At 40.2% G+C, this 114,951-nt stretch overlaps 2 protein-coding genes across 4 annotated transcripts; one reads left to right on the top strand and one right to left on the bottom strand.

Moving 5' to 3' along the window:
* Positions 1-5,585: 5,585 nt before the first annotated feature.
* GTF2A1 (general transcription factor IIA subunit 1) lies at positions 5,586-35,649 on the top strand. Of its 2 annotated transcripts, none has more exons than XM_061998817.1 (9): positions 5,586-5,889; positions 14,932-15,033; positions 16,515-16,722; positions 19,358-19,422; positions 21,566-21,641; positions 26,598-26,731; positions 26,864-27,184; positions 28,692-28,781; positions 32,981-35,649. In XM_061998817.1, exons 1-9 carry the CDS (start codon positions 5,860-5,862, stop codon positions 33,086-33,088), a joined length of 1,134 nt encoding a protein of 377 aa, XP_061854801.1. In that variant the 5' UTR covers positions 5,586-5,859; the 3' UTR covers positions 33,089-35,649. The 2 variants fall into 2 exon arrangements, with proteins under 2 accessions (XP_061854801.1, XP_061854802.1); XM_061998818.1 differs by lacking the exon at positions 5,586-5,889 and adding an exon at positions 7,145-7,307.
* An 11,957-nt stretch (positions 35,650-47,606) lies between these two features.
* TSHR (thyroid stimulating hormone receptor) lies at positions 47,607-111,492 on the bottom strand. 2 transcript variants are annotated; one of them, XM_061997885.1, is made up of 10 exons: positions 111,214-111,492; positions 89,621-89,692; positions 81,791-81,865; positions 74,886-74,960; positions 73,752-73,826; positions 70,094-70,171; positions 69,103-69,171; positions 58,079-58,156; positions 51,879-52,067; positions 47,607-49,407 (listed from the first exon to the last, which is right to left on the bottom strand). In XM_061997885.1, exons 1-10 carry the CDS (start codon positions 111,384-111,386, stop codon positions 47,997-47,999), a joined length of 2,295 nt encoding a protein of 764 aa, XP_061853869.1. In that variant the 5' UTR covers positions 111,387-111,492; the 3' UTR covers positions 47,607-47,996. The 2 variants fall into 2 exon arrangements, with proteins under 2 accessions (XP_061853869.1, XP_061853870.1); XM_061997886.1 differs by lacking the exon at positions 70,094-70,171.
* Between the last annotated feature and the right edge of the window lie 3,459 nt (positions 111,493-114,951).

Raw genomic sequence — 114,951 nt, 5'->3', positions numbered from 1 at the left:
CTTCAGTCGTACTAACATGTCTTTTGTGGGGCTGCCCTATGAACCAGATCAGGAAACTTATCCAGGTTAAAAATTAGCCAGCACAGGAGGGGAAAAAAAAAGGGAGGGGATAGCAAGAAACTGGCACAACTGCAAAAGCAGAGTGTGGTAGCGCAGGGACTGAAGGAGCACACAGTGGCATGGGAAAGAGGTTCGAATGACTAAAATCCACATCGTCACTGAATGGCTGGGGGTCATGGGAATGACAGAGTCAGTGTCCCAATTAAGTTTTGCCTTTATGAACTAAGTGCAGTTTTGTCAACCAGAGATATAAAAGAACCAATCTCTTATCCATAAATCTATGACAGTAGAAACCTTTGCTAAGGTGTAAATATATGCAGCACATGGCACCAGCCTTGAAAAGAACTTGTTGCATCCTCCAGCTGTAACTGATAGTTTACTAAAAACAGCTATTGTAAAGACCACGGTGCAGGTGTGTGAAGTGGGAGGCTAAGGAAAGTTAATTCCCTAAGCAGAAGGGGCACAGGTGGTCCTACAAAAGGAATAGTTTTGCAAAATTTGTCAGGGAGTTGGTGTATAAAGCAGAGAGGGGAAGGAGATTGTGCTAGAAGATAAATTATAGTGTTGAGAGGAGAAGGCCTAGCAGTTACTGGCAGCCTTAGAAGAAAGTCTTCAGATGGTTGAACAGGCCTCTTGGTTTTTTGGGGGTGTTCCTCAATGTTTGAAGGCCTGAGAGATCCATTGGAGATGTACAGGAACAGGAGAACTTACAGTAATGAAACAGCTGTTGGTGGCTGTTTCTCTGTTAATGTAGTTTTCTGTCAAGATGCAACTTAAATGTCTTGTTTGGATGAGAGAAGATGGCTTTCTAATGTTTGCAGCTATGTGGCTTTGACTGTATAGCTAAATGTGTAGTTTTATTGTCCTGTTTATACACGACCTAATGTTTTCAGACAACTATTTGCAATTTAACAGCGAAGGGTCTTACTCTATGTTAAAGAAAAATTCTTTGTGCTTCCTGCTCTACTTGAGGAAGCACTTACTAAGAGCAGAGCAAGCCTGAGACTGAAAGTCTGATCATGAAAGCCTTGCCTGCTCTAGTAACTCAAGCTGAGAACTGGTTGAAACATCGATGTCTGACCTCTGAACAGTCACTAGAATCAAATTAGATTGCCCTTGGACAACAAGGTTTGGTCCTCTGTGATTTGTGAGGAGGGCAGTTGATTTGTGCTTGTGTTGGACCCTCTAAAACTGGTGTTGGTGTGCTCTGGTAAAGCACATTGCTGTGCTTCAGATTCCAGTTGTGCGAGTAAATCCATGTAGAAATACAGAAGTGCCTCGGAATAAGGGTTATAGGGGATAGTTCATTCCATTTCTGTCTTGCTTATGAGAGGAAATCTAGTGCTGATGGCAAGAGGGAAATGTTTACTGGCTTTTGTTACCAGCTATTAGACCATGGTGAGCAGGCTCTTAGAAGGAAAATGTCCCCGTTTCTCTAGATTTTGAAAGACTCTTGATACGCTACCTATACACTGTATGAAGCAAATATAAGTTCCATATGTGTCAGCATCTGACTCTTGAAGGCTGGTTGCATCCAAAAAAGCTTTGGTATGATGTTAAGCTTGGCCAATGCTAAAGCTTTGGATTACAGCTTGGGCCACTTAATAATATTTTGAGCTCTGTAGGGACACTTAGAGGAAAAAATAATAAAAAATGCCCTCATTTTATTTAAGGTTATATTCTTTCACAGTAAGTTGAACCAGTGAGGGGGAGTTAAACACAGAGGTGAACATAAGCTCTAAGCTCACAACATGAGTGTGACTTCAAGTAGCTTTTTCTTCTGTTGATTCTTTCTAGACTGACTTAGTTCTATGGATGCTCCTGTTTTACCCTTTTGCCAGACGCCGTTGCAATTTTAAGTTATATGTGTACGTCCTAATTCTCCTGAAAAACTGTCATTTTGGAGATTGGGTCAGAAGGTTTATTTCCTTGACTATTAACACCACTATGCTGCCAAAGCCTTCTGAAGAGCATTCAATGGCTTAGCTTGTTTTTAAGGGAAAAGTGTTATATACTGTGTGAAAATCGTGTGTTCATGCCCACAGTGTTGGGATTTGCACACCCGTGGTACAGTTAAGATCAAGTTTTGATTTCCTCACTAAACTGCCCTGGGGGTGAGGAGAACCAATAGATGTGAGCGTACTTAAGAAGCTTTTCAGTTGTTTTAAGAACTAAGAAATTAATAAACTGCTGTGTCAGCAATGGCTCATGCTAGGTGCTTTCCTGTATGATTAGAGATGATTTCAAAGAAGAATGAAGGCATGCTGATACTGATTGCATACTGACTTTTCCATGTGTGGGAGATCAGATGTACTCATGGTCTGCTCTTGGGAGGCAGACAAGTAGCTTCAGACTGCTTTTTTTTAAGGTTTTCAGATGAACCAAAAACTCCTTCATTAAAAAAACAACTAACAAACCAAAACCAACAAACCCACAAACAAATAAAAACTTAAGATCACAACTTACATCTAATGTGTTTTGGCTTAGGATTCTTATTTTGAGCTGACTTGCTAGCTGGTGGCTTTCAGTGGCCATCACAGGCACTTAGCACCTTTGAGTTCTAGATTCAAGTGCATCCCCCCCCATCCCATTAGCAAATAACATAATTATATCCCTTTACAGAATATCTTCTTGAAGGATACACTGTGAAGAACAAGGCTTTGGTACTTGGCAAGAACTTTGGAAGTCCAGTAAACATAAAAATCATACTGAAAAAAATGTATTTCTCCCCTGGTTCCTCCCCCAGCTTCCCATCCACAAGTTCAAAAATCTCTCTGCTAAAACATTTAGTTCTCTGGGCCATAAATGTGATTAACTAAAACTATCTCCATACCGTAGACCCTTTATATTACCCTAGCAAGCTATTGTAGTAGTAATATTTCACTTAATCTGCTGAGGAGAAGTAGGGATGCTTCTGGTACTAACAGGACAGAATCGTCCAGGGAACTTGGTGTGGACTGTGTGTCTCAGAGCAAAACGTTGGCTATAAAAGATGATTTGATTTTTTTTTCCTCTGTTTGAAATGGACAAAAAAAGGATCATGCCTAGGATCGAGCAGGAACTTTATTTCCTCCTCTAGCACACCAAGGATCAGCTTTTGATCTTGTGCACAAATGTGCTTTTCTTTATGCCATCCTGTACGTGGCACAATTTTGGCAGTGGAGGAGAATTACTCAAATGTCATCATCTTTTCTTTTGGCTATAATCATAGAATGGTAGAGGTGTCATCATCAGTGTGGAGTTCAAGACAAGACAGTTCAGTGGCTAAAAGAGAAGTGTCCAGCCAGCAGTAAAGCTGACATTGTTGCTAAACCTAGTGAAGCCACTTTGAGCTGTCAGCAGTAGAAACCTTATGGGGAAAGAAGACAGGCAGGGTAACACACAAGCTTACTATGATTCACACCTGACTGGCAAAGGAGAATGCTGGTTTATTACAGGTAACTAGAAAATAATACTGCTATGTAGCTTATGCCTACTAATGCTATCTGGATCATCATCTGCATTATACAAAACGTGTGTTATCCCAGTCTAAGAAAATGCTACCCAAAGTAGAATCCCCTAACACTGATCCAGCAGGCAGCTGTGGTGCTGGGGAAAAAATACATGGACAGACTTGAGCAAGTGGCCAACTCTCTCTTCACAAGCAGCAGCTGAATTGCCATGAATTGATGGACCATTAATCTGTCTCAATGGAGTGTTTTGTTCTTAATATTATTCTTTACAGGCACTCAGTGCTGCACCACAACTTGATGCTGGTGCTGGAGAAACTGTGACAGGGCTGTGCATACAGGTCTTACCTTCTGGGAAGACAATCTGCTGAACTATGGAAAGGAGCATGATACCAGGCTGAGCCATTATTTTTTTAAATTATTCAGTGAGCCTCTTGGCGGTGGGTGCAGGTGGGGAACAGGGAGGAGGTTCCAGGGAAGGAAACACTTTAGCTATCCAGTGCCTCAAGTCAAAAACTGGAAGGGTATTAATGGCAATCTGAATCTTTCCTTGTGGCATGCCAGTTGCTCCAGCAGTTTCACTTCATGGTGAAGTACAAACTCTGCAAGAGATTGCTTACCTCCTCATTGGAGGCATCGGGAGTAACACTAGCAGTCCCGTCAAGCCCTCTATCTCATTCATCACATCATGAACTATGGCTTCTGAGGGGGAAGATTCTCTTCAGTCCTGTTGGCTGTGCCATGTGGGTTAAAAACCCCAGCAAAATAGGTGGAGCTTGACAGCTGAGAATGGTAAAACTTCATAAACTACACTATTTTTTGTCTGGGGCTCCAGCAGTATGCACAGCGGCTTCATCAGCTGGCCCACTGTATAACAGTCATAAAAGCCTGCACTCATACATGCAGTCATACAAAGCCTGCACTCAGGAAGGGAAGATGTTCATTATAGCAGAAATGAAGAACTTGAAGTGGGAGAGGAGGTGAAGGGAAGGGCTCCTGTACTTACTAACTCCTTCCTGTCAAAAGACACCAGACAGTAGTTTCTGAACTCATTACTTGGGCTAGTGAATAGGTGAGACTTCAGGCTGAAGGCAACATAATAAATGTGGTGTGCACAGCAGTAATTGTTGATGAGCTGTAGCCTGCTATGCCTTACGTATGCTGTCAGAATTCAATGCTATTTTTCACTTCTGCTTGAGCAGGACTTACACGGGTGACACTGCTGGAGATGTAAGGTATGAATGGAGTTCAGAAGTTGGACTAAGGACTGAGTGGAGGTGACAGTGGTTAACTTTGATGGAACAATGTTCATAGCTGGGATTTTCCTGTATTATGTGCATCTTACAGGTTGTCATAGAGAAAGGGGACGAAGAAACAGAATGGAAGAGAATGCACTAAAGAAGGGAAAATGGAAGTTAAGCCAGTTGGCAGGGCTCTGACTCCTTGCATAGCTGGGAGATCCTGTTGCTGCGAGGAACTGCTAAAAGCTGCAAATCGGAGAGGACCTGGGGGCCATAGCAAGACCCTGATGGAGGGTATCAGTGATTTCCTAGATTTTACTGCCTCCCTCTCCCTGACAAGGTCTGATTTGCCACCAGTCCAGGCAGTGGGCTCAGAGGCCAGAAGTGCTCTGTGGCCTACAGGAGCGGCCCCTCGGCGCACGGGGTCTTTGTCTAACCGCCCGTGCTGGAAGGCCCCGGCGCTGGCCGGGCAGGCGGCGCTCACGACCCTCCTTCCCGTGGGGCAAGAGGAACCATTTCATCCCCGTCAGGGCAGCGGCTGCGGTTTTCGACTGCCGTGGAGCAGGCAGCCCTGGGGCCAGCGCTCCAGCGCGGTAATGGCCCTCGACAGCGGCCGCAGGGTCGGGCCCGCCACGGCCCGCTCACCTCAGGGGCGGCCGGCTCCCGTGCGGCCGCGGGCACCCATCGCCCCGCCCCGCCCCGCCGCGCGGCGCCATAACGCGCGGGGCAGGGCGCCGCCGCCCGGGGCTCGCGAGGACTTCCGCCTCGGCAGGCGTCATGGCGGCCGCCTCACGTGACGGCGCGCGGCGCGGTCTCGCGCGCAGCTCTCGCGGTGCCACCCGCCCCCCCCGCCCGCGTCCCCCGCTCGCCCTGGCCGCTCGCGCAGCTGCTCGGCTCTCGCTATATAAAGGGGCGAAGCGGGCAGAGCGGGCGGCTGGCGGCGGCGGCTGCAGCCCCAGGGCCGGCGAGAGAGGCCGGGCCAGGCCGCGGGGCTGCCCGTGAGCCGGGGCGGGACGCGCGGGCTCTGGGGGAACGCAGCCGGGCAGGTTTATTGTTTTAGGGGCGACTCCCCCCCCCTGCGGTTGGGGGCGTCCCGGGGGGCTCGGGACATGGCGAGCTCGACTAACACAAACCCCGTGGTAAGGACCGGGTCGGGGGGGCGAGGGGGGCCCCAGGGGGGCAGCGTGGGCTGAGGGGGCCGGCGGGGCCCGCCGCCCCCTCCCCCGCACTCCCTCCCGCCGCCCGCCTGGAGCGGTCCCGGCCGCCTCCCCCCCCCACCCCCCCAACCCCGGCGGGAAGGGGCGGCGGGGGACGCGGGGCAGCCTCAGCCCCGCGGCGGGGAGCCAACTTGTGGCGCCCGGCGCCGGCCGCCTCGGCGGCGGGGAGAGAGCGGAGCCGGGGGCGGCGAGAGCCGGGCGGTGGGAGTGGGGGCGCGGGGCGGCGGCCCGGGGGCGGCGGGGTGGGCGGTGGAGCCCCGCGGGGGAGGCCGGGGCCGCGTCTCCGCCGCCCGCGGGCTAGGGGTCCGGCGGGGCGGGCAGGGCTGGCTTGCGGGCGGGGGGCACCGCCGCCGCCGGGAGCCGCCCGGGGAAGGGGGCGAGCGGCGGGGGAGCTCGGGCGCTGCCGCCCGCCCCGCCGCCGCCGTCCCGGGGCGAGGGGAAACGGCGCCCGAGCCAGGTTTCGGTTTTGTGTGGTCGGTGGCGGCGAAGCCCGCCCGGGTTCTGTTGGAGCCATTTTATGTTGCTTTATAAGAAGGTTGAAAAGACGATGGTTGAAAAGCACTTATCCCAGTCCGGCCGGGTCGGCTAAGCCAGGCGAAAAGCCTCAACTTATCTCAGGCGAGCGAGGCAGTATTTATTTTTTTAAAAAAAAAGAGGAAAAAAGAAACCCAAAGAAAAAAAATAACCAAACCCCGCAGCCTCTCCCTCCCTGTTCTCTTCTCGTGCTTTCTGCACCTTGGCGGGTGGCTCGCTGCTGCACTTGTACTCACAGAGGTTTGCAACAAGCAGTCACACAAACCTGCGCAGCCACCGGGTCCCCCCCGGCCGCCGCTCTCCTCTCCGCTCCTCTCCCCCTTGCGCGCCCCCCGGCCGCGACCCCCGCCCCGAAGCGCTGGAGGAGACAAACCCGGCGTCCCGGCGGCGGGCTCGGCCCCCTTGTTTGTGGCGCTCAGATCCATCATGGCTTCCCCCTGCCTTTCTGCCTCCCTGCTCCTTGTGTTCCTCCTCCCTGTGGCTGCCCTGTTTATATAGAGCTATTGCCGCTCTCTAATATAGACTCTGCTAGGATGGGAAGGTGCTTTCCAGCCCCACGTCACCGCCTCTCCATTTAAACACCACATCAGCCTTTAAATAGGGAGCGAGCCGCGGAGCGCGGGCTGGGAGGTGCATGCGTCCGCGGCGGAGGCAGGGAGACTGGCGGCTCGTCCCTCGGATCGCGACCGGGCGTTCGCCGCTTTTCCCTCTCTTCCCTCCCTTCCCTCCGCGCCCGTCCCCATCGCCACGGGCCTGCGGGGCGGTGGTGCTTTCTGTCGGCTTGGGCGGGGTGGCTCCTAGCCGGGGTAAACGGACTTTCCCATTCTCATTCTCTTACGCGTTGCACAAAGGCAGTTTTCATCCTCTCCCGCTTTTGAAACGGTTTTCTCTTTTTCTTCCCTTGTTTTTTGGTTTTGGGGTTTTTTCGGTCCTGGCATACAGCAAGTACACGTTCCTGTGCTCCCGTAGCTCTTCGAAGTAGTTTTTTCTGCAGGGTGGGGAAAGTGTAGTTTAAATGGTTCTTACCCAGTCCAGCAAGGAAAGATGTGGTACTTGATTTTTATGGTGCTCTGCCAAGGTCTGACTATAGCTGTCACCCTGAAAGTAATATTTAAGTTTTGTTTCGGAGTTGTGGGCTGCAGATACTACTCAGGGATTTAGTGTGTTTCTGGTGACTAAAGTATACAAATATTACAGTCCAGGCAGAGCAGAGGTTTTAGAATTTTCACTAATATTAGGTTTAATTATGATATTTAGTATACTGCAAAAGAATACACAAAATAAAATGCAAAGTATCGTAGTTTTCCATTCCAAATCTGAAATTTTAGAGACCCATTTTGCATTTTGAAATTTCATCACATTTTGCATCAGAATATTTTAGGAAAGTAGTCAGTTATTACATACAGAGCAGTTACTAGGTAGGATGCGTTTTGAATGTGTGTGATCCGAATCTCTCAGTTGTACTTCTGTTTATAAACTTCTGGCTTTGTTTTTTGGTTGCAAGAAAAAGCTCTGTTTCTGTGTTGTAAATTAGAGGGTTTGCTTACCTTTTTTGTCTTAATAAAGAATAGCAGAAAACCTCCAGATAATCTCCAGAGTACTTGTAGATATCTTTGATTTAACAGTTTACTAAAACTTGCTTTTTCTTGTCTGTATATCTGTAGTGGCATAAATTCTGTGAAGTTTTCTTGGAAGGTGTGTGTGTTTGAACGTTGTGTTTAGAATAAGTGAAATACATCTTTAAAAATGAGCCTGCTTCAAATTAGTACGATTTTGGATAATTCTCAATTAAGTAATAGACCCTTGTAATAGCACATAGTTAACTATATCAAATCAAGGTCTCCTTAAATAGCAAGGATCGCGATGTTTACCCTAGGGTTACCTGTGATGGGAAGGAACATTTTGAAATAACTGCAACCAGGCGATAACTTCAGGAAGCTAATGTCTCTGATCAAATCTGAATTGCTAGAAATCTGTTCTCCCTAGTAAGAGGACAAATGCAAGATGTTAACAGTTATAAGCAGTGTAAGATTTTTTAGGTGACAAAAGTAATCTATTTGTAGTAATACATGTTATTTCTTGTTATGCACATCTTTGATGCAATTGTGACTAAAACTTGACAGCTCTTCCAGATGCCACAGAGCTAGCTTCCAGCTGCAACTGCATACATAGGAGAAAGATTAGTGGTATTTCAGGGAAAACTAGAGAAGCAACCAGGAGAAAACTGCTATCAAATGCACAAAGCCTTTCCGTAATGTGTTGGTTGTTGGAAACCCAAACTGCTGAAATCCTAAGTGTTGTGATAATAATTGCAGAGAGATGCAGTTTTTGTACTTGAAACTGAAGGAATGTAGGAAGTGTAAGCCCCCAGAGGCATGTGTCATTTCTTAAAATAGCTTACTAGTTGATCCTTGGATTTGGAGTGTGTGCATGAGTAGCAGTCTCACCATACTGGGAGTTTTCTTTACAAGATGCACAGAGAAAGTGAAATATAATTGTTCCCATCTGTTCCCAGAGGGGGAAGTACTAGATTTCAGATCTTTTCTGTGTTTGTGGTTGTATCTAATAAATCAGGAATTTTAATTGTTGTCTTTCATCTATAGTGTTTGGAATAGTGTTTATTGAAGAGTGATTTGAGTTTTTTTGTTCTTAAAAGAGCTTGAAGTTTACAGCAATATACTCTTTATGAGGGAGACACTTTAATATAAACCAGATGAAAGTGTGATTATTTTAATAGCAATCTTTAAAGTTTCCATTATGTTCTCTTTACCGTCTCAAACTGGAACATGGAAATTTATTGGAAAGCTTAACTCACCTGCTATCTCATTTTTGGACTTGTTCAGTAATTGTATTCCCATGTTTATTTTTTGGGTAAGCAGTGTATGAAAATAATGTCATTCAACTCCAGAGCCTTGGGTGGGTTGTATAAACAGCTTAAACATCATATAAATAGTGCTTAAAGCCAACTCTTGGTGTCTGTCTAAAACCATGCAACCAGTGTGTTTCCTTTTAAAGACCAAGGCTGTAAGGCTGGTTTGCAGTATTCCTGGGTTTGTTTCTATTGAGCATTCTGTGATATTCTTCAAAACTCCACTGTGGATGTCTCATGAAGGCATTTCTGCTCCTGTGGAAGGTGTTGCATCTGCCTGGGGTGGATGTTCAATGGGAGTGTGCATAAGAGAATGTCTTCACCGCAACAGGATTTTTGTGAGCATTTTGTAAACATGTATAGGTAAAGTCAGACAGACACTGTTTCGTTATAAGCATGCAGATAGATACCTGCTGCTCTGTTCCCTTTTAATCATACAGCCATGAGTTGTGATACTGAGTGATTAGGACAGTGTCCAAAAATTCTGACCCATCTTTAGATCCAGTGCGCTCTGTGGCTCATGCAGAGAGATAGAGGCACTCACAGACTGCTTGTGGGTTCATTAACCTGTGTTGCACCAGACTCACTGCACCGCTGTGATGATATTGGCTTTTGGGGGACTTAGATGCTTGGTTAGGCTGTTGGAAATTGTGCAGTGGTGGAGTGAACACCTGTGCTCTTAACCTGTCTTTCTGCTCTCTTGCTAAACTGATGTTGGACACTAGAAACCAGAATTCTACTTACTGAGTTTGGTTTTTTCCCCATAAGACACAAGGGAAAAATGAAACATTCTGAGGAAGAGTGTTGGGCTATTGGGTCAGTTTGTATCTGAATGTTTTTTTTCCCCTAGGGCTTTCCTCCTTCTCTATAGACTGAGGAGGCTTTGTGAATAAACCTTGTAAAAATGCCTGACTGTGGAGACAGGAGGAGGTAACTGTTGGTGGAAATTATTAGAGCCTATTTGTATAAAATCTGTTTTATTAGACAAATGGACCTAATGGATGATTTAAGGAGAGGAAGGTTTAAGGAGAAAACACAGTCTCCATCCTGCAAGAATTCTGGTAGGTCGTTTCAGACACACAGGTAGCTTAAGTACCTCACATGCCTGAGGTTAAGCATATTTATTTGCAGAATGTGGTTTTGGCATTAAGAAACAGATGCTTTTAATACAATAAGGAACCATATATGGAATAAGTTAAGTAGCATTTCTGTGCTAGTTGACTCGTATAAGCTTAATACAATTTGTTTAATTATAGAAGTAATAGGACTTAATGTTGTGAAGTGGAAGTTATTAAGTCTTTTTGCATCTGCTACAAATTGAATCTAAGTGGAAAAATAATCCTGTTAATGATGCTTGGTATTTCTAAGTTGCTCACTACACAGCTTCTAATATCAGTGCTCAAGAGTAGTCTGGTTTTAAAAGTTTGTTTCAAACGTTTATACAAATGCGACTAATGCTGCATTTGAAGCCTGGGTATGTGGGCATACAGTGTTGGTTTAAAAGCAAAAAAAAAAAGTCTACAAGTATTCCGATGTGTTTTGTTTCTTTTGTGGAAGTTTCATTTTAGACATAGACGTTGCTTAAGGCCTGATTTTTTTTTTTTTTTTCAGAGATAATTAACAAAAGAATGAATTCTATCACTTAAGCTAGTTGCAGGAGCATGTTTTAAAGCTGGAAAGTGTCAAACTGATGAAATGTAGAATGAAGAAAAAAAATAGGATGCTGATAGCATGTCACTCGCTAAAATACTGAGGTGTGGTTAATAACACAGAGTGGTATATTGTTTATTTATTCCCCCCCCCCCCCCCCCCCCCCCATTTATTTAGATATGTTGTTGAGTATTTGGTTGGTTGTTTCATATATTTCAGAAAAATCACTTGAGTGTACCCCAACACAGAGTTTGTTTTAAATCAAGAAAGGGAGTCAGGAGACCCGCATGGTTAAATAAAGAACTGTTCAGTAAACTCAAGTGGAGGAAGAGTCTATAGATCATGGAAGGAAGGGATGGCCACTTGGGATGAATATAAGACTGTCATCAGAACAGCTAACAGAGCTAAAGCCTCGTTGGAGTTGTGCCTTGCAAGGGAGGTCAAGGACAGCAAGAAGGGCTTTTCACCAGAGGCAATGTAGGCCCACTGTTGAATGAGGTGAATGCCCTGGTGACAGAGGATACAGAGAAGACAGAGTTACTGAATGCCTTCTTTGCCTCTGTCTATACTGCTGGAGACTGTCCTCAGGAGCCCCAGACTGCAGTCAGGTTAAAGGACGAGTTCCGTTTGGTTGATGAGGGCTGGGTTAAGGATCAATTGAGCTGTCTGGATGTGCATAAATCCATGGGCCCTGATGTGTGAGGGAGCTGGCGGGAGTCATTGCTAAACCACTCTCCATCATCTTAATCAAGTCATGGAGGAGAGGTGCCTGAGCGCTGGAGGAAAGCAAATGCCACTCCAATCTCCAAAAAGGGTAAGAAGGAGGAGCCGGGGACCTACAGACTGGTCAGCCTCGTCTCCATCCCTGGAAAGGTGATGGAACAACTTATCCTGGGTGATGTCTCCAGGCATTTAAAGGACAAGAGGGTCATTAGAAGCAGTCAACATGACTTTACCAAGGGGAGGTCATGTTTGACCAGCCTGACAGCCTTTTATGAAGATGTAACCAGGTGGATAGATGGTGGTAGTGCAGTGGATGTGATTCATCTTGATTTCAGGAAAGCATCTGACACCATCTCCCATAGCACCCTCGCAGCAAAACTGAGAAAGTGTGGGCTGGATGATCAGGTAGTGAGGTGAACTGTTAATTGGTTGAACGGAAGAAGGCAGAGAGTGGTGATCAATGGGGCAGGGTCTGGTTGGAGGCCTGTATCTAGTGGAGTCCATCAGGTGTCTGTACAGAGTCCAGTACTGTTCAATATATTCATGAATGACCTTGCTGAGGGAACAGAGGCACTGTCAGCAAGTTTGCTGATGATACTAAACTTGGGGGAGTGGCTGACACACCAGAAGGCTGTGCTGCCATTCAATGAGACCTGGAAAGGCTGGAGAGTTGGGTGGGGAGAAATGCAATGAAATTCAACAAGGGCAAGTGTAGAGCGTTGCATCTGGGAAAGAAGAACCCCATGTACCAGTACAGGTTGGGGAATGAACTCTTAAGAGAGTAGTGTAGGGGAAAGGGACCTGGGGGTCTTGGTGGGCAGCAGGATGAGCATGAGTCAGCCATGTGCCTTCGTGGCCAAGGTGGCCAATGGCAACCTGGGGTGTATTAGAAGTTCAGTGGGCAGTAGGTTGAGAGAGATTCTCCTCCCCCTCTACTCTGTCCTTGTGGGATCACATCTGGAATATTGTGTCCAGTTCTGGGCCCCTCAGTTCAAGAAGGACAGGGAGCTGCTGGAGAGAGTTCAGCCCAGGGCCACAAAGATGATGAAGAGAGTGGAGCATCTCCCTTCTGATGAAAGGCTGAGGGAGCTGGGACTCTTCAGCTTGGAGGGGACTGAGGGGTGACCTTATTAATGTTTACAGTTATGTAAAGGGTGAGTGTCAGGAGGATGGAGCCAGGCTGTCCTCAGTGATGTCCAGTGATAGGACAAGGGGCATTGGGTACAAGCTAGAGAGTAAGAGGTACCAAAGAAACATAAGGAAGAATTTCTTCACTGTGAGGGTGAGGGAGCACTGGCACAGGCTGCCCAGATGGATTGTAGATTCTCATTCTCTGGAGGTATTCAAAACCCACCTGGATGAGTTCCTGTGTGACCTACTCTAGGTGATCCTGCTATGGCAGGGGAGTTGGACTAGATGGTCTTTCAAGGTCCCTTCCAACCCTTAAGATACTGTGATTCTGTGATGTAATGGGCTAAGCTGTCATCAGACTGCTTAGTTTTTAGTTCCGGGCTTCCATGTAGGTTCTTTTTCTCTCTTTGTAATATCAATGCATTTCTTTAAGATGTTTGGTTTTGTGCTTTGTTTTCATTTAAAAGCAAAGCCACCAAACTTCTTTTTGTGTTTATTGGTCACTGCTTTTTTCCTGTACTAGTGAATCATGCATTACTATTCCTGCTGAAGTATTCTGTAACATGAGCATAGCAATTCCGTAACGTGTACAGCATGGTCTATAGCAGATCTGTAACAAATTCAATGCTTCTGGGATGCATTAAGGAACTGTGTATAAAATAATTGTTTCAAGTGTGTGCAGTAAATTTGTGTAGTTCCAGCACTGCTGGACTAACTGCATGCACTTGGTGCAGGTTTTCTGCATGCATATTGGAGGCACAGCCCTTCTGGGCTGCCAAACTCACTACACAAAGTACAGAAGGATTGTTTTGCATATATAGAACTTACCTGATGTGTATGGCATTGTTTGGGACTTATTACTTAAGGAAGTTGTGGAACAGGATTGTCATCTTACAGAAGGCTGTAGCAGCTTTCAGATCAATTTAAAAATGATCTATCCCAGCCCAAGGAACAGCTGTGGCCAGTGAAGTGTGTGTGGTTTACAGGCTGCAAATTGATCAGCCCCGATTTAGAGCTGCTACCTTGCAATTAGATAGATATTCAAACCCAACCAAAAAGACATTGAGGTTCACATGTTTGTAGAGGCCCAAGCTGTACTGTTTAGAAGCTACAACATGTGCATAGTACAATTGTTCTATGGCCCTGTGAATTAAATTTTGTGCTTTAATGAATAATGTTAAGTGTCTGTATTCTAAAACTGGTACCTGCATTTTAAAATTAAAAAAATGTCTGAAATTGGAAGGGACTTCTTGATGTCATCTTGCAACCATCTTGTCTGTGTCCAGACAGCTTTTGAGTATCCTCAGGGATGGAGATTCCACAACTTCTTTTGGCAACCTTAAGGGAATTAATAATTCATTTAGCATTGACAGTTTATGCGTGAAATCGGTGTAATAGAATAATAATAATGTATTTGATAGTATTTGTCCATGAAAAATTTCTGATGTAAAATCCCAAGTCCTGATTGAAAACAGAACTCTGTCCAGCCTAATATGCTGTCTTCAATAGTTTCTGTAAACACGTATAAGGAAGAACAGGACATTCACATGAACGCTTCCAATTTTTTAAGTCTTCAGCATTTTTCATCTCAAGTGCCTTCTGAACTGTATTTCATTCTCATTAAACTAGAATCACTCAAATTTTTCTGTATTTATCTGAGAATTCTTTTGAACTTTTAACATTCCTTTGCCATGAGTGTTTTTCACACATGCACTTTTTTTTTGCATGTTCAGTACATAAACTGACAAGCAGGGAAAAAAAAAATACTGAATGGAAAACTATCCTTTTCTCTGTTTTGAGTTACACTCTTCATGGCTTGAAAACTCCTGTGCTGTACTTCACAGAACATAGTGGTCAGTCCTTTCCCTTTTCACGTAGTTTGAGGTGTTCTTGCTGATTCCAACCTTGGGTATTTTAGCCACTGGGAAACACACAGTGTCTTCTGTAATTCAGTTTTCAGAGTGGGACTTTTTTTGTTGTGAGAAGAGATCTTATTTGAATGTTAAGGTGATAGAATTATTTCAAAACAATGCTGACTAGTTATTCTTTTTTTAAAGCCTAAGTTGTACAGGTCTGTAATTGAAGATGTCATCAATGATGTCAGAGAAGTTTTTCTGGATGAAGGAGTGGATGAACAAGTTCTTGTGGAACTCAAAACAGTAAGTTGTAACTTGGATGTTGTGGTGTTTTGGTTTTTTTTAATCAATACAGGAATTAGTTTTCAGAGCTGCTTACTTTTGTACTAATTTTTAGCTAAGCATTATATTAATGTGCATTTCTGTAGCCCCTCTGTAGAGGCAGACCATTCTTAAGATTTCTCTGCAAAAAATAAATAAAATGCCTGCTCTGCTTGATGTTTTTTTTTCTTTCTGAAGAAAAGGAGTTTCATTGTTGTATGCATTGTCAGATTTTTGCATGTGTGGTTTGTGGTTTGCTGAAGTATTGGTTTTTGGGAGTAGTATGTAATAAATTGCACTGCGTGCATCACACTTTTCTGAAGTGGTCAGATTCATAATCGTTTGACATACAGTGGGTTTGAACTGTTAACCAAGAATCCAAAAAAAGAAAAAAAAGCAAGATGTTGACCTGAGCTCTAATGGTTCTCCTATGGGTTTCCTCAAATGCTTCCTGAGTAAAAGAAACCCTTTGAAAGGGAAGAGTAAGAAGAAACTGGTAAAGTAGATGGCTGCTCATCTCAGCTGTTGAACAAAGACTTCTTTAGAAGCACTCTCGGTATTTTAGAAGTACTAGAAAATGGATAGAATGGGAAAGGAATTTTGAGTTTAGCTAGGCAGAAACAGATAAAGACTTTTTCCCATGAGACTATGACCTGGGCTGGTGGAACTGAAGTGAGCTCTGTGACAAAAACACCTTGGTGTCTGTCACAGATATGTTCTGAAAATTATATCAGAAATGATTGAATGGGGAGACAAAAAGAAGGGAAATTAAGTATTAAAGAAGGGAGGCTTGTGGAGCCCTAAACAGGATTTGAAATTGAGAGTCCTGGGCGCCAGTAGTCTTTTTGACTCTCTGATAGAACGTGTGCTGTCTTTTTTGCAAATGGTGCTTTGTTTCTCTGGGTTTTCTTGGTAGACATGTCAGCTGATATCTTGAACTGAGGGGCTGGAGGAGCTGAGTTTGACATTGTTGTAGAAATTATAAATGCCTGCACAGAGGCATTATCTTAGGTATACTGGTAATTTCTACTCAGGTGTGTTATGAGGCAGTAGTCTTCAAGCGATGTTTGTTGAGGAGTTCCAAGATGAAGGGTTTGAGGAAAGCTATAATAAAAAATGATTTTGTGATTAAAGAAAGAAAGAAGATGAAGAAGTGAAAACTTGAAGTTAACCAGTTTATGTCTACTCATACTATTAGTATTGTTATGAATCTTCCACACTTGCAAGAAAAAAAGGTTAAAGCTTAAGCTTCAATTAACAATTTTTAAGGGATATTTAATCCTTTTCCTTAAAACATTACCTCTGTGGGGTTACCTCTTCAGTCTATATGTGCCTAAGGGCTTTTTGGGCTAAGTGGACTGCATAAGATAAACAGTGAAAACAGATTTGATTTTGGAGTACTGTCTTTATATTGTTACAAATCCTGTTGTACACTGAGATTTCTTTTTCCTTTCTCAAATCAGCTGTGGGAGAACAAGCTGATGCAGTCCAAGGCTGTAGATGGCTTCCATTCAGAAGAGCAGCAGCTTTTGTTGCAGGTGCAACAGCAACAGCAGCAGCAACAACAACAGCAGCATCATCACCACCACCATCACACACAACCTCAGCCACAGCAGACTGTGCAGCAGCAGTCTCAGCCACAACAGGTCCTTATTCCAGCATCTCAGCAAGGTCAGACTTACTTTATAATCTCTTGGGCAAAAGACTCCCAAGTTAGACTGCTTAGCGTAATCTAAGCCTAGGGCAGGATGCTTGTCTATGGGTACCTTTGTGTCTTTATGTTAGACTTTGTCTCTACTTGTCTGTGCTAAACGAGTTAATATAATTACTTTGGAAAAAAAATCGTGGTATTTATCTTAATCATATTCTTCAGAAGATTTTGGAAAGATTGAAGTCATCCATCATACCTGCTGGAGAGCGACTCTGCAGAGAGAGACCTGAGAGTCCTGGTTGACAATAAAGTAAACATGAGCCAGCAATGTGGAAGGCCAATGGCATTCTGGGATGCATCAACAAGAGTGTGGCCAGCAGGTGGAGGGAGGTTCTCCTCTACTCTGCCCTGGTGAGGCCTCATCTGGAGTCCTGCGTCCAGTTTTGGGTTCCCCAGCTCAAGAGGGGCAGGGAACTTCTGGAGAGAGTCTAGTGCAGGGCCACCAAGATTTTTGGGGGACTGGAGCATCTTCCATACGAGGAAAGGCTGTTCAGACTGGAGGAGACTGAGGAGGGATCTCATATTAATATGTATATGAATACTGGATGTCAGGAGTTTGGGACATCCCTTTTCCTATTTGTATCTAGCAACAGGACAAGGTGCAATGGGATGAAGCTGGAACACAAAAATTTGCATTTAAACATAAAGAAAAACTATTTTACTTTGAGAGTGAGGGAGCCCTGGCACAGGCTGCCCAGGGAGGGTGTGGAGTCTCCTTCCTTGGAGGTTTTCAATACCCACCTGGATGTGTTCCTATGTGACCCGATCTAGATGAACCTGCTTCTGCAGGGGGATTGGACTAGATGATCTCTAGAGGTCCCTACCATTCTGTGATTCTGTGATCTCTTGTCTTCTACTACACAACTTAGATTTTGAGAATATGTGACTTGCAGATTCTGTCAAAAATCCATTAGCAGCTCTGTAGTTTTAAGCCAATATACATAGGCGGTTGACAATTTAGTCATGAGGTAATGATGTCATCAGGAGCAAATTAATTAGAAGAAATGTGTCACTGTTTAGCATAAAAGAATGTTAGGATGTGGAAAATGCCTGTGTAGCAGTCTGAGTATAGTAGGAGATGGTTTTTCATGTTAGAGCAAGTTTCAAGTGAAAAGTATAATGGCTGGGTATTTTCATGGTCTTTGGAGATGACACACTGTGTAGGTGTGACAGGAACCTGTTGCAACTTTTTTCTTGGTGGATTTTTTTTTGTTGTTGTTTTGTTTGAGGGTTTTTTTTTCCTAATACTACCTTGTATTTTATCTGAACATAAATCAGTTTTGACTTTAAGACCCCTAAATACACATGGCTTCAAATTATGTGGGTGGCTCAGCTTAAGTTACAGTCAGCAGAGTCTGGAAAGTCTACTCACTGTGACTTATAGTGTCTCCTTAGCTGCACACCTGTGGCTCTACTGATGAGATATCTCTCCACTAGTGTGGAGATCTCCATCCCCCTATTTGTGTGTTACTGTAGAATAAGATCCTGCCTATGGTAATACACTTAAAACTGATTTATTGTTGTCCAATGTTGTGGCTTATGACCAAATGACAGTATGGAGGCTAAATGAAATAAGGATATCAAAGCATTTTAATCACGTGAATTACCTCACTTTCCTGTTCCATGGGGAGATTTTGTAGTTGTAGTTCCTTGCATGACTTGATTCAGTTCCAGAGAGATATGAACGTGGTTGACACAGTGATTCCTCCTGCTTTGTGTGAGAGCTGTCACAGAGTCACAAGACTTCCTTCAGTGTTTTTGGCCTTCCAGGATTCCCTGAAAGCTGGAGAAGTGGCCCCAGATCTTAGTGCAAGGTTATGGGGCTTCCTTCACCAGAATCTTTTTGAGGAACTCTCAACATTCTTGAGAATTCTTCATTATAGGATTGGATGGAGAATACCTTTTCCATGATTCGTTTGTTCAAGTTGCTCTGTCATTGTCCAGTTTCCTGTCACTGATATTTTTGCTGGCAACTGGTTTCTTCCATTGGCTGACACTTTTGTAATTCTAGATAATCAACAGATTGTTTGCATAGTTTAACTGTTTCCTTTAGCATACCAAATTTTTTGTCGTTTTGAACAGGTGGTTGATCATGCTTCCTCTGCTTCTGCTACATTAGAAAGACAGTGAAGATCATGAGCTTATGCCAACAGCTATGCTAACTAGACCTAACTCAAGCAAACTGCTGCATACTGTTAACATACTTCCATCTGGCAACAATCCTTGCTTAACTCTGTTCAGAAGCACTGTCATTTGATGTTTTTTGAGAACTCTGATACTGAGCATCAGCACGATTATCAATCTTTCACTAATACCTTTAATTTCAGAAATACCTTTTAAATCTTGCTTTACCTAGAGTTAGAACTGGTAATAGAAGCCCTTTGAAATAAAATCTGTAAAGCCAAAAACCAGCCATTTTGCCTCTCAGAGCTGCTGTTGTATATTTTCTTGAGAGTAAAAAGTAACATTAGAGACTGCTCAGTAGCTGCTTTTGTTATGAAGCTCATCTGATGTTTGGGTGATATTCTTTCAGAGTTATTTTGGCTTGGATGTTGTTTGTATAGTTTTCATAAAAGGCTATTTTTTTGTTTCTAGCACCTCAGCCGCAGGTTATTGTGCCAGATTCCAAGCTGATACCACACATGAATGCATCAGGCATGGTAAGAAAGCAGAAGTTTATACATTCATACACTGTCATTATGTATGCTGTTTTGATTTAGTAGTAAACTGGTCTGGTCTAGGCCCACCTAGGAACAGAGGACAATGATCAGCCTTAAGTACTGAACCCCCTAAGGGCAGGAAGGGCTCACTCATCACTTACTGATGGGGGCGAAACAGACTAGACTACTGGACTTGGGGAAGAAGACAAAAATTAATGTAATCCACCTCCAACCAAAACCATTATGCACAGAAGTATCAAACTGAAAAGAGTACAGAGTAGGATGGTGAAAAGTACGACCAGCCCTTTAACAAAAGTGCATGATGATATGCTCATCAAATACCAACACCACTACAGACTGATGCAGGCACCCTGTATTTGCTAAATGCAGAAGACATTATGAAACTTGATACTTTATGAAACTTATATCAAGTGAGAGATAATTTAGCAATTCATATGCACCTTTTCTGGTCACAATAATTTGATTCACTGACCATTTAGACTAGGTAATAATTTAGTCTAGTCATTTACACTTTTTGTAGTTTTTATCTCTAGAAGTTAATTTTGGTTGTCTTGCTTTAAATGCCCTGCCTTAGTTAAAAAATAAAAGCTTCCAAAATAATGAAAACAACAGCTAATACAAGTGAAGTATCTATATTAAGACCAGAATTTATTACCTTCCTACCACTTTTATGGTAAAAACATTAAACAAAGTTTCATGATTAGTCAAAGCTGCAGCAGCTTGCTCAGCGTTCACTTGTCCGTTACCTGCTGACCTTTGTTACTTAAATAGCATGATTTATCCACAGGCCAGGAGCAAATTAACATGTGCCTTATTCTTGGGTGGTTAGAGCCATTTCAATGTGATTTTGTAACTTCCAAAGTCCAACAGTTAAACTTTTTCCTTTCTCATTCAGTTAGATCTTATTGATGTGTATTAAAAAAATGAGTATGCCATGTTTTTAACTCTGCTGCTATCAGTCTGTTGGATTGTTTACTGCAGAAAACGGTTGAGTAAATAGTTACAGAATCAACTTAGAATTACTATATGTGTTTTTTAGAACCATTTAAGTTGGTACTGAAGAATGGATGTGATGGACTTTGAATATCTTGGAAGACAGACAGTAATGAGAGTTTATGTATCATCTTTTGTCTGGGGCATGAGGACACAGACAAGCACTTGTCACTTCTGCTCACTGATCTGATTTTGGCAATTGTAACTACTGCATTGGCCAGCCAGTATGGGGAGATTACATTTCCTATAAACAGGAAACACGCACTTGGCACAGTAACAAAACTTAAGTCTTTTCAGTAGCAAAGGGTAATCAGTCATAGTTCCTTTATAGTGGGGAAAGGAAGGCTTTTCCCTAGGCAACTGAAGTTAGAGCCTTGAAATGGAGAGGCCTCTGGAGGAGTTCATCTGCTCTATGCAAGTTGAGGTCTTAATGCAGAGTTTTTGGTTTGGAGCTCCCATAACTTTTTGAATTCAGTTTCCATTTAAGTTCTGGTCGTTACTCATTGAGAGTCTTCAGCTTTCTCTTCTAACCAGCTGTCTTGAGAGAAAAAAATTAGTAATTCTGTTAACAGGCAGTACACTGTATGCATATATTCACTCAAAAGATGTGTTGTGCAGGACTTGAAATGCAAGTCATTTACAGAATGAAGAAAAGCGCAAACCTGATTACTACTCCATGTGAAACCAAGACAGGCAAACATGATTATTGCTTCAGTACCTTATGTTTCTTCAGATTTGTAGGCCTGTATCTTTAGCTGCTTTGAGAAAGTGTAAGTAAAATTGCTACATAAGCAATACGATGTTGTATTCTATTAGTAGATCAACAGAAGGCAGAGGAGAGAGAAACCTGCTGAGCTTGCAGATAAACCAAGAAACCATGTGGAGCTGGGTTAAGATGTGATGCTTGCTGATTGTTGATTCAATCACTGTCTTATTAAGGAAGAGGGAAAATAATTTTTATGTGTAGTATTATGTATAGTCAGTTGTTGGCTGTATTTTAATAGCTGCAAAAACTTGTGTGCAAATGTTGTAAACAGCAATAAAAAGGTACAGATTTTCAGATAGTATTGTTGTGAGATGAAACATTGGCAATAACATCAGTGGTTCAAAAGCTTTTCTTGTATTTCAGAGTGCTGCAGCCACAGCAGCTACGTTGGCACTCCCTGCTGGTGTTACGCCTGTTCAGCAGATACTTACAAATTCAGGTAACTGTCTAAACGTTGTGATCAAACAATGGTTTTGTTGGTGCTTGGGAGGGAGAAATTCTGGGGTTTACTCCATGATGTATATTGTTCAAAGCAGAACCTGAGGATCCACCTTTACAAGGCAGTGCAAAATCTTCACTAGACTCCCGGACTCTTTTCTTACCAACTTGTTAGTCTTATGAATCTTGTGGTTTTGAGATTCTATGCAAGTTTTCCTCACTGTTTAGAGAAACTCATAAAGCAAGAAGACAGACCTTACTGTCTCTCTCCTTTGGTTATTTCTAAGCTTTGTAATGTGTGATCTGAGCACAGATACTAGACTGGCTATAAAAGGGCAAGATCACCTCAGATGAGGAATGTCTTAAGGTTTCTGATAACTCCTAAGCACAGAGAGTAGAGTTTGCAGTTTTGCTGACAATCCTAATTTTATTTCAGATTTGTTGTTTTTAAATACTGTCATGCTGTATATTTAGAATAGAATTAAGTGGCATATCTGTTGCTGTGTGTACTTTTGTATTATGTTGATTATAAGATTGATTCTGGATCTGTTCTGTATGCAAAAGAAAGGGAGATCCAAGAAGGCAGCTAATTCTAGAAAATTAGCTGCTCTTGCCAGAGGAATTCATCTGGTCAGTGCAGAATCACCTGGGACTTAAACTTCCCACCTTGAAACCTTTTAATATTTCATAGATGTGTAGTTGAAATAAAATTTGAATATGTAGCTGTTCTAGAAATTTATTTTGTTTTTAAGGAAGCACATCTGTGTGTCATAGCATAGATTAATCTGCAACTCACATTTATTACTTTTGTTGTGGTTGTAATTTTTTTTTCAGTTAGGAAACTGAAAGACTATGGTGGCTCAGCCCTGGCTAAGGACAATTGAATAGAACAACACAGAGAATAAGGAGTTACGACAGCCAAGGGATACAGAAAATGAGCAATGCCCAGTGTCACTGCTTACTGCCTGCAGCCTGACTGCTTCACCCCTGCTTCCTTATATCCTGAGTGTGACTTCAGCACAGGATCCAATGGCCTGGCCATAGCCCCTGGCAGCATGTGGGGAAACTTAACCCTATCCCCACCAAACCCAGGACATCATCCACCCCTTATTCTATACCATCTATATCATGTGCAAATCATACACATTTTTAAGCATTTTCCTATCATTGAGATATATATATGTGTGTGTGTGTGTGTATGTATATATATTTATACAGATATGATTCCTTTAGTTCATGGGCTGTTAAGTCAATTTAGTCTGTGACTTTGAGGCTCCATCTGTCATAGCAGTCTTTCAGGTTTCCTGCTCAGATGATATCAAATGACTGCTTCAGCTTCTCTAGTCTCAGCTCTGAGTACATGTCCTGTATGAGATCACCTCTTCCTGAAGAGCATGCTCAAGGCAAAAGGTTGCCAGAAAGTGCTCAAGGCAAAAGGTTGCCAGAAAATATACAAGGCAGAACAGCAAATTTACAGCAACATGAATCAGACCCACAAATCCACTGTTGTGGGCTGTTGTGTGAAGTGCCTATGTTGAAACTGGCTCTGGCACTCCAGTGCATGAATACAGCCTCTGCAATGTGACAAAGCCCTGTGGCTTTATGACAAGGTGATAGTTATTTAGTAATTAATACCATTTAGTTCAGTGGGTAGTCTCACCCAAAATCAAATCCCCTGTGGTATGGATTGAACTTCCCTATCCTTCCACATCACCCACCAAGTGCATCCAGGTTCTTGGGCAAAAAATGTCCCCTGGATGGGATTGTCTTTGCCTGAGGCAGGATTGACCTAAACTATATTCCCCAACAGATTCTTCATGTGTATGTACTGCAGGGACTTTATCCCCTTCCACAGTGTGTAGAAGTTCTGATTGGGCAGAGCCAACTCAACTGACAGATCCCCTCATATTGACTATCCAGGTGACCTTTGCTAGATGCGTGTCCCAATGTTTGAAGGTCCTACCCCCCATCACTCTCAACATGGTCTTTAATAGTCAATATTGTTCAATTTTCCCAGAGGCTGGTGCATGATAGAGGGTGTGATAGACCTACTCGATGCCATGCTCGTTGGCCCAGGTATCTATAAGGTTGTTTTTGAAATGTGTCCCATTGTCTGACTCAATTCTTTCTGGGGTGCCATGTCGTCATAGGACTTACCTTTCAAGGCCCAGGGTAGCATTCTGGGCAGTGGCATGAGGCACGGGATATGTTGTTAGCCATCCAGTGGTTGCCTCTACCGTGGTGAGGATGTAGCACTTGCCTTAGCAAGTCAGTGGCAGCGTGTTGTCATCTATCTGCCAGGCCTCTCCATATTTATACTTGAGCCATCGTCCTTCCTACCACAGAGGCTTCAGCCACTTATCTTGGAGAAACTTTCACCACATGAGGGGTGTGCACTGGACTTCATGTGGATCAATAGATAGCTACATTGTCTAGATCATTATAAATCACTTCTAGCACAGCCAGTTCCCTCAGGTACTGGATACCTTTCTCCATGGGAGTCCGCTTGCGTGGGTGACAAGTAATGTCTTCCTTGAATGGATACCGTACCTTCACACCTGAGAGTCTGCAAAGGCTGCATACTTGTGCACTTCTTCCAATTGTTTTGTCAATACCTCCTTCCCTAGACAGGGAGCTCAGCTGTTTGGCTTCCTTGCCCTCCAATTCCAGGCTACTGGCCTCATTATCCCAGCATTGGAGCAGCCAAGTGACAATGTGCTCCCCTGGGTGGTTGCTGAAGTCCTTTCATGTGTCTCGCAACTCGCTCAGGGATGGGGATCGGGCAGTAATCGTCTCATTCATGACTTCTGCCTCTTCCTCCTCCTCCTCTTGTGATGGTCCTGCTTCCACTTATTCTTCCTCCCACTTTGTAGCTGGAGTGTCTTCCCTTTCTAAACAAGCTGGCTTTCGCATCCAACATTTCTTCCGTCACAGGTTGTTTTCCTGATTTGACTGCAGTGTCTGCCACCAGGGTTTGAGTAGCCATGCTATGATGCCTGTTGCTGAGGTCTGAGTAGCCACAGCACATGTCATTGGGACTGGGGTAGCTACTGTGCCTGACGGTCTGTTTTTCTCCCCTTCCCCCTGAGGGTGCTGTCTGCTGTTGAGTAGCATTTGATAGATACCAGCCAGGGCCTAGCACAGTGCAGTCAGTTGTGCCTCTCTGGAATAGCCACAACATTTTCTTTTCAAATACTCTACACTCTATCAGGATCATGTAGTTGTTTGAGGGTAAAGTTCCAAACCATTGGAGGCAAGAAGTTCTCTAGATACCTGCCCATGTTCTCCCACGTGCCATTCCACCCATTACTATCCAGCCTTGGGACAGATCTTTGCATGAAACTGTTGACAAATTTTACCACCCCAAGCAAGATGTGAAGCATATTCAGGAGACATAACAGTAAAAGCAGGATGACTGGAATGCCCCAAGAGTATCCAAACTTCTCAAATGTTGTTGTAGTTAGCCAGGAGAAAGCAGAGGTAAAAGGGTGGGAAAAAGTATCCCACCCTGCCTTCTCCGTGAGTTGAGTGAGATTTCTAGTGAATCCCGAAGGGAAAAGCCTGAGGTACGGGAGTGACAACAATACTGTATACAGATACCAGCTGAGCCCCATAATCAACAATATAATCAGATCATAAACTGAAAGACCCAATATAACAAAATCATGGTCCTCATTACTTTCCCTGAGGTGATAAACAGCACCTCAGGGAACACACAGAGCAGGTAAGAGTTCGCATGACACCACCATGTAAATAGTTGAATGAGCAGTGTGAGCAGCTGTCTTAACTAATATGAGAAAACTGTATAACAAATTCCAGCAGTCGGGTCAGGTCTGTCCTTAGCTCTTCATGTCCCACGTTGGGCACCAGAAAGACTCTGGTGGCTTGGCTCTGGCTGACAATAACCAGACCACGGAGTTACTCCTCCGCACCTCAGCAGGATGGGGAGGAGAATCAAGAGAGAATTCTAGAGGGGCTTTGAGGGGCCAATGGAGTAGAACACCACAGAGAATAAGGCGTTGTAATGCCGGCCGAGGGCTGCAGCAAAGGAGCAGCGCCGGTGTCACCGCTCCCGCCCGCAGCCCCGCGCTCGGCTCCAGCAGCTGCCCCGAGCTCTGGCCGTGACGTCACACGGCAGCCCATGGCCTGGCCGCGCCCCCTGGCGGCGCACGGGGGAACTTCACCCGGCCCCGCCAGACACCGGGCAAGGTTTTTTTCCCAGTTACCAATATTTAGTCTATTTTCTTAAAAAAAGGGCTAGGATAGTCCCATCTTTCAGATATACGTATTTCAGTAAATAAGGCTATGCATTTTGCTGTGGAGAGAGAACAAGAAATAAGATCAGTCCTTGAGGAAAATGTATAAAGTTGAGGATTGTCTGAAGGAACAGAAAGGAGAGGTGGACAGTGAGTGTAAAGACAGATCTTTCAAAAACGTATGATAATATTGCAAATAAAGTGATGCAAAGAAACATTTCTTGTAATGCAGTAGTTGGGGTGGAAAAGAATTTGAGGAAAGGGCATCACATGTCAGGACCCTGGAAATAGCACAGTTAGCAGTGGATAGAACGTTTGTTGTGTGAATATGTGTATTCCTGTTTTGGTATATTTTCATTCAACTTTATATCAGTAAAATCTGTCTTTGGAAATATGAGATGTGTTTGTAAGTGAGAGCTTCTACATAAAATACTGTGCTGTGATAAAGGATTAGACTTTGGCTTGCATATGTGCATTTCTTTTTGCATTGTATACCTCACAATTGTGTTTAGAAGGCAAACACCACAGTTCTTTGTTTCTGACACAGCTGCCCTAACAGTATCTTTTCACTACTGAAAGTGAAACGTAAATAGTGTCCTGTAATTGTCATTGATGTTCTTCTAGGAGACAAACTTCTAAACTAAGATCATTTTAGAAATGAATTTCTACATTTGATTAATTTGATATTTATTTTATTACAGGCCAGATCCTCCAAGTAGTTAGAACTGCAAATGGAGCACAGTATATCATTCAACCACAGCAGCCAGTTGTTCTACAACAGCAGGTCATACCACAAATGCAGCCTGGTGGAGTACAAGCACCTGTTATACAGCAGGTAAAGAAAATTTCTGAATAGATACACTTGAAAGAAAAAAGACGTTATGGTAATTACTAAAGAAGCTTGCCTTTTTGTGAGCAAAGTGAAATAGAATACAAAGTCACGGTACTTGCAATGTTATTCCATCAGGTTTTGGCACCTATCCCGGCAGGGATTTCCCAGCAGACAGGAGTGATTATTCAGCCTCAGCAAATCCTGTTTACAGGAAATAAAACACAAGTCATACCTACAACAGTGGCTGCCCCTACACCAGCTCAAGCACAGATTCCTGCGGCTGGTCAGCAGCAACCACAACAACAACAGGCACAACCACAAGCACCGCTTGTTCTTCAAGTTGATGGAGCAGGGGACACATCATCTGAAGAAGAAGAAGATGAGGAAGAAGACTATGATGATGATGAGGAGGAAGACAAAGAAAAAGATGGGGGTGAAGATGGCCAAGTGGAAGAGGTAAAAGTAACATTATGTCAGAAGACTTGTAGCATACTTGTGTTTCATTTAATTTTTTTTGCAATATTTGAAAGAAAACTAATGCTTCAAATAATAGTATATTCCAGTAATTTTCAGAATATAACTTTTGTCCTTATACTTCCAGTTCTTTATTTCCCGTATTGAAGTTGTGGAAACTGTGTATTAGCAAAGCATCTTCAAAGCAGCTGAGGAAGGCAGGGAACACAGCAAAAAAATGTTACTTGTTGTGAAAGCCCTTTTAAACATTGAACAGTAATATTTCTGATGTTACAGAAAGATCAGCCGTGAAATTATGACACCTTCATAAGCAAAGAGCCTTAGGTCTGAGAGCGTACAAAAGCAAGGTATTAGGAAGACAAACGTAAAGGAGGACATATATTCAGTTCAGTGAGGGGACTGATAGATATGTGGTCTGACCTGTCTCTCTGACTATTCTGATGCTTTCTGTTCAACTAGAACAAGCCTGAGAACTCAAATTCCATTCTAAAGCACCTTCTTGAAGCACACTTGAGCTTGATTTTATGGAATCGAGAGATAGGAGCAAATAGTTTTTGTAACCTGTTGCATTCTTAACAATATGTGTTTAATTTAGACTTGGAATTTCAGATTGGAGCCAGTGATTGTTACTAAGTTTGAGTGTGTTACTCTAAAAAGCCTAACAAGAATAAAAGAAATTAAAAAAATGTGGGGAGTGATACTAGTAAGCTAAAGTACTGTTGCTTCAGTCGCTGACAGGAAACTTGGTACTCTCAAAATCTATCCCTAAAATGCATTTCCACACTTCTCTGCAGCCTTTCCAGTTATTTTAAGATTTTGTTAAAAATGCCAATATGAGGACCAGATGTAGCATTTCTTGGTCTGTATCACCCATTCAGTATGTGCAGGTAAAATTTGTTATTTTTTTATTAAGGAGTTAAATCAAAGTTTTCTGTAGTACATCTACAGTGGTATCTCATAGTATTTTTCTCTTAAAATTTAAAAGATTGTGTTCATATCACTCTTCAATTATATTAATCAGCATTGATATCAGTTCAAATGGTTTTTTAATAGTTACCTTCTTAACTTCATCGTGCTTAAATATTCAGTGTTCTTTAGTAGTGCTTTAATGCCAACATTCTTGTAGAATTTTTTTAATGCTCACCCTTATTATCAGGGTGCCACAGATGTCCTGTTATTTTTACTACCTTTATTCATCAACAGTTACTTAATGAGTGCACCAGTTCCTTAAAGCTTTTGAAGTTACTTAAATATAGCGTTACTTTAGAAGGAATTAGGACCCCTAGTACGCCTTTTTCTTCTCTCCCTGGCATCTCCCGGGAAGAAAGTGTATGTACATCAGCCCTCTGCTGGAAAGTCTACTAATACTCCCCACCTCAAATGCTTTTTAGGTCATGTAATTCTTAGGCAAGACTGTAGCCTCGTGTGAGTAATCAAAATAACAGCTGTGATCTTACCAAACATAACTTTTTGCATGTGTTCCTTTCAGGAGCCTCTTAACAGTGAAGATGATGTGAGTGATGAGGAAGGACAAGAACTGTTTGACACAGAAAATGTTGTTGTGTGCCAGTATGATAAGGTAACCTATACAGAAGAGAATCCATGCTTGCTGCTTCTTGTCAATTTTAAAGTAGTATCTTTGTGTCTGTGAAGTACAAGTAGAATGTGAAAGATAATACAGGAACTAGCTATTGTTTGTTTGTAAAACAGGTTTGTGTGCTGTGTTTGTACTAAACTTGGTAATGAGTAAAGCTTAGAAAAATTTGGCTGCATTTTCTTTTTCTTCATCATGTCTGTTTGTGACCTTTCACAAAGGTCTGTTCCCTGGACTCAGGAGAAGTGAATTATTTTAAGTTTGTACTTTTGCTGTAGCCGTGAATGGAAGAAGTAGTCATGTTTTAGACTTGTGGAAAACTGTTTGATCACTGAAAATACCTTCTTGATGATAGAATGCTTATCAGACGAGAAGGTTGTGTCTGCACTATGCGTTCTCTACTGAAACGGCAATATCGAATGCTTTTGCTTAAAATTCTGCTATCTTTCTTCCCCTGTTATGGCTAATTTCTTCTTACACGTTTGTCCTCGAATATGCCAGGCTTCATCAATGTCTGGGATTTTTAAATGTGTCTAGAGGATATCAGACAAGATTTTATTGACGTAGTCTGCAGAAAGATTATTCAGTGTGGATATTCTTTTTTTTCCTTTGCTAGATTTAGTTGGACTATGATGAACAAGGATCCTTTTTAAAGCAGAAAAAAGCTGTAAGCTTGTTGAATAGAAACTCCTACGTTGCAAAGAATGGTTTAGTTAGAAAGTCTTCAGTTGTGCCCAGACTCTGCTTAGATTTGTCATCAGATTCAACAGAGAATGTGAGATAGAAGAAAGCGGTATCAATATCTGCATCCCAGCCATCTGTCTCCTCCAGACTGTAATCCAAAACTGTTACTTTTGAGGCAGTTTGTGAGGATAGTGAGGGACCTTAGAAAAGTTTGTTGGGAGCTGCTAAAGCTGAGCCACAGGAACTACTCTGAAATATTCACTCTCTTAAGAACTAAGAATATGAGCTCAGTAGGGAACAGTGTCCATCATTAACCTCTAGTGTAATGTGCTGTGAGAAGACTTCATTGCTTTTCAAGGAGTCCTTGTTCAGTTTGTGTCTAAAATGCATAGGATCAGCTCAGTTGTTCTGAGGAGAGCTTCCTCTTGCACAGTGTCCCACATCAGCTGATGGCGAGTGCCTCTGGAGCAATGAGACAAGCACAAATAGGTAGCAATGCTCACCTAGAGTATTTTACCAACTTCGTATGAACTGTCTCTTGAGGGAGAGATAATGAATGGCTTTGTATCACATGGCCAGCAGAGATTTTTTTTCCTTGATTTGTCAGTAATTTATTCAATTTTTTTGTGAATCCTTGTAAACTTTGTCACATGACAAGAAGTTTCATAAATGAGTTGTGATGTGTGGGGAACTACCTATTTTTTAACTCATTAGTTTCATGATACCTCCTAGTCCTTTAGAGGGCTATTTCCTCTTTGCTTTCTTGATGCCTTTTATGATCCTGCAGACCATAACGATCCACCATAATGTTTTTTTGAAATCAGAGCTTCACTTTGCATAGTTCTTATTTGTACAGCTGCCCATACATTTGTTTATTCCTACTTTCATTCACCAGAACTGTTCTATTCTTCTTATCACGTTAGATACTGATAGATAAGGTTGAGGGAGGATCAGAGCTATTCATAACACAGGTGAGCATTCAGTTATTAAGTTGGTATATCAATGTTCTGCAATAGTTCATATGTGCATTTGACCTCCCTGAATACAGAACTGATGTTCTTGTGGCAAAGCCGTAGAACATTGGAGGCTCATTCCTGACTTGTAATTGTCAACTGAAATCCATCTTTTTTTTTTCTGTCCATGTAAGCTGGAATTATTTTTTCCATCATTATTAGCTCCATATACATTGAATGCCACCATTGTTTTATTACACAGTGAGTTAGGGGAGTAACATTGTTCTGCAGCTCCTCAGTAACTGTTCTTTTGTATCATCAGTGATGTTGTGTTATTTTTGAGATTAGTGAATTCTTAAACCCTGCAGACTCCAGCCAGCACAATTCTCTTCTGGAATGATCCACTTTTACTGTAAAAACAGTATTCTTATCCTTGTTTTCTCATCTTTATTCAATTATTTATTCACCTGAGGACCTTCCTTCTTACCTCTTGACAACTCAAATGCTTCTGATGAGGGGTTTTTCTTGAATGCCATTTGGAATGGGAAGTAGAGTTATATAAGCCAGAACTTTCTTTGTTCATTTATTTGCTATTACCACTGACTTTTTAGTTTAAGGTGAGCACAGGTGAAACAACAGTACTAGTAACTGATTGAGTGCTATGGTCATAACACTGTTTTGCTGCTACTTTACTATTTGTTTCTACAGCACTAATAGTGGGTGATGAGACTTCCTGTCCTTGATGGAAGTTGAGAAGTTGGAATGGGATTTCTTTGCTTTTATGCCATTTGTAAAATTTTCTTAGTTTTTTTAGATCTCCTAATTATATTTAATGGTTTATTTGCAAAAGTTTATGGTAATCCTTTTGGACAGCATTTCAGCTTTCTGAAAGATCTTCGCTTTCTTTTTATATCATGTTGTCCTGGTGCTGAATTGTACTGATGTTCTTTTGCTCTTTCTGATGTCCTTTTTGATAATGGCAGGTACTTTTCTGCTCTTTGCTTACAGTGTGTATGTGGGGGTGTGTTTCATTGTTGATTTGTTGGTTGTGGTGGGTTATTTGGGGTGGTTTTTTGTTAGTTTTCTTGCAAAATTTACTTTTTTCTTTTTTATTAGTTTCATTTCAAATGAAACATAAGACATAAATTTAGTTAAGCACTCTTCTAGTGGTTTTATTGACTTCTTATTACCTAGAGGAAAATGTTTGTGGTTGTGTGTTTTGTGGGTTTCTCACTAGTTTCTTCATGAAGTAGAACTTAACTGTACAGTGTCTAAGATAGCCTCAGTGCTTCACAGTGATGTTTGGTCAGGAGGCATAAGATAGCTGTAGTATTGAAAGGCTTGCTATTTCTTGCCCTTCTGTCTTCTCTTTCTGATGCCTTTCTGATCTCCTTCACCGTATTGGTCAACCTGCTTTCCATAGTCAGGTAGCATTTCTTTGGGAATGCACATGAAGAAAGAAGAGTTCTGCATGGAATATTTTTGTAAAGAGAACACAAATAAAGCTGTTGTTTTATTCTTTGTCTTATCCTGTGACAACAGGAGTACCCATGAGGAGGCAGTACTCCTTGAGGAGCCAGAATGGAACTAATGACTTTGGAGGTTTTGCTTGTTTTCCTGTACTAGTGTTTGTTGGTTTTTTTGCATTTTTTTTTTTTTGGTTACTGCAAACAGCTGGACTTATCTCTCAGCTTAATCCTACAAATTTCTTTTAAGCAAAGCCTTCAAAGGGCCAGTATGTTAACTGGAAAGACTGTAGGTCAAAGTTGAAGCTTCATGACATCACCTCCGATAAGGGAGAGGTTATTTTTCTTACTTGAGAGAATTGGAACCTAAATCATATACAGCAACTCATTGTTGATGAGAAATTGTGGAATATAAGACTAGTATATTCTCTATCAGCCTGTGCATTTTTTGTACCATAGAGATTTTCAGATTGAAAACTTTGTAAATAATTCACTTGCCTTCTAATCAGAACTTAACTTTTGTAAACCCAGAGTCAAACTCTAATATTAGAAGTAGAACAAACCTGCAATACGTAACATAAACTAGTTTTCATGCAGAATGAAGTTTAGACAAGAGTTGCAAATAGTAAAACTTAGTGTTTGACCCTTCAGGGCTGATCTAAAACGTTGATCTTTCTGTTAAGTATGGTTGAAATGGGGATTTCTAACGTTCACGTAGAGTTTCGTGACTATTGTAATCAAAGATAATTTAATGAAAACAGCACAGGTAGATATATATCTCTTCTTCTTTTCTATCTACTTCTAGAAATGCTTTATGCTTTGGGTTTTGGAATGCCTCTGTGCTTGCATTGTTGTGTGACAGTCACTGTCCCTGGTTTAAAAAATGAAAATAACTGTTATATGCATAATTAGTTTTTCTTTACCACAGCTAAAGGCAGAATTGATTTTCAAGATAGTTGTAGAGATTTAGTCATGCATACTTAATAGTTACGTTCATTTTTTCTTTCCCTTATAATTTGCTTATGCATTATTTCCCAATTCTGATGCAGAGTAATAGTTCAACTCTTTTCCTTGTTTTTAGATTCATAGAAGTAAAAACAAATGGAAATTTCATCTCAAAGATGGCATCATGAATCTTAATGGAAGAGATTATGTATTTTCCAAAGCCATTGGGGATGCAGAATGGTGAAGTTTTAAAAGACAAAAAACTCCCTGTAAAAGGAAAAAAATCAAAAGCAGGAAAGGTTGAGACTTGGACATATACTCCAATCAAAATGTGTATCTGCACACCAGACATAATAACAAAAGTATTGGAACAAAGGTAAAGTGTGGCAACAAAGACACTACTTGAGATGAGCAAGCCATGGACTGTAGCAGCTATAGCATTGTCTAGGAGCTGGTTTTGTGTGTTAGGAATACCTTAATTATCAATTCTACATACAGGTACCTACAGCTGGTATTTAGCATGTAAGGCTTTGTTCCCCTCCCGCCCGCCCCTTCTTCCCTTGATTTAAGATTTTAAAATACTTCTTCCACTGATTGAAGGAACTCTTCCCTTTGATAGATTATTAATCTGAAAATGCTTATTGTGTGTACAAATCTTTGCTTTGAACACTTCCTTTTGGTAGTGAGGATGGTCAGAATGTTACTTAAACTGCGTGCAAGCTTTGTACAGAAGGGTAAGAATTTAAGGTGTTAAATTTTAAATAACTTGTATAAGGAAAATATTTTTAATTCTGATATGCTCATTAATTATTATAATATCTATTTGTTGTTTTCAATTCAGTTCCTCATAAACAAATGGTTGTTCCTAGCAGTTACAAAATGGTAAAATGATCATTTATATTTCAAAATTATTTTACTTTCATGTAAGTGATACTCTTTATTTAGGGGTGTATTTTTAAATACTAAGCACCTGTAGCTCCCCCCCCCCCCCCCCCGATGAAAGTCAGATTGCTTAACTTGTTAATTCTTGCTGTTTGGTGGTGATTCGACATCACTGAACTGAAACAAATAATATAGTTTTCATTGTTTTTTTTTTTAATTATTATAAAGGCTTTGGGATACCTTTTGGATCAAACTTGTAGGTAATGGCATAATAGATTAATTTCTTCACCTGCTTACTACATATGTGGTTCAGACATTCGCAAATAATTCAACAGACCACAAGAATGACTAAATTTTTACTACAGAAAGTCACATGAAAATTCTAACATCCTGGCTGCAACTATTAGTCAAAGATCTGCTTTACTAAAAAGCATAGCTGTAAGTTACCTGCAGCAGTTAATCTCTCTAAAGTTTCCAGGTGGCATGTAGTTCAATGAAGAGAGCTGCACAGCTTTGAGAACATACGTTTTGTTAGCGTATCTTTAGACTGTCTTGGTAAGAGAAAATCGAGCAGTCAGATGCACTAAACCTTGTGTAGTCACTTTTTCACTTGCCTTTTCCAGGTTTTGTGATGATTTTTGTTGATTTTTTTTTTTCTGTGAAAAGCAACAAGGTTGCTCCCCCCTCCTTCCCTTCTCTCCTGAGAAGCGAACACCTTTTCTTCATGTATAGGTTGTTCTTGTAGACCTTGCTTTTGGAAGTGCAGTTACTTTCGAATGAGGAGAGGGAATGGGCATTATACTTCAGAACTGTTGAGGAAGTGATGTTCACGTAGCTCACCATTTCAAAAAAAAAAGTTTCATTGGGTGCTTGGCAAGATGATAAAAAAAGGATACAGCAAAGGAATTTTTGTCAAAATTGGTAAAGGATTTTTGGAAGCAGACATTTAAACCACGATTTCTGAGTTTTTTGGTTTGAGCATGAAACTTTTTAGACACTTAACAAAGTCACAAATGTATTTTGTCAGTATGTAACTCTACTTTTCATTTGCTCTGATTTACATGCCTCCAAGTGCATTCATAATCTCAGTAATGTGTAGAAAACTGAAAACACATTGTTACGAAGATTTTTTTCTTGGGTGTGATTCTTGTACACCTGTGCTGTCATTGATGCAGACTAAAACTGCCTGTAGGCTGTGTCAAGAGCCATATGGTTGGTTGGTAGTAATCAATCTGCACACATAAGCTTTATGAAAAGTTAGCTGATCTTTTGTAATGGAGTCATTTAAAGTGCATTTTTGGCTTGGGGCTTCAAGATATCTCAGACTGATTGGTGTTTGCTTTCTTCAGAACAAAGCAGATACTTTATTTTTAGGTTTTTTACCACTAGTAACACTTCTATATACAACTGCAATGAAATCAGCAATGTACCAACTAAATATTTACCTCACCTTTTCCATATCTGTTACCAGTAAGTCTTAAGTCATGGGCTTCAGGAAAAAAAATCCATAACCCTGCATAACCAAATCAATAAAAGGAAGAAAAATCTCTTTAGCTACAGATTCCCATTTATACTACTGGAACCCAGAGTACTTTTACAACACTTTGTTTTCATGATTTTTCTTTTTTTTTACCCACAAACATATAGTAGAAGCTGCATAGCCTTTTTATTTATTTTTAAGGGATAGCAGAACTTTAAAGGTAACTTAAGCTTAGCCTGTTCTGAAGGATGCTAGAAGCTTTCTGAACTTGCACAGTCTCTTGCAAGCTAATTATATGGTATGCTTTTCAGATAAGTTTTGTCTTCAAATACAGATGTGTGTGAAGCTTTCAGAAAGCCAGTCAAACACAAACATACCAAACTGTGCTCTTATTGCTACGTCAAGTGTTCCTTTTTTAAATTAAAAAGCATGTTTTAATTTCATTTTATTGTAGCAGCTTGCTGTAAGAATGTAGTTTGCTTAATTTTATTATTGTACTTGAATTTTTAATTACATGGTTTTAACAATGTAACTGAACAGACCATTTCATGAGGTTCCAAAGAAACCATTCCTATCAGAGGGCAAGGATTCCTATGTTTATAGTTCAGAAGTGATTCCCCCCCCACCAGCTTGGAAATAGGTTATTTTATGTTGGATTTTTTTTCCCCCCCATTTAAATAACTCAGTATTATGGAAACAGTCAATGACTTCAAGAGGGCTTATGTTAAAATTTGCACAGATAATGGAGCACCTTTTTGTGATAGAAAAAATAGGGAAAGAGAACTTCATAATTATAACTGTGATGCTGATGGAAACTTGTAGAGCAACTGGGCAAAATGGGGAGCCTAGTACTTCTTCAGTTTGCAGTGTACCTGTTTTGTCAGTATGACAGTAATATTTTTTTTTTTTGATTCCCAAGAGAAAATTTCCTGCAGTGCTTCAATCAGAAAAGGAACTTTCTTGCTCTAATTCTGTTGGGCTTTAGTGTGTGCAATCATTTAAAAACATCTAAGTTGAAAACAAAATGAAATATGTTTTCTGTTAAGGAGATAATAAATAATTTAGTCACATAAGGAACTTTATATTGGACTATTTAAATAAAATATGTTTTTATTCCCCCTCAGTTGCTGGTTAGTGACAAGATTTCTTTGAGGCTTCATACTTCTTGTTTCCTGTGTTGTACTCACAAGTTGCATTTGGACATCGTTCAGTTTCCTAAACATGATTTAAATAGATAATTGTGGTCCAAGTTTTATTTCCAAGAATATGTTACGTGATTCTGAAGCACAGGTTCTACAAACAGGGAAAGAACATGTCATGTAACAGTTTTTTTTATAGATGTGTTTTCTATTTCTGATGCACAATTTGGAGTGTGAAAGTAAACTTCGTTGAGTCTGCAAAACTAGTTCCACCTCTTGACGGTTAGCAGTGATTATCTCAGCACATAACACTACTAGACTAAAACTTCTTATTTCCGGTGAAGGAGTTAACCGAAGTTCATTTTGATTCATCTCTTCAATTTGTAAAAGCTCCTTTAAAAACAGTTGAAGGCCCCCAGTTTTCTCCCAAAACAAAAAAACCCCTTCTAATAGAGTGCATTTAGATGTCCAGGAGGTGAATGGTGATTTTAGGACAACGTGCACTGGATTGATAGTGGGCTACCTTACACAGCGTCATGGGGTTTGCTGTCTGCCACTCCACCTTGCGCACGCACCCCCAGCTGAAATCAGAATTCTTTTCAGACTTTGAGGTTAGTGACTAAACAAGGTGAAGATACTTGCATATTGTTATGTATTGTTGTTCTGGCATTTAAAGTCTCGTTTTCCCATTGCTGTGATTGGTTGGGAAATGTGTAAAAACCAGTCAATTGGTTTCCCTGTTGTCTGCTTTTCAGGCAGTTCATGCAGTGTGTCTTTTAATTATTATTGAGGGATTAGACATTGTGGAACAAAAGGAGCTTTTTTTTAATGGGAAGAAGTACCTCGGGTTAGCTATATGTACAGTCATCCAATGAGACAGAGTCATAGAATGGAAGGGGTTGCAAGGGACCTTTAGAAATCATCTAGTCCAACCCCCCTGCTAAAGCAGTTCCACTTACATCAGGTCGCACAGGAACACGTCCAGGTGGGTTTGTTCCAGAGTGCATAGGGTACCAATAGATTACGGAGTGGGGGAATATCCTTTTTTGCTGTTCTGAGCTACTATTGTCAACTGCTGTTGTACATATACTGTTATGTGTAAGGGGGTAAATATATTTATTGTTTGTAAAATTCATTCTGTACAATTGCAGATCAAGGTTGCTCCTCTGTGATATACAGGATGTTTTGTTTCAAAGGCCATGCTTGGAATACGATTAGAGAACTTAGTATTTTGATGTACTAAGATCTATTTTAAGTTTAATATTTTGCCTTTGCAAAAACTTTAATTAAAGATGTTATTTAAAAATGTTTGCCACTTCATTTACTATGTTGCACGTGCATTTGTTTAAATATATGAGGCTTAATGACTGTTACGTAACAACGCTTAGGGTTCTCAGTCTATTTTCATCACATGCAGGTAACTTCACTGTCACGTACTTACCAAGTTTGCCTTGCGGACTTTACATTTAACATCATCACAATGTTTACAAGGAAAAAAAAGACATTTAAGTCTCGACGCAGACTTCCATATTTATTTAAGAATTTTCTCTCAATTGTAAATTGAGACTTAGGTCTTGAGACAAGACTGGTTCAGTAACTTGATGTGCTATATGGATGTTAGTCCTGTAAATGGAAATGCAAGATAATATTGAGAAGTAAAATACAGAGTTCTGCGATGATGGATGACTGATCATATAATCTTCATTAGTGAAACTAATTTGATAGAATTTTTCTTGCTCAACACTCTAGCATGTCTAAAAAAAACAGTACTACTTTTCCCTAAAGTTTACCTTACTTGTTGTCTTGAAAAGGATTTGGAGATGATTCTTGATGAATAACTATCAAAAATTTGTAACGTTTTGCCAAAATAGATGGTTGTGTCTGAGCTTACATGCTGTGTAAGAAAAAAAACCAGCTTAGAAAAATGGCTGTTGTTTAGTACAAAATATTTTTTTAATGACCCTAAAAAGAGGAAGGCAGGCAAGCGAACTAGTAACAAGCTCAAACTGCCCAAAAAGCTGTTATTTCATCCCTGTAAGGAAAGATGAGAATGTTGTAATTGTCAATATTAATTGTGCTCTCTCACCTGTGCATGAGCAAGTATTTCAGGGATGTTTTGGGGGCAAAATGAAGTATATTTAAAAATACCTGATATTTTTCCCAATCGATTTGATTTCATTATGGCTGTACTGTTTTAATTGCAGAGGTATGAGAGGATAAGAATCTTGGGATATTAGCACAGCTTTCAGTAGATCACCATTTAGTTTCACCTGCAAATCATTGCTTACAACTTGTCTTAAACTGTATCAGCTTTGGAGTTGGTGTTTTGTTCTAACAGTCTCTTCTTTGTCAAATACTCTGTTAGAGAAACTTAAGGTTTTGCTGCTTGTTTTCAGAGCAAACTCTGTCATTCTTTTTTTCAAACTGTTTTTTTTCATCACTGATAGGATTATGCCAAACCCACTCTAGTCCTTTCAGATGTAATGACATCTAAAGTACAGTCAAGTGAACTGCAGTTGAACTACTTTTGACCTTCAGTGTGGATGGAGAATGTTCAGAAGATTGGGTTTATAACAACTTTTTTCTTCAAAGACTTTCCCAATTACTTTTCTGTGAAATGCTGTTGCAATTATATCTTTTTACATAATATAAATGTGCATGTCCTGGAGTGACCTCTAAGAGGTTTATCTGAAAGAATGAGCTAATATGGAGAGAGAATAAATAATTAAAAATGCACTTTGCATTACAAATGATACTGAGTTGCCTGTTTGGTTCCCTAGGTGAAAAAAACCCTCTCTGAAGATGGACATTTGTTAGCTGGTATTTTAAAATGCCTTTTAGTGATGACTTTAAAAAAATACATAACTGTATTTGGTTTACCTTTCCTAGATTCTGTTTTCATTTTTAGTTCAGTTTTGTAAATAAAAAGTTACTGAAGTTGAAAACAGCAAGTGTTTAATTTGGATAAGTATATTTCAGTAACAAATCCTAAACAAAGACTATCACTCAGTTGTAAAAAGGTAAAAAAAATAATCTTGCAACACAAAAATTGGGTTGTGTGTGGAAGCATGATTCTGTCAAAGTAGAAATGCTTTTCCTTTGCTAGAAGTGCTGAATGAAGCAGAAGTGCCTTGTGGACAAGCTCTCTAGTTGTCCAGAAGGGAAGACATATTTGAATCCCAAGATGCTTGGGATGCTGCTTTACAAGTGCCAGACCTGTCAGGATTTAATGCAAAGGTAAAAAAAAAACCAAAAATAACCTTCTAGCTGGTGATGGAGAAAGTGGAAGGCAGACCTTTCTGTTCTGATTTTTCCAAAGGCTTATTCTCATTCCCCCTAGGAATCCAGCTGCAAGGACTGTAGACAGGGCTCCTCAAGTGTCCTGTCGTACCAGTGTCCAAGGGTTTGGTACAGACCTTTCCCCTCAGAGGAGCAACTGGCTGACTCTAGGTAGGTTGACTGGATTCAATAGGTAACATTCTCTGGGAAATGACGTTCTGGGGCGTACAGCTTTTCTAAAAATGATGTATCACAAAACTCACCCCCTGGTAATTCTGCTTGTAGGTTTTGTTCTGTCTAGGGTTATCTTTCTTCCAGAAAACTCAAGTTTTTGCAGGATGGAAGCTCTTCTCAATTTGTCTTGGAGCTTTTAACAAAAACAAAGTATTAGTTCTGGGAATAATATTTCTAACTTGCTATTTTTCATGGACTGACTTGTCTGATTTTAGTAAGTAGTTTTAAAACATTAAAGCAGCATCTAGTAAAATGTGTAGAGAGTTGACAAATGTCAGCTTGTCAGTTTGACAGGTGTCATGATGGTACTGATGTTGGAAATTGGTTAGCTAAAGAACAGCCATAGTCACATTGCAGACACTTCTGTAGATACCACTTAAGTTGGGTCTGGGAAGGGGCAGAGGCAAATTGGAGCAGGTAATTTGACAGAATAAGTTGCTGTTAGTGTTCATACAGAGTCACAGAATCTTAAGAGCTGGAAGGTACCTCGAAAGATCATCTAGTCCAAACCCCTGCCAGAGCAGGACCACCTAGAGAAGGTCACACAGGAACTCATCAGGTGGGTTTTGAATGTCTCCAGAGAAGGAGACTCCACAACCCATCTGGACAGCCTGTGCCAGTGCTCCCTCACTCTCACAGCAAAGAAATTCTTCCTTCTGTTTCTTTGGAACCTCTTATGTTCCAGCTTATACCCATTGCCCCTTGTCCTATCATTGGACATCATTGAGAAGAGTAAATTATCTTTTGACTCTCCTTTTCTGGCCATTGTCGTATCCTTAAACAGCTTTGTAATTTCTCACTGAAATTGCTGTGTATATAGTGCTATATAGCTTAAATAACTTTAGGTAATTGGTGACAAACCTAGAGTAATTAATCAAATAGAACATGGTGAGAAAGGAGACATAAGGAGAGTATGGAAAGAGGAAGCAGAGAGAGCACAGAAGATAAAAGTAAGTAACCAGCCTTCTAAAAACCAAAAAGATAGAATGCAAACACAATTGTTGAAAGTGAAGTGTACGTAAGGAATTTTTTAAAATACTTTCTTTTTTCCTGGACTTTCCACGCGAAAGTGCATCTCCAGTATCAGCCACCCTTCCTGATTGCCTTTTTTCAAAATGCTCTCCTTTCTATTGTGTTCCAGCGTACTATTGCTGTGTTTAGCTGAAAATCTGTAGCTGGCTAAGGAGTTGATCTGTTGTTTCCACATCTTCCTCTAGGCAGCAGCAGTAATGCAGCTATGGTTTAGGGAATTCTTTCAGTACAGTCAAACTGAAACCAGCATTTTACAGGCAGCACAAATACAGCCTTCATGGTGTTTGGTACTTTGGTGCTGTCATACATTTGCCAGTCAGCAACAAAAAGACATTCAGACAGTGCCTCAGAATTTGCAGTGAGAAGTCTCTTGTTAAAACTCATGTTATTGCTTGGATTTGATTTGTCGCAGTAGTGCTGTCACTTTTCTTCACTTTTCAAAGAAAAGCTGCTGTCGTTTCAGCTGAAGCTGTTCAGCTGTAAGACAGCCAGCGTGGGTTTGGCAGTCTAGCCAGTTACCAGTCTCAGTGTTTGCAACAAGGAGTCTCTTGGCAGCAAAGTAGATCTTGTATATATACAAGTAACAATCCAATAATTCAGTCACTTCATAATGACTGTTTAGTGAGCTCGCAGATATATCTTCTGAATGAAGTTGCAGTTCAGAACCGATTTCAGTCCTTAGAGAGGAACAATAGAAAACCAGGTCCTCGTCACAGCTGAATAGTGAGTGTGCTGTTCCTTGTCCTCCTTCAACTAATTAAGAAAGCTTTCTGAGCTTTAACTTAACTGCACAGATGTGTAACGGTGAAGATGTGACTTCAGATGACCACACATATAAGGCTTGGCATTGCATATTATCAGAGCAACACAGAAAACTGCTACTCAAAAAGTAGGGTAAAGTTGAAGTTGGTTCATATTCATTCTGGAGAAGGGAAGCTCTTGGAAGATGTAAATTCAGGATGGCCCCAATGAGGTTCAAGTCCTGTGCTACAGTTGATGAGCCTTTTTTATGATTTGGAGTAGTTACCCCGTATTTTCACGGTGGAAAATAAGGAAGGCAGTTACAAAAAATAGAGATTTCCACTGGATTGGTATCCTGGCTAATTTGAAAGCCTGGTAATTTGAGGTACTGTGGCATTTCATACTAATGCGTGTGATTATGGGGGCAGGTGTGGGATGGGGATAGGAAGCTGGAACTGGCAGATTTTGCTGATTGACTTCATAGAGCCTTCATTTGTTCCCTTTCACATCATGATTTCTAGTTACACAAAAGTAAAGTCAGATAGAAGTGACTAAACAGGTCAAAAGTGTTTCAGCTTTCTGCAGATGTATAGTTGAACTGGTGTGAATTCTAGTTTGATGATGCTATCAGTCTCTCAGCGTGCGTCACTAAGACCTCTTCATCATCTTGTGTTCCAGGGCATGATGATGGCCCTTCAACATCTTGGCCTTAGCCCATAATGCTTACATCAAAATGCAGTGTAATGTCATATGTTTTCAGAATCCCTACCATGGAGGAGAGGACTGTGTAATGGAAAGGCACAATCTCCAACTAGTTTTGTGTCTCAACCTGTCCAATTTTAACTGCGACCCAGAAACCGTTTGATTACTGAGTGACTTTTAGAGTGGAGATGCCTGGCATCTATTACGGAAACAATACACATGCTGCTGTTACTCGTCAGCCTGCCAAAACAGCCTGGAAAGAAGGGGTTGATTCATTTTAACACATAAAACATATGAAGTCTGCTCAAATCAAACATCACCACTTTCTAAGGAGTTTTCTTGGTATAGATTTTCCAGACTATGCTGTGAGCATTAATATTTAAATTATCCATGAGTGGTAATATTTCAGTTATCCAGCAAGCAGGGAAACAAGTGTATTTCAGACCAAAATGCTATGCTAGTGATTTGAAATTTACTGTTTATTACTTGTGCTGTTTTCAGGTTCCAGGACACCATAGTAGGGTGTGCTTTACTTTGATTAGAGATGACCGGTTGCAGATGGCATTATCAGAACAGATGCCTACTTAATCAAAATCCCTTCGTCTCTCTCTAAACCCACCTGGATGAGTTCCTGTGTGACCTACACTCTGTGACCTACTGCCCTTTCCCTTGAGCCATGAGGTCAAATCCATTTAAGTAGTGCTGTGAATAGGGCATATGCTCTTCACTTAGCTGCATTTTTTAATCTATGTGGGCTCTGTGGTCAGGCACACTGAAGGAAGGTGCAACTGAAGCTGTCTCTGCAGTGTGAATAGGGGAACTGCTTGAACACAAGAAAAGTGGCTGTCATGGAACAGACCAAAAGCCTGTCTGTGTCAGAATCCTGACTGCAATGGCTGCCAACAGTGTGTGGTGAGACAAAAGCATAGACTAGAATGTATGATGTGTTCCCCAAGTACTCCCACCCATCAGCCATGCATTTGCAGTTCAGAAGCGTCCCCAGACAGATGTTTTTTGTGGTCTTACCATCTTTCCACAGATTTCTTTTTGATGAATTCTCAGTGTCTGTATTACCCATAGCAGCCTTTGACAAGAAGTTCAGTAACTTAGCTACTCCTGCCCACTTGTGACTCTCTTCTAGCCTGCGAGGTCCACCTGAACGGTCAGATTAGTTATTCTGAGAATTCCTGCAGCGCTGCCTCTCCACCACGGGAACTGACTATGCCAATGTTTTTCATGAAGTGTCCAATCCTTGGTCACTGCGGCTGTCACACACACATCAGGTTTAGGAAAGAGAATAGAAAAGATCAGATTTCAGATTTAGCCTTTTGAGGAGGCCTTCATGGTTGTTAGGTGATTCTTCTGATTGTGTAATTGATGATGGTGTGGGAATTCCAGAGTTTGGAAGTAACAGTGCTGTTCCTTTCCATCCCTGCTGTACTGTCTGAGATCACAGGATCACAGAATCTTAGGACATCTCTTTCCCAGATAATGCTGGGGAAAAACCCCAAACCTCTGTAAGAGAGTGTGTAATGCAGACTTCTTTTTTACTGTAGGCCAGCCAAGGAGAACAATTGAAGTCCAGTGCAAGAGAAATAGAACTATTTTCTGTTATAGGATATATATTTTAAAACCTTCAGAAAAAACCTGCTAAGCCTCTTAAAATTTCAAACAAAACACTTTATTCCAATGCTCTGCATTATTTCTGAAGTATTCTAGAGAAAATATGTACTGAATACCAGAAATAACACGACACATTTAAAACAGCAAGTATTACATAAGGGTGTACACAAACGCAAAAATGGCTGAAGAACCGATCAGAGCAAAACAGAAGAGAATATCTCTAGGATACAAACATTTACAAAAATAAGTCTGACAAATTATTTTTTTAATAGCTTTAAAAATATTTTCCACCAACACACAGAATGAAAATGCAAGGCATAACCCAGAACTATCGAACCTTGTTCATAAAGCCAGTATCACTGACTACCTTTAATGGGCAAAATGTATTTACAACCATAGGAGATAAAATTCAACAATGTGTTAATATATCCATGTGGTGGTTTTGCCCTGGCTGGGTGTCAGATGGCAACCAGGTCATTCTATCACTCCCCGTCCTAAACTGGACAGGGGAGAGACACAATGAAATGGGACTAGATGATCTCTAAAGGTCCCTTCCAACCCCTGCCATTCTGTGAAATGCTCATGAGTCGAGATAAGGACAGGGAGCTTGCTCAACAGTTAGCATCATGGGCAAAACAGAGGCAACCTGGGGAGAAATGATTTAATTTTTTAATGAACTGTCAGAGCAGGGAAATGAGAAATAAAACTAAATCTTAAAACACCTCCCCCCACCCCTCCCTCTTCCCAGGACTCCCCTCCCCCACAGCAGCGCAAGGGATTGGGGTTGTGGTCAGTGTGGACTTTGCTGCTGCTTCTTCTCAGGGGGAGGCCGCCTCACACTTCCCACTGCTACACGGTGGGGTCCCTCCCACAGGAGACAGTCCCTCACTAACATCTCCACCGTGGGTCCTTACCATGGGCTGCAGCTCCTCACGAACCGCTCCAGCGTGGGGCCTCCCATGGGGGCAGCTCCTCACATCCTGCTCCAACATGAATCATCCATGGGGAGAACAGTCCTTCAGGTACCAACTGCTCCAGCCTGAGTCCCTCACAGGATCACAAGTCCTGACAGCAAACCTGCTCTGGCGTGGGCTCCTCTCTCCCCACAGGCTCCCAGGTCCTGCCAGGAACTTGCTCCAGGGTGAGCTTCCCATGGAGTCACAGCCTCCTTCAGGCATCCACTTGCTCTGGTGTGGGCTCCTCCACGGGCTGTGAGTGGATCTCTGCTTCCTGGGGCCTCCGTGGACTGCAGGGGAACAACTGCCTCACCATGGGCTGCACCACAGGTCACAGGGGAGTCTTTCTTTCGGGGCTTAAGCACTTCCTCATTTTCCACTGACCTAGGTGTCTGTAGAGCTGTTTTCACATTCTCACTCCCTGTTGTTGCTGCTGTTTAGCAACTGTCCAGCAACTTCTTCCCCCTCTCAAATATATTATTCACAGAGGTGTTACCTCAGTCACTAATTGACCAAGTCAGCTGTGGGTCCATCTTAGAATTGACTGGCATTAGCTTTATCAGCTACAGGGGAATCTTCTGGCAGCAATTTATTTAAAGAAGCCTCCTGTGTAGCCCCCTGCTACCAAAAACCTGGCCCAGGCAAAACCACTGCAATCCACCATCCATTAGTAACAGCACACATCTGTAGAAAGGCATACTGCAATCAGTCCAACATACTACATCTTTCCAATATCCTACTACTTACTATGGAACAAATATTCTGGTTTGTTTTAAAGGTAAAAAGAGGTTTGACATAAGTGATTCATATTACTTTTAAAATCACTTTTTAAATAGATGTTGATTTAGTCTTTCATCTCTTCCTGAAAAAATAATACGATTCAAGCTTCGATTTTCTTCTCTGCTGGTACACTGTTGTCTCTGAAGTCTGTAGCATAAATGTCCATTAGGACTAGATTGTCTATGCTAAATAAAGGCCCTCAGGTAACTTTTTTTCACTTTAATGATTATTCCAGTATCAGAAGGGTGAGAGAATCCAGGGCTCTGAGTTGCATCTCAACAATAATGCATTTGGTGTGGAGCGCTCAGATTGTTACAAATGCAGCTGTTTCAAGAGTAGGACATTTTGCTGATCTGCACATTTAAGAAGCTAGCTTTATATTTCTAGTTAAACTGAGTGAGTCCAGATCACAGAAGAGGAGGTCATAAATTATTATTTGCATGGTTTTCATAAGTTTTTGTTTCAAAAGTTTGTTTAGAATCAAAAAAAAAGGGAAGCAGCTAAATTTAATCTGTAATGCAATACTGCAGATTTTTAAAGGCCTTAATGTCAGAATCCTTTTTCTATTTTACGAGATGGTCTCACAGAGTTGGTGAATCTAGGCCTTTGTTTCTGCTCACTGAAGCAGCCTTCATTTATAATCAGCAAGATGGAATCAAGTTGAGTTTGAGTGGGAGTATGTGCATAGTGTTTGCAGTGACACAGTTTCCAGCTGCAGTAGCTGGCACTTTGAAGGGCTCTACCGTTACGTTTTTCTGCATACTACTAACCCGTGTTGTAAATTATCTGTTTTCTGTTCAGTTCCTCAAATAACACTGTAATTCCCTTAAAACCAGTTTAGATATTACAAAATGAACTTTAAAATACCTACCTGAAGGTGAAGATTCACCCAATATTCTCTGTTGTCATGGTAAGCCTTCGAAACAGATGAGCGAAATGATCAATGGCAATCTTGGTAGCAGTCCTACAGAGCACAGCCAAGGTTGATCTTGGTCTGGCACCATCTAGCAGCAGGTAAGGCAGAAGAATTCTTTAGTGCTTCACTGGAGCAAAAGAGTATGGGTTGTTTCTTATATTTGAGCTTGGATTTCCTTAAGCAGAATGTGAAGAGTTATGTGTCTAAGCTCCAGACAGGCTAAGGCCAACCAAAAGCTAGCTGCGTGGTTTAGGCAGTTGCACTTCAGACATTACAAAAGTCAGAATACAGATCTTGCTACAAGGTGGAGAGATGTTCTTAAAACATTCCAGAGGAACTATCAGTTAGCCCTCAGTTCTGTTCCTGAAGGACATGAAGTAACTTTGTCTAAGTGTAGATTTGAGGCAGCTCAACATAGCAAGTGCTAAAAGGAAAGTCACTCTAGCCCTGTGAGGGGTAGGTAGACAAGCATAGCTGTAGTAGCAGGATATTAAAAGTAACAAACCTACTCAGATTAAACCGTATGAGAGTCAGGTAAAGAACGGATAATTGAGAGAAAAATTTAGTTCAATCTTAAGTTTCAGGCATCAAAAAAATACAAACATTGTTAACTTGACTAGGTAGGCTGGTGTTCAAAACAAATTCTAACTAAATCATCTCCTGAGTAGGTTTATCAAAAGGAGAGTAATAGGAAGGGAATACTTGCAGCACACAAAAACAAATGCCTTAATGTTTCTTACCTGTTATGAACATAATCCATAAAGGCCACAAAATCAATGACATTTGCCTTCTACCACTATAAAGGCAATGAGAAGAGGTTTTTTTTCTCACTTTGCCCAACTAAACCAAGAACTGCAAGGAGATGAGTAGCTTCCCTTTAGGTCAGGACGACAGAAGCAGAATAGGTCTGTTTCATTTTAGGCCCTGGTGGAAGTTTTAGACATTTATTAGAAAACCAGTTGAACCTTTTGACACATAGGCAGTTTGCATTTGAGAACTTCAATCTTTATTTTTTAAAAAAATCTCAATTATAAAAAATGATGTCCTTTTTTAGCCATACAAGCACCCCCAAGTTTTATGTTTAGCCTCTTGCTCCCTTAATTGTTTTAGATGAGGGTATATTTTGTGTTTTCCTACTTGGATAGAGCATTCACACCTACTTCCAGCATTATCATCAGAACAGTAGCTTTTGACCTGCATTGGTAAGAGTGTGAGACGAGAGGTTCAAGTGAGTGACTTGTCTAAAAGATGACCACCACAAAGGTACTTTCAGACATCACAACAGACAGGCCAGGAAAAAAGGATATGGAGAATATGTCATCCTCTCACTCGATCCCTGTATGCACAACCACCTCTTGAGCAGATGGTGGTTGTGATGCTTTGAGTTGTTATAGTTCAGTTTGCATGCATTCTTCCATGAGAATGTGGTTCTGTGTTGTCACAGCAGGAAGGTAATCGTTGACTGGGTCTTGAATGCTTGTAAGAATCTGGCCTATCCCTCGACTGATTTTCTGCCCATAAGAGCCGCTGCTGTTTTTGGCTGAGATGGTCTGACCTCTGTAGACTTGAGCCTGATGCTCACATATTCCAAACTTGCTTAGCAGGATAAACACATCTCTTCGGAAAGCTTTGGTGAAAATAGCATAAAGAAAAGGGTTGGCACAAGAATTGAGCGGGTAGAAAAGTACCAGCAAAATCTTGGAATTGGTGACAGTTATCAACGGCTTATTCATAATGGCTGATAAAGCATGGAAAGAGATGGGAGCCATGCACAGAAAGTCAGTGAAAATCAACACAGCCATCCGCTTTGCTATTTTAGTGTCTTTGTCCCCTGACTTGTACTGAGGGTTTCGCACAGTTACATAGATTTTTACGTAGCAGGCACAAATGATGACAAAAGCAATGATGTTACATATCAAAACAAAGACAACATAGGCTTCAGACACCGGTGTTTCAGTGTCCATAGGCAAACAGATGCTGACTTTGCTGTAGCTGCTGACTCCAACCAGGGGCAGAAGGGCCAGGAGGAAGCAGGAGAGCCACCCTGCCAGCATGATAACCATGGCGTGCCGGAGGCGGATCTTGCGATCAGGGCGCATGGCAAAGGTGATGGCGTACCAGCGCTCCAGGGTGATGACGGTCAGTGTGTACACGGAAAGTTCACTGGCAAACACTGTGAAGAAGCCAGCTGTCTTGCAACCAGGCCCAGTCTGCCACTCTATAGCATGGTTATAGTACTCTGACCTGGTATAGAGATCCACTGAAGCAATCAGGAGGAGGTATAACCCCATGCAAAAATCGGCAAAGGCCAAGTTACACATCAGAAAGCGTGGTACAGTCAGTTTATAATGGCTGGTGAGTAGGATGAAAAGGACAAAAATGTTACCTAGAATCGCCAGTAGGTTCACAAACCACACCACAATCCTCAGAAATTGATATCCCATTATATCCTCACACGGATTAAACTCATCGGGCTCTGGAGTGCATATTACGTCTTCACTGCCTCTGCAGACAGGGTAGTCATAATGACTGTCAAAGGTCTGGACATACTCCATTTGAGGATTCTTGAGCTCTTGGCCAAACCCAAGATTTCCTTCTCCGTGCTCTTCCAAAAAAATGTAATAATGGGAATTGTCATGAAAATTTGTCAACTCGGTGTTTTTGTCATAGACAGTATCAGCATGGTCTGCATATTCTTCTGCATAATCCTTGTCAAATGGACCTCTGAGAGCTTTGACTGATCTTCTCTCACGAAAGCTGTGACTGCCGCTCTGGTTACATGTCAGGTACTCCAGGATTCTGAAAGAGCAGAGAGACAAATCACCACTGGTGTTTGCAGTCTGACTGGAGTGCAGTGAGTAAACAAAGGGAACACTTGAAAACACCATGAAACGAATAAAACCAACTATAAAAATGTGACCAGATATATTTCTGTTAACAGAACATATAGCAAATGCAAAGCTTGAGCATTTCTGTGCTTTCTTTTTTTTTAAATTGTATTTTCCTTTTCTCTTTTGCTCTCAGTTACCCCCAGTAGTAATTTGGCTTGTTCAGCATCCATAATCCTTCTTCCTCCTTGGGTCTACATTCAGCACCCATAATCCCTCTTCCTCCTTGAGGTCTACATTCTTAGTAGGTAACAAGACTTTTACCTACTCTTGATGACTTCTTAGTTAATATACGCTATTAGTTTCTTTTTCATTTTTGCTCACTACTTTCTCTCAGAACTTCCATAATTTTAATTTCTGTTCTTGTATTGGTTTAGGCCCATCAGGGAACAAAGACCACGATTAGCCTCAAGTACCGAAGAGGCTGAGAATTGCCGAAGGGCAGGGAGAGCTTAATTGCCGCTTAAGGTTCAGGACAAAACAGACCAGGCTACTCGGTTTGGGGAAGAAAACAGAAAATAATTTAATGCAACATCAACTAAAGCATAACTATAAAACCCCAAAACATAACCAAAATAAACAACACAGAATAGTACAACAATGAAGAGTCCGACCAGCCATTTAAGAACACCTTCTTGCCACACCTCCCCTCTTCCCGGGCTCAGAGCCTTGATCGAGGTGTTTTTACCTCCTCCTCCCCTGAACGGCCCAGGGCTGCAGGGAATGGGGGTTTCAGTCAGTTCCCGATAGCTTCTGCTGTTTATCCCTCCTCAGGACAGGTGGGCTCTGCACCCATCCTCCCTGCAAGCCCTGCACGGGCTGCTCCAACGTGCATTTATCCCAAAGGCTGCAGCTCCTCTCTGCCTCTCGTGTGGGGCTGCTCTGCGACGTGCAGGCTCCAGCACGGCCTGGGCCATGGCTGCCTCCCCACACAGTCCCTCGCCCGGGCTCACTTGCATGGAGCTGCTGGTAACTCTTGGTCCTGCCATGGATCTCCATGGGTTGCATGGGCACAGCTGCATTCTCGCCACGGCTTGCAGAGGGGTCTCTGGTCTATTGCTTCTCCTTCCTTCCCCCTTCTCTGGCTGAAGAGTCCGCGTGGTCATCTCCATCTTGTATCACTCTTACACCTCCTGCCAGCACTTCAAATTCCCGTCCCCTAAATAGTGATGGCAGAGGCGCCAGATTGGCCCAGCCGGGCCGGAGGTGGGTGTGAACCCAGGAGCTGGGGGAGAGTCCACAAACTCTTTACCGGGTCTTCACTGCAACCCGCTCCCCCTGTTACTAAGCCAAAAGCTGCTCCTTGCTAAACCATGACAGTTCTGTATAATTTCTGCAGGTGCTTTACAGCTAACTGCTGTAGCTGTAAACTGGCATAGTGGTTGGAAATCCTGTACCTCATGGCGTGATGCTCCTGTATTTGTAGTCAAAAATTGTTCATACTTTTTACTAGGAAAAAGATTGTAATGTGGCATTGAATTTTTTGATCACTGTGATTCATTGTCACATAACCTTTAGCATTTCCAGTTTCCAGATGTGCAGAATTTGAGATTGTATACAGTTCAGTCTGAGAAATTTCCATCTCTGCTAATAGGCAAGCATATACTTGTTTTTACAGGTATTAGGCTGTGCTGGGTTCTTTCTGCATATTTTTCCTGTCCAGGTTTTGAATCTCTCTACTCCTCTGTTTTATTTCTGTTCTCACTTTCCCAGTCCATTGTAATGGTGTCATTGATTTGTGAGTTTATTATTGAATAGTTCATATAATTACCACAGCATATTTTTAATATACTGTGCACTCCATTACAAATACTGCAATAGTGAAGACTGAGACTGTCTTCCTAAATCAGGGGCTAGCCTGGATAAGAAGTCTCTGAACCTTATTAAACTTTGGAAACATTTACAATGTGTTTGCATTCTGCAGTAAAATTTTGTTGTTAATCACAGTAACTCATCCCCCTTCCCTCCCTCCCTGCTCAACAGCAGATGAGTCACTGTGTTGCATCAGGACAGCTATAAGTGTACTTTCTTTCTTTCCAGAAGCTATCTGCACCTGTTCTGATGGGACTCCGGAAATCCTGCCCAAGTGGAATTTTAAATAATCTGTCTAGGGGGTTATTACAGAATAATTTATTCTGAGCTTTTGAGTTAGAAAATGAGACACAAGGCTCTAACCCCTCCAAAACTTCCATTTCTAGGCATTGCTACAGCACATTCTGTGTTTTATCTTTTTCCTGGTTTATTTTACCCTTTAATTCTGAGCTCAACAAAAGGAGGAGCTGTTGGAAAATGTCCTACAAATCATAACTTTATATTAATGCTAAAACATTGTCTTCACTTACATACTTTAAAATGGAATGTAAGCTAGTTAGTGAAACTCACCCACTGTTTTTTTTCCAGCTCTTGAAAGCACAGCAGTGACTTGGATACGACAGGTCAGCTCGCATTAGCTGAAGAAACACCTTTACAGCTGGTAATTTCTTTAAAGTCCATGTATTTTTGGCCATTAGTTCCTTAAGGTTTTCCAGTCCTTTGGCTGGAAGGTTAGCAATGGCTGTTCTGGAGACATCCCTAGGCAAAGGAAGAAAAAGACAAACATCAGAATATCCAGCAACTGGATCGGAATGTTTTTTTCAGATTCTCACAATAATGTAGGAATTTCACAAAAATCTAGAGCAAACATCAAATGCAGAGGAGGTGAGGATTTCATGATGGTTCTGATAGCATTCCAGTTCAAGTAGGATATTAATCCTTCCTGTGATTATTCTTTGTTTTTTAAAGTTCTTGAATGTTTCATAGTGCAGAATACGGATGATAAAGAAATACCAGGGCTTTTAAAATAACACCTATGAAGCCAACCAGATACAAATGCACATGCAAAAATAAAGCTTTAACAATTCTTTAATGAAATTACATCTTCCATTGCAAGACCTGTTTTCCTTTGGACCTCTTTAGACTAATTTTAACCTAATGGGATAGTTCCATAGCAAGTGTTCTAATTACTAAAACAGTGTTCTTCATAAACTGAAATGAAAATCTTCTATCTCAGTCCATCCTGAAACTGTCTGAAATGTAGTATTATGTTTGCTGCTTTCTGATTCTCTGGTGCTGAGTCCACCTCAGCAGATATATTGTACAGTTTGTGAACAAAGTGGATTTCCAGCAGATCTGCTAGGGTAACATCATCTGGTCCTGCTAGGGTTTCACACTTATTTTTTGCTCTGTCCCAAAGCCTTGTCTACTGACCCTTGAAGTCAAGAGTTATATTCGGTAAAGAACTAAACCTGTAAACAAGGGTTCTAGAGTAGGAGCATTGTTTGAGCACTTTCATCATGAACGCCCTTATAATGAGTAATAAAAAATTCTGCTTTTTTCTATGCATTGTTTCACAAGAATGCTGTTTGTAAGTCTCACCCACTGACTGGTTTCTTGCGCCTAAAAGAAAATTACTGCTGTTTTTATGCTTTAAACAAATTGCTTCTAAAGCACTTGGCTTTGGTCTGCTTTTTAAAATTTTATTTGCTTGTGTTTGTTTTTAAATTGAGTTGGAAATTGCTTCCTCTTTCTGCAGGAGGGCTTTTTTACCTCTAATAGCTTTTTTGCCATCATCCGTATTTGAATATGCCACAACTAGTTGACTGCAATGACATAATTTTTTTTTGTTCTTCTGGAGTCCTTTTGGATAGGTAGTACATGTTGCTACCAAGGCTCTGAGCTGACTCTTAAAAGAGCTATCTTAGAAGATAGCTGCCTGCTATAATTTAATCTACAGAATCAGGCTAGTTCCAGATCACCCAGTTTGATCTCCCTGTTCAAAGCAAGGTTACCTGGAGCAGGTTGCTCAGAACTGTGTCCTGTTGACTTCTCAGTGTCTCCAGGATTGGAGACTCCACAGCCTCAGCTCTTGGCAACATGCTCCAGAATTCAGCCACTCTCACAATAAAGAAGTTTCTTCTTATGTTGAAATGGACTCTCCTGTATTTCAGTTTGTGCCTGTTGCGTCTTGACCTGTCACTGGATACCACTGAGGAGACCCTGATTCCATCTTCCCAGTTCCCTGCCCTCCCACCCCTTTCAAGTGTTTATACACACTTATAAGATTCCCTTTACTCTTCAATTCTTCAGACTAAATGTTTCCAACTCTCTCAGCTCATCCTTCTATCACAGATGCTCCAATCTCTTAAGCAACTTAGTGGCCTGCTCCTTTTTTGTTTTCACTAATTTCTTCGTATCATAGAGCTCTCTCCTTCTGATGCAAAATATCTTGGTAAACTAGATCTTGGACTAGATCTTACCAAGACAAGGCTGGCCTTTCAGCAACCCCCATGGGTCTCCATCAAGTCCTCATGGTGGTGGCAGCTACCTGCAGGAAGGGAACATGGTTAAATGCTGTGTAATGGGAGGTGCTAAGACTTTCCAGAAGGGAAATGACACCTCACAAACTCTTTTGGGAGTTCTTATGGAGAAAGAGGATCCTGATTGTACAATCAGTGGGGATTTCTGTAAAGTCTTGACAAAATCAAGGGCTGTTGAGGTAACTAATCTGGAAGTGTTCAAAGCCAGGTTGGATACAGTATAGTGGAAGGTGTCTCTACCCATGGTAAGGGCTTGGAACGAAATGATCTTTAAGTTCCCTTCCAACCCCACCCATTCTGTGATTCTGTGATCTACTATGTGACCAGGGGAATGAATGACTTTTCTGGATTAATTTAAAAAAATAAAGTGAATGGGGGGAAAAGCCTGAGAACAGATGGTAAGTTTTCAGGCTAAAGGAAGAATGTAAATCAACTAGTATCTGAATATATACATAATTGCAGCAAAGGCCTATAAAGACCAGGTTAACGCTCATACTACTGAAATATTCATAAACAGTCTGAAAAGAAGATGAGAGTAGTTGCAACAAAACTTGTTTCTGACACAAAATAATACAAGGTATTGAAAGATAAAGCTGAATGTCTAAAGAATTAAGAAGGATCTTGCAGTACTGAATGACTAAGCAGTGAAGAAATTTACATAACACAATACTGGTGAATGTGAAGTGCATTTAGGCAAAAGCAGACTTAACTGTACACAGATGACAAGAAGGGTTTAATTTATATAACACTCCAAGAAGGTGACTGTCCCCCTGTACTCAGTGCTGGTGAGGTCACACCTTGAATACTGTGTTCAGTTCTGGGCCCCTCACTACAAGAAGGACCTTGTCATGCTGGAGTGTGTCCAAAGATGAGCAATGAAGCTGGTGAAGGGTCTGGAGACCAAGTCTTACGAGGAGCGGCTGAGGGAGCTGGGGATGTTTAGCCTGGAGAGGAGAAGGCTGAGAGGAGATACGATCACTCTCTACAACAACCTGAAGGGGAGTTGTAGTGAAGTGGAGACTGATCTCTCTAGTAACAAATGATAGAACACAAGGAAATGGGTTCAAGTTGTACCAGGAGAGGATTAGGTTGGACATTAGGAAGATCTTTTTCACTGAGAGGGTTATTAAACTTTGGAATGGGCTGCCCAGGTGGTGGAGTCACCATCCCTGGAGATATTCAAAAGACACATAGATGAGGTGCTGAGGGACATGGTTTAGTTTAGTGATGAGCTAGGCAGTGTGAGGTTACTGGTGGGACTTGATGATCTTAAAGGTCTTCTCCAACTGTAATCTTGGAGTCCTCTCTGCAAGTATCAGGTCAGTGCTATTAGAAGGGCTGTGGGCAGTAAGACAAGAGAGGTTCTCCTCCTCCTCTACTCTGTCCTTGTGAGACTGCACTTGGAATATTGTGTCCATTTCTGGGTTCCTCAGTTCCAAAAGGACAGGGAGCTGCTGGAGAGAGTTCAGCACAGGGCCACAGAGATGATGGAGTGGAGCATCTCCCTTCTGATGAAAGGGTGAGGGAGCTGGGGCTCTTTAGCTTGGAGAAGAGGAGACTGAGGGGTGACCTCATGAATGTTTACAAATACGTAAAGGGTGGATTTCAGGAAGATGGAGCCAGGCTGTTCTCAGTGATGGCCAATGATAGGACAAGGGGTATAAGCTTGGGTATAACCTGGAACATAAGAGGTTCCAAAGAAACATAACAAAGAATTTCTTCACTGTGAGGGTGAGGGAGCACTGGAACAGGCTGCCCAGATGGGTTGTGGAGTCTCCTTCTCTAGGGACATTAAAAACCCTAAAGAAACACAAGGAAACGGGCAAGAGATCTGATAGACTTATCAAGAGGATCTGTCTCAAATTGAGATGACTATAAAAGAAGTGAGACGGGAAATGGATGAAATGAATGATAACAAAGCACAAGGACTGGATGGTTTTCACCAAAAAGTTCTGAAGCAGCTGAAGGAGAAGGTAGTTGGACTGCTAAGAGGTGTGTAACTCCAACCTAGCCCCCTGCAGGAAGGCAGCAAATGAGCCACCAAGAAATACAATATACCTGGCAGAAATCAGCATGGAAAGGGCTTCTGTAAAAATAAGCACTGTAACTTACAAACGTCTCTGAATGTTGTGATTAAGATATGCTCAGGGTATCCTGGGACTTCCACAAGGCTTTGACAAACCCCCACAAAGGCTGATAGGGCAACCAGGCAGTCACACTCCTGGATTCAAATATTCACAATTATGGTAAAGTGCTTGCAGAATTCACTTCTAGCCTAGATCCAGGCCAAACTTTAGCATTGAAGTAGCTATGGTCTAGAGCTCACTCAGGTACTGGAAGTGATCTGCCTGCAGAGCTCTGCACTGTGGAGCGTAACAGCAACCAAAGCACACTCAGCCAAATTTAACAGTGTGGCTTCTTAGGTGGCTTGGATTTTTCTCACATGCTTTCTTGTAAATCTTGTGTGATGTTTACAGGCTGTTGCTTATCTTCCATGAAAGGTACATATTAGATTGAATGTGCAGAGAGATTGGAGAGCTTCAAATGAATGTGGGAATAAAACATAGCTTAAGATTTAAGAGATATAAGATTTAAGAGTTTCTGAACCAAGTGTTCAGACACAAGACCAAGTGTTTGACACAGTGTTAAACAGATATTTTGTTGCTCAGATGTGATTTTTTTTCTGGGTTATAATTTTTTAGTCTAATTCTTCATTGTTTTTATGAGTCAGAAGTCCAGGACTAAATATAAGAGATAATAGCTTTCATTGATAACCTTTTTCACAGCTGGAAACGTGACTGTAGGATGAAATCAAGTAATAATGAGAAATTAAAAGACAATTGAGAAAATAAGTTTGAATGCATCATAGTACCACTCAAAATTTTTACCTAATCATACACAGATTCTGAGTACTGCATTACTACAGGAGTTAATAAAGCATACAATATGTTATAGATGGTCATAGACTACAGGTATTATTTCTACCTACTGAAAGATTCTTTAGATCTACAAATTTGCATTGTTTGATTAGCAGAGTGCTCCTGTTGCTTGAAGACTTGCTTTTGTTTCGTGGCAGGAACAGAACAGAATGTCTTAAGGTGGGACCCATTCTTAGAATGGAAAATGATGCTTTAAAGAGCACTTCTGCTTTCTAAAGAGAATTAATTACTCATATGTATCTTTTATGGCAGTAATATTCTGAAATGGGACTGTATGTTTTGCAAAAAGCTAATTGAATAATGAGCCTGATTGTATTTTTGTTGTATTCTGTTGAAATTGTGCTCTAGGCAACAGCTCTTGTTGGTGCACTAAGTAAATCAGGTCCACTGAATTACTGAATCCTAGCCAAGATTTCATTTTCAGGTGGAGAGCATTATACTGTTAAAGTAGTTTCCTAAAGGGAGCAATCTATGTATCTATCCACATACATATGAATATACAGCAGTGACAAAGGAATCAGAATTATTGGCATCTGTTTTCCTCTATTCAGTGATCACATTCCTTGCTTCCTCTGCTATTGTAAACTGCAAATTATTTTTAAAAACTTTATATGACTTTTTAAATACTTAAATCTACCATCCAAGTGGTCTGAGAGCATGGCCAAACTCACATATCATAGATACAGCCAAGCACAATTCTTTCGAGTTAGATGTTTCTCATTCTTTTCTTTTAGGCCAAAATAGAAGAAAAGTACTCCATAAAGTGGATACAAGGTCAGTGTTTCAGCCTACAAGTTGCTGTTGCTGCTGAAATCCTGATCAGAAAAAAACCAAGTAAATGATAGGCCTGTGTGGCAGACATTCCATCAACCATAAATTCAGAAGTGCATGAGGGGAACTCCAAATATGATGAATTTCTCCAACTCAGTAGACAGGCAAGACAGAATCTGCTTTTTGAGCTCCATAAATGTTCCTTTTTTGGTTTTCTTTATACTCCTCCCACTATAAGTAATGCCATTCATTGCCCCAGATAAAGAATATTTATCTTCTGGCAATCATTTTCCATAGAGTTAGTTTTAAAAAGGACAGAGTATTGTAAATAGAACTTTCTTTTGAGGAAGATGTAATTCCACAAATTTCCATGGCAGCTTACAACAGCTAGATGCCTAAACCAAAAATGACTTATCAAATTATTTATTAAAATAAACCAAGTTGTTTATACTAGCCAAGGTGGGGATATGGAAGGGCTGTATTGGTCAGACTTCTCAGGCTATTTTCTCCTACTCACAGTAGAGTTGGTCCACTGTACACTCCCAGAAATGCATCATCATTGATAACTTCCAGGTATTTGTTCTTGTGCAGATAGCTACAGAAACAAACAAAACACTGTGGTTATCCATAGACTGAAAAATATCATCTTCAGTTTGCTTGCCTAAACAGATTTACAAAAGCAATATGTATAAGGGACATCCTGTCGTGAACAAGGTATCAATGCATAATCAGTTACTTCATTTTCTGTGTAACCAGGGTAGAAAATACAGGTTTGCCATTTTGAAAATAAATTAAATTCCTCACCAAATAATAAAGAAATAGTTTAGCAAAAGAAATTATCTTTGCTCCAAATTCTTTTTCTTTCTTTGTCATATCTATAGAGATACATGCATACACGCCATGTCTTCATGTAAATGTGTGAGGATGAGGTGAAATGGGTTGCTTGCTTTCATCAGAATGAGGTATGGAGAATTTCATGATACTTGTAGGAACACATCATGAACAAACACGAAAATAATTCCCTCTTTGTTTTGACTTCAACAATAAAAACTTTAAGTGCTTTAGAATCTCCATAGCCAAGTCGAGGCTCCCATATACTGGCCAACAGTTGAGAAACTTTCTTACAAGAAAAGCAAAAGAGGGATTGAGAAGGAGGATAAATCTGAAGGAAAAAATAATATAAAACTTATGTTAAAAAAATTTCTAGAGTCTTTGGAAAACAGTGAACGATTTCCTGAGTAGCCAATGTTTTCCTGAAATATGGAATTTGCAAATTTCTCCTATCATTATATGATTCATGTAATCAAGGACCAACATTAATTCTCATCACTCTAGAAACTGGCATAGAAGAAAGTGTGGATGCAGGAAGCAGGGAATTTATAGGTTGAGTTAAACATACATGATTAAAGACAGGCAATGCAAAGATACTGAACACTCAAAAAATTAATGTAACCCAAGTGGAACAATCACTGTTAAATTCAGCTCTGTGGGTTTAGATTTAAAAGTGACTGATCTCAAATGAATCTGTATTATATATTTTCTTAGCTGGATTCCCATTTGCCATGGTTTGAAACTGCTGTTTGAGAAATTTATAAATACATAGATTATTATTGCAAGTAGTTTAATCAAGTTCCAAACTACTTTAGAGAGGCTATAGTATACATTTCTGTCCAACACGTCTGTTCTCAATGGCCTAATAGATTCTGTGATTTTTGTAGAAAGACTTGAGAGAAATACTTGGTTTCAGTAGTTTCACAATTGCAGGTGTACAAAGAGAAAGCATAAATTAAGGAATCTGCAGGTGCAGCAAGAGCACAAGCAGCTTGCTTTTCGGCCAGAGTCACAGTGAGTGTATGGCAGTGAGCACATTTTATGGTGTTCTCTGAAGAGCAGATATACAAAGAATTAGATGAAATGGAAAAATAAGCATTGTTTCTATGCATATGGTGCCAGCTTGTGTGTATTAGTTGGGTATATTTGATTAAAAATGTGGGTTTGGAACAACTGTCAAGCCAAAAAGTACTTCACAAAACTCAACAGGCATGTTAATTTCCTGGTCAGCCAGAAGGGCAGAGGACTGCAGTTATAAGCAGCTTGATTTAAACACACAGACAGGAATATGCTGAATTAGCTAAGGAATGAAAAGAGCCTGAAGATTAGGTTATGATACGTACATATATATGTATGTGTACACCTGGATACTACTGTGATAATTTGGTGGTGTTTGTACTTAGTTAAATCAAGTTCTGTCACAATGTATACAAGAGAAACAGCTTGCAGGCATCAAACCTAGTCCTGCTTTTTAACTTTAGTTAGATGAAAATATAAATCCTGTTATGAGATTAAGAATCATCTACTAAATATAGTAGTCCCTGGAGGAGCATGGAGGAAGATCTAGCTTTTGGCTGAGAATAACTACATAAGCAAGGAGAGAAAACTGCCCAGATATTTTGTTTCTGTATCATGATGAGAAGTTTGAACCAAGACAGCAAAGGGAATGGTATGGCTGCAGGACTGTGCTTTGGAGCAAAATGCAAGGCAACTCATTACAGAGGACAATGCAGAAAATTGCCCAGGAAATTGTGAAGGGGAATTGTGCATTCCACTTGATGAAACGATGGCAAAATGACCAATGCCCTGAAGGACCACGGTGCCCAGGCACAAAGACTCCTAGTACCTGTGACTGTGACATTTATAAATTGTCAGTTTTCTGTATAGTGGAAAAGGTAAAGTCTAATGGCTCCAGTAAGAAACCACAGGCTAAAGCACAAGGCTGCAATCTAGGAGCAACAACAGGTTCAGACCTGTTCAGACTGCACTATTTTAGGTAGCTCAGGTCCACTTGAAACAGGAAGAAGAACTCATAGTGACATGAGCATGACAAAAGTGGGTGACCCAGGCCCAAGCTCTATGAACATCAGGATTGTTTGACATTTCACCAACAAGCACACAGGGCTGGTGAGGCCTCGTAGTGCAAGAATGAGGAAAAAGAAGATGAATGCACATTATGACCGTAAAGCATTGCCGAAAAGGAAGAAAATGGGGTCCTCAATCCAGGTAAAGATCAGAAACTTGGCAAGGCTCACAGGCAGACTGCCTTATGGAGATTATATTTCACAGGGTAGATAAAAGCAGAGAAAATCCCCAGTGATAAGATCAGCAGCAGAAGAGGGAAACAAGAGAAAACCAACAAGCGAGGCCAGGTGACTTTGCTCAGAATTTAAACACAATAATCTTAAAAGGAGGAATTTCATAACATTTCAGAGTGCAATTGACACAGAAATGGTAAGAGGCCCAGACCAGAAAGAATTAATTAAATGAAATCAGAAATAATTTGATACCACTGATGTAGGCAATAATATCTCAAGCAGAGAGGGATGTTTGGTACTATAACTAATACAAACATGAAGCTAGGAAGGCAAAAAAAAACAATAGAAAGGATGTCACAACAGATTTTAGAGGGTGTCCATGAAGTTGCTGTGCCTGTTGTGCCAGTTAGTGGCAAAGATACAAAAGTAAAAATTTTCCTAATTTTAAGTTCTGTACCAAGAACACCATATGAGGTGGTGCCTATGGAGATAGTTGAATGGACTCAGAAAAGTGCAGAAGGCCAATACTTTATCTTGGTGCCAGAAGAGTCATTCAGATTCAGAGAGCTAAACTGAGGTTTTGCTGTAAAAATAATAAAGTTTGAGCAATTGTTTCTTGGCTTGGAAAAAAAATCAAGTAAAGTTTCTAACCTGGTCCTGGTTGAAGTCATTGGCAAATTTTCCATAACATTCACTAGATATAAGCTTATACTGATCACCGTAGTGATAAATGTGAAGTAAATTCACTTCAGCTGGGTTACACAGTTCAGTCTTAGGGAGCCAAGCCAGAGTAACACTTCTAGCATTTATTCATTTGATATTATCCATGCATAAAGCCTTGTTTCTTACAGAGGAAAATAGCTTGCTTCATCTTCTCAGCTATTGTTTGAAATAAGCTTTCATTCTTGAGGAATATATGGCATTCTAGTATCACTTGACATTTGTATTTTTGGAGAACTGACTTTTATATTCTATAAATGAGAATCTAATCACCTTTGTTGTGAGCTTTTGCTTCAGTTCAGAAATTTCCTCATGAATCTGTCTGCAGATCTAATACAAAAATTAAAACCAGAGCAAGAGCTAACAACTAATCCAAGATTATAACATCTAGGTTGTAGTTCTGAAGGACACAAAAAGCTGACTGTCCTAATAAAAATCTGTCTGCTTTAGCAACTAGACATTATTATTCAACCAGAAAATTGCTTGTGCAATTTTGAAATATTTCATCCTAATATCAGAACATCAAAGTGACTAACAAACCTGAAATGTAATAGTTTACCTACACAACAAAAATCTTCACACTTAGAAACAGTAACAGCCAGATAGAGACTTTTGGAAGTTCATAACCATGTGTTACCAAGGAAGCACTGCAGCGTTAGCTGCCAGTTTTCACATAGATGAGTCAGGCCCATTAGAACATACCATTTCTTGGTGCCAATTGATTTCAGTTGTGAAAGCCCTTTTATTTTGGTAGGTACCTCTTCCAAATGGAAAGAGTAAAACCTTCGTAAATATATATATATATATATATAGATAGATATACACACACATATAATATATATATATATATACACATGCCATTTGAGTACACTGCAGAAAACAACAGTGGTACCCACGTGTCTAAACAAATGTTGAAAATCTTAGAAATCACATGAGTGAAGTGGAATATCTAACCACAGTGGGGACATTAGAATAATAGCCATTTTGGAAAGCTGATGGAAGACAATACAATCAGACAGACCTGAATACCACAGGGCAAAGAATGCAGAAAATCTGGAGTAGTAAATGCTGAATCTGGAGTAGGATATGCTGATGATTTCATAGTACTGTAAGTAAAATAAGGCTTTTTTTTTCTTCTTTTTTTAATAAAATCAGATCAGTGAGGTACCTAGACTATGATGTATAGTCTCTATGGACTCAAGATCCAGGAGTAAGTGGGAAAAATATTGCATTAAGTCTCAGCCCCACCAGAAAACAACATGACTGCAGTATACTGAGCAACATCTTCTGAGGACATGAGACAGTAACAGGGCATTTCAACTGCTCTGTAAAACAAGACAATATCATATCAAGGCATGACAGAGATACTGAGTATTCAAGCATTATAAATGCATGCTTCTTACAGCAACAGGTTAGAGTGGACGAGGAAAAGCAACTGTTGATTTGAGTTTGAGTGACATACATGCTCTGTTTCAAAATGCTACAGTCTAAAGTCTCTTTTATAAGAGCAACTACCGGGTATGTTCAGCAACCACCACTGAGGTTCAGTAACTCTACAGCACCAAAGAAGCTGAAGTGTATACCACAGCTCTAGGCTCCAAAAAAGAGAAATACATGTATATGAGAAAGCTACCTTAAAAATAAACAAAAGGATAAAGTTAAAGTATGGCGGGCATTTTGAGAGCTCTTTAGGGATTCCGTTTTGAAAGTACAGGGCAAACACGAAAAGCATAACATGACAAAAGAAAACCAAAATCCTGAATATCAAAAATATTTAAAATGTTCAACTGAGATAAAAAACTGTAAAATGGTTGTTTGTACCTTTGCAAAACATTTCATTTTTACCAAAAGTGTTTTTAATTCTGAGACTAAAGTTATGAATGAAAAATGCTGACCACTTATTTCAACAGACATTGTTCTACACACGTTTCTTTTTTTAGTGTAAAAATTTACATTTCTCATCTTCCCTAGTCAAAGGTCATTCATGCTAGCTCCTGTATTGTATCTGGACACATCCTTCTTGATACTATTTGTGGGGTTTTTTTAAGCGGAATTATTTCACTGATAAGTTTTTATCAGCAGAGGGAGTAATAGAGTAAGAATGAACAGCTAGATTAGGGTAAAAGAGAGGTTTTGCAAAGTTTTCTTCCAAAATGTTACTGAGTAAAAAGCCAAGTAAAGTTATTGAAGTTCCTAGTTGGAATACTTCAGAGGCTTATGCAATTATGTATTCTTTATAGTATTTACTTCCTTTATTTCAGCTCTGTTTCTTAACTAAGTCAGCAGAGCTTAAAAAGAAGGAGAAGATATGTTGACCCCACATTTAAGTATTACCACTATAGAATGAATTAGGCTCTGGACAGGTAACATGGGAGTGTAGCTATGCATCCTGTTGGATTATGAAATGAAGGTCAAAGAAAGGGAGACAAGGCAGAAGACATGCACTTGTAAATGAGAAGTATTAAGGATTCACAGTATGTTTTTTCTACAACATTATATATCTTGACTCTGAGCTAAGCCAAGCATTATAAGTGACTCCTGAGAGTGTATACCACAGTAACTTTATTCTTTTGGAGTTTATTTTTGCAATTAAGTTTTGAGGTTGCACACCTTCCATTTCAGTAATTTAGTCAGCTCTATAAAAGCTCATAACAAATGTATTTTGCCATTCACTGGAAATATGTTCTACAGAATCTTCTTTCCTCACCAATTGTCTTGCAGAAGCTCCCACTTTGCAGGAGTCTGCAGGAGCGATGCAGTTCGTGGACCTTAATGATGTGTTAGAATGAAAGATTCAAGGTTCAAATGAACACTGTTCAGTGAAAGTGTCATGCAGCCCTACATTCCTGGTTCTTTACATCTCTGTCTTTATAAAGCATACACAGTGATACTGTGGTTTGCTATAAAACACTGATTATTGTTGGATGATAATATTTATTAGGTAGCACAATCATTCAGTATGATAATGGAAACCATTTATACATGGTACCAAACCTATACATGCATTGATTGTTTTGATCTCCTTGAATTACATGAGTCTGGAAGAGTGGCAGAAAGGCACACTGCATGGTAGAAGGTACCCTCCTAGATTCTCAAAATGTCTCCTGATTTACCGATGGAACGTGGAGTCTTTGAATGACTTGTCGAAAATGAGTTATGGTTTTTGACTGTTGGACTAGTTTTGCCCTAGCTGGATGCCAGATGCTGAACAAGTCATTCTGTCACTCCCCTTCTTTAACTGGACAAGGGAGAAAGAAATATAACATGAGGTTTGAGAGTCAAGATAAGAACAGGGATATCACTTAAAAATTAGCATCACAGGCAAAAGGAACTGGGGCTGTTTAGTCTGGAGAAGAGATTGAGGGGAGAGCTTATTAACATTTATAAATATCTAAAGGGTGGGTGTCAAGAGGTTAGGACATCCCTCTTTTCTATAATAGCTAGCAACAGGACAAGAGGTAATGGGATGAAGCTGGAACACAAAAAGTTCCACTTAAACATAAGAAAAAACTATTTCACTGTGAGAGTGATGGAGCAGTGGCACAGGCTGCCCAGATGGGTTGTGGAGTCTCCTTCCTTGGAGGTCCCTACTATTCTATGATTCTATGACTTATTAATGAAAAACCAAAACAGAGCAGGGAAATGGGAAATAAAACTGAATCTTAAAACATCTCCTTTCACCTCTCCTTCTTTTCAGGACTCTCCTTCTTTCCCCCTCAGAGGAGAACTGGATGGGGATGGGGGTTGTTCATTACAGATGGACTTTGCCGATGCTTCTTCTCAGGAGGAGGACTCCTCACACTTCCCAGTGCTACAGTGGGGGTCCCTCCCTTGGGAGACAGCCCCTCACAAACTTCTCCAGTGTAGGTCATTACCATGGGCTACAGTTCTTCATGAACTCCTCCAGCATGTATCCTTCCCATGGCGGCAGCCCCTCACACCCTGCCCCAACGTGGGTCCTGACTGCTCCAGCCTGAGTCCCTCACAGGATCACAAGTCCTGACAGCAAACCTGCTCTGGTATGGTCTCCTCTCTCCCCACAGGCTCCCAGGTCCTGCCAGGATCTTGCTCCAGGGTGAGCTTTCCATGAAATCACAGCCTCCTTCAGGCATTCAATTGCTCTGGCGTGGGGTCCTCCATGGGCTGTGAGTGGATCTGGTGGCCTCCATGGACTGCAGGGGCACAACTGCCTCACCATGGGCCTCACCACAGGTCACAGGGGAGTCTTTCTCTCAGGGCCTAAGCACCCTCCTCCCCCTCCTTCTCCACTGACCTGGGTGTCTAGGGAGATGTTTTCACATTCTCACCCCTTGTTGCTGCTGCTGTTTAGGAACTGTCCAGCAACTTCTTCCGCTTCTCAAATACATTTTTCATAGAGGCGTTACCTCAGTCAATAATTGGCCAGGCCTGGGTCAGGTGTGGGGTCCATCTTAGAATTGACTGGCATTAGCTTTATCAGCTATAGGGGAAGCTTCTGGCAGATCTTTCTTTGAGGAAGTCACCCCTGTAGACTCCCCCACTACCAAAGCCTGGCCCTGGCAAAACCCCTACAATTGCTTTCCTTTTTTACTTGTTTTCCTCCTTGAGGTCATCATCGAAAAGCCATTAAAATTTTTTCCCTCACGCCCTCTCTCTTAGTTTCTTTTTGCTCCAAGTTTCATCAAGTCCAAAGGACCTTGGATCAGACCCAGTGGAAAACAAGTACTTTCTTTGCTGTACAGTGGTAGATAAACAGGAGACCAAATTAGTAATGTCAGTATACAAAAAAATAAATTTGCCTTTTACATTAACTTAATGCTGCTGCTAAAAACAACAAATATCCAGGCTTGCAATTAGCAAAATTGTACCTTATCTGAGCATATGGTAACAACCCTACTTCAGAAAATTAGTTTAGAAATTTCAATGTAGTTTATTGAATAGATAAAGACTGTACCATTGATGTTCAGCTCCCTAGTTTGACTTGCAGATCTGGAGTAGTGCTTTGTTCCAAGTAAATGTTATATGATTTAATTAGGAGAAAACTGTTTGTTGTAATAAACCTTTTTTACTGCAATAGATAAAGCCCTGAAAGTAAGCCAGGTTTTAGTTCTTTTGTGTTTGGGGTTTTGTTTTTGGTTTCTTTTTTAATTTGCTGAACTAGTGCATCATAGCCAGTCTCTTGAAAGAGTCACTTAGAATCACAGAATATCTCAGGTTGGAAAGGACCCATAAGGATCATTGAGTCCAACTCCCTGCTCCTTGTAGGACTACCTACACTAAACCATATGACTAAGAGCATTTTCCAAATGCTCCTTCAACTCAGAATTGGTGCCCTGACCACTTCCCTGAGCAGCGTGCTCCAGTGACTGACCACCCTCTCTCTCAGTGAAGAACCTTTGTCTAAGGTCCAATCTGACCTTTGTCTGATGCAGCCCAATTGGATTTCCTTGCATCCAATCACTGGTCACCACAGAGATGAGATTAGCGTCTCCCCCTCCGATGCCTCCCTTGAGGAAGCTGTAGGCTGCCATGAAGTCATTCCTTAGCCTTCTCTTCTCCAAGCTGAACTAGCAAAGTGACCTCAGCTGCTCCTCCTAAGTCTTGCCCTTGAGGCCTTTCACCATCTTGGCTGCCCTCCTCTGGACACAGTCTAATAGTTTGATGTCCTTATGTTGAGACATCTGAAACTGCACACGGTACTTGAGGTGGGACAGCACCAGTGCAGTGCAGGGTCGGACAATCACCTCTCCTGACCTGCGATACCGTGCTGGATGAATCCATGACACAGTTGGCCCTTTTGGCTGCCAGGGCACACTCTTGACTCATATTCAACTTGTCATCAACCCAAACCTCCAGATCTCTTTCTGTGGGACTGCTTTCCAGCCTCTTGTTCCCCAGTTTGTATGTCTAAACAGGATTATCCCATCCCAGGTGGAGAATCTGGCACTTGCTCTTACTAAATTTCATATGGTTGGTAATTGCCCAGCTCTCAAGTCTATTGAAATCTATTTGTAAGGGCCTCTAACCTTAAAGCCTTAAAGAATACTGTAATAGACTTAAAGAATACTGTAATACTCTTAAAGAATACTAATTACAAACTATTTCTGAAAGTAAGCAAGCAGTATCTGCAGAACTTGGTATGTATTTTCTGCTTGTATACTTCCACCAAGTCCAATAACTGGGCTGTTTCACACTCCAGATCTTCTACAACTACGTTTTGACTTGATTCTTTAATAGTAAGGAAAATTCCAAAGAAGCCAGAAACAGTAGCACTTGCATAATATCAGAAAGGCAAAAAGAAAAATTGCTGAAAAATCATCTCCAACCTGTGTTTCATCAAAATGTAAGAAATGGAAGGGGCAACACACTTCATACATTGGTAAGACTTAGAAAATTTTTATGTATTCCATATAGAGCTTAGAGGGATTCAGTCAAGACACTAGATTAATTTTGCCATACTTTACATCTTGCAATTTCTGTGGGCGCTAGTTGAAGCACTAGATCATAACGAAAAGCTCCCTTTCTCATATGAAAGTTCAAAGGAACTGAACTAATGTAAATAAAATAAGACCTAACAGAGTTATTTAGCTTAATTCAAACCTTTTCAAAATTTAGGAAGTCTAGCTGGCTTTTAGGGACAAAAAGGCAGTTTGGAAAGATTAAGACCATATGAAGGATGCTCTTATAGAATTTAATCCTAATTTAAAACAAAGTACTGAAAATAATCTTACCTATTCTCATGCCTCTCAGGTTAATTTAAGCATTTATAAAGAAGAAATCTCTTTACTCATGAGATTGCCAGCCAGACTCTTTAATCAAGCCTCTGTAGGACCAGAGTAAGCTCTGCCAAAGTGAATGGAGCCTCTGGAATTGAGATTTGTTTTAATGATTGAGGCAGATGATTTCACATAATCACAGAATGGTAGGGGTTGGAAGGGACTTCTAGATATCTAGTCCAAACCTCCCTGCAGAAGCAGGTCCACCTAGATCAGGTCACTCAGGAACGCATCCAGGCGGGTCTTGAAAACCTCCAAAGAAGGAGACTCCATACCGTCCCTGGGCAGCCTGTGCCAGGGCTCCCGAATCCTCACAGAAGAAGTTTTTCCTTATGTTTAAGTGGAACTTTTTGTGTTCCAGCTTTTGTCCATTACCCCTAGGTCCTATCACTGGACACTACAGAGAAAAGTTTCCTTTTGGTTATGGTGTAAAAAGTGGATCGACTCATTAAGTATTAGTTTTCCAGAAACTACAATAGAAATGTGAAGGGAAAGCTGAAATTGTTGCTTCATGCTTTTGAGATCCTCATTCCTCATTTCTAGTGTCACTGGTTACTCTGAATTGCTTCCAACATCTTATATCACTCTCTTTGCAGGTCTGTGAAGGGGGCACTACCATTATCAGTATTACACTTCTTAAAATAAAATGTCTTGTAAGTAAACCAGCATAATTATCTTCCAAATGGTCTTAGAAATGTTACTGAACAGAAGAAATTTTATTGTAGCTTCAAGCCAAATGAAAATTTACACTGCCATTACCTGCCATGATTTCATTTCTGAGCTATAAATATACATATCAAATGAAAGCACACTGCAGAAGACATTAAGCTCCCACATATTTATGGCTGGCTGAAATGAATATCCTCTCTTTGCTCCTTAAAAAATAATTTGAATAAGATTTGTATTTGAGACCCTCCAACAAGACTATTTATGATATATGCTTTTTTCCTGAAATAAGAGAATGATCTGCTACTTACATAGCATCCAGATTTGTCCCATTGAAAGCATAGCCTTGGATGCTGGTAAAACCATTATTGTAGAGTTTGCTGCAAACAAACGAAAAATTATTCTATTTTGGATTGCTTCAATACCTGAATACCCAACATCTTATGTATCATTTTTCTTGGCAACAGCACACTTATGGATGGGTAAATTTTAATCTCTTTAAGAAGCAGCAATTATAGTGCAAGGTCAAACAAATGTCCAGCAGCATACTTGACAGTAACTGAATCAAGAACACCATGTGGCAGGTGGGCCATCGTTTTCTCCTTATAGCAAAAGTAGAACCAGAATAAAACACTTTGCTATAACTTTCCCACCCTGAAACTAGAACCAAGGAAACAAAACTCTGCTTTGGCTGATTAAAAAATGAGTACCCAGAAAAATAGGTCTGATCTTACTGTCAAGACAGCCTGAATTTTTATAATTAATTCTTTTTCATTCTAGAGCTCTTTCCCCTAGTTCAGATCATAACCAATTACAGTCATTTTCATTCCCATTGGCCCTTTCTTGTGAGTCCCATCAAGTATGAATTGCATAATTCTACTTTATTTAACAATTTTCCTTGAAGTAAAACTCTTCTGACATTTGGAACCCATTAGTTTTCATGGTTTGTACAACTCAGGTTGAAAAAAAAGTTAGGTACAGTTCTAACTGTGCTGTGGCTTTACAGAAAGACATTTTGCAAATTTGCCTTTGATTTTCTCCAGTATAACCATTCACTGGCATTACAGTCATACAAAAGCAAAAATGTGTTTGGTCAATCCAGTTTAAAGAAAAGCAGCAGGCCTGATTCAAATCACTGTCAAAGTAAAGGATTTATGCAAACTAGATTATGGATACTACACATCTACGGTGTTTCTCTGTTACAAACTATTAGAGAGCAGGACAAGGGATTTTTGTTTTTAAACATTTTACTGTATGATTGAAAGAGGTAATTGCTTTGTGACTTAAACTGGCAGAACTTACAGAGTTAGAGATTCATTACAAAGCCCATGGAAAGCATTTGCAGGCACTGAAGTCATGAAAGGATTATCTGCAATTTCACTGAAAAAGGAGACAAAGCATCATAATGAAACATCTGCTCAATAGAGCTTCTCCAGAACAGTTTTATTATGAATAGTGAAATGAAAGTGTAGAATAATTTGTTTAGTTATGTCTAAGGCTGGAAGATACATGTGGGATAATTAAGAATCAAGCATGTTTCAGCACCCAGGAAGTGAGCTTGCAAAGTAGGTAGGTTTTATAGTCTTAGGGAGATGTGCCAGCCAGTGTGATTATAGTGGTTAACAGCACAGACAGGTCCCTCGTCTCATAAGCCAGAGAATTATCAAAGTAATGCTGCAGTGTCAACTGAGCTAGCCCAAGTGACTTCAGAGCGCAGATCCTGCTCTCTAGCTAAGCATAGACAAGATATTAAATAAGATATTATTCAGGACAGAGGCATTTCACTTTACAGAACTGCATCCAGGAGACTCCACACCTTCCCTGGGCAGCCTGTGCCAGGGCTTCCTCACCTGAACAGTGAAATAGTTTTTTCTTATGTTTAAGTGGAACTTTTTGTGTTCCAGCTTCATCCCATTACCCCTTGTCCTGTTGCTAGCTACTATAGAAAAAAGGGGTGTCCCAACCTCCTGACATCCAACATTTAGATATTTATAAATGTTAATAAGATCTCCCCTCAATCTCCTCTTCTTCAGACTAAACAGCCCCAGTTCTCGCAGCCTTTCCTCGTATGAAAGATGTTCCATTCCCCTGATCATCTTGGTGGCCCTGTGCTGGACTCTCTCCAGCACTTCCCTGTGCCTCTTGAGCTGAGGAGCCCAGAACTGGACACAGGACTCCAGATCAGGCCTCACCAGGGCAGAGCAGAGGGGGAGAAGAACCCTCTACTTGGTTTTTTTTGCTGAATCACATTAGAGTCTGGAAACCAAAATATTCTGCAAGTTTCTGTTTTCTTTGACTGGTAAATAAGATAGGGTCTAGTAAGGCCAGACCTTAATGTCCACGGGCTGAGAAGTCCTAGCAATTGCCCACGACAGGAACAATTTAATTCATTTTTCTGTGCTCTCTATATATACACATATATATGTGCTAACCCTGAACTGTGCTACAATTTTCATTCCAAGTAATTTTCACAAGTAGGTGGTTTCCACCACAAGTTATTTTGGCTTGACATTTTTCAATTGTCTCACTTTTCCAAAAGAACTATTTATTTGTAAGCTGCTTGACCTCAAAGACCAATAGTGATAGAAAAATGCTTTTTCCCCAGCTATACCTTATTCGTAACTCAGAAACATATTATTCTTCAATAACAGATTTTTTTTCTTCATGAACAAAACAAGAAGACTGTTCATTGAATAGCACTGTTTAGGAATACCTCCTTTGAAAGTGCAGGTCTATTATTTAAAAAGTCTGTAGCATGTAAGACCCACATTTCTTTTCTGTTCATGGTATTTATAAAAAAATGTTCAAGGTAGAAGTAAAATAATGTTTTGCTATCTGTCACTTAGCAAGTCACTGTGATGTTTGGAAACAGAGACACCAATGGTTGTATGAATGATTTCTGTTTTATCTAGCCTGTTTAGTTCTTAGTCCTTTCTACTTTGTAAGAGTAGAGTTTAATTTACAATCTAGTAGAGCTTTATCTAAGCTAAAGCCTTTTTGGTCTTTGAGGAACTCCCTAATATCTCTTCGGATGTAAGTAAATCCCACTCAGAGCTCTGTCTGACTCAGGTCTCAATCTTGGAGGCCTACAGTCAAGGCAAACATAGCAGCTCCAGGTTATGGAGTGAAAATAGTACAAAGCTTATCTCTAGTCTCCAAAGATTCTTGGGAGAGAAGATCTCATTGCTCATTACAGGTCTAGACTCTTCAGCAAAACAACCAGCATTTGTTCATTGCTCTGAGTTTCACCTTGCCAACACCAGATCATTCTTGACTAAGAACTTCCCTTAGTGGCACCGAAACAATGCCATTTATCATGTCTTTGCAAGTCACTTTCTAGCATAACACTTCTTTATTTTTTTAATAGCCTTTTACCTAGCCTATCCAGCAGTCAAGCCTCTTCCAGCTGAATACTGTAACAATATAAGACTGCTAACTCTAGGACTAACTAGTGGCCCAGATGCTTTTACTTTGTATCAGCCTGCAAGTCTTCATCGGAATTGCTCTTCCCCTTTGGCTTGATTACAATCCAGAATTCAAAATTAAACTGCAGGTTAAGGCACAAAGATAGATGTTGTCTTTGATAGCTTAATACCAAGAAACATCTACTTTTTGTACAGAACTCTTTGTTTCTAAAATACCTTAAAGGATGATAGTGAGAGATGCTCCCACTCCCATTTGCGTTTCCATTCTGTTTCTCCAGAAATTGTTCTGCAATTTGTTTCAAGCCATATTAAAAAACAAGGTAGGGGAGGGGTTTTCTTTCAATTAGTTAAAGTAAATGGGTTCTAAGGTGAGAGAAAGGGTGAAAATCTTTGTGTTATGAGAGCACCTCATGTGAACCAACTAAATTAGCAAAACTTGACAGGAGGAAAATTCTTTCCAGATGAAGACTTCAGTTAATGACAGATAGCTCCACTTAGGAAATCTCATATAAAAGTAGGCAATTGGCAGTCCTTGTGTTTTGGTCTTTCTGTGGTACTATAGGTTTGCACTTGGACTGTGACTGTACAGGTAAGGTTGAAGAAGTGCATTTAAGTGCATGTTCATAAAAGCTTATGATGTCAATCTAAAAGAACATGCATCTCATTCAACTATTATGCAAAAAGAGTGAGTGACTGAAGGGAGATGGGTAGTTCTTTCTTTTTTTTTAAAGACATATTGTGCCAGCCCGAGTTGACTTTGCTGCTAAGGCTGTTATGAAACCAAGGTGCTCCTGGTCTAGTGCCTTAAACGCTCCGCTTCAGTATCTCAGCTTAGGTGATTTGCTTTTAAGAATAATTTTCCATTTTCTTTATTAAATCATTAATTGTATGAAGCAACATATTTTGGATAAAATAAGTCTTCACTGAAGTCTTTCTAAAAATGTGAGCTCATCTAATACTGTGCTTTTTAAAGGTATGATAATAAACAATTGCTCTCAAGATTGTCAAGTTCTGCTCTCTGCGTGCAGAGCAGGGTCAGAAGGATGAAGGCAGGTAGCCAGTTGTGATTCAACAATGTAGGAACTCAATGAAATGCAGTATTAGCAAACAGGTAATGTAAGCTCAACCATGCCAGCATAAATTTGTTAGAAGGATGCTGATTGGGTGACTTCAAGTTATCAGGCTGCATGTCAGATCAGGTCATGTGTGTCACACTAGTCTGACTTTAGACTAACTCATGTATGGCACAGCCATTACAAAACCCAAAATAAAAGCAAAAGATCTGTAGAAGTTCTGCATCATGTGTTTTGGCTAATTCAAGGGAAATGTGCTTGTGTATTCATATTTATCATCCAGGTCAAATATATAGCACCAGGTGACCTGACATTGTCCAGATTTGACACTAATGACCATTGAGGAAAAGTGCTCTGGCAGACTTACTGGATATTTTCCTCCAAAACAGAACACTTCACTATAGGTTTTCCTGGGATCTGAGGATGGCAGTAGTCTAACCTGCTGTGAAGACAGATACTTACAGTAAAAAATTCACATCCGATGAGTAGATTTTGGTGAGATCTGGAAATGCTTTGAGTCCAGTATTAAAAATACCACTGAAGGAGAGAAAAAACAGAAAGAATTTTATGTATTGGACCACTGAACAACAACAAGCAATGTATTTAAAGCATTTATTTAAAATGCAGGATGGTTATTTCATCCTCTCTAGTGTCAATTAATTTATAATGAATTGTCCAAGATATAAGGATGTTGAAAAAAAATAGTTGTAACTCTGTATTCACTTGAAGAGATTAAGGCTGCTTCAGATAATAGTCTGGACCCCAAATCCTGTATCTTTCATTATGGCTAGGAGCTGTTGAAATAGCTCTAGAGAAGGAAACTGTCTTCAAATGTGAATATAGTTAATGCCCCTTATTCCTGAACTCCTGTGGAAATTAATTTAGAAAATATAGTTCTCAATTTTCAAAACTGTTGTCCTGGAATGAAATTGTTCTGACTTTCTTTTTATTGCTTTCAGATCCTACTGCTACCCCTGCCCTTCTTCCCATACCTTTCTAGTCTTCCAAACATTAATCAAAGTCACAGAAGATATTATCTTCCTTATCTCTACTTCTTGTGCTAGAATTTTAGAATTTCATGGTTTAGTTATCCTGTGCTGTTCTTCAAAAACCTCACGGGAATGCAGAGAAGTATTCAGGATTTCTTTCTGCCACAGAGGTCATATGAAATCAGGTGTCTCTGGATGGGTTTGTTACATTTAGCTGACAGGTATGCTTTAAAACTCTGTGCAAATATCTCATAAATATAGAAGTTATATCTGTTTCTATTGTGTCCCTTCTTTCCACTTTCCCCTACAAAAATATCTGGCATTTATCTAAGAAGAAAGCTAGCTGTGGAATTTTGCCAAGGAAATGTTACTTTATTCCAGACATGTAAAAAATAAGAATGCCAAAATTATTGATGGATTTGTGAGTGTGTTTTCCTTTTTCACAAAAGTAGTCTGCTACCCTAGCTGCCTTTCTGTCATTAAAACAAAGCAACAAGGAAAACCATCACAATCAGTTTCAGAATGAAATGATAAGAAACAACACTGTGAGAGTGTAAAGAGTCATCTATGAAGCTGAAGTGCCAACTTACAGGTGCTGAATACTTACAGGTATTTCAAAAGTGGGAGGTTCTTAAAGGCCTCTGGATCTATATAATCCAAGTTTCTAAGGTTTCGAATTTCACTGTAAAAAAGGGAGGAACGGTACCATACTGGTCATTAATATTAAATTATTTATCACAACAGAAATCAGCAATACTAAAAGACATTTCAGGGACCTAATTCCTCCAATGAGCTTTTGTATTGGCCGGGACTAGCTCAAGACAGTTACAAATTCTGAGCAATTTTAAATGGTGAATTGCCACATAGATGAGATTCTGCAGACTGGCTAGTTTAAGCAAGGGAGAAAGAAGCACCTGAAATTGTAATATGGATCCTTTGTCTTTATGATCCTAATAACAAAGCAATAGCCTATGCTAATAGCTGTTACTTTGCATATGGTGATGGCTTAGTTTCTAGAAAGCTGAACAAAAAGGAGAGTAGTTAAGCAAAACTTTCAGTACTGACGAATCATAATCCTATCAATTTATGACCCTCTATTTAGCTTATAAACTTATGTCCTATTTTTTTCTGGTTACTTTCTTCACATCTCTAACAGTATTTTGTATTCCAGCCATTTCTGGCAGTGTAGAGAACAGTGTATCACTTTGGTTTATACTGATGCAAGATTTCATTCCTTGTGTTTTCTGTCCACAGTTATGTCTACCCAGGTGACAGCTTGGTCTGCAGATGACTTTTTAGACTGTATGTGTTGAAGAGCCAGCCTGACCATGGCTATGGCCATGCTGTATGCTTTCTGCAGGTGTGGTGGTGGGGCTTCTTGGCACTTTTCCTGCTGTCATGATCATTGCCTGGCACCATAACTTTTCCTCATTTTTATGAAATGTTTCCCTCTGCCCTGAATGGAATTTTCCTCAGTCATTCTCATTCCTCTTTTTTTTTTTCAGCAGATTTCTCTCTTTTCTATCCGTAACAGCAGTCTGGCTGCACCAATCAGACTATGACAAAATTCCCTGTCTAGACTCAGTAGACCTAACAAATTTTCACATTTTATGAAAAAAAAACCCCATACCTGCCCCCATCACATTTGGCCTCTTCATTGTATTCAGAAGTGGATAGCTCTTTTGGCAAATTTGCTTCTATTTCTTTACCTTAAATCAGCTCTGGACAGTGGTCTTAACTTCGCTGAAACAAGTCTCTGCCTTTCTTTAATATAAAGCCATACAGAAAGAACGGTGCCAGTCTCCCTCCTGAGACTAGCCATGGAGCAGTGGGTTGAGTGAAACATTTCCTGATGCTTATGTAGAGAAATTTGATGATGACAAGTAAGTAAGATGAGAGTAAGTAGATATAGGTACTAAGCCTTCAGCCTCTTTCTGTACTGTTGTACCGACAATAAAGTTCTGCTCCACCTTTCAAGTCTTCAGTTTTCACTCTGTGCATGCCATGGATTTACCTTTTACGTGTATGCTAAACTGATATAATTAATAGCTATACCACTGCTAGTATAAAGCTGTATTTGAATTCTTAGTGTCTGTTAGATTCTTTGAACAGTAGTGTTTCTGCATCTAAAATAAATCTTGGTGTGAAGTCTCTTGCCTCAAATTATTCGTTTAGTTATGTAGCTATCACACTCCCAATAGTTAACTGACACGTTTTTATTCCATCGCTGACTACTTTTAAAACCCTGGACTTTGGAGCTTCCTGGCCCAATATTCATTTGTTGTGGACCAAACATATTCCAGAGAAAGACAATTACCAGACTAGCCTTCAGCTTGCAAATGGATAAGGCACCGAGGCATCAAGTTTTGGCTTGTTGCTATCAGTATTCTGAGTAAAAGATTTGGATGAGCGTATTGAAACTAAGAATTCAAAATCTGCAGATGGTACCAAAATTGAAAGCACAAAATAATGCAATGACATTCAGTCAGGTTTGGTTAATTAACTGGGCTATTAGAGGGTATGTTTAACAAAGGCAAATGGAAAACTAATTAATCTGGGCATAAAAGAGTTTAAAATACCAGATGAGACAGTTGGCACAGCAATCACAGAAAAGCTTAAATAATGTGAGGAAATCAATATGATTCAACTGAACTTTGGGGAAATGCTCATGTCTCTGTTGTTTGTTTTTATATTTGCATTTCATCCTACACTTTTTATTACAGAGGTTTCTTAAAGCCCAAAAGGAAGAAAAGAGCCCATTGTGGTAGGCACTATAGAAATGAAGTGCAGACAGTTGCTTAGAAGTCTCTACTCAAAACAGATGAGAGGATAAGAGAGGTATAAAAATGTAATAGATGATTTGACCAAAGTGTATTCTATGCTTAAGAAAAAGAAATCATGAGAAAACTCCAATTTTCCCTGTCCAATGAAATATGCCTCTTGACCAGCTCAGTATGTGGCCTCTTATTTCATATGCATGAAAAAGAGAAAGATCTTCAAATGTAGTTCCATTCATGAACTGTGCTGCTCTCCTTGTTTTGCACATTAAGCTCATAGTACAGGAATAAATTCCCCCTAAAATCACAGCTCTACGGGATATCTATGATTCCATCACTGTTGGACTCTATTAAGTTCAGCCTGTAAAGAGAAAAGATATTTGAATAGTTCTGGTCTCACCAGTTAACAGAATAGCAATATACAAGCTGGATTTCACAATTTCTTTTACATGAATCATCCATGAGTAATATACCCAAAGGTGCCTAAACCCTATATGAAAGAGTGTTGTGATGTAATAATTACATCTTAAAGGATCAAAAAACCTAAGAAAATTATCTAAAATGCAGATAAAGCCAAAGAATATACTTAAAAATGTCTAGCAGTTCTGAAATGTTCTAAATCAGACTTTTTTTTTTCTTTCTTTTGGGACCTTTCTCTACCTTCTTTCTTTCTTACCTATCTACTTTGCCTACAGCTTCCTTGGCTTCTCTTACTTGTGTATATACTTTCATGTTTTATTCTCCCACTACAGTCAAACTGCCCACGCTACTTCATCTGCATACACCTGCCAAGCCTTTGCACTGCCAGCACCAGAAAACTGTCTCAGGCTCCCAACAGTCTATTCCCTACCTCCAGACCATGGCTTTTAACAAGATTTTTCAGCAGAGCACTTGTCTCCGTGCTCAGAAATTCACTGTGGGTACACAGCAGCCTCTCTAGATCTCTTTAGTCTTCCTCTCCAATAGCTTCTCAGATATTTCCATCAAGTCACCTCTCTGTGCAGCAGCTCTGTGTCCCACAACCTCACTCCATGAGCTGTCCAAGAAGAGAAATGCAGCCCTGGCCTGTGGCCTGGTAGAGCTGCCCCAGCCCTTGGCTCCAGCTCATGCAGCTCACTGCAGAAACAGAGAGCGGTCCCTCACCAGCTCTCCAAATGATGCCGCATGCATGAGGGCAAGCTCCTTGAACCATACCCTTTGGCCCTGTTCCCAAATGCCAAGAGGGCTTTTCATATGGCTGTGTAAGAGGAGAGAGCTTTTGGAGTGAGGAGTAGGGAGAGATCAGAGGAGAGTGAGCAGAGACACAGAGAAGGGGAAAACGAAGAGGATTTTTCTGGGGTTCCTTTCATGGGAATGTTTTCCTGAGAAACAATGACCTAATTACAAGAGCTTTTTATTTAGTGTAATGCTACCAAGCTGCAGCTCTACTAGTAGGGCAACTACACACACACATTGACTGCTAATCAGGCACTTTCTCAATTTGATGTAGAAAAAATAAATAGTTATGCCATCAAATGGGAGAGAGTTCTGAATTTGTAAAAATGTTAAGTTTGTCTCTCAGACATACTTTAAAAAGGTGAAGACAAAAAGAACAGGCAACCATTGTGAGGCCAGTTTAACAAAATTGGGGGAAAAAAAATCCTCACAAAGTCTTGGCCCTGATTTTTGTCTTTATAGAGTGAGAATTACGTCACTAGTTATAATGAAAATGAGATCTGGCCCATTAAAATACAGCATGTGATCGATATCCTTAGTTTGCAGAAGTTGTTCAGCACCTGGCAAGTATATGTTCATTAAAAATATGACCTATGCTTAAAGAAAACTGAGGTCTGGGAGGAACAGAAAGTTAGGACAGAGACACATGAACTGAATAAGGACTAAGAAAATGAAGTGCTTTAGATCAAAGACGAAGGTTTGGCAGACGGGGAGGATGAAGAACACAGGATGACTATTGACACACTTGACTCAAGCCAAAGCAATAAGTCCCTCCCTTCCATAAACACTGAATTTTCTTCTAAGAAGTTTTTACATTTAAAAACAAATGTTTTTTAAAATAAAACTGTCTGTATTGGTTTAAATGAGAGTAAAAAGATTATTTACATAAAACTGAGCTTTATGAAAAGTCCATGAAAAACATGGAAATGAATGCTGAAAAATGAAAATCTGTGGAATGACTTCTTTTCAAAACTCTCAGGGTAACTTCAACCCCTTTAAAATACTCTATGATAATCTTTACTCAGCACTATTTTAGCAATAATACTTGGAAAATAATGGATAGCACAACATTTACGTTTATCCCCGAATAATCTTGTTCTTTGGAAACCCAGCAATGACAAATATTAAGTCTGAGTAGTTACATTAGTAATTCAGAAAAAAATGATGAAATTTATAAGTTGCTGTCTTTTACAGCTTATATGCAACTGCCTAATAGCTAGATGCTTGGCTAATCTCTGATTAAAGAATACATGTGCCTTGCTTCCAAACAGATTTAAAAAAAAAATCTAGTAAGTGCCTTTGAGTGTTGATGTAGCCCTTCTTTGTGGGCTATCTGCAAAGGTTTGGGATTTACCTATAGCTTTTGTCAGTAGAGCTCTGGTGCCTTGTCCTGGGTAGTACTTTTGGCTCTGGTGTAGAAAATGAAGTGTATCTTGTTTATGTCTGTGTACAGTTTCATAACCATACCCTTGTATAGCAGATCAGGAAAGCTTCCGTCTTCCCTGCCATTGCCACAGCCGGTGTAGGTGATGTCAGTGTAGGTGCTTGTGAGCTCTGGTGACTCCTGCCTGGGCCTGCATCTTCGTGGTCACAGACGGCACATCTGGGCTTGGGATCTGGCACAAGGTGTGACAGTGAGGTGATTTTGGACCTTGCTGGTGTGCTGCCCGGACTTCAAGCGAGCTGTCACAGAGCTATGCTTATGGCAAGGAGCACTGGCTGTCCTCCCAGGCTTAGGGAGTGGTGAGAGAATCAAGAAGACAAGAGAAAAGGCTTCTGCTCATGTTACTCACTAATCCTTTAGGTAGTAGAAAGTAATGCAAATTAGGCAGTGCTACAAAGCACATCACAAGAATGAGTGCCTTGGGAGGCACTGGCAACACCAGAGCTCCATCCACCCCTCCTTCAAACCAGTCACACATTTAAAAGTGTGTATTTTGTGGAGGAGTTCTTTGTATTCAAAGGCTTACATTACATTATCCTTTGAAGGAGATGAGTTTTCGTGAGGGAGATTTTTCTAGGCCGTTCTCCACTTTGAATCTAATACAGTAACTAGGAAACAGCTATCTAGCCAGCTAGCTTCTTTTTCCTCAAGCTGTCCTCAAGAAGCCTTTATGTCGATATAATTTAAACTAGACAAGATGCTACACTGCATGTTACATGGAAGAATCCTGTAATGAAATTCAATGACCCAAGAGGATTTTATCTTTAACTTCTAATAAGGTGAACCACAAGTCTCGCATGAGCAATTTGTAGTGCATAGTGCCAAATGCTTTATTCATTGCATAGAGAATCTACTGCCAATAAACATTTCATTAAGTTTTCATTTGTGTTAAACAAGAAAGCCTACAGACACAGGAATTATGGAAGAGCAAGAAGGAATCTGAAGAGAACAGGCCTTAAAAAACCATCTACGGAAGAGGGAATGGCATCCTAACCTAAGACAAGTATTATTATCACTTCAAAGCCTTCATGTGAAACTTTGTCAGGAATATTACAGGAGCAGGTTATTGGACTGCATTAGCTCTCAGGATACTGGGACTCTACCTCTAGTTCTGCCTGCCAGGTGCTCTTAGGGGACACATTTCCACATCCCAGCATTAGTTGTTCTCTAGCTATGGTAATAATAATATCTCCTTTATTTTTATTAGCATTTCTGATTCATTCTGTGCAAAGTAAAAGGAAAAAAAGATACAGAAAACAGAGCAGTGTTAAGAGATCGAGTTCAATCTCTTCCTCTGAACGAAGATCAAACAGAGCTTTGGAATTTCTAATTAAACAACCTTTCATGTCTCCAGTGAGAGGGACAAGCTTCCCAGGAAAACAATTTTAGCATTTACTTATGGCAGTCATACGAAAACTAGGTGCAGGACGGATGATGTGAAGCTCTGTTCAGTACATTATCTTCTCATTTTGACATGGTACTGCTGAATGACGGGAACTCCCTGTATGCAGGTAACCTGCCAGTTTTGTAACTGCCCAAGTGCATCATTTGGTGAGGACCAGTCAGAACAAAAAGGTACAAAACCACTTCCCATAAGCCTGAGACTCTCCAGTTTCATTTGATAACCAGATAAAGACTCCTCATTTTACACACTTCCAGAATGATTACTTACTGTTTGTCGCATCTCCAGTTAGTGTCATTTTCTCTGTGCTTTGGCCATTCTGATATGATTTCTGTTGCTTATATTATCACTTTACACTTACCTCCAGTAATTTGAAAGAACTAATTCTTAGTTGCTAGTTTATTTCAACTTGCCATCAAGCTTGTAATGTAGCACACATATTTTTCACTACATTTTCTTACACTTCTATGGGAGAATGCAGAAAAGCAAGAGAACAGAAACAATATAGAGAAAGAAAGTGAAAAATGGGCCAACTCCATATTACAGAGAAAAGGAACATTTAGTTCCAAATGAGACAACAGTGACATCTCAAACATCATCAACATGTGTGTTATTTCCACACATTCCCAAAATTATTTTATCATTGTATTCATTTATTTAATTACAGTACTTACATATGAGTGACTTGACTTAAACTGTTGAAGGAATGGGCCTCCAAACTCTGAAGTGTCTCATCTATGGAGATGTAGCTAAATGCCCAAAAACAAAAAATGAAACAAGTCTCAGAGCTTGGCAAGCAATGGCTAGTGCCCTTCATGCCTCTTCACTTTTCCTCATTCTTTTTCTCATTCAACTGCCAGGATGTTGCCAGACACACGGAGGAATTTTTACCAGGATTTTGAGTTTGACTGATGCCATAGGTGCACACTGCACTGCAGAACACAGTTACATGAAAAAACCCCACAGCAATGCTATTCAGCTATTTCACATTTCAGAATAATATTTCTTCCCTTTCCCCATCTTGGAGCTCTAAGAGGATCTAGCTTTCAGGTAAATTAGCACATTTCTCTGTATCAAAGAATTAAAAAGGAGGAAAGAAACAAATATAGTAGACCTGCTTCTGCAGTGGAGTTGCACTAGATGATCTCTAAAGATGATCTCCCAGCCCCTACCATTCTATGATTCTATAGTCCTTGGGCCGTCACTGTGGCAACTGTTGCGTTTTCTTTAGACAGAAGCAGATCATCAGGGCAACCGATGTTTTGATGTTGCTGGGCAAAAAAAGTGTGCACTGCCATGAATTTAGTGAGACATTCTAGCCATAGGTGAATATCATAAAGGATGTAAGGAGTCATGTAGCTCAGAAGCAAAACCAGACAGAAAGCTTAAGTATTTACTTGCACATAGTTCAAACTGAGTAGCATTTGTATGGCTAGTGACCTACTGAATGTGATGAGAAAATAACTCTACAAAGTCTCTCCATCATTTAGCAATAAATAATTGGAATGCCTTTTATATTATTTATATTATTAGTAATAAAATATTTAAGTACTATCTTTTGATACTCTTTATCAGTTACTGACTCAGTTTTTAGTATTTTTCATGGTTACACACATACTGTGAGCAACCTGATCATTATTTTAAGTGCACAAACTTAAATTGACTGGAAAAGTCCTAGATGTCAATTTTACACGTCTAAATCAAAATGTAATAATTAATAGACTGTATCATATGCCTTCCTTTTTAACCAGTAGACCTGCAAAGACCTAGAATCCTACTTAAATTATAAAATACCCAACATGTATTTTATATCAGTTCTAACTGGCTTGTGCTCCTCAAACAAAGCAGAGAAGGTTTTAAAACATGCTTTCCATTAATTCTAAAGACAGTATTAAGATTAATAACAGTAAATAGTGAATTAAAGCATGATCATTTAACCCAGGAGGGCTTTTGAATACAATCCTTTATGAATGAGTTTTATTTATTTATTGTAGAAATTTTAAAGATGAGAAATCTTTATTTCTTTCAATGGATATAAAAACATTAAAACATTTAAAATGTTTTAAAAAATTGGAACACAAACTTTTTGACCCAAGTATGCTCTAAGAACCAGCAAATGACTAATAACCACTAACTATTCCAAGGGAATTTATGTCCTCTCCAGACTAGGGCTAAAAGCGTATTACCTGAACTAATTTTAACTCTCCTAACATGAAATTCACTTTTTATTGGTCACTTTGGAGATGTATTCAACAGTGTTTGAAAAGATAACAGAAAAGTAACTAGCAGAGATTGTATGACCAACAGATTCTCTTTCTACAGTAATACTGCTTTTATAAAGCTATTTGCCTTTTCCTCATGGAAGGAAGATACTAAAGGAAGAATACAATAATGAATTTCCAGTGTGTACCTCTGTGATTGAGTATTGCAGAGTTAGATGCTTATGTGAGATGCTTTAGTTTTGGTTTTTTGTAAGCAGTAAATGTATATTGCCCAGGAAATTGGAGTTCCAGTCTTAAAAGAAAATTGATTATTCTATTTTAGCAGATCCTGCATTTTAACATACCAAAAACCAAGTACTATCAACAACACACAAGAAAAAATGTAGTTTTTCTATGTCGCAAACAGCTATATATAAATCATCTTGACAGCAAATGAAATTAAAAATGGATAATGAACACACTGCATCATCATGCTGAGGCTATGAATTAGAGAGTACTTTTTATGTGCTCAACAATCAAAATGAGTCACCTTATGTCAAGCAGGCAAGTGCTTTTCTTTATATGTGAAAAGAGGCAGTAGAACGGTAACAGGGATTCTTCCTCCCTTCCCTCACTCGTATAGGCACCATGTCCCGTCCCACCCCTGCATGTCACATTTTTACTACACTGCCTGGCTTGGAGCTGATTGAGTTACAGTTTTATACCTTCCAAGTGTCAGACAAAAGTGTGAAGGAAATGGTTTATTTTCTTTCCATGTTGACCTGTACTCTTCTGCTTCATAAGCAGATGTATTTGTGTACAGTAATGAAATGCCATCATCATTGATGACAGGGAAATTAATAGGTTTATTTGTGTTAATGTCATCTAGATAAACAGCCAAAAACCACACAAACACATTCAGAATCTCCCCTGAGACAGGAATGGCAATCAGAAACATGTATTAATGGTGCTTAAACATTTACTTCCAAGTGTTCATAGTGCTTCCAAGAACCTTTGTGGTCTGGCTAATGGACATATAACACAATATATTAAATGTAAGAAATTAAAATCATAGTAATCAGAACTGGAAGGAGTTGCAACACAAGAAGAGGGAAACTGTGTTTAAATTACCATTTTAAAAGTGTGTTGCAATTCAGCACCTCCTTTCACTGCCAGCTGCATTTAAGTTGCAGGATTTCAAAAAGTGAATACATGTATAGCTTAAATACCAAATAATACAGCTTCAGAGAAAGCTAACAGGTAACAATTTGCAGGTAACAATTTAATTGCCATTGCCTGTTCAGAAAGAGCTTGAGAACACAGGATTCAAAGCAGATGGGCACATGGCAGTATCCAAAAGATCCCCTCTATGTCCTTATTTTCTTCGTCCTTCAACTTCTGTTGCTTTTTTTTTCAGCCTCAGCATGCCTGGTATTGCTGCCCTGTTCTCTGCTGTGGTTGGAGGGCAGCTTGATGAACTGTGGGGTACCTCATGAGATGACAACCAGGAGCAAGTAAGGCAATGGAAGCCTTGAAGTGGGCTGGTGCTGGAGCAGGGAGCCTTGTAGTGCCTCTCAGGGCAGGCTGGGCAAGGGGAGCTGTGTGATGGCACTGCCTGTGCGATGGCAGCATGCATGGGGCCTCAAAGGGCACTACGTCCCACAGAGGAAAACAGTGCACAGGGGAAAGGTTGTGCTCTGCATGGGGCTGCTGGCAGGAAGCATTGTGCAACACGAGGATACTGCTTTACATGGACCTATTGAGTTTGTGTGGAGAAGGGTTTTCTGTACTGGCCATGAAGCTGCAGTGGTGACCTCTGTAAGAAGCTGCTCGAAGTTCACCTGGCCCCAAGTTGGACCCATCTCTGGACAAGGCTGAGCCAAGCAGGTCCCTCTGAAATCACTACTTAAGAAAGGAAAGCCTGCAGCAGAAAGAGGAAGACTGATGCTGACATCCTTGAGTCTGCTGCCTCAGTGGAGGCAGGACATAAGGAGAACCCTGTGGCAGCAGAGAGGCAAGAGTTACTGTGTTGGAGGCCACAGAAACAACCTGAAAATGATCACATGGGGAGCCAGGACTTCTACCCCCAAAAAGGTGGCTGGATTGGTAAGCCATCTGAAGTGCATCTACACCATTGCACACAGCATGAGCCACAAACCAGAGGAGTGGAAGCCATTGTGCAGCAAGAAAAGCATGACATAGGTGCCATTACAGAAACATGGTGAGATGAGTCACGCAACTGCAGTGCTGCTCAGGATGGCTACAGGCTCTTCAGAAGCGATAGGCAAGGGAGCAGTGGTGAAGGGGTAGCCCTCTATGTTAGGAAGCATCTTCACTGTTTAGAGGTCAATGATGGTGATGCTAGGATCAAGTGTTTATGAGTAGGGATCAGGGGGAAAGACAGTAAGACTGATGTCGCAGTAGGCCTCTGCCATAGACTGCCCAGCCAGGATGAGAAGGGAGACAAAATGTTCTCTAGGTAGACATGAAAAGTCTCAAGATCACTGGCCCTCATTCTAATGGGAGACTTCAACTTACTGGATATCTGCTTGGAATACAACACAGCTGAGAGGAAGCAGTCCAGGAGGTTCCTAGAGTGTATGGAAGGTATCTTCCTGACACAGCTGGTGAGGGAGGTGGCTAGGGAAGGTGCCACCAGGTGATGGACCTCGTGTTTGTAAACAATTAAGGTCTTGTGGGAGATTTAATGGCTGGAGGCTGTCTTGGGCATACTGGTCACAAAAATGATCAAGTTCTTGATTTTCAGAGAAGCAAGGAAGGGGATCAGCAGAACTGCTACCTTAGATTTCCAGAGTGCTGACTTTGACATGTTTAGGAAGCTGGTTATCAGAGTCTCTTGGGATGCAGTCCTGAAAGGCAAAGGAGTCAAGTCAGGAAGGAAATCTTAAAGGTGCAGGATCGAGCTGTCCTCGTGTGCAAGAAGATGAGCTGACATGGCAGAAGACCATCCTGGCTGAACAGGGAGCTTCTGCCAGAGCTCAGGAGAAAGAAGAGAATTTATGGTCTTTGGAAGAAGGATCAGGCAGCTCAGGATAACTACAAGGATGTTGTGAGGTTATGCAGAGAGAAAATTAGAGGAGTCAGGCACGATTGGAACTTGAGCTGGCTGCTGCTGTAAAAGAAAAAAGGAAGGCTAAGGGGAATCGTCATCTTTTTATGGATGCAAGGGGAAGCAAGGATGAGGAAAAGGCTGAGGTACTTAATGGCATCTTCACCTCAGTCTTCGATGGTAAAACCATCTGTTCTCTGGATACTAAGACAAAGACAGACTGAAGGCCCCTTAGTCCAAGGGGAAATGGTGTGTGACCTGCTGCTCCACCTCAATGGACATAAGCCTATGAGGCCAGACAATACATCTGAGGTTTCTGAGGGAGCTGGCAGAAGTACTTGCCAAGCCACTCTCCATCATCTACCAGCAGTCCTGGCTAACCAGGGAGGTCCCAGAGGACTGGAGAATGGCAAATGTGACACTCATCTATAATAAGGGCTGGAAGGATGATCCTGGGAGCTACAGGCCTGTCAGCCTGACCTTGGTGCCAGGGAAGGTTATGGTGCAGATCAGCCTGAGTGCCATTGTATAGGCACAAATGTAGCTTGGACCAGCCAGCTTGAATAAAGATGGTAGGGACAAGTTAATGCAGCTGGCAAGCTACTTCCAGTTATCAGAAACAGGTGCTGCAAGTTAATCAATTTGGCCCTGGGTGATCACATGGGTGGAAGCAGCATATAAGGAAGTAGCTAGCAAAGGAAGGGTGGCTTTGAGTCAACTCTGTTGGTTGTGCTACATTGCCTGTGTACATCTCTGCATGTGCATTACCTAGATTCTCTACATCTTTGAATGAATATTGCTTGCACCACTACAACACCATTGTGAGGCACATACAGGACAAACAAGAGTTCAGGCCCATTCAGCATGGGCTCATGAAGAGGAGGTCTGCCTTGACTAACCTAATTTCCTTCTATGACAAGGTGACTCGCTTAGTGGATGACAGAAAGGCTGTGGATGTTGTCTACCTGGACTCCAGTAAAGCCTATGACACTGTTTCCCACGGCATCTTCATGGAAGAACTGGCTGCTCATGGCTTGGATGAACATACTCTGCTTTGGGTGGAAAACTGACTGGATGGCCAGACCCAGAGAGGAGGAAGGAGTGGCAGAGGCTCCCAGTCCCTGCCCCTCAGTGCCTCTGAAGGGGAAGGAGGAGGTAGAGATGTTGGGAACAGGTAGGTAAGCCCAGGAAGAGAAGAGAGGTGGGGGGAAGGTGGTTTTTAAGATCTGTTAGTATTTCTTATCATCCCACTTTGTTTTTGACTGGTGGCAGATTAAATTGATTCTGGTTTTTCCCCAAATTGAGCCTGTTCTGCTTGTGATCGTAACTGGCGAGTAATCCTTCCTTGTCTCAACCCATGAGCTTTTTGTTACATTTTATCATTCCACTAAGGAGGGAGGAGTGAGTGAGCAGCTCCGTGGTGCTTTGTTGGCAGCTGGGCTTAAACCACTACAGTGGAGAAAGTGTGGTGAAAACTGCTCAGGATGCTACAGGTCTAGCGCCTCTGAGGTACTCATAAACGTGATCCCAAAGCATCATCCTAAGCCTGGGAAAGTTTCCTTATCCTTGATCTTAAAAGCAATGAACATTGTACCTGTCCTAAGTCAATAGAAAATACCAGGTGATGCCCTTCTACCAAGATTTAATGCATTTGCAACTTTAAGTATGCAAACCAGAGATTTCTCTTGCCTCTGAATACTTTATAAAAACATTTGCACAGTGATGCATTTTGACAGGAATTAGCTTTGCACTTGAGCACTTCACAGAAAAGTTTTTTGTTTCATTCCTTTGGCAAAGTAGTACAGTGAAATGATCTCTATTTCTGCCTATAAAGAGTACATAGAAACACATTCATTTGAGAGCAATAGTAACTCCAAAATTTTTGTTTAAGTAAAGTTCATAGGGACAACTAAAATTTTTATTCAGTACAGAGGAAAAAAGGTTTATTTGTAGAAATTATATAGTTGAAACCATATATCAAAATCAAGTGTTATATTTGGAACAGTAAACACAGTCTCTATCACCCTATTGAAACTTCAGAAAGCTTTTTAAGTGAGTTCACAAAACAAGGAATGATCTGGTAGTTTTCATTGCTGATGGAAATTATGGGCTGGGAGAGGCAAGACATCTGGTATATATACAAGATATATACACAAGGCCAAGATATATATACACAAGAGCTCTAGTTAAAATACAGGTACTTGTTCCTCAACATAACGTTTACATGAAGAAGGTGGGAGTTAATGATTTGTAGCAGTAGTTATGCTATAAGAAAAATCTAGAAGTGCAAAACTATTCAAATTTAAACCACTGTCTATTCTTCATGAGATTTTAAAAATTGCTAACAGGAAGAGAAATGTGGTAATCCAGAAGGTATCCAGCAGGAGAGTGAAATGCTACCATAGCATCAAGTCATGTTAGGTTACTGCTATATCCAGCCGTATCTATGCTATTTTCCTACATATAAATGTGAAGTACGGGGAAGTTAAAACTCCATATTCTGATACTGTTTAGGGATTGAACTGGGAGTAGGCAGACAAGTTTACTGCATCAAATAGCCATGTACAAGATGATGGTTTATAAGCCAGCCACCAAGAAGAAGAAAAAAAGGTGGGACAACTTTAGACATCAACAAGCAGTGCAGTGCAAGGGCAGCTACTTTCAATAAGACAAATGTTGACATGAAGCAAATAGGTAGAGGCTACCTTTAAAGATTGCATCCATGCAATTTACACCCAAAGGAAGTGACACAATGGAAGTCCCTCTCACATCACTCCAATGCTAATGTTTTGGTGAATGTTCATCCCTAGTATAGAAACACCACAAGGTCTCCAATAAAATGAGTTATAAATCACGGTGGGAGCTGGAAACAAATTTTTAACAAGGATCATCAATAGAATCAGTTCCTTTGTTATGAATGAAACCATTTCTTGTATTCTGTGAACTGAAAAAAAAACCCAACCAAACCCAGTAAGTTTTATAGCCTTAGTTATCACATATATTTCAGTAAAGGTATGCTCTTATCCAAAAATGCCTAGTATGCCTTTCTATAGATAGTTCAGATTATAAACAATGGAAGTACTACCTGCAGTTCTAAAATGTAAGTGGTGAGGCAGCAAAGGTGCAAGAATATTTTCTTTTCAGAAGGTTTTATACACAAAGACAGAATTTTGGAGAAGGAAAGTAATTTTTAGTAAAAGAGCTAACAGAATAATTTAAGAAACAGAACTTACATCCTAGAGATGTTGGGGAGATTGGAAAAAGCATCACTTGGAATTGTTCTTAGATGAGTCTCCATAAACCTCCTATAGAAATAAAAATTAGGCAGTTAATATCCTTTGATAAGTATAATTTAACATTAAAAAGTCCTACACAACTCCAGCTCTGCTCCAATATTTCTATTCTTATCTTCCCTTTTCCCAGTGCATCCACCTTTGGCTCACTTCTGTTCCTATTTCACTATGTGGCTGGGTTTGCTTCATGTGCTCCCTCAATTTAAATTGCAACCTCTTGCATCGTTGGTCCTAGGAACTCAGCATTCAATGACAATGACAGACCTTCCAGAACTCTGGAGTATGACCAGCAAACATATTTGTCCTTGAAGTCAATGAAATATTAAGAGTAGAAGCATGGCTTTAATAATTTCATGCCCCACAAAGATATCCCATCCCTCATTTGAAGCAAGAAACTCAGGTATACCAGCCAAAATTGTATTAGAGCAATTCCATACTACCTGCACAGAATTCTCCACTTTGCAATAAATGCAACATACTTCCTCCCTAAATTTCTGATGTGGAGATGGCATGCACATTGTTATTTTTTAGCTTAAGCTCAGTTAAAGATGCACTTCAGAAGAGAACAGAATTATGTATCTTTCTCGTCTTCAGAAGGCTTCAGAAAAACAAGCAATATTCAAGGGAAATACTTAACATTTAGCAGACTGACTCCTCCAAAAAAGAAGGAAATGCTTTGGAAAATTAGTCTATAATGTCTGTTAAACTCATAACTTGTAATGAGGTAATATTTGTTTTTCCAGTACATCTGGGAATACACTTGCACATTTTACAGTGAGTTGTCTGAAGAATAATCAAGAACAAATTATAGATTTTTCCCATAGCTGTTGTTTAAGAACAGTTCAGTCGAAAAGAAATAAACAAATTTGGATGATTTCATAGTTCTGGTTTCTGCTTCGTAATGTCAAGTATGTGATTATAATAATAATTCATTTTTTACTGACAAAAATATCATCTTAAGTTTTATGAAGATTCTGGAACTTGCCTATGAGAAATAAAAATATCTGTAGAAATTCTTAAAACTTCCACCTTGAGCAAAAATATAAATTGAATGTACACTCCTGTCGTCTGGGGGGAATGAATCCCATCTGTCTGCTCCCCATGTATACCCTCCCTACCCCAAATACTTGTTAAAAAAATGAAGGGAAACCTAAAGACCTCTACTTTTCCAACAGTGGGTTGATATTTTTCCTGACCTAAATCCACCTAGCTCCCACTGAGCCCCCAACCAAGGGAATGCCAGTTGATCCACTTGCCTATTCCTTCCTTGCCTGTCAGTTGGTGTACTTGTCTTTCCCTGCACCCATAGCACCTTGACACCCATACCAGTGCTTTCCCATCCTTCTCCCTCCTCCACTTCTTTACTATGTTCTCATCTATTATCACAGTTGTAAACAAAGTATTTGTAAAAATTGGCTGTTTCACTGATCTTGCTGTTGTATTTCAACATCTGTCTGTATTTTCAGGCCTTTGAGGAAGCTGACAGTGGTGACTGGTTCTGGTTTCAGACAGATTTTAACAAATCTTAAAACAGAACAGACTGAATGAGGGACCTTGACAGGCTGGAGAAATGGGTCAACAGGAACTTTACACAGTTCAACAAGGAGAAAATGCGATGTCCTGTGTGTGGGACAGAACCACCACATGCATCAGTACAGCATGAATATATGACGAATAAAAGAGAATTCATTATATTAATGGATTATGATTCTTCCTGTCTTACAGGCTTTAGAAATTTTCTTTAAACCTGCATGTTACAATTTGAAACGTAGCAAATAAATCCAGTTTCCAGCCAGCCACAGTATCTTCACAGAGAAAGTAAGCTTTCTCAGAAAAAAGCAAAAAACTTCACTTGGAAAATATGCATTAGACTTCCAAGTGAGAAAACCTGTACAAATAAGCATTTATTTAATAAGCAAGTATTTAATAGGCTCATTTAATATCCTTTCTACATTGAAGCAAGGACAACACATATGAGAATGTTCAATACCATTTAATGAAAAAAATTTCTCCTGTGCTAACCTGAGTACTACTATTTTTTCCTACCTTTATTTTCTTACTCAGATTCAAAGCCTCAATAAATCCAGAAAAAAGCTTCAGTATTTGCTACACAAATTCTTTCAAAAAGAAGAATCTAAAGTCTGACGTCATTTTCATTACAAACATGCTATCAATATTTGCAAAGACACAAAAGCATACAAATCCCATTTTCCCTAAATGACTTGTTTTAAAAATAGCAATAAATATTTCAGAGGGACATTTAAAGTATTATTGGATGAGATTTAGTTTGCATTTCTTAGTTTCATAGATTAAAAACAGTTTGCCATTTTAAAAAGTTTCTTTCTGAATTGATATTTACACTAAAAGTTCACCTTGTATGTTCCTGACAGGCTCTGGTTGCTTACATCAAGAAAATGAAACTGTGATAAGAAACACATAAGACTGTTTCTGTAGAAATTTGCATTTTTGCTTTCTTCTGCCTCAAACACCTCTCAACTTGGAATGTAAAGAACTTCTTGGCCAAAAAGCAAGTACTACAGATATTCAGCTAACAACTGAAAAAATTCACACTTTGACTCCCTTCTGATCTTCCCAAATAATCATTAGCAGAATCTCAGTTTCTTAAAATTGGTCTTATTATTTCAATAATGAGAAAAAGAAGCTTTTAAAAAAACAAGTGTAAAACCACATAGGCTTCAGAATATTTTCTAAGAAAAAAAAAGGGGTTGACAAACTTAAAAATATAAGTATTCATAAGTGAATAGAGTGAAGTATTCAGACTTAAACATATTTGCTTTAATCACTGTACAGTATCAATGCACAGAACATTAGCCAAGAATCTAGTAAATAATAATCTCACTTCTCTCTTAAGCATTGTATTTCTAGTACTGCTAAACATGGATTCATTATTAGTGCTTCATTTATTTGTCCTATTTGAAAATGCACTAAGGAATTCTGTTGTTGGGGTGGCTGGAACCTACACTCCTATCAGTTAGGAGCTACCTAATCATGAATGAACATTTTGTTGGTTTCAGTATCAATTAGTCCTGTCACTTAAGAGCTGTAAAAGGACGCAGTTTAAGCCAGGTACAAGACAATGAAACTAGAAACAACCCTGTAAACTAAGCAAGTGGCATTGATTGCAATGCTGGGCAGAGAGGAACCTCATGAGGTTCAAGAAGGACAAGTGCAGAGTCCTGCATCTGGGAAGGAACAACCAGTACAGGCTGGGGTCGAACTGCTGAAGAGCAGCTCTGCAGAGAGAGACCTGGGAGTCCTGATTGATAATAAACTAACCATGAGCCAGCAATGTGCCCTCGTGGCCAAGAAGGCCAATGGCATCCTGGGATGCATCAAGCAGAGTGTGGCCAGCAGGTCGAGGGAGGTTCTTCTCCCCCTCTACTCTGCCCTGGTGAGGCTTCATCTGGAGTCCTGTGTCCAGTTCTGGGCTCCTCAGCTCAAGAGAGACACAGAACTTCTGGAGAGAGTCCAGCACAGGGCCATCAAGATGATCAGGGGACTGGAACATCTTTCATATGAGGAAAGGCTGCTGGAACTGGGGCTGTTTAGTCTGGAGTAGAGGAGATTGAGGGGAGATCTTATTGACATTTATAATATCTAAAGGGTGGGTGTCAGGAGGTTGGGACATCCCTTTTTCTATAGTAGCTAGCAACAGGACAAGGGGTAATGGGATGAAGCTGGAACACAAAAAGTTCCACTTAAATGTAAGAAAAAACTATTTCGCTGTTCAGGTGAGGGAGCCCTGGCACAGGCTGCCCAGAGCGGTTGTGGAGTCTCCTTCCTTGGAGGTCTTCAAGACCCGCCTGGACATGTTCCTATGTGACCTGATCTAGGTGAACTTGCTTCTGCAGGGGGGTTGGACTGGATGATCTCTAAAGGTCCTTTCCAACCCCTACTATTCTATGATTCTATGTTAATTGCTTTCAGTATATTCTGTTGTTTCACAGTAAGGTTTTTCTTATTTAAGACTGCACTTCAAAAAACTTTGTAAATAGTAATTTACACATTAACAGGTTTGCAGAAGTGCCTGGACAGTTTGGGTGTTCACTTAGTTCTCTCTTTGATTTAATCTATCTTTTCTTTTCCTTAAGGTTCCTACTGTATAGAAAGATGATCTTCAGATTACATGTAAATATGATGTTTTAGCAAATTCTAATAAAACTTTAGCTGTGACTACACATAATAGATAATGTTATGAGGATTTAGTAAGAATATAAGACAGACTACAGGTGATCAGTAACAGGGCTTGGTCAAAGGTATTGACCAGCCACCAGCCCCATTTCACACATAACTGAGCCTTTATATACCCCTTTATGTCTCTTCCTCCTTGTTCTCCCTGATCTCCTCCCCCTGCAGGTTGTTTTATCAATTTGCATAGTTTTACCAACACAGACACACATCCTCCACCCACCCTTGTCCACACCTCTGCTAAATATCCATGCATCTCTATCAGCTGCAAAGTCCAGGCTGGCACCTCTTTGAAGGGATACCTGCAGTTTCTTGATAGCTCATCAATGAGTAGTCTGGTTTCTTGTCATCGTTTTGTCCTTTGTGTTACTGTTTCTCTGTGAGGTCTGCCTCTCTGCATGTTTTGACACCCTTTTCTTAAGCATCTCATTTGACAAGCTACACGATCAGCTAACCTTAGGGAAGCAGACATTCTCTCATTCCATCTACCGTTACAGATAGCTTGCATGATTGCTCTGCATCATATAATAACACAGAATCATTTTTAATACTTTTACATTTTGCGTGACACAGCCTCCCTGGTTTTCAACCTTCTTCCTTTAATCAAGCAATGAAAACTCACCAAATACCCCTGGCATGAGAAAATATATCTTGTAATGCAAAAAGAAATATTTGCCTAATTAAAAATATTAAGCTGTTCACTTAAACTATTTATTCCAATGTCTATTAGATTAATTCAACACTCATGCTGCACTCCCAAATCTATCCTGGGATGAAACCTATAAAAGTCTTCAGCACTTAAAGTACCATTTATTATATACAATAGATATTATCCTAGAGTCTCACATTTCTTCTTTACACTTGAACATTTCGGTGCAAAACAGAGTACCAAAGAACTCCACCTTACATGCAAATCTGGAATACATGTCTTCTCTTGGTTGAGTACAAGGCTTGATGGATCTTTCTTCCCATTTACTGCCTTTTGGACTTTGAATCTACTTGCTCAATCCTGATGGTTCTGCCATCCTTTCTCACAGACCACTGCTGCACCTGGATTCGCTGAAATTGTCAGTAACAAGAGACTTGACCTTCAGTAAACGTCAGAGAAGGAAACCATTCTCATTTGGATGCAGCCTGTCTGCAGCAATCCCTGCAGCTACTTTAAAGCCCTAAATAAGGAAGCAAAAAGCATCTAGTGTGCCATGCCAGCACCAAGGGGACCTTGTCTGTTAGCAGGAGATGGAGGCAAATCATCAGTGAAAAATCAACATGAAACCAACATTCTCCTCAAATGTAAATCGTTTCACATTTTCTATATTAAGAAATCTAACCTTATGTACATGATTTTAACAACATCTGTGATATTACTTCAGTAAGATCGATCGCAGAAGTAAATATATATTTTATTCACTTAGCTTCCTCATTTTAAAGCATTTTAAAATGTCTGTCTACATAACTTAATAAATAAATAGAGACCATCCAAAGAATCTCAGACTAAAATGACATATTTATCATTTGAATCATGGTAAAAATAGTTGCAAGTACTTAAATTAACTAATCTCCACAAAGATATGGGGAAAAAATGACCATATGTGTAACAAATTAATATAATCTTTCTGAGAAAATTAAAACAAGCGATGACCTTTCAGCTTTTATATAGGAGAAATAATCACAACAGCTAAGATAATGACTAGGTAAACAATTATTGACACATTAATTTCTAGGGGTTTATATTTAGCTAAATCCAACATAAACTAAACAAAAAAGATTGTTAAAAATTATTCTGAAAGAAATGCATTGTTGTCTTTCAGTGGTGCAAAAAACAGATATAAAAAGGCATTTCACACAGTGAAATGCATGCTGAGCTTACCAGAAGACGATTACCACCTAGTGTCTAATGCCAGTATTACTAACATGGTATGAGCAAGTGGAATACTTGCACAGCAAAGTAACTCTTCAAGTAGGAAACCACTTCCGAATATGCAAGAAGACTACATAGCTACCTTCCTACAATTCATAGCATAAAGTATACATCAAAACTGTCCCAGCCCTAAGAATTTAAAGAAATACTAGATCCTTTGAAAATTAAAGTGTGCAGGTCAGCATTTGGGACAATTCTGTATTGAAAGTAAGTTCTTAGCACTAAATATATCCTTTTCCTACAAACCAAGGTGCATATGGACACTGTCAAACTGACAGGTAAGAACTCCGGTTGGTTACTTGCTAATTTATAGCAAACAGAAAACACTAGTCCACAATATTGGAGCTTATTTGTGCTCATTTTGTGATCATCCCACTGCTGCTTGCAAGATTTGAGTGAAAAATGAAGACTTTACAGGAAAGTCTGTCCTTACTCAATTTTACCCTCCACTTACGAGCAAAACAGTAGGTTGCTAATGTTGTTGAATAGATTTCTAAGTGTCAGTGCTAAAGAAAGCATGCCATTTAAATGCCTACAAAGCAGAGGTGTTTAATCCTTAAATAGCTGAGATGATTTGGCTGCTGCAAGGATGGACATACCCTTTGCTGGGTAGAAAACAGGCTGGATGGCCTGGCCCAAAAAGCGGTGGTGAATGAGTTAAACCCCATTGTTGGCCAGTCAGCAGTGGTGTTCCCTAGGGCTCAGTAATGTGACCTGTTGTGTTTAACATCTTTATCATTGGTCTGGACAAGCGGATCAAGTGCACCCTCAGTAACTTTGCAGACAACACCAAGTTCAACAAGAGTGTAGACCTGCTTGAGGGCAGAAAGGCTGCTCAGAGTGACCTGGACAGGCTGGATTGATGGGCTGAAGCCAATTGCATGATGTTCAACAAGGCCAAGTGCTGTGTTCTGCACTTAGGCCACAACAACCCCAGGCAATGCTACAGGCTTTGGGCAGAGTGGCTGGAAAGCTGTCTGGAAGAAAAGGACCTGGGAGTGTTAATCAACAGCAGCTGAACGTGAGCCAGCAGTGTGCCCAGGTGGCCAAGGCAGCCAATGGCATCCTGACTTGTATTAGACACAGTGTGATCAGCAGGACCAGGGAAGTGATTGTCGCCCTGTACTCTGCACTGGTGAGGCTGCACCTTGAATACTGTGTCCAGTTCTGGGTCCCTCACTACACAAAAGACACTTAGGTGCTGGACTGTGTCCAGAGATTGGCAACGAAGCTGGGGAAGGGTCTGGAGAACAAATCTTATGAAGAGCAACTTCTCCTCTGGAGAAGAGGAGGCTGAGGTGAGACATGATCACTCTCTACAACCACGTGAAAGGAGGTTGTAGCGAGGTGGAGGTCGATCTCTTCTCCCAAGTAACAAGTGACAGGACAGAAGAAATGGCCTCAAGTTGTACCAGGGGTGGTTTAGATCGGATATAAGGAAAGCTTTCTTTACTGAAAGGGTTCTCAAGTGTTGGAGCAGGCTACCCAGGGAAATGGTTGAGTCACAATCCCTAGAGATATTTAAGAGATGTGTAGATGTAGTGTTTAGGGACATGATGGTTAGCTTGGCAGTGCTAGGTTTACAGTTGGACTTCGTGATCTTAAAGCTCTTTTCTAACCTAAATGGTTATGTGAGTTTAAACTTGCATGAGGTACTAACAAACAGAAAGAACAGAAAGAACTGCAGAAAGATGCTAGCTCAGCAGGTAAAAACATAATCAGTACCACTAAAATATCAAGAAAAATCAGGAAACTAGCTACTGGCTTAAAGTTTCGCTTATCATTTCAATGCTAAAGGAAGATGAGCACATAAAATGCACACAGAAGTATTTCTTGCATATCACAGTAAGAAATCCCAGTGAAGATAATACTTCAATATGCATTTATAAATTTACATGGAAGACTTATTTAAAGTAATGTACTTGCAATGACACACTTGTATATCCTAAGAAATTGCAAGAGATAACTGGTAATTTATCATTTCATTTTAAATATGTGATTCTGTAAAATCCTGAACTTGACGTATCATGAAACTCTCCATTTTCCAAATTTGTTTTTCATATACAAATTTTTCTCTCATTAAAAGTAGCAAAGGTCAATTAAACAAAGAAAAAGTAATGGGTTTTAAAACATTGAGAATTTGCACATTATGCCACATTAACACTAGTGTTTGTAGAAACCATACAAAACTGCTTTGCATACTGGGAAGTCTTTGTAAAACCTTTGTGTTTAACATTTGAAGGATATAAATTATTTTCTCCATTGATGTTTGCCTTCCTTTATGTTTAAACACAAGGACTCTTGGTCAACTGTCCTCAGTTTAAAGATGTTTTAATTATTTTCCCCTTATTCAAGACAAACTTGAATAGATTATGATAAAGTTGAAAAGACCATAAACTACTATGTGAAATATTGAACATTAAAAAACCCCACCTCTAAATATAAGTTACTGCTTTTTTTGGTGGAAATACATTTTCAAGCCCTATAACCATCCCTATGAGCTCTGAAGAAAACTGGAAGCTACCTTTGACATTTTCAGTTCATATCAGCTTAAGATATCACTCACATTCCTGAAAGGGATCTAGTTGAAATATACTAGGTTCAAAGGATTAGTATGTATTCTTCTCATAGTTAAAGTGAAAGGAATTATTCATAACCACAACCGTGAGTCAGAAAAACCTGTTCTAAGGGTTCTTGAAGTTATTTACAAACTCTGCACTACTTTACTGTGCACACACATACCACAACCCAATGAAGTGACCTGATGAAGAACACGAATGAGTGACAGTAGAGGATCACAGACTACTGCAGATTAAAATAATTTTTGAACATTGCATACTTTTTTTTCCCCATTGCTTATCAGTCATTGTATTGGTAGCATTTCTTGTACACTTGTAATACTTTGCAAGTGCTGGGAACTGTACAAGCACAAAACAAAAAGCCATTCCCAGTAGAAACAAGCACTATTTGAGTATGTTTTAACTACAGACACAGCTTGCCCAATTAAAAAGCAGAGGTACTGCAAATGGTTCTTTTGTAGATACTAAGAAGAGGTTTGCTTAATGAGAATACCACACAATGTCTCAAAAGACAGTGGTCATATGACAATGGAAAATAATTTTTATCTTTTCCTTGTCTGCAGAGATGGGTAGTTTTTATGAGCTTAATACCAAAAAAGTGCTTTACACGAGAGTTAAAAAATTCTAGTTTTGGAGAAGATTTTGACAGTTGTTTAATAGACTGATTTTGTAAGTGTTACACTCTTCTGAATCTTAAATTACTACTGCAGTCTGTTTTTATTACATTGTTTTCTTTGGACAGTAAATTTCCAGCCCACTACACTTCAGAAGCACACAAGAGCCTTCTCTTGAATTGAGAAACAGAGCTTATTGCTCTAATTGTAAAAGTAAAGAGAAAGACTTAAATTTTAGAAAATATTGTAACTAGTAAGCAATTGTTTACAGAGAATTTTGCAAAAAGCTAATGATAGTATGTTTTCTGTTAGTTAAGAAGGCAATTTTTCACAAATCAGACTTCTTATATATTTGCAAAATCAACAAGTATTTGATATTTCCCATAACATGGATTTACAGAACCTTATAACAGTCTAAAAAAGGTGATTATACTTTAAAAACTGGACCACATCAGAAAGTGCTTTAAAACAACCTAAAATTTCTGCCGTTATCACCAACCGTGATGGAACATTTTCACATCAGTTCAGATAGATTACTGTCAAATGTTCATCTGCCAAAACAGGGATGAGAAACGTGAGGTACAATCTCAGTTCCTCAAAAACTCAACTTCAAACATGTGCTTTTGTATTCTGCTGGACTCTGCTGCTCTTACGTGTCCTCATGTTTACAGGATGCACATTAAAAAGTCTTGAGAACCCTAACAATTTATGTTGTGAAACTGCTAGTAATACAGCAGCCTGTTAGCCACACTTAGGTGGCTCTTAACTAATCTAGTGAGTAGGAAAAGTAGGGGTTTTTTTTGAAGAATTAAAAATTATCCCATCTGCAAATAGCCCACTTTACGTCAACTGTTTCTATTCCAGATTCTGCAATCCAGCTAGTGCCTCAATACCTTACCCAAGTCAACGGGAAACAATGATACTCAGGATTTTGAAAAGTCCAACACTATGGACTCAAGTAGAATTAATGATAGCATCTACGGTAAATTAATTACAATTTAAACCTCGGTAGTGATAATGAGCTGCTGACACATGCTAAAATAAGTCTAGTTCTCTCTTGGTCTCAAGACAGTGAGTGCGAACTGTCTGGATCTAAAGCAAGCACCATAGAGTGATTTTCTGGAAATCTTTTGAACTTCTTATAAGCCTCCTTTAAGTATTGAAAGGCCACAATAAGATCTCCCTGTAGCCTTATCTTCTGCAGGCTAAACAACCCCAACTCTCTCAGCTTGTCTTGTTTATATCCCTCCTCTGGACCTACTCAACAGGCCCCTGCCTTTCCTGTGCTGAGGCCAGAAAAACTGGAGCAGAGTAGAGGGGCAGAACCCCTTCCCTTGACCTGCTGGCCACAATTCTTCTGATGCAGCCCAGGACGCAGTTTGCTTTCTGGGCTGTGAGCGTGTGTTGCTGGCTCACATTCAGCTTTTCCTCCATAAGTACCCCCAAGTCCTTCTCTTGCAGGGCTGCTCTCAATCCCTTCATCTCCCAGCCTCTACTGGTACTGGCAGGTTACCCCAACCCATGTGCAGGATCTTGCACTTGGCTTTGTTGAACCTCATGTGGTTCAAAAGGGTCCACATCTTGAGCTTGTCCAGGTCCCTTTGGATGGCATCCTGTCCCTCAGGTATGTCTACCATTCCATTCAGCTTGGGTTCATCTGCAAATCTGCTGAGAGTACGCTTGATCCCACTGTCTATGTCATTGATGAAGATATTAAACAGTACTCATCCCAATTCAGACCCTTGAGTGACATTGCTTGTCACTGATCTCCATCTGGACATTGAGCTTTTGACAACTACTCTCTAGATGTGGCCACCCAGACAAATCCTCATCTACAGACCAGCCTACCCATCAAATCTGTACCACTGCAATTTAGAGAGGAGGATGTTGTGAGGAACTGCACCAAAGGCCTTACAGAAATACAAATAGTTGGCACCAGAAGCTCTTCCATTATCTACTGATGTAGTCACTCTATCACAGAAGGCCACTAGGGTGGTCAGGCAGAACTTGCCCTTGGTGAAGCAATGCTGGCTAGCTCAAATTCCCTGTCCGCCCTGTGCCTTAGCATAGCTTCTAGGAGGGTCTGTTCAATGATCTTTTCAAGCATAGAAGTGAGGCTGACAGGTGGGTAGTTCCCTAGGTCCTCCTTTCTACTCTTTTAAAAATGGATGCAATGTTCCCCTATTTCCAGTATCCAGGGACTTCATTTGACTGCCATGATGTCAAATGTTTTCAAATATCGTGGAGAATGGCTGGCAATTGCATCAGCCAGTTCCCTCAGGACTCTGGTAAACATCTCATCAGATCTTGTAGACTTACATATCTTCATCTTACTCAGGTGTTCTCAAACTTGATTTTCTCTTACAGAGAGAGACTTTGCTTTCCTAGTCTCAGTCTTGTGGCCCATTCACTTGAGGGGTTTGGGAAGAGGTTGCCAGTGAAGACTGAGGCAAAAAAATGTTGAATACTTCAGACTTCTCCTCATCTGCCGTCACCAGTTTGCCAGTCTCGTTCATCAGGGCGGTACACTTTATTTGACCTTCCTCTTCTGGTTGGCATACCTGTAAAAGCCCTTCTCATTATTCTTTGCATCATCTTACATGGATATGTAGAGTTCTTGTGCTATATGGAAAATACACTTAAAGATCTGCCAGTTCTGTTCTGTCCCCTTGCCCCTGAGGGCAGTTTCCCAGGGGTCCTGTAGACTAACTCCTTAAGCAGTTGGAATTTTATTTTCCTAAAATTCAGGGTCCTGACTTTACTCTTCACCTATTTCGATATCTCTCAGGACTGTGAACTTCACTAGCGCATGATCACTGCAGCTCAGGCTGTCTCCAATCTTGATGTCTCAAATCAGCCCACTTGTGTTGGTGGCTGATGATACAGCTTAGCATCCCCTCTGGTAAAGCTATTACCTGGCTTAAGAAGCTGTCCTCAATGCACTCCAGGATCTCCTGGATTGCCTACAGCTAGTAACTGAGAGAGACCCACAGATGAAAGAAAGTGCCTGGACTTTTTTTTCTGATGACTACTAATAGAAATTATACTTTCCTAAAAACACTGGCATATTTTCAGTATGATCAATTCTAAATGTCTTACCAGTTCTCAGCTCACAACTAAATGTTCTTTAAAGACTACAATTATTTATTATGGTTAACTAATTCTGGGCAGAAAATCTGTCTGGCATTACGTGGCCTCCCTGCTGGCCACCTTTCCTAATGGCCCCCTACCTTGCTTCATCTGCACCAGAGAAATAAGTACTCTGAATACAACAGAAGAGCTATGTTTCTGAAATATCAAGCTAAGAGTCTATAAAAGGCTGCAAAGAAAGTTCAAATGGGACCATGTCATTTCAGAAAGCAGAAGTCAGAAGCGGTTCACCTCCTACAGGAAAAGAGAGTAAGAACAGGTTGTAATTGCTGGCTACTATTGTTTCTAATCAGAGGATCACTAAGTGCCTGTAATTGCTGGCAGCTGCTCTGCAGAGGTCAAAAAGGCAAATTGAATGTTAGGAATTATTAAGCCAGAAATACAGAACAAAAAAAGAAAAATGTTTTGTCACTGGTCATCTACAGCACCTGCAAAAGGATGTTTAAAGGTACAGAATGACTTGGATACAATAAAACCTATATAGCCACACAGCATCAAGGCCTTTCCTGCTCCTCACACCACCCCATCAGTGAGTGGGCTGGGGATGCACAAGAAGTTGGGAGAGGACACAATCGGGACAGCTGACCCTAACTGGGGGTCCAACTGACCAGAGGGATATCCCACATCACATGACATCATGCTCAGCATATAACACCGGAGGAAATAGAAAGAAGGGGGAATGTTTCGAGCGATGGTGTTTGTCTTCTGAAGTAGCCGTTACACATGATGAGCCTGGCTTTCCTGAAGATGGCTGAACAGCTGCCTGCCCACGGGAAACAGGAACTGGAATTCCCTGCTTTGCTTTGCTTGTGTGCTCAGCTTTTGCTTTACCTTTTAAACTGTCTTTATCTCAACCTACAAGTTCTTTCACTTTTCTGTGGTGACTAGTTGTGAGCTAGAGTTAAACCACAAAAGTGATGAAATTCCTCTCCCTTCCTCCAAGGGACTGATGAAAGTTGGGAAAAGGGGAAGTCTCTGTCACAACAAGAGAGTAACCAAAGGTTAAAAATTGTAAAATATGGAGCTTAACATGGCTATTAGAAAAATAATTCTATTCCTTCTTTGTGGGTAGATTCAATTACAAAGAAAAAAAAAATTCAAGATCCTCTTCAGAAGCAATCTTCATTACAATGTTCTGTCATACCTGGAACATGACTGTATTCATTCAACTGAAGCTGAGACAGTCCTGATGGCAATTTTGAAACTTATGGAGTCAGAAGAAAAGGTTTGCTCCTGATATGATTCTGAACATGTGTATCTATACAGATTGTAAAATCATATCTCTGAGCAACAGTATTAACTTTTTTTCTGGTGGTTTGGAAGTGATATTGATATCTTAGATGCACAAGAAGAGAATCTTCACTCTTTCCACCAAAATGATGTCTTTTTTTCTGCCTAGCCTTTCTTTCTCGCCATTTGCACGATTACAACATTTTTCAACTTTTTTTTTTTAAATTTATTTTCTTGATTTCTCTATGAGACAGACATGGATTATAAAGTCGTTTCAGTACAGAGGCCATTCTCCCAGACTGTGAAAACATTTAAGTAGGTTCTGTTTGCATTACAGACCACTTGAACCATGTCCCTTTAAAGAAACCTTCACTTGTTTATTTGAGAATCGGGAGTTTGATTGGAATCTGCCTAGTTGAGCAGGCAGAACAGAATACTTTAATTTTCTTTACATTTCAAATGTAAATTAAGACATTTCCCTCTATTGCATTTGAGTGAAAAACGTGACACCTGGTTTTGTGAGACAAAGGAAGTCTGAGATCATATGTGACAGATAGGAAACAGGCTTTAAAAAAACCTGAGAGGCCTTTAAAATTCAGAAAGATTTCTTAAGCCTCATTTTTTTTTTTGTACATGACAAGCATTAAAAGCACAGAGAAATGTAAAGAAGTGTTCTTCATAATACTAAGATTCACCGGGCTATTAGAAATCAAATTACACAGGAAGTTACTTCAAAACTCCTTGAATTTCTCCTGAAAACACACCCAAACAGTAATTTTGGTTTGCTTACCTTAAATGTCTTCCATTTATAAATTACAATAGTGGCAGAGCTCAACTTAGGGAAATAAACACAACCCTATTCGAGAAATGTGCATATATTACACGTGTAAATACACAGTTTTCAATTGCCTTACAGATGCCTGTATTTGTCTGTATCTATCTGCAGTCCTACATTACTTTTGTAGACAAGAGCCATCTATGTTCTTGTACAATGCCCACAGTTACAAGGTTTTGGTCCACAGATGACAGTAATATAGACAATGAATGAAATAATTAATGGAATTTTCTTTATTTTTCCTATTTGAGGAAAGTGAGTAATGGAGTTGACTTGTGGTGATGACAATGAAAGTTAAATACAGTTAAGTATGAGAAGTGCAACTGCCATGAAAATGGATGTTCAAACTGTAATTTATTTTGAAGGGGATCCAGAACAGTACTACAAATCCAGTGGCAGCCTTTCAAAGACTTTTTTTCTGCCTACCAGATTGTCTAAAATCTTCAGTGAAGTACAAGGAAAACAAACAAAAGGAGATATGGAAACATGGTCAGCTTCCACAACATTTATATTAACAGTAATAAAAGAAATGGTGTACTAGCTGGTATTTCAGACTACATAGCATTTTTGGTTTAGAATCTTAGATAAACTGAGGAAGACAGAGAACAGGGTACTGCAATATTGTGATAAGAATGATAATATTCAAGTAAATAGAACAAAGTTTTGACACTGATCAAAGAGAGCACATTTATGAGTTTCTAAGGTAACATATTAATTTGTGTCCTTACTTAGATCTTCCTTAAGAAATAGTTTTCACTGTTATTTTCCAACATGTATAAACATTTATGTATGGATTTCACATATTAAAAATAAGTTTATGCAATTATCTCCTCCCAAGAGAGACACTTATCATACAAGTAAAATTTAGTTGTTTGTTAGGGAGAAAAAAAGAATCTAGTTAATTTCCAAGATTTGTAATAGTTTGAGTAAATGCACTCCAAATAAATCATTGATTAAAAATAGGAAACAAAGGAGAAGAGTAGACGACATTCCACAGGGATGTGGGTAAGAACTTAGGCTGCTTAGTACATATTCATAAATTAAGGAAGTTAAAAAAAAAACCAAAACACACAAACCCACCAAAATCAAAAAGGAAGTGTAACAGGAAGCAGACCTGTGAAATTCTTTGTGAAAAGACCTTGTGGATACAAGAAGCTAATATAAGCTCAAGGCAACATTGGATGTGCAACTGAGAGATCCATTGAGAATTTAAAAATAGGCAAAAATATATATTGATGAACAGGCTCGGGAAATTCCTTCAACTGAAAAAGGTGAGAAGATGGGAAAGTATTAAGGGGGTATCAAGTGTGCATGGCCTGTTCTTCCCCTTCCAGTCTGTCTGTGGCTCTCAGATACAGAGTGCTTGGCAAAATGGGCCCTTCATGTAAATCAGCATGGCTATTCTTATGTTCTTAATGTCACTGCTGTAGCTTAACAAAATCATTGTTTCTAATTTAGATGACAACTCATTTCACTTTTATACTTCAATTAAATATATTAAATTAAGGGGTGGAATTTTTGCTAATTCCATTCTTCAGCAGCTAGAAATACCTTACATTTTTTTCAGGAAGAAAACCTCCATCTCTTCCTAACATCTCTACATATATCGTTTTACATGATAGAACACCAATTCTACTTGTAGTGCCTCGTCAGCACTGGTATTGATGCATTTAAGAATGGCACATCTCTGGAAAATTGTGGATTATTTGGAAAGGATTCCAAGAAAAGCATGAGGAAGAAAGCGAAGCACTGTAAAAGACTGATGATAGGACCTTATGAAGACTTCATCTCTGAAAGCTTTTAAAAGCAAAACATCTTTCAGAAACAACATTAAAATAGTTGATTCTGCATAGAGACAAAAGAACATCAGCTCATGAACTCCCTTATTGTCAAAAGTTAGGACAATATCATGTGGAAACATATTATACATTTTTCCTATACTCTTGTCTCAGCACCTGCTCATGGACTCTGCCAAGCACAGGACTGTGGACTATGTGGATTTTTGGTCTGACCAAGTACAAAACCATTTCTCTGCTCTTAACAGGATTTCCTTTTAAGGTACTTCTTCAGAATATTTTTCCACATGTTAATGATGTCATAGGCTACTTTTAAAATAATTCAATTACAAAAGGAAGTAACTGAAGGTAGAGTAGGAAATGAAAAAATCTGGGGAAAAGGGAAATTGCTATACTGCCATCAATTCTTACATGACAATTCCTTTCAGTAACATTGTCATTTTATCTTCTGTTTTTGCAGTGAAGGGAATAGTTACCTTTGCTAGATGAAACAAGTACTCCAATAGGAAGACTTGAAAGTTTCAAACTTAATCCTCTATTGATTATTAGATCTTTATGTGAAAGGTTTTGTTTTAAAAGTATTCAGATTTAGACTCCAATGTTTAAGCCTAGAAATGATTCTTAAATAATGTCATCATCTTATTTTTATTAAGTTGATAAGAAAAATATTTCTAGTGAGGAGTTGGTTGGACTACATCAGTCTGAAAGAGAAAGGAGGCAAGGGTAACAAATTGCTCATAATCCTTGGATCATGAAAGAGAAAAAAACTGTTCACAAACAAGCACTTATTGTTTTATTACAGTGTATTTTACCACATGACTTTCACAGACAGTGAGTTTACTTAAGAAGTTGTTAGAAAGCAAATACAATCTTTTTGCTACAGTTAAATGGAAGTGAGCCATTCACAACCCAAATATTTATTTACAATGTAATTATGATTACATTACACTGAAATCTTATGAGGCCAGTTTCTAAAAGATGTTGGCAAGAAGTAATATATGAACCTTTATGAAGCTAAACCAGCAAACCATAGGTTTTGGTCTGCCTGCGGTGGATCTGTGTAACTCCTGCTCACTTTAAGGGCAACTAAACTCACTCAGAGGGAACAGTAAAATTTCTCATTTTTAGCTACCAGTAACAGCTGGCAGCAGGTAATTAAGGAGAAATAGATATAATAATGACAGCTAACTCACCAAGATCACAGCATATCTATGTGCAGTTTACCACAACATTTAGATTAAAAGAAACTAGGAACAGTCTTAATAAGGAGCAGCCTACACTCAGACTGATGTCATAGTTCCAAGTAAAGTTCAGCTGATGAGTTCCTCATAGTCTGAAAATTCAGAGTTTATTATCACTTTGTTTTCCTCTATGCTTAAACATGCAATCAATCCATAAAACATCTTTCTTTCCAATGTAAAATAATTAGTTTGTCTTAAGTCTTGGTTTTTGTCTTAAGGTTTGGTTTTTGTTTTTTTAAAATATAATTTAAAAAATCGATATAGTCACATATTTCTGATTTCTTTGAGTAACTAATACATTTGTGAGGCAAGCTTTCCCTTTATGAAAACCATTTTGATTCCTTCCTATTTTGATTCCTTCCTATTCCTTCCAAAGGCAAGGTATTAAGCAAAGGTATTGAGGATATTGGAAATAGGAAGGAGATCTGAAGTTATTATAGTAAGCAAATGCAGGGCATGTAGAGAACAAATAAATAAGAAGCAAATCTTAGTTGTATTGCTGAAGGGCAAACACTTAAAGCCAGCTAATAATAGATTCATAAAATGAAAACCATTGAGAACTGCATTGAAATGATGCTGGGATGGTGATACCATCTGAATATTCATCATAATGATGTCAAGAAAGATGTTACAATAATTCAAGAATTGTAATACAGTTCTGTCTTTGGATAAAGGTTCCATAGGATTTTGGTGATCTCTAAGTAATTCTTTGCAGTCAGTAATCCCCACAACCTAGGAGCTCTGCTTGTACTGAAAGGCCAGGATCTCCCCTGATATATTCCACCAAACACATAGGCGGTTATAGCACCAACTATTGTTCTGCTCCAGCACCAGGCTGGCAAAAGAGAAAAACACTGTCAGACAAGGGTTGAGACACGGATCCCCTCAGGACCATGTCCATAGTGTGTCACAGCACAAAGGAGATTGTGGGAACAAGATTAAGAGGAGGCAGAAGTGAAGGTGGGCCAGGCTGGGGAAAAACTGTGCCAGATCAGGCCAGAGCGTCAGCTATGCAGACAGAAGCATGAGAAATAATATTGATGAGATAAAATTATTGATACTTAATTTCCCATTTTATAGGACTGTATTTCAATACCACTTAGAACTGCTTTTTTACCATAGCATGATGTATATAATCCTTGACTTTGGGCAACAGGACGAGTTTGCCTGTAATACACAAAATCTTTTTCTTTCTCTTTTGTTTACTCTACACAAAAAAGAAAAATCTTGTACTGAAAAAACAAGCATCCTCAAGAACAACATCTGTGTACTCAGGCATTCTGGATAAGCACTTGCATTAGCTGTATTTGGACAAATACACTGAACAGGATTTAAAACAAACACACATTCCTGGCTGAAGTTCATTACACTTTTTGACTAAAACAGTTTAGAAATAAATGGGTTTTTTTCAATTTCTTATCATCATGGTTTGATTAAAAAATCAAAAACACTTACACTAGTCTCATAAAGTAGGGTAGAGAAATGAGAACAGTTCCAACTGAATAATTGCAATGAAACTTTAATTGGAGTTTCAAGATCCTGTGCACTGGAAAAGAGCTCACCATCTCCAAAAGCTGACAAAACATTCCTAGACTCATCAGTCTCTTAGCTTTACAAACCCGACAAAACTGAACAGCTACATAAGAAAGTTTTAAAAGTGGCAATCTTGACATTCAAGCATAACCACCAAGAAGCAACGTTAATTTAGATAAAGTGGCAAAGTTTTTAATTTGGGGAAAATTGTAGAAAGTTTCAACATATAATATACAGATATTTCAAAGATGTGTTAACTTGTTCTTAACAATTATTTTAGAAGCTTTTGTATTTCATTCAAAACCATTGTCAGTTGCAAGGATGCAAAACATGACAGAATCAAGGGCATACACCTCGGAATTTTTGAGGAAAACTTTGTGTTGTTTTATCCTCCATGTGCAAGTAAGTCAATCTGAAGCATCTGAAAGTACTCTGAACGAAAAACAGATATAAGTAACTGTTATATCTTCCATTTAACATATGGACAGAAAGATTAAGTCATTTGCTGAGAGCAATGGTCTACAGAATTAGACACAGTCCACCAGACTTCAGCAATTAAAATAAAAATACAGAGAAAACTGCAAACTGAAGTAGAATATGTTAGGGGTTTTGTTCATTTGTTTCATTTAAAAAGAGCTTTGCGTTCCTTATTTCCTTATAGGATTCTCCCATTTATTTTCAAATCAAATAGACTATATATCTGATGTTCTACCTTTTCAACCATACACTATAAAGTCACAATTGTCATTACCTGGAATTTTTTCTTGTCTTATAATGACTACATAGGGAGTACATTTCCTGAGAAGTTTGCAATGGTCACCCAGTTAGTATAGATTAAAGTACATCCAAAATAAAAAGAAAAAAGATATTTCCCAATCATTTTTAGTAACTACTTTTGCCATGGAAATCAGATTTTCACTGGGTATTTTTGGCTTTTAAGAAACAGTGGCTTATGATCTTAAGAGCCTCCATTATAACAAGTGTTTAAAACACTGGAGCTCCAGAAGCCAAAGTGCTTCATTCCTGAAGCTGCAGGTAGGTACTTCAAGGAAAGTATCCAATTTCATTAAGTGACCTCATTGTTTTTATTAACTATTTTCAATGCCTGTACAATGGCATAATTCTATAAACTGAAACCACATTATTTTCTAGCTTGTCATGGTAGATTTGAAAGAATACATTATTTGTTACACAGAACTACTAATGTTACATACAGTAACATCATTGCAATTTCAAACTAAATCCCATATACAAAAGTATAACAACAAAACCAAAATCTGCATTATTTAAAATCTTATCAACTGAAATACTGCAATCGAAATATAAAACAAAATTAAAGGCATGCATAAATAATGGAAATAACAATTTTTTTCTCTGTTCAGGTAAGTGATCAATTTGTTATGTCTTTACCTTCAGGTGTTAAAAAATCTTGATGAGTACATTCAAATAAGCTCAAATACCTTCATAGCTCATATTTTCAAATAAAGTCCTGAGGATCATCAAGACATAAACCAATGTTATTGTTTTATCCTGCACTTAAAATTTGAGTTTGTTTATTTAATCAGAAAATAATCTACTTAGAACTTAACAGTCCTTTGGAGACTAGAAACACTTTGTGCCTGATGAGATAAAGTAAAAGCCAGGAGTGATTCAGCTGCTTAATTATAGCTGACTGGTGCAAGTTTCAGTTTCCCTAGAGAATTTGGCTGATATATCTCTATGGGGCTGACAGATATGACAGGATACTCTCTTGGACTGGCAGTAGGAACTCAGACTAGATATTGTATGGTGCCTCTAATGGTATTGAACAATTAGGTTTAAGTATTTGAATTGCTCTGTCACTTTGGAAAGCTCCAAATTTGCTGCTCTATCCCATACTTCACATTTTTGTTTATCCAAAGTACTTCATCTCTCAGATGGTCTATTGGGATTCTCAGTTCCCATGGATTCTTTTTGTCAGGCTTTGGCAAAGAAGCTGAAACTGCACAGAAACTTTTGTGGATCTCTTTGTGAGGTGGCACATCTAATTTCTATTCTTTTTTTTAGTTCCAAAACTGTATTCTTTTTATCCTTCCATCCCCTCACTCCCTAGGCACATGCCACCCAGAATCCAGCCTTCCACTCAGTCTACCCACAGACAGCCCAGTGACTAATTTTCCCATATACTAACCCAGAACTTTTGAAGCCCAAGAAACAATAATCTCTTCACATCTCTGTAAGGTATGAGAGTCACTTTTCCTACGTCTCCCTGTTGCACAGAGTCCTCACACTGCTGCTCCCACTATGTTGTACTGCCCAGGTGAATCACGGCACTCAACCCTTCACCACCTCCCTCCCTCGTCTCACAGCGCATTAGCTCAGAGCATCTCTTGCTTGCAAAACTGGAATACTGACAACTGGCTACCTTCTCGTCTAATGTACTCACAGGGTCTGGGTGTTCTCCGGAAGGCTAGGAATGAAGTGGATGTCCCTGCAAGTGATCTTGTAGTCATCCCAGTCGGAACACTCGCAGAAGGCTGAAGGACACCTCTCTGTGCCCTGACTACACGGCACCAGCAGCAGCAGCAGCAACTGTAAGGCTACCGGGAGGCACAGCATCTTCCACCGCCCGCTCCCGCTCTGCCTCTGGCTTCTCCGAGAGCACCGGCGGCGCCCCGGAGCTGCAGCGGCGGACGGCACTGCCCCGCCGGGCGCGGCTGCTAGCGACAAGCGGCACTTTCGCCGGACAACGCAGCGGCGACAGGAAAGGTCTCGGCACCCCGTGCCCGGCCTCTCCTCCGGGGGAGCTCCGTCTCCTGGTGCCAGCCCCCGTGCCCGCCCGCCGTGCCCGCCCGCCGTCCAGCCCTCCCTGCGCTCCCCTCCCCGCCCCGCCCCGCCCGGCCCGGCTGTGCGGCCGCCCGGCCCCTCGGCGCCGCTCCGCGGGGTCCCCACCTGTCCATCAGCAACCCCTCGCCCGAGCCAGCCGGCCTGCGCGGAGCGAGCGGGCTCCCAGCCCAGCCCAGCCCAGCCCAGTCCAAGGCCAAACCCAAGCCCAAACCCAAGTCCAAGCCTAGTCCAGCGCATTCCCCTGACCGTGGACGTTTCTTTTTGCATCTTTGTAGACTGCAGGAGGCGAGGGGCTGAGTATCCGCAACATTAACTCACCTGTGCAAGCAGTGAAGTTCAAAGCAGATCTTCACACCGAGTTAAAGTCACTTACTGCAAAATAGATACGTGCTAAATGTAAAGCGGTTTTAAAAAGCACCGAAAATTGAGTAGCAAAATTAAAAAAAAGAGTAGAGAAAAAAAAAAAGGTGAACAAAACCCTACCCTTGCAAGAAATAAGGTGGAATTATTTTCACTTGAAGTAGCAACCTGCTGCAGTCACTGTTAGGGACATAGGTTTACAATGGACATGGCACAGATGTTCCCACAATGAAGCAGCTGTATCTGTGCCTGACAGACTTAGTACAAGCTGAAGAAAATATCATTACTATTAATTTAATTCTAGGTTTCTTCAGAAACATGATATAGCCTTGTTACAACGAAATATTTAAAAGTAATGAGAGAAAAAATATAATCCGATGACGTAGTAAAGAAGTTCTTTAATACTTTCCCTCAACATTTTTTTTTCCAACTAAATGCCAGTGTTTTCTCCTTCATGCAGATTCTGTGCCTGTGTAGCTACATAACAAGAAAAATGCCCACAAAATGTCAATGAAAATATTTTTAACTCTGGGAGGAGAAAACTTGAAGAAGTAACCTACTCAGTCTTCTTGGACAGTTAGGTCAGTTATCCAAAAGTTGTGAGTACAACACATCAGATATTATTTTGACAGAATTTAAAAAAAATAATATAAGTCAATTCATTAGTACGTCTTTCCTAAATATAATTAGTGTTCTCAACAAATCTTCTTCAGATGGTTAAATAATGCTATGTCCTTAAATACAATACCAATCCTGGAGCATCTTTCTTATGAGGAAAGGCTGCAGGAACTGGGGATGGTTAGTCTAGAGAAAAGGAGACTGCAGGGGGTTCTCATTAATACTTAAAAATATCTAAATGGTGGATGTCAGGACGTTGGGGCATCCCTTTTTCTCTTGTGTCTAGTGACACGACAAGGGGTAATGGAAAGAAGCTGGAACAAAAAAAGTTCCATTTAAACATAAGGAAAAATTAATTTACTGTTCAGGTGAGGGAGCCCTGGCACAGGCTGCCCAGAGAGGGTGTGGAGTCTCCTTCCTTGGAGGTCTTCAAGACCCGCCTGGACATGTTCCTATGTGACCTGATCTAGGTGGACCTGCTTCTGCAGGGGGATTGGACTAGATGATCTCTAGAGGTCCCTTCCAGCTCCTACCATTATATGATTCTATCTTGCAGCTGTATATCTGTGCTTATATCTTTTGTGAGGTATCTCATCAGATATATTTATCCTGTTTGGGATAGAGGTATCCTTAGGTGTTTTCCAGAGACGGGACAAGCTAAAGCACTCACCACAGAGTGCCCTAGACAACTTCACACTCTATTGCATGGAATTCTCTTGGGAATGTTGTCTGTCCCACACCACACTCATGTCCTTCTGGCACATGGTTCATATCTGTAACTCACCCTACAGCCTGAAGAGCCACCACGCAACCACCACTTTTTGGTGTTCATATCATTGTTACTAAATAAAAATGAATTCACAGGCAGATCACCAAATTTCAAGGTCAATGAACAAGGGAGCTGCACGCTCCACAGAGGTACGGAAAAGGACAAAGGTGTGACTCAGTGTTGTCAATTAGACATAGAGCTCTGTAACTGTTCACTACATTGGTCAGCACTAAGGGAGAATCCAGTTTGGTGTAAGCCAGACCAAGTTGTTTGAAGCTGCTACCAATGTGTTCAGGCTTGCCATCTCTCAACAGTGGGGGTGATGTTCTTTCCCAGGTGAGGGCTAATGACAAACTTCATGAAGAAGAAAGCCACAAGCTAGCACAGGTTCTGAAACACCTATTTCTGGGCTGCTGTTCCATTCCATTCTGTCCTGCCCAATCCCATCCTGTCCCCTGTGGAAGCTAGACACACCATATCCCATGTAGCACAGTAATCCAGGGTCAGCAAGTACAACATTGCCACAGCTGCTACAATCTGCAAAACCTACTGCTTAGTCTAAACCCTCGTTGTTCAAGACATCCAGGGTAATGCTGCCTAGCATTCATGGGGCATGGCCTGTCTTCCTGTTTGGGAGATCATAGACAAGACATACATTCTCATCCATCCATCATACTAGTTGTGGGACATAATTGTATCATTGCACAATACTGCCAAGTCTTACTAATCTTTGGGGGCAACTCATAAGAATGTGGGCCAAGGTTGTGGTGCAAGCTCAGAGTTCTTTGTGCTCCATATCACCTCACTTTCATGATCTGAAACAACATCTGAGTACCCTCTGATTGTGCAGGGAGGCACTTGCCAAGATGTTCAGGACCTGCCTCCTTATTTCCTTTCATTCTGTTACGGTTTCTGATTTACACTGCTGTAGTCACATGACAATAATTTTAAAAAACCAAAATGCAGATGCTTCAGAGATTTAAAAAAAAAAAAAGTATAGTGGAGTTAGACATGCTTGGGGTCCTCTATCCAAAGGGAGTAATCATCCTCTTAGTAAACTTCAGCAAATATACTGTGTGCTCCAAAATTCAGACAATGCCTATAGGGTTCTCCCAGGATATCAAAGTTCTCCACTGGTTTTCTTGTTCTTATTGCTGAAATATTCAGCTTGTCCTGGGGACACCCTATGCTGTATTAGCAGTAGCACATTATATTTCAGTTCCTTTTGGCTTTGGCAAAGAAATGTTTTTGTTGACATAGGCTGACACAGAGGCATACAAATGCATCTAGCAAAACAAATCTATCACCAAAGGAATCTGTCATCTTCTGGACGAAGTCTCTTATCTGTCATGAGTCTATTCTACACCTGATTTCCAGGCAGTGTGTACAAACCATAGCTGTTTCATCCAGCATGCAACACTGCCTACTGTCCAGAGGTGTCTTTTTGTCTTTGGGCAACAGCATTAAAATACTGTTACAGCTTAATCTGTTTTCTCACAATCAATCTTGATGATTTAATTATCACTCGGAGTACAACAGAGGGTCTTTACTGTTCACCAGATGGCCTTGTTAGCAGGAAGAGACTAGGCA

The sequence above is a fragment of the Colius striatus genome, chromosome 6, assembly GCF_028858725.1.
Source record: "Colius striatus isolate bColStr4 chromosome 6, bColStr4.1.hap1, whole genome shotgun sequence".
Classification (NCBI taxonomy): domain Eukaryota; kingdom Metazoa; phylum Chordata; class Aves; order Coliiformes; family Coliidae; genus Colius; species Colius striatus.
Note: the sequence above shows the minus strand (reverse complement) of the source record. Positions and strands in the feature narration are given on the sequence as shown.

Coding starts and splice junctions, on each gene's coding strand:
- TSHR (XM_061997885.1), bottom strand. CDS start 111,386: ATGCTGTGCCTCCCGGTAGCCTTACAGTTGCTGCTGCTGCTGCTGGTG. Junction 73,827..74,885: donor CTCCCACTTTTGAAATACCT/GTAAGTATTCAG, acceptor TCTCTCCTTCAG/TGGTATTTTTAATACTGGAC. Junction 52,068..58,078: donor TACAGTGGACCAACTCTACT/GTGAGTAGGAGA, acceptor TCCTTTGCCTAG/GGATGTCTCCAGAACAGCCA.
- GTF2A1 (XM_061998817.1), top strand. CDS start 5,860: ATGGCGAGCTCGACTAACACAAACCCCGTG. Junction 26,732..26,863: donor AAGCACCTGTTATACAGCAG/GTAAAGAAAATT, acceptor TTATTCCATCAG/GTTTTGGCACCTATCCCGGC. Junction 28,782..32,980: donor TTGTGTGCCAGTATGATAAG/GTAACCTATACA, acceptor CCTTGTTTTTAG/ATTCATAGAAGTAAAAACAA.